Raw genomic sequence first — 117,159 nt, 5'->3', positions numbered from 1 at the left:
AAAAGATGAAAAACATCCAAATATCCATCAGTAGGAGACTGGTTACTGGGAAGTACCTAATCGGTCTTCTGTAAGAGGGGCACAGATTAAATAAATTATAGTACATCCAATAATGGAATATTATGGAGCCATTTTTTAAAGTAGATCAAGTTGAACTAACATGGAAAGATTTACACGCTTTGGACTCCAGTCATGAGCAAATCAGTTAAATGCTCCATGCCTCAGTTTGCTTGTCTGTAAAATGGGGATGTTAATAGTAGCTATCTTGTGGAGGTTAATGTGAGGATAAAATAAACTGATGAGAACAGTGACTGGCACACACTGAGAGCTTAATAAATGTTGGCTGTGATTATCATTGGATGTTAAGCAAAAATGCCAATGATAGACTAGCATGTTCAGCATAATCCCATTATAAATTTTTAAAAATACATTATGAGCAGCATATGAATGGAAAATATTTTTTGTTTAATATAAGATAAAAATCAACCTATTTTCATGATTTAGAAATTTTTAAGATAAAATAACAAGCCCCTTTTTTCATGGTTTACTGAGATAGTTCAGCCCTACCCTACACGGGCTCAGTTTCTGGCATCATTTACTTTCAGGGAATAGGCAACCCTGCCCTTATGACTAAATCCCTGCAGGATGGCCTGGCCCAGCGGGTGCCACACAGGTCAATATATGCAAACTCCCAGCCTTGAAGGGCCCTTCCGAGGCCGTGCCCCGCATGGTGTATCCTCCCTCCCCCCAGCCATGGGCAGCCAAGGTATTCTCTGTCCCTCATCTGCCTGAGACCCTGGCCACAGGCTGCAAAGGGCAGGCACAGGGCCCAGGACCCCTGCCCCAGTGCCCATCTCCCCGCAGCCCCGGCCATGCTGCCTGCCCTACTACTCACAGCCCTGATTTCTGTCCCTGCTCTGGCCTCAGCAGCACAGCTTCTCCTAAGCGAAGCTGTGCTGAAGGACACAGCTCTGAGTGGGGGGTCAGATCCCTGGCTCAGCCACCAAAAATGTGACTTGGGCCAGACCTGACACCTCTGGTCTTCCATTTCCTTGTTGGGTATGGGGGTAGAAACACTGATTTCCAAGGTTGGTAGAGCCCAAGATTGCATGTTTAGGATGGCAGATTCCACTGATCCCAGCCAGCCCAGGCAGCCCCATAAGCCATGATTACCTCATCCTCACCTCCTCCCACTCAGCCTCAGTAAATAAGCGTTTTCATCACCACTTTATAGCCAAGGAAATGGAGGTACAGAGAGGTCAGCAGACTTGCCCAAAGTGACACAGCCAGTAAGTGGCCCAGCTGAGTTTACGCTCAGGTCTGCCTGGCTCCAGGTGTCCCACATCTACCCCGGAGGTACTGACATTTGCCCAGGATCGGCTGCTTCTGCAGGCCAGTCCTGCAAGCCATTTCCCAGCAGGCAGCGATGCTGGCTTGCACTTCTGAACCTTCTGGAAATGACTAGGGAACTCTTCCCCACTCCCAGTTTCCCTTCTTCCCCCAGACCCAGCCATTTCCTCCTGCACAGAAACACATGCAGGCCCCTCCCATCTTTTTGCCCTGTTGCTGCTGATTCCACATTGATGAGGGAGGCGCAGGTGGGAAGGGGGGCCTGGGAGTGGTACCCAGAACAGCAACAGTGCTTGGACCACCAGCCTTTCAGAGTCTTCCGGGGAGCTGAGGAAGATACAGATTCCTAGGCCCCTCTACAGGATCTGGAATCCGTATTTCACAAGCTGCCTTGGAGAGTCACTAAGGCTTGAGCCTCACAGGGGAAGACAGAAGCCTCAGGTTTCCAGCCTTGCCGGGTTCTCCATGTCTAAATGGCTTTATGGGAGGAGAGCACGGAGGGAGTCTCATCAGGGGTCCCACGGAGCCGCCCCCTCACCCTGAGTTACCTGCTCAGATGCCGTCCACCAGCCAGGAATTGCCTTCTTCCTGCCTCTATCAGCTGGCCTCTCAGACACAGAGGGGATTAATTGGCAGCAGCCGGCCCGGCCCGTATGCAAAGGATTAGGAGGTGCTAAAGAGGGGGGGGAGGTGGCTGTGGAAGAGAAGAGATTGATGCGGGAGGGAGCCGGCAGCAAACCCCAGGGGCCACCAGGAATCGGCCCCGGGGAAGGAGCCCTACATGGCCCTGGTTTGGGGCACCATGAGCTGCCAGGGGACCTGGTTCCCTGCATACCCTGGCCAACCCACAGAGCGGCTGGTGGGAGGATAAGAGCTTGGAGTCCCCAGGTGATTCTGGGAGACTCCTCAAGGTAGCAGGGGCCTGTCAACTCTCAGTCAGCAGTGGCAGGAGGCACATTCCAGCTCTCCAGCCCCCATGCAGGGACTCAAGCAGAGTCCCTCTGTCTCAGAATCTTCTGCAGCTTGGGCAGGGCCTCAGCACCACCTGCCTTGGGATCCACCAGAATGGCTGTGGTCCCAGGGCTGGGCCTTTAGGGAGGATCCAAGGACGGATAGATGACTGACTGCATCCAAGCCGGCCTCCTGAACTGAGGTCGAGCCCTAGAGGGGGATGGCGATCTCAGGGGAGAGCGGGAGAGGGACAGAGGCCCAGCACAAAGGGGCTCAGTGAGGTGACAGGACCTGGGTGGGGGGCAGGGCAGTGGGCTGTTTAGCAAAGGGGCAGGGGACTTGACTTGATCATCTACAACATTTCTCGACCTTGCCTATGTGCCAGGCAGCCTGCCAGCCTTGGCACATTGAGAAGGACAGAAATAGGACCTGCCCTCATGGAGCTTACATTCCAATGCAAGATTCAGAAGTAAAAAAGATTAACGATGAACTTAAAAATATTGCAGATATGCTGAGTGCCATGAAAGAAACACACAGAGACATGTGTGAGGTGGTGGGGAGTGGGAGTGGGCATAGGTGCCTCTATGAAGAGGGACATATTTGAGCTGAGACATAGGATCTGAGTGAATCGTGTTCCAGGCAAGGGTAAATAAAGGTCCTGAGGCTGGAATAAGCTTGCATGCACCTGAGGAACAGAGAGGGGGCCAGGGGCTTAGTGGGTGTAGGGGAGAGTGGTGGGAGATGAGGTCCAGGGCAGATCAGGTAGGGCCTGTAAGCCACGGTCGGAAGATTGGGTTTTAGCTGATGGCCCATGGAAGCCCATGATGGTTTAGAACAGGGGCCGGACACCACCTGTGCAGCTGTTTTGTAGTGGGCAGGTGTGGAAGCAAGGCACTAGTCAGGAGGTAGCGGTGGAACAAACCAGTTTCTGACTGGACGACCCCTGTCCTCTCCTTCCAGTGCAGAAGCTCTGATACACAACCACCCCCAAGGCAACTGGTATGGGAGAATGTTCTTTCTGCCGTGCTCTGTCAATACGCCAGGCTGCTGGGGATCAAAGCTCCTCCCCATGGCACCTCCAGCCGGAGAGGACAGTGAGCTCTACTGCTCTGCCTGGGTGTGCAAGTGACGGCCAGCGTCGTCGGTGATGCTCACCCTTGCCTCTAGCTCGACGGAGGCCAGTGCAGAGATGATGAGGCTTGGACTGAGCAGGTGGCAGGAGAGAGAAAAGGGGAGGGGAGGGAAAAGGGAGGTGTTGAGGGTGCTCAGCTTAGGCAACTGGCAGGTGGTGCCATTTACTGAAAAGAGGGAGCCTGGGGCTGTGGTGTGGAAGAGTTTTGGGGGGAAATCATGAGCTCTACTTCGTTGTCTGAGAGACATCTGAGTGGAAATGTGCACCAGGTGGTGAGAGGTGTGTTTTGGGGGGTGGGGGGTGTCTGGAGTCTGGGAGAGGTGGACGACTGGAGATGGAAATTTTGGAGGCATCAGCTCAGCTTGTAGATGATACTTAAAGCCACAGGACTGATTGAATCAAAAGTAGAGAAGAGAAGGACCAGAGATGATGCCTGGACCACACTGGCACATTTCGAAGTTGGGAAAAGAAGGAGGAGCTAGGAAAGGAGACTGAAAGAGCTGCTGGTGGGGTAGGGGAAGAGCCAGGAAGCCAGGTTTGCTGCAGCCAAGACGGCTGAGTGTGTTGGGGGAGGATTGTCCACATGGGACCCCCGTGTGAGCGGAGGCTGACCTGTGCCCCAAGGCTCAGCAACCTGGGGGCATGGAGTCCGGCCAGTGGCCAGAGTCAGGTGGGCCTGGCTGAAGAGTAACAAGCTCTAGGGTGAGGCAAATGAACGAACCTCAGCTACACCCCAGTTGGATGACTCTCCTGTGCATATATACGGAGGGAAAGAAGCCAGACTCAAAGGACCCCAATGGCCCATGCATACAAAGCTCAAATAGGGCACAATTAGCCTGTCTTGTCTATGGCTGCAAACATAGGTAGTAAAATTATAAAGAAAAGCAGTGGTTATACTACTCGGCCAGGAGAGTGGTTACCTCTTGCAGGAGGTGGGACTGGGAAGGGGTATGCGGAAGCTTCTAGGGGCTGGCGGGGCCCTAACTTGCTTTCTTTAGCTGACATCAATTTTTTAAAACAACATTATTGTCATATAATTTGTATGCCTTAAAATTCACCAGTTTTAAGGGTACAACTCAATTATTTTTAGTAAATTTACTGAGCTATGCAACATCTAGTTTTAGAACATTTCCATCAGCCCAGTAAGATCCCTCATGCTGGTTAGAATCACTCCCCATTCCCCCCGCCAGCCTCAGGCAACCACTAATCTGCTTTCTGTCTCTAAATATGTGCCTTTTCTAGACATTCTATATAAATGGAGCATATAATATGTGGAGTGTTTCTGTGTCTGGTTTCTTTCATTTAGCATAATGTTTTGATGATCATCTACATTGTAGCACATATCCATAATTCATTTCTTTTTTAATTCCCGAGAGTATTCCATGGCATTCAGTCTGTTTCCATGGCATAGATATATTAGTCTGTTTACCTATCCGCTAGTCAATGGACACTTAATTTGTTTCCACCTTTTGGCTATTATAAATAATGCTGCTACGAACATCTGCATGCAAGTCTTTGTGTGGACATATATCTTCATGTCTCTTGGGACGATTCCTAGAGGTAGAATTGCTGGGTCATATGGTAAATTTATGTTCCACTTTTTAAGAAACTGCTACACTGTTTTGCAAAGTAGTACCCATGTCTTGACCTGACTGGTAGTTACACAGGGTCTCACTTTATAAATTATGAGTTACATTATATATTTACGCACTTTCTGGATTTTGTTATATTTTTAACTTTAAAAGAGTTTAAAAAAAAATTGCGATGGGGTGGTGAATGAAGTCCAGGGAAAGTTTTCTTTAAGGGGTGGGACTTGGGGACACTGCCCTGGGGGCTGGATGGAGCACTGGAGGAGAAGCAACTAGGGAGCCAAATCCTACTTGAATCTCACAGTAGGGGTGCCAGGGCCCATCAGGCTCAGCACTTGGGCAGATGTATGCAAAAGCACGTGCCAAGATATGTAAATAAGTTAAGAGTCTCCCCAGGGTTTCCTCACGGGGATTGGGGGGCAGGGTCCACCTCCAGTGGTTCTTTTTTTTTTTTTTGGCCTCCCTTCGAGCCTAGTGGGATCTTAGTCCCCTGACCAGGGATTGAACCCCGGACCACGGCCGTGAAAGCGCTTAGTCCTAACCACTGGACCGCCAGGGAACTCCCCCAGTGGTTCTGACCTTGATGGTGGTCAGGCCCCAGGGCTTCCGGGTGCCGGGCTTAGGACCTCATGACCTCGCTTTTTTGGGAAGGTGGGAGGGAGGCTGCAAGCCTGCAGGGAGAGTATCACCTGCTAATCCTTGTCCTGCTGAGGCCGCCACTCTCCCTGATCCCCTTATGCTGACCCTGGATTCTGGAAGCCACTAATCACCTCTGGAGACTCAAGGACTGGCAGGCAGGGCAGTGTCCTCTTCCGTGAGGCTTGTAAGGAGGGGAGCAAGTGTCTGTGAGCCCTGCCAGCTCACAGGCACTCCTCCCGGCAGGGCCCGGGGGCCCCTGCCTAAGGCAGATGGGAGCTTTGAGGCCCAGAGACAGACAGTAAGTAGTCTAGAGTCACACAGCCTGCCCTGGCTGGCCCTGGCCAGCCCTGGCATGGCCACCCCCAGGGAGGCCCAGCTCCTTGTCTGACTTTCCCAACGTGCCCAGCCGGTGTGAGGCCTGGGAGACAGCATCCTTCAGGAAGGCTGAAAGAGGGGGGCCAGTGCGAGGACCCCCGGCAGCAGGCTCTTCTCCTCGGAGCCTCCGGTTGTCATGGTGGCCGAGGAGCTGGTGCCCTCACAATCGGGCTGCGATGGGCATTGTCTCTGCAGAATGTCCCTTTATTCTCCTACTGCCTTATAAGGCACTGGGCCTCGGCCCATCTCCCTGCCTCTTTTCCCCACTGAGCAGTCGGAAGAGCGGAAAATCCCTGTGAGCCTGTGCACCTGGGGCCCGTGGCCTGCAGGTGAGGTACCAGTGGGGTGGACCAGGAGCAGGGAGTCCTCCCTCCCCTCTACCCTCACTTCCCCACTTCCCTGTCCCTCCCCCACGAAGGCCCAGCCTTCGAGGCGGCTTCCCCGTCTGGTCGCCATGCCCTCTCCGTGCTCCTCCAGGGCCCAAGGTCCTCTCTCCTCCTGCCCACCTCCCTACCGCCCACCTCCATCTCTCACCTCCAACCGGGGTCAGGAAGAAAGCAACAGGACTCAACAAATTCTCACTAAAGTTTAAATGACTCAAAGGCTCTGGGAATATCCACTTTTTAAAACGAAGCACTGGGCAACCAGCCGTATTTTTTCTAGTTCCTGTCTATCACGTCTCTCCCCTTATTTAAAACCTTTCTATGTCTCCCTGTAGAATGTTGAGTAAATGCCAGGTACCTTAGCTAAGGCCGGAAGCCCATAATTAATTACCCAGAGGCAGACTGGGCTCAATTGTGAATCCACTTGCTGCTGCTGCTGCTTCCTGCTCATTATTGAAGAACAGACACAAATGGCATCTCTTTTTAGACCATTCGCTGAATCCTCCAGCCTCCCCAGACACACACCCCCTGTACTGACCTCTGCCGGGGCCCTCAGCACATCCTCTGTGTGTGTGTGTATTTGAGCGTCCCTGACCCCACCATAGCTCCTGGCACACAGTAGGTGGTCAGTACCTGTTGGACGAGTAGACAAATCGGCACTGGCCAAGGTTGTGTTCCCACACAGAAGGGTGTCTGGTTAGGGTGTCTCTGCCCCCCCAGCCATGGCCCGCATCATCAACCTGGTGCCCTGGGAGGACGGCTCCACCCACGTGTACGCATCCCCGGCCATCCTGCGGCCCGTGGCACCGCGGCGCAACAAGCTGGCCAGCGTGAAGCAGCAGCTCTACCACCCAGCCCTGCCCAGCCTGCGCCGCATGGACATGGACTCCGTCAGGGCCTGCCTTTCCGACGAGCACTGCCAGTCCACCACCTACTGCCGCAAAGGTCAGGCCACCTGGCCACCACCAGCCCCTTTGGGCCGTCGGGGAAGTCGTGGGTGGTTTGGAGGAGAGAGGTCTCGGAGGGAGAAACCATGAGTGGCAGGTGAAAGGGTTAAAGGGAGTCGCCCCAGCTCTGCTTCCCCCGCCGGGGTATCCTCCAGGTCTGAGCCTCTGTTTCCTTATCAGTAAAATGGGGATGCTGACAGTGCCGGCTTGTCAGGGCTATTTTGAGATTAGTGCCGGCTTGTCAGGGCTATTTTGAGATTAAGATGAGATAAGGCACGACAAGCACTTGGAGTTGCGCCTGGCACATAATATGTGCTCAACAATATGTTATTATTATTACTGGAGTGGGAACTGCGCAGAGCCCAGCAGTGGCAGGAGGAGGAGGAATAATAATAGCAGTAATAACAACTTCTGCCTGATCATCGCTCCCTTTGAAAGACGGAGAGAAAGACACCTGTCATGAAAGAGAGGTGGACATGGGAGCCTTTGGGGTAAAGGGCCACACGGGGCTAAGGAAGAACCCTTCATCAATTGAGAAGCTTGGGTATGGAGATAGCGGTGCCACACAGACACCCACACTCATGCATTCCAGCACATTTATTAATTGCCTGCTTTGTGCCTGACACTGTGCCTGGAACAGAGGCGCTCCAGCTAGCGGGAATAGCACATGCAGAGGCCTGGAGGGGAAAAGCTGCGTGAGGTGTTGGTGAACTTGAGGGGCGTGCTTAGGTGGGAGGCTAAGGAGTGCGGGGGCAGCAGGAGCTGTGGCTGCGGATGAGGACACAGCCCAGGGAGGGCTAAGCTCAGGGGTCTGGGGTTCCTGGGGAGGTAGATAAGAATCTCTGAAGACTTTAAGAAGGAAAGAGGTCCGAGCGCTGGGGCCGTGGGGAGTGGGTGACCCAGAGAGACGAGAAGCAGATGATGGGGGGGAGGGGGAGTGATTAGGACACTGGGAGGGACCACAGTCTCCAGGAAGTAGTGATAGTGTCTGGCCACAGGGGAGGGATTTGGAAGGTATTTAGGAGATAAAGTAACATGATTTGTACCAGTGTGGGTAGAAGGGCAAGAGTGAGGAGTCCAGGGCAATACCCAGGTTCACACCCCGGTGGCGGGTGGAGGGAGGGTGTCAGAGACTATAGGGAGATCTCCAGAGGCCCCACAGAGACACCTGTGGGGCCAGGATGGGAAACACAAATACGGGAAGTGGGCGGGGACGCAGTGGGGGGAAGGGGTGAAAGGTGAGGTGGAGTCCCGACACCCCCCTCCAAAGGGGAGCAGCTATGAGGTCCTGCTGATACCGTGTGGGAAAGGTCAGCACAGTTCTACGAATTTCCTGGCTTCCGGGAGAGGCCAGGAGTCTAGATTTTTAGGGAGAGCTCTTGATTATTGCAGGTACGTTTTTAATCAAAGCAATGGAGTCACAGTTTCAAAATTCAAAATGCTGTAACAATGTACATTTAAAAAATTCTCACTCCTCCCCTGCTACCCCCACTTACAGGTAACCACTCTAAGCTCCTGCTGAATGCTTCCATTGTTTACTACTGTAAATACAAACCTATTCTCTTCCTCCCCAACTTTTTTTATTAGGAACATATTCAAACATAGAGGAAGGTTGAAAGACTAATACTATGAACATTCATTACCTTCCACCTGCTTCAATTAATGTTTTGACATATTTGTTTTCATTCTCTCTCTCTCTCTCTCTCTCTCTCTCTCTCTCTCTCTCTCTCACACACACACACACACACACACACACACACACTTTAGCAAGCAGTTCCCAATGACAGAAACAATCTCAATACCATTATCACATCTAGGAAAGTTAAAAATAATTCCCTAACATCTAATATTCAGTCCATATTAAAACATCCCCAATTATTGCCAGAGATGTCCTTTATAGCTGTCAAAAAAAATTTTGGAACCAGGATTGAATCTAGGATTGTACCTTGTAATTTGTTGTCATGTCTCTTGGGTCTTAGTCTAAAACAGTCTACCCACCTTCCATTTTTCCCTCATAATATTGACTTTTTAAAGAGTCCAAAACAGTTTTATTGTAGACGAGTCCTACATTGTGAATTTGAGTGATTGTTTCCTTATGGCGTTGATTACCTTGAGAGTCTATTTTCTGTCAACTAGAAGATAGGTGTAGAAGCTTGATTGTAGAAGCTTTCACAGGTGTTGGATGCCATATTTGCCATGATGGCTCAGCAGGAGGCACATAATGTCATTATCCCACTATTCGTGATGCTAAGTTCAATGACTTGGCTGGGTGATGACCTGAATCTATATTCTTCTTTGCCTCCAATCGTCTCAGTTTTAGGCTTTAAAGCCATATAAAGGCATATACTCTTCTGCACCTTGGAAGAATTTCCTCTACTGATTTTTAATCAAGGCATAGTGAGGATGTGTCATAGTTTATTTAACCAGTCCTTTAAAGACAGACACTTGAGTTATTTACAATCATTTTCGATTACAAACTATGCTGAAATGGGCAAACTTTCTACCCACATCATTTCCCAGTTGTGCAACTATAAAGTAGGATAAATTCCCAGAAGTGGGACTATAGGGTCAAAAGGCATGGGTATTTATAATTCCAATAGATAATGTCAATTTCTTTCCATAGGCTCAAATCAATTTATACACCCTGCTGGCAACATATGGCAATGGCCCTGTTTCTGATGACTGCACTAACTTTTGGATTGTTTCCAATCTCATATGAAAAATTGGTATCAATGTAGTTTGAATATGCATGCATCTTATTATGAATGAAGCTGAGTGTCTTTTCATAGTTTAGGGACCATTTGTATTTCTTGTGTTTGTGTGTGAACTACCTGTGCAGACTGTTTACCTATTTTTCTTTTTTTCTCTTTTTCTTCTATTTTGTTTTATCTTATTTTATTTTGTCTTGATTTATAGGAATTCTTTCAATATTAGGGAAATTGCACCTTATCTACAAAATAAGTGGAAATATTCTTTTCCCATTTGTCTTTTGACTGTCCTTATGTTTCCTTATGTTGCCATGCAGAAGTTTATTTCTATGTAGTCCAAGTTATCAACATTTTCTTTAGGCTACCTGATTTTGAATTAGAGTTGGTAAGGCCTCCCCCACCCCAAGGTTATAAAGAAATTTATCCATGTTTTCTTCTAGTACGTCTATGGTTTCATTACTTTACATTGAAATTTTTTATCTATTTGGAGTTTGTTTTGTTGAATGGGGTGTGTTAAGTAAGAATCCACGTGATCTTAGATTTTTTTTAAGTTGTCAAGTATTTCAAAAACCTTTTAAAGCAGTGTGGACCAAACCTCTCCTGTGTGGGCCTGTGACCACTGGTGGACTCCTCCTTTTCTCTTTCTCCTTCAGATGACTTTGACAATGCCTACTTCACACCCCTCGGTGTCCCCAACAAACCCCTGCAATGCTTGGTGAGTGTCCTTTGCCCCTGACCCTGGGTTTGCTCTGGGGACCTGAAGGTCCCACGTGCACCCAGCCCCAAGCACCTCGAGTGCTGGGTTCTACTCCGCGCACTTCCTCAGCTACCAGCTTGGGACCCTACCCCCTTCACATCTCCTTCAGGGGCTTCAGGAACCCCCTGGGTCAGTTGGTTCAAGTGCCCCCCGCGCCCTGACTCCCTTCGTCCTGGCAGGACATCACGGCGACCGGCCAGAGGCTCCGAAATAGGTGCCGCGAGGGAAAGCTGGCGCCCATCGCACCGGGCATCAACAGGGTCGACTGGCCCAACTTCACGCGCGCCATCGAGGACTGGTCCCGCTTCGTGTCCTCTGCCGGCGAATTCAAGCTGCCCTGCCCGAGCAAGAAGGGTCAGTCTACCGGCGGGGAGGATGCCTTAGTGTGGGAGAGACAACTGGGTCCCTAGAGCCCTGACCCCGAGCGCTGACCGCGGGCGGGGGGCTTCGAGGGTGGGCTCTGACAAAGACAGGTCTAGGAGATAGGAGCAGCTGGGGCACTCAGAGCGGGCTGGACCCATACAGATTGAGGTTCACAGAGACAGGGCTTGTCCTGGGGAGGGGGCGGGACCAGGTCCGAGCCAGTGGGAGCCAGTGTGGCGGAGGTGGAGGGCAGGTTGGTTCTGGGACTGACGGAGCTTAGTCCGGAGGGGTGACTGGTTCTACGAGCAGGCGTGGGCGTGGCTTGATCTAGGGGCGGGGCTCAGGTAAGAGTAGGGGCGGGGCTTGCTCTGGGCTGGCGTGGGGCCAGAGATGGGCGCTCTCTCCGCAGTCGAGAGTTTCAGCGGCTACGCGGTGCGGTACTTGAAGCCGGAGGTGACCCACAACTGCCGGGTAGGTAGGCGCGCTGCTCCGTCCCTGGCGGGGCGGGGGTGGGAGAGAAGCGGCTAACACGGGGGTCGGGGAGGGAGAGAGGAGACCGAGAGTAAGGTCTCCCAGTGCCCAGGGCCAAGATCCCCGGCAGAGAGTGCTGTGCGGGGCCTCGGCGGGGGAGTCCGTGTCCCCTCTACTCAGTGGACCCCCCCCCACCATTCCTCTGGCCCGCCCCAGTTCTGTCTTAACCAGAATCCCAGCCTGGATCGCTATGGACAGAAGCCCCTGCCTTTCGACTCCCTGTAAGTGACCCTACAGACGCCGGGGCCCCATACCTGGCGGAAGGAGAGTGGGGTCTTGGCTGCTTTCACCAACGCATACCTAGTGCCCCTTGAAAATGTGAGACCTAGGAAGAATTGATTGGCTCCGAAACACCACAAGAAAATTGCAATTTCAAAATGACTAAATGTTTAATTCCTACCAAACGGAACATCCTGTCATCCAGTCCCTGGCAACTCCACCTTTCAGAGTGGAGGAGTTAAGGTGGGGCGAAGGTGCAGTGTAATCTTGGTGGGATGGCCCCTGCCGGTGTGTTTGTTCCCAGAGAGGGTCACCCTTCCTCACCTCGGCCTCACCCTCCTCTCTCTTTTGCAGGAATGCTTTCCGACGCTTCGGCTCGATCTACAGGTAGGGCTCCAACTGCAGTGGGGGGTGGGGGGGAATGACCCCGGCCCCGCCCCACATTTGGCCACGCCCCCCAGCCGGGCAGCGCGCGGGCCCTCGTGAGGGAGGCGCCAGAGGATTGGTACCCTCCTGGATGCTGTCAGGGGGGCGCGAAGGTCTTCCCCTGGAGAGATCTTCGCCAGGCAAAAGTGCAGCCCACTGGGAGGTGGAGGGAATAGAGTGCCTTTCCCTCCCGATCTGGCCCAGAGGAGACCAAAAGGCAAAGACGGGGGTTAGGGGGATTGGGTGGGCGGGGTTACCTAGGAGAAGAGCAGGGACTGGAAGAGTAAACAGACATATAAGAAATATAATGGAAGGAGCCAAGAATTTGCCTTCCAGGAAGCAGGTGAAGTGGTAAGGGCTGGGACAAGTGTTCCCAGGAGAAGAATGCAAGATATTCAAGCACCTTCATAATTTGGCCATCTCCCACCTCTCCAGCCCCCTTTCCTACACTTTAGCAGTACCAGACTCCTGCGTGCAACCCAAACCAAGCAATCAAACACTCCATATCTTTGCTTGTGCTGTTTCAGCACCTAGATGATCTTTCTACCTCTGCCTGGAAAACTCCTCCTTACACTTTAAAGCCCAGCCCAGATGTCCCATCCTCCTTGAAGTCTCCTCTGACCTTCTGCCTTTCCCCTCCAGCTCAAACCCCCCTCCAGTTGGTCTTCGTATGTGCATCCCTCTCCATCTTAGAGCACACAGGCTATTGCATTATAATTATTGATGAAAGTTTGCCTTCTCTCACACACCCTGTGCACACACAAGGGAAAGCTCTTTTTTTTTTTACTACTATATAATGCCTGCCAGAGTAGGCTCACTAAATGATTGAAAAGTGAGTAAAGCTCACGGGAGATAAAGATGAGGCAAACCAGAAGTGGGGCTTGAAAGTCAAACAGACCAGGCAAAAATATATTAAAGGTAATAGGGAGCCATCGAAGGCTCTTGAGCCATAGAGAGACAGGACAGAAGCTGTGTTTTCAGAGCCTCGAGGGCAGGAAGGTGGGTTTGGTGGGGAAGGCCTAGAGATTTTTCCCCAGGACATCCTAGAGGCCCCCACCTCACCTGTTTCTTTCCACAGTCGTGTCAACTACCTGACCCCCTGGCGTTAATCTGTGAAAAGGAGGCCGATCCCCAGGCTGCCAAACCATGCCACCTCAGGTTCCCCAGCAGGACAGAGGGTGTATGGTGGCAGCACCCATCTCCCTAAGAGTTTAGCCTGACTGGAAATAAACCTTATACTCCATAAGGAGGCACCACACGGGTGTGGTGTGTGTGTGTGTGTGTGTGTGTGTGTATGTGTGTGTGTGTGGTGCAGGGGCTGGGGGAGGGTCAGGACCTCAGGACCTCAGGATGTCTTGCCCTTACCTGCCTCCTGCCAACTCCTGGAGGACTGGTGGCGGTGGGGGGAGTTGGGAAAGATGTCTGGTGACCCCAGGTAGAGAATCATGGTCTAGGCCCCAGGGCCCAGCCAGGGATGAGGTACAGAGGCAGGCCTGCCTGAGAATCAGGTTTTCTTTGTGTCCCCGTTCCCCTGCTCATAACCCTACCACCAAGCCCCTTCCACCTCAGACTCTGAACTTGAGCCCTAAAGAGAAAAGAGGGGGCTCGAAAGGGATTTTAGACACCTCTCTCAGAAGCCCTTGCCATCCCAGTGTGTGCTGGGGGCCTCCCTGGGCCCAGGGTTCCCCTGAAGAAGTGGAATCAGGCCCTGGAGGGTTGGCCTATGGTCTCTATTCCCTGTGAAGCAGCTGAGTGTGGAAGTAAGATGAGGTGCCCAAGCCCACTCAGAGAAGAAAGTTTCCTCTCCCCAAAGCACCGCCAATGAACATACCATGTAAGCAAAAAGTTACCTGCTCTATCCACATAGCTTCAGGACTAGCCCTCATCTGCCTACCAACCTACAGAAAGGAGGCCTGATGGGCTGGGGACAGCCATGGGGCTCCAGGGCCAGGTCCAGAATAACCCTGCTCAAAGTTTTGGGCTAAAGAAGAGCGTCTCGGCGTGGCTGGGTGTTAGAGCAGCCAGCATCAGCACTTAGCTCCAGGACCTTCCAAATACGATTCCACCTGTGGCCAGTCTGCAAGGACAGACCCAGATCAGGGTAAATAGCCACCAAGCTCAAGAACCGTTTGAGCAGGACTTCTGGTGCTAGGATCTGAGGCCTCAGGGATCCATGAACCTTCTGAAATCATGTGCAAAACCGTGGGTCCACCCACATGTGCATTTTCCATGGAAAGTCTCCTTGTTTTCATCTGATTCTCAGGAGAGTCAGTGCCCACAAAGGTTAGGAAACCCTGACTTACATCCTCCTCATCCCCTTCCACTAATATTTACTGAGCACCTAGTGGATGCAAGCCTGGTCTCAGGTGGAAGGAGTTTAAAACAATAATACCAGCCCCTCACCTCTGGACCCTGTGTTATACTGTTTAGAACACATCATCTCCTCCAGGCCTCATACTCCATAAGCACCCAGGAGAATGAGCAGAACCAAAGCTACTCTATTCCACAGATGGGAAAACTGAGGCCCAGATAAGGGAAAGGCTCCAGCCAAAACCAGAACCCAGGACTCGAAGTCAGTCCCAGCGCTTGTCACAGTACTCACATATAGTTTGTGCTCAATATTCATAGAATAAGTTATTTCCCAGAATGGGGGTCTTTTGTTCAACTTTGGGTAATAAACAAGGAAATGAGTTGTTTTGTTGTCTGATATGCAGACAGAGCCTGCCTTACAAATTCGAGGCTGATTTTAATTTCTTTTGGGGGTGGTGTTGGAGATCATCACCCTTATACTGAGGTGAGGGAAGAAGTCTGTCTCTCTGTCCTGAAGTATGGGGCTCTGCTGACAACAGCGCAGGAGACAGGAGCATGGGGAGGAGGGGATGGGAAGTGGTAAGCAGATCAGAGCCCTTTCCTCCTTGGGGGCCTGTCAAGGAGGTGTCCAGCTTCCTGCCATTTCATGCAGGAAGAAGCACTTTCCTCCAAGCCCAGGGGCAGTCCACCTGGATTGAACCTTGGGAAGCCATTGGCGAAGGTCCCTGAGGTGTGAGAGCCACATTCTTCAGCCCTGAGTGTCCCCTCCAACATGACAGCTCAGAGAGAAATAGATTTGCCCAAGGCTCATAGCAGAGATGCTGGAGTCCTGGCCTGTGTAAGACTGGGGGCAGTCAGGGAGCTCCAGAGAGCGTGCTGAGATACCAGAGGGAATCAAGTGCCTGTGTGTCTTCTCGTGGCCCTGCTTCCTTGACACTGAATGACTGGACAAGTCCCTCTGGGAATTTGGCCCAGCAGACATTCAAGGCCTCACCAGACCCCATGCTGGGTGCTGGGACACAGACCAGAAGACTTGCCTGCCTTAGAGGTACTTCTATACCAGTAGGAGAGAGGTAAACCCAGCTGATTCAAACCTGAAAGCAGAAGGTGAGAATGTGAGCACACCTAGACCATGTTCCTCAAGCCTAGGAATTTGATTAGGTCCTTCCTCACCAGTTGTACACTGAATCCTAATTTCGTAGATATAAAAATATGTGCCCAAGAATAAAGGAAATACAGGGCTTCCCTGGTGGCGCAGTGGTTGAGAGTCCGCCTGCCGATGCAGGGGACACGGGTTCGTGCCCCGGTCTGGGAAGATCCCACATGCCGCGGAGCGGCTAGGCCCGTGAGCCATGGCTGCTGAGCCTGCGCATCCGGAGCCTGTGCTCTGCAAGGGGAGAGGCCACAACAGTGAGAGGCCCGCCTACCGCAAAAAAAAAAAAAAAAAAAAAAAAAAAAAAAAAGGAAATACAGAGTAGATGCGCATTAACAAGTCTGATTTAGTATGCACTTGCTATTTTTTACGTGCAAGGCAATGTATCAATATTAAGCACTTTGCAGTGCCCAGGAGGTGGGCAGTTTTAGACCCATTTTACAGATGATGAAATGAACTCAGAAAGGCTAAGTGACTGGCCCATGGTCACACAGCTGGTGATTGGCAGAGCTGGGAATTGAAGCCAGCCTGCCTGACCCCCTGAGCCTGTGGCCACCATACTCTACTGCCTTCCTGCTATGAGAGAGATGCACGCCAAGAGTCGGGGGGAAACCAGTGGGGACATTCGACCTGAGCTTAGAGAGAGGAGAAGATGTTCCACCAGAAAGTTCTCTTGGAGTTACTGGCAGTGGCAGAATCTGCAGGTTGAAAATCCCAAGAGATGGAGAGAAGCCACCCAGCCTGGGCCACTGTCTCCTGGCCTGGAAGTTCCCTCAGCCTCAGGGGGCTCTTTGCTCCTCATAGAGAGATCACAGTAGAAATCCTCCCTGTGGCCATTGCCTTGGGGACAGCCCAGCCCCCGTGGCCCTACCTCCAGGCCTTCCTGGCCTGATACCAATCCAGTACCCAGGCCCTGGGCCTCCATGCGCTACCCCGACCCCCAGCGGCATCACCAGTGTCCTTGCTGTTCCAAACACCCAGGCTCCTGTCTGCCTCCTAACCTTTAGTGAACGCCTTCCTCCCGCCTGAAATGTTTTCCCCATCTCTTCCTACCCAAACTTCACCCTTTCTTCCAGGCAGGGCTCTCTCAAATCCTCCCTTCTCCCCAACTCTTCCCCAAGACTATGAGGACAGGAACCGTAGCTGTTTCAGGGGGACTAACTCACAGCCTCTGGCCCACAGTAGGCTCTTAGGAAATACTGCACTCGGGCCCCTCTTATCTCTCTAACAGGATCTGGGACTCAGGAATGGGGCCTAGGGCCTCCCAGAACCAACACACGGATGTGGACTAAGTGAAACAACTACTACAAAGTAATAGTTGTGTTTATTACAAAGTAACACGCAACACACATACCCTCACCCTGGGGCTGGCAATGGGGAGGATCAGGGATGGAGTAAGGGTCCTAGCTCAGGGAGAATGGGGTGAGGGTCGGGGAGGACTCTCACAGGTAATATTTTGTACTAAATACCAGCATCTTTGACATTTTTGACCCTACCTTTTGATACATGAAAACCTCAAAACTCTCTCATCTCAAGTTCTACCTTCTTGCCACGCAGCGCCAGCTCAGTGTCTGGCAAACAGCAGGTGCTCAGTGATGCTTATGGATGAACAAAGGCAGGAATGCAGACCCAGAGTGGGGATGGACACACATGCATAGTGAGGAGGGAGACCCCACGGGCCGCAGCCCACCTCCGCCCCTACCCTCGACCTCCTTTTCAGGGCCCTGAAGGAGGACTGGGCATTCCTGCCAGAATCTGCAAAAATCAATAGCGGCCAAGGCTTTTCCTGGAGGCATGACCTTCAAGGAACAAAGAAAGCACCGTCTTGAGGATGGGATGCGGAGCTTATCACAGGCGAGCCTGGCCCAGGTGCAGAGGCCTTGGGCAAATTTCCAAGGCCTGAGCAGTCCATGGTCCTGTCTGGGGCCTGCTCTGGAGGAGGGATGAGGCTGGGGACTGGGAGGTCAGGTGGAGGCTCTCTATGGAGCTGCCTCTGCACAGATGGCAGGACAGAAAACGGAGGCTCCAGTCCCTCAAGGAGCTAAGAGTAGGCCAGAGGGCTGGCTGCCCCCTCTGCCTGCTGGTGAAGAGCTTTCCTGCTCCCAAGGCCAACCCTGGTGCCAGCACCAGTCCCGGCCATTGTTCCCAGCTTCCTGGCCCGCAAACAGTGGGTTGGAGCCAGAGCCCCGGGCTTCAGAGGCTGCAGCTGGAGGTCTGTGGGTTCAGAGCCCTGGCGGTCCCACCCCGCCGCCTATCCCCCCACCTAGCCAGACCCCACAATGCCAGGCCTCTCTCATCACTAAGCGTACGGCTTTGGGAAGCCCCTGGACTTCTCAAGGATCAGCACAAAACACATCCTCAGGTCTGCCCTGCCCATCTCATGGAGGTGGTATGAGGCTCAGACCAGCTGGTGGATGGGAAAGGTCTTGTATAGCAGGGTGGGCGTGGGAGAGCCGTGACGCTCAGGTAGGAGAGCTAGGCTGGCTCCCTTCTGCCTCTGACCTCCCAGTGCTTTGCTTTCTTGAGTGGCCACTATGCGGCAAACACTCCACTCAGGTCATTTCACAGGACCCTCACCCTAAGCCCAGAAGAGAGCATTAATGGCTCCATTTCACAGATGAGGAAAATGAGGCCCAGAGAGGTCCAAAAACCTTCCCAAAGCTTTGGTGCTGATGAGTGGCAGAGGCAGGAATCCAGCCAGGCCTGACTGTGGTGCTCTTAACTACAACAGCACAGCACTGCCACAGTGGTTCACGAGCACAGGCTCCACGCCTGGAGAGCAGGGTCCTCTCCCACTGCCCCCTGGGGGGCCGAGCACAGACCCAGCCACACAGTGGGAGTCTGACAGAGCGGTCAAGATGATGCGCTCCCTAGGGAAGTTGTCTTTGGTGGCCCAGCTTGCCCTGGCAATGACTTCGAGGACTCAGGAAAAGGGACCCCCACCCCATCCAGCAGTGCCTCTTTCCCCAGGAAGGGGAAATTTTTAACTCCAGAGTGTGAATTTATGTCAGCCTCTCGCTCTCGCTCCTCTGGCCCTCATCCACATGTCACCCCTCACCCCAAGGTACCACCCTCTTCCCATCCTGTCAGTGGTTGGGGCAAAGGGGATGATTACCCAGAGATTAAAGATGATAGTGCTAGTTTGTACCCCTAGCCATAGCACCTGAAGTTCCCCCATGAAAATTCCATGCTCTAAGAGATGGAGCCTCACATCAGCTATGGGACACAGGAAGCAGTGGGGGTTCTGGGCAGGTAGGTGGGAGAGGTACCTGTGTGTGTGGCCAGGTACAGCGTGTGGCTGCTTAAGCCAGTTTGCGCTGTTTCTGTCACTTACAATCGAGAGACCAGAATGAGACAGGTGGGGAGCAGACTGGAGGCCGAGAGAGGCAGCAAGGGGAATAGGGCCCACGGGTTGATCTGGTTACCTTCCCAGAATCAGAGCGACAGGTCTCTAAGGACCCTTAGAGATCAGAGGTCAAGACCTCTGCTTCAGATGGAATCAAGGCCCCAAGAGGAACAGAGCCTGCCTGGGATCACTTGTTATCAAAGGTCTAAGACCTGAGCCTGAACACGCAGGCCCCCAGGCCAGGGCTCCATTCACGGCCCTGGTTTTGGCCCAGGTGGGAGCCCCACTGCTTTGTGAGGGGAGGCAAGGTGGGGACAAAGGAAGAAAAAGTCACTGCACCCTCCATGTGGGGCCATCCAGGGCTCCTCTGGCCCCTGGCACACGCAGAACACCATCTGTTCAGGAAGAGCAGCCTGAAGCTATAAAGCACCCAACACAGGCCAGTGCTTTCCAGGAGGCTCTGCGAGGTGGGCGGGTTTTGCCTAAGGTCACTGAACTAGAAGGGAAGCCAGGATTCAAGCTGGGCACAGGGACAAGGGGCCCTGGGCGTCCTCACTGAGAGGTGGACGCTTGCACATGGCTTCTCAAGGGCAGAGTCCTCCTGTGGCCACACGCAGAGGGAGTAAGAGGACCATGGGGTCCTGGTCACATCTGGGGTCCCCCCTGGCCTCACCACTAAGACTTCTGCAGCCAGTTTTGAGCTCTCTGCGGCGTGGGTAGCTCCTTGTCCTCTTTCTACCCTCACCTCCACCCCTACCTTCAGGGCAGGGGTCCCTCCCGACCACCCTCGACTGGCTCTCAGACCTGGGGGGAGTTGCTTCCACCTTCCTCTCCCCACCTCCACCCTTGCCTTTGAGAAGCAGAAGGAGCCTGAGTTGCAGTTGGCCCACTGCGGGACAGGATAGGGGACAGAAGAGGGGTGCAGGAAGGCTGAGATGGAGGCAGCTGGGTTGGACACGCAGATGGATCACCGTGCGACAGGGTGAGCAGGAGTGGGGTGACAGCGTGTGATCCTCGGGGGCGGCGCCTGTAGGCTGCTCCAGGCAGACCCTGATTTTCCATTGGGGCTAAGCAAGCTCTCCTGCTTACCAGGCCCAGTGCCCAGCTCCTGACCATCCGTGAGCTGCCGGTCCCTCACAGATCAGCTCCCTTTACAGGGGCTGCAGCTAAACCCCAAGGATGTCAAGAGGTCACAGCCCAAGGATCCCAAGTGTCCTGTGGTTGGTACCATCAGCATCGTCACAGCTTCCCCACCAGGGCCGCCGTATGCGATTCCACTTAATTCTCACAAGAACCAAGCAAGGCAAGGGTTAACCTCCCCATTTTATAGATGAGGCGACTGAGTCCCAAAGAGCTTAAGTGACTTGCCCAAAGTCACACAACCAGAATGTTCAAAACATCCGAACCCAGCCTTATGTCCCAATCCCAAGCCTGCCACCCTGGCCTGCACACCTCACTCCCTCTCCACGTCCCAACAGTCCCCTCTGAAGAATGACCAGAACAAACTGTGCTTTGGTCTGTGAAGGTCAATGTCTTTACTTCTAAAGCATACATTGGACTCACTATATATTAACATCAAAAGGGCTATCTAAAATGGAGTCATTCTTTTTAAAAATCCAAATTCTCACATTTTTATATAAGATCCAAAATGACATGAAATTAAACTATACAATGTTGTGAACAGTATAACAACTGCTTTTAGAAAGCAAAATGAAAGAAAAACCTTAGCAGTTGGGACTGTTGTCGGCCTGGGTTCCACATCTTTTGAGGCATTGTGACTAAAGCCAGCACCGAGGGGAAGGACCAGCCCCTCTCTGCGGGCGCAGGAAGGGAACCTAGGCAGCGGAGGGGGATGAGGGCTTTTCAGACTTCTGATGGTGAGAGTGGGACAAGACAGGTCTCCCTGCTCCTCTGGGATCTTGGGGTGGGCACTGATTAAAGTCTCCTTTTAAGACCCAGGGAAGGGGGCTGGGAGAGGGCGGGGCAGAGCTGGGTTCAAAAGAATCATTTTGATAGTAAAGGTCTTCTGGCCTTCCCGAGGAGAGTCCCGGCCGCCAAGCAATACCAGTCGACTCCACCCACCTACCGGTTTCCTTAACAACCCTCTTCCCCTGCCCACTCCTCATCCTGGACACCCTCGGCTCCATGAGCCCAGTGGGCAGCCAGAGACCTAGGGGGACCCTAGGAGGACCCGAAGGAGAACACTCTGGCCTTGGAAGTAGCTGGATGTTGTCCAGAGCATCTTGGTAGAGCAAGACCCCTGAAGTACAGGCCAGCAACCAGACTGATGGGGGAGGGTGTGCATGGGCTGGGAGGGCACTGTGGGGTCAGAGGCGTTCCCATGGTCCTTTCACCTCCCCTACCCTGGGTACCCAGGCATGGTCTTGGCCCTGAAGCAGGGCTGGGGCGAGCTGATTAGGGCCACGCCCTTGAGGCTTTGGTTCACACAATTCAAAGGGGTGACACTTGTTCCCATCCACTGGGAGGATCACGGGCTTGGCCCTGCTTCCTCCCAGGCACCAGGTGATCTAACAATCCCCTCTTTCACATCAGTAGTTCTGTCGGGCTGAGGGCACATTCCCCACCAGTGCTTGGAACCATGCCGCAAAGGTGGGAGGGGCACTTCCAAAACAGTGGGATTAGCCCTGGGTGCAAAGGCTGCCTTTCCTCCTTTCCCTGTGGACAGCACTGTCCCTGGCTGAGTGAGTCACAGGAGAACTTCTCTGCCTCCTCCCTTCTGGCTGGGCCAATTGTTCTCCAAGCAGACTGAGCCCACAGGTGTGCAGCACCCCTGTATGTCTCGCCTGCCAGAAACCTGGAGGATGCATCGCCCCTGGCTGAAGCTGACGGAGAGGCCGGTGGCTCACAGTTTGCCCTCCTGGTTCCAGGACTACATCACGGAGCTGGCTTCTCCCTCAGACAGCAACCTGAAGGGGGGTGCCCTACACCCAGGCTACCTCTAGAGTCCAGCCCTTCTCCCAGGCCCTACCGTGACCCTACTCTTTCCTAACCTATCCGATTTCTAATTAGGCTGAAAGGTCTGGGAAGGTTGGGCTAGCACCACCCCTTCGTTGGGGTGGAGAGAGGCCATTTGACTTCCAGCCTGGTTCCAGGCCCCCAGAGACAAGGGAGGCTGAGGTCTCTCAAGAAAGCGAATCCTGTAATGGGAAAGAGGTCTGTGGGGTCAGGACCAGCCACAGCAATCTGCCGCCCCCCAACCCAGGCCTGTACCGGGAGTGCCAGGCACCCACACCCTCCACCTGCCCAGTGCCCTTATGTCCTCATGCCCAGGGCCTCCCTCAGAACACCGAGCCGAGTGCAGGGATGGGTGTGAGGAGGCCGGGCCGGGCCTGGTGGGGGCCGCGGCGGGGACTCAGGGCAGGCAGGCGGCTACCTGGTAGGCGCCCTCGGCCGCAGCGGCGGCGGCGCTGTGCTGCGCGCTGTGCTCCTGCAGCAGGGCCACGTCCAGGAAGCGCTCGCCGCACCACACGCACTTGAACTGCTGCTCCCGGGCGTGCACGCCCTGGTGCTTGTTGAGGTGCTCACGCTGCTTGAAGGCCTTGTCGCAGTTGGGGCACTTGTAGGGTTTCTCGCCCGTGTGCACCCTCCGGTGCCGCTGCAGGTCGGAGGCGTACTTGAAGCGCTTCTCGCAGTCCGGGCACTTGAGCGGCTTCTCGCGGGCCGGGTCGCAGCGGTGCTGCACGAACTCGGAGGACGAGAAGAAGCGGCGCTCACACAGGGTGCAGCGCAGAGGCTTCTCGGCGGCCGAGCAGTGGGCCAGCTGGTGCTTCTGCAGAGCCGACGCCCGCTTGTAGGCCTTGTTGCACACCGGGCACTTGAAGGGCCGCTCGGCCGCGCCCGGCAGGCACTTGTGCCGCAGCAGCTCGGCCGACTGGTCGAAGCCCTTCTGGCACACGGGGCACTTGAAGAGGGTCTCGAGGGTGTGCACATGCTGGTGGTAAAGCAGGTGGCTGGGCTGCCCGAAGCCCTTCTCGCACAGGCCGCACTTGAAGGGCTCCTCGGTCTTGTGCGTGCGCCGGTGCCGCATCAGCGCATACTGTTGCTTGAAGCCCATGGGGCACAGGTCGCACTTGAAGGGCCGCTCGGCGCTGTGCGTGCGCTCGTGCTGCCGCAGGTCCGACGGCCGCTTGAAGGCCTTCTGGCACTCGCCACAGCGGAAGGGCCGCTCGCCGCTGGGCGTGCACGGGTGCTGCAGCAGCTCGGATGACTCCTTGAAGTGCAGCTCGCACACGTTGCAGCGGAACAGGTGGTGCTCGCCCGAGTGCGCGTACATATGGCGCACCAGGTGCGAGCGGTGCTTGAAGGTCTTCTCGCAAACCGCGCACTTGTACGGCCGCTCCGAGCTGTGCGTGCGCTTGTGGTGCACCAGGTGGGACGACTGGCTGAAGCTCTTGTCGCACAGCGTGCACTTGTAGGGCTTCTCGCCCGTGTGGATGCGCTCGTGCCGCGAGAGCTCCGACAGGTGCTTGAAGGGCTTCTGGCAGATGGGGCAGCTGTAGGGCTTGTCAGCCTGTTCTGCAGGGGCTACGGCAGGCGGAGGGGGTGCCGGGGGCAGCGAAGGGGCGGCCGTGGCCGCGGGCTCAGCCGCCTCGGCGGGCTTGTAGGTCTTCTCGCAGATGGAACATTTCACGAGGCCCCCAGTGCCACTGTGCGCGCTGTGGTGCTGCGCCAGCGACGTAAGCAGCGAGAAGCCCATCTTGCAGACGCCACAGACAAAAGGCTTCTGTTCGGCCTGCACGCACTGGTGCTCCAGCAGGTCGGTAGCCTGATGGAAGATCTTGAGACACTGCGTGCACTGGAACGAGCGGTCGTGGCCCGCCAGGCACTGGTGCTCATGCGGGCTGGACAGGTGCGCCAGGTCGTGACCGCACACGCCGCACTTGGGGCCCGGCTCACCTGCTGGCTGCAGGGGCGCGTGCTGCGGGGGCTGCAAGCCCGGATCAGGCTGCAGAAGGATGCCATAGACGGCACAGCCCAGGGGGTTCTCAGCTGTGCCTGGGGTCAGTGTGTGCTCGGCCAGGGCCGGCGGTGGTTCTGCGTGGTGTTGAGGCTGCGGCGGCTGCGGCTGCTGCGGCTGCGTCTGCGGCGGCTGCTGCCAGCTTTCCGACATGCTTGGGAAGATGAAACAGGGTTTGGAGAGTAATGGCTTCAGTTTCCCCGCTTAAGGTGACCCACACCAGAGAGAGAAGCTGCCCGGGATCAGGTATGGATGAGGACCTCAGACAAGGCACAGAGAGGGGCTAGTCAGGCGGCCCAAGTCATTAACCAAGACAGACTACAAGGCTCTGCCTACAGGACGGGGTCTTCGAGGCAGGGTGCCAGCAATGGCAGGGAAACTCTGCCTTCCCTGATGATTGGTTCTGTAGAGAAGAAAGAAATCGTGAGCTTGAAGCAGGGACGTGCAGCTGTTCCCGGGGCCTCTCCCTGATCTGCCTGCACTCACCACATTGACACAAACCACATCAGGGAAGCGAGGGGGGCTCAGGGCTGGGAGACCTGCTCCCTTCACGGGCTACCGGAGAAGTCTGCGGGCGGCTCAGCGCCTCCAGCAAAGGGGACAGTGGCTGTCTCCGTGCCCAACCCACCCTCAGTTCCCCATCCCTGGGCCAGGCATCCCAACCTCCCAGCTTAGTGTCAACCCTCTCCAATTAGCTGTCTCTCGGGTGACAGTCTGGAGTGACCTGTCCACAATACAAAGAAGTCACAAGTTCTGCTCTTGCTCCAAAGAAGAAAGGAGGTGACCAGATAGGGCCCTGGCATCCAAAACAAGAATTTTAGTGACATAACTTTTTTTTGTTTTGCAAAACACTTCTTACTTGGAAGCCCAGTACCTAAGATAGATAAAAGCAGAAAGGCTCTGGTTGAGGCCTCCCTGTAGGCCTGCCAGCTTCTCTCCTGTTGCTGAATCTCAACCCAGGACACAACTGCTCATAAGAACAGACTGTGGGTCAAAGAGGCCAGGCCTCCCAGACCTGAGGGTCCCACAGCAAACGGCCTCAGTCAGTCAATATCTAAAACAACTGCATGAAACTGAGGACCATCTCAGAAACCTTCTCCCATCAGGGGCTGGCCCATACCCCTCTCAACTACCCCCCAGGCCCTCCCCCTGACCATGTGCCTGTTCTCTCTTCACGTAAGTGGGATGGCTTTGCAGGGACCTGAGCCAGTGCATGATGGGGGTTAGATGGCGGCTCCACAGACCCACGCTGCCTAGATGTCTACATAGCAGAAGTTCCCTAGTCTAGTCATCTCCCAGAGCACCAAAACAAGTCCTAAATCCTCTTCATCTGACAGTGTCAAGGCCTGTAGGAAAATGTAAGCAATTTCGAGTTTGCCCCTGCAATGTGGGAAGTGGCATGCTAACCATAGAGCGTTCGTCCCTATCACCTTTCCGGAGAGAACCCTGTTCCCTTTCTCCAAGTCTGTAACATTTTGGATAATCAATGGAAGGTAACACCACCCAGCTCAGGCAAATCTCTAACTCACCACTTTGTGGCAGCATAAGGTAATGACAGGGAGAGGAAAGAACTTTTAGAATCAGACGCAACCCACTTTCAGGTTCCCAGCTCTTCTGCCTCTAACATTGAAAAGTTTCTAAGTTTTCTCCCGATGAAAAGAGAAGGAAGGGGATGCCTTTACAGGCCAGCCTGGCCTCTAACTGCCAAAGAAACACAAGAGTCAGGCTAAAAGCTGTCAACCTCAGCATCTTTCTGGGAAGAGAAGAAGTAAAGAAGCCGCTGCTCTGGGTGGAGGCAGCAGGTTGCATGAGTGAGCAGGTACTGAAGCCTCCCCAGGAAAGAGGGAAGCAGAACTACTCTGAGCGAGGTCTAGGTCAGGCTCCGCCAACCCAACTGTTTTTTTTTTTTTTTCCGGCATGAATGGTTGCCACACAGGGTCCACGGTCCTAGGCCCCCAGCTCAGCTGCCCACTCTGGCCCCCCTCCAGGAAGGTGCGGCCAGAGGCCTCTCTGATCACTCAGCAAAGAGGATGAGAGACTAGGGTGAGGGAAGCAAGCGGAGGCCCCCACCTGAGCCCCACCCCAGCCCTTCCTCTTCCCTGGGAAACCGAATGAAAGCCGATCACCTCCCTGCCGGCACTGCCCGCCGGCCCAGCTGGGCTGCCTCCTGTCAGCCCTCGCCGGGAATGGACAGGCCGCTGCGGCCCGAGGGCCGGCCCCGCGGGCGATTGGGCCCGAAAAAGGCCCCAGGGCTGCAGGCTTGGCCCGGGAGTCAGCTGCGCGTCGAGGTCGGCCTGGGCCGCCCAGGAGCTCAGGAGGCCGCCGGGTCGGGCTGGAGGGAGTGGAGGGGCGGCCGGGCCGGCTGGGGAAGGGGTGCGGCGGGCGCGGGAGTGGCGCCCAGCCGCGGCCCCGGGCGCCCAGCCGCTCACCTGCTCCAGGCCGCCCGCGGGGTCAGGCTCAGGGCGAGTGGCGACCAGCTGCTCTCTCAGCCGCCCCTTTATTCCGACTCCATCCGCGGCAGCGCGGCCTACGCGCTCTGCCAATCCCCGGCCTCGCGTAGCGGCGGCGTCCGGCTCGGGGGCGGGAACGGGCTAGCGGCGGCCGGAACCGAGGAAGCGATGTGCGCGGCCGGGATAGCGGGGCCGGGGCGGAGGAGCGCTGGGAGGGCGGGCGGACGGACCGATGGCCTTGCAGAGACCGGCGGACAGGCGGGCGGCGCGGGGGCCAGGGAGGCGGGGCCGGGGGGAGGAGCGGCAGCCTGGGTGGCGGCGGCAGCGGGAGGAGCGGGCGGCGTGGAGCGAGGCCGCCCCCTGCCGGGGACCCCGCGGCCGGGCCAGGTCGGACAGCCGGGCGCTCCGGGCCGGCTCTCCAGTCGCCCGGCCGGCACGCCTCAGCTGCCCCAGGGAGGGCGCTCTGTTTCCGACCACCCTACTCGGCCTTAAGGGAGAGGGCTCCCAGGACCCGGCCCCCGGTCCGACCCCTGAACCTGAGAGGAGGGGCCTCCTAGACTGAACTTCTGGAACTGACCCGCCTCTGACTGTTCAGCTCGCTCTTAGGGGAGGGGACCTCGGAGCTCGGACTTTGGGCCGGCTTGAGGAAGAGGCCCCGGGACCTCTGACCCCGTCCGGACGGCGAGGGCAAGGGCGAGGGCACTAGACTCCGATAGGTCTAGTGCGCTGACCTCTGACCCAGGGACCATCTCCTGCTGGGAGCTGCTGCAGACCGAGCAGCGGACAGAGAGGTCAGGGCTGAGAGCGATCTGTTTAATGGGCACACGGAGGACGGCGGTTCCGGGAGGCTCCAGATTGTGGTCAAAGCGCGGCGAGCCAGCAAGCAGCGTGGTCCAGGTGGGTAGCCTCTTTGCTCGAGTCCTGCCGGGCCCCGCCTCCAGACCCCGCCCCGAGGCGGTGCTAATCAGGGCCCCGCCCCCGGGAGAGCACTTCCGGCGCAGAGGAATTCCGGGTGTGGTTCGACTGCTGGCGGGCCGGCTGTGCCGTAGCGGAGGGGGTCCCCCATGAGTGCGGCGCCCCTGGTGGGCTACAGCAGCAGCGGCTCCGAGGATGAGGCTGAGGCCGGGGCCCGGGTCCGGCCGGGGACTGGAGGCTGCAGTCGGTGAGGAGCGAGGAAGACTTTCTGGGGAGGGTGCGGGTTGGCACCCGGACCGGACCCGAGCTTTGGGGTGGTTGGGGAGGGTGCCGGGCTGCTCGCGAGGGAAGGAAAAGGGGCACCGGGGGAAAGGAGGATCCGGAGGACAGCCTTGGACAAAGCCCCGGAGTGCCCCCACCGGCTGGGCCAAGGTTAGGAGGCAGGAAACGTGAGTTCGGGTCCAGCTTCTGCCGCTGGCCCACTCGTCTCCCGGCGCGCACCGCTGTACCACCCTAGGTCTGCTTCCTCATTTGGAGAGTGTTTTCCTTTATCCAGTATATATTCATTGAGCACCCTCTCTGCGCCAGGCTCGGGAATGGGGACTCAGCAGTGAGCAGAACCATCCAAGTCTCCTACTTTGTGGAGCTTCAGTTCTTAATTGCCAAGCCTGGTGCATTCTGAGTGCTTTTCAAGCAGTCTCCCGGTTCATCTCACAGTAGCCCTATCAGGTTGCAGTGCACTGTACAGATGAGGAAACTGAGGCCCACAGAGGGCACATGACTTGCCCAAGTCCGCGGAGCTAGGAAGTGTCACTCCAGCTGAGGCCTGTCCAGTTAGGGCATGTGACCTCTGAACCACATATTGCCACTTGCCCCGTTGTTTTCCATGGGGACCACGTTCCCTGCTAAAGTCTGCCTCCGCGAGCCGTTGGGAGACTCCAATGAGACAGTGTTGGGGAAAGAGCTTTGTGGTTATCTAGAAGCTGCTTACAGCACCTGGTGAGAAATAGACACGCAGACTCGCCTGGTACAAGGGGTTACAACTTTCATCGTGTGTACAGAGGTAGAGAATGCTAACAGGCTAAATGTGCTTGATTTCTTCTTTTCTCTTGCAGGGGCCAGAGCCCCCTTCCCAGCCAGAAGTTGCCAGTACCCGACAGTGTGCTGGACATGTTCCCAGGCACCGAGGAGAGGCCTGCAGATGATAGCGCAAAACATGGGGGGCGGGTGCGCACCTTTCCCCACGAGAGGGGCAACTGGGCCACCCACGTCTACGTACCATGTGAGTAATGCGTGAGAGGCACGTGGCTGACACTGACAGGTGCCCCTTATGGGAGGAAGCTGGCCCCAACCAGGAGGAAGAAGCCAGAAACCTCTGACACTGGTGGTGGGAAAGAGATTAACTCAACAGAGAGAGAACACGTTTCAAAAACTAGGGAATTTTTCTGTTAACTTGGTTTCAGGTTTTCTGGTCTTTGTTTTTATATTGGGATGTAGTTGATTAACAATGTTGTGATAGTTTCGGGTGTACAGCAAAGTGGTTCAGTTATACATATACATGTATCTATTCTTTTTCAAATTCTTTTCCCATTTAGGTTGTTACATAATATTGAGCAGAGTTCCCTGTGCTGTACAGTTCAGTTTTGAATTCATTGCCTGAACTATTTTTTACTAACCCTGTGTATACTGTTCTCCCTGCTCATGAGGATGTGACCAAGGGAGGGTCTAGGGCAGAGTGTCAAGGCCATCCCAGACTGCAGCTGTAGCTGGTACTTTATTTCGAAGAGGGCTGTAGGTGTGCTGGCCTCCAGTCCCACCCCACCCTAGCCCTAATGAGTGAGTGGCAGGCAGAAAATGCCCAGGGTTCAGAGTCTGACCTCACTCCACTACCCACTATTCTGTGTGCCCTTTAGTAAGTTGCTGACTTCTCAGAGCCTCAGTTTCCTCATCTCTAAAATGGGGATAGTAGTAATACCTATCCTCTAGGACTTTTGTGAAGATTAAATCAGATAATCTATGTCAAGTTCTTAGCACGATACACGGAGAATGTGGTGGCTCTTATTACATTGTATTAGATCAGGTAAACTCTTGGAACCTCCATTTCCCCATCCACAGAATGAGAATGATTCTCTATACTGCCTACTCCATGGGGCACTTAGGCAAATCGAGTAACTTATTAGTTGTGAGCAGACTGTTAACCATGCAGCTCTAGTCACATGTTTGGTTAAAAAAAATGAATAATCTGTGAAAATACAGTGGTGGTCCTTGTTGCATTCTTTGTCTTTGTGTACAATCAGGAGATTCTAAATGTCTGATTAAAAAAATGAACTGTTTCTGATTATGGGTTACTGTGGAGCTGTAATTATGAGCTTGATTTATGTAATGAGAGGAAGGCTGTCCAACATGTAGTGTTATATGGAGAAAGTCAATGGAAGAACTGGTATGCCCTCATCTTTTTTAACAAATAAGATATATACATTAGTACACGCACTGAGAAAAGGCTGGGGAAATAGGCATCACATTTGACAGCCTTTATCTCTAGGGTAGTATCTTGAAAGTGGGCTGTATGTGCCTGGGGAAGGGATCAAGATGATCCATTAGAGAGAAAAGTATTAAAACCTTTTTATGTATTTCTCTTTATCTCATCTTTTAAAATTCCTGTTGTTCCAAGTGTACATTTTATAACACACATAATTTTGCAGTGTAGCACATGTTTGTAATTTATAACTAAATACACATTTATTGAGAGTATGTGTGCAAGCTTGTTTGACTAATGGCCTGTGCAATCACAGTAGTTTGGAGACCACTGCTGTAGGTGATAGGATATCAGGGGCCCCTACTTTCTCTGTCACATATTTCTTTTCTCACTTGAATTCTTTTCAAAGAGCATGTATGTGTTACTTCTATAGCCATAAATGCATATTAAAGTATTATTCGAAATACATAGACATAGGCTGCTCTCAGAAGCCTCTCTCTGCCTTCTGGGCTTCCTCCAGCCATGCCGCCCTGGCTAAGAGGATGGCCCACCCTCTCCTCCCCTCCCCTCCAGATGAGGCCAGGGAGGAGTTCCTGGACCTGCTTGACGTGCTGCTGCTCCACGCACAGACATACGTCCCCCGGCTGGTACGGATGGAGGCCTTCCACCTCAGCCTGTCCCAGAGCGTGGTTCTGCGCCATCACTGGATCCTCCCCTTCGTGCAGGCTCTGAAAGACCGCGTGGCCTCCTTCCAGAGGTGAGTGCCCCCAGTGCTTCCCTCTGCCCCTCACCTCCCTCCCCTTCAAGGCTCCTCTTCCTGTCCTGAGCTCTTGTGGGGATGGACCTGTGGGATGCACTACCCCTTCAAGCAGGCACGCCTAAAGGTCAGCACACCGAACACCTCCCAGAGCCGCCTGCTGTGCGCTTCATCCCATGTGCCCTTGGGCGTGCCACATAAGCTCTGGAAAGCCTCCGAGCCTTACCTATGTGCGGGTCAGGGGAGTGGTGGTGGCTCCCTCAGAGGGGACTTGTGAGAGTGAATGAGATCACGCATACCCTCAACGTGGCACTTGGTGAACGATCAGAGCTCACCCCCACTCTGGTTTTATCTGCCAGCCTAGGCTTTTTTTCCCTTGACTATTTCACACCTCTTCTTTCTACTAGAAATGCCTCTCCTTCGAGACTTGGCCAGATCAAAGCACTGCTCCTTCACTGAGGCTGTCCCAATTGGTATCTCCTCCAGAATTCTTCAGTCCCAGGGACCCTGCTGTCCTGTGCTTGTCTACACCCCAGTGCTCGTTCCACTCATCCTCATATCCATATTCAGTCACCCCCATGTCCCGTCTCCCACTTGGAGCCCAAGTTCCTGCAGGCCAGGAATGCGGCTGCTCTCTGAATTACCCCACAGCTTTTTTCCAGGTGCTTTGCTCACTATAGGCATCAAATGGGTGTTTGTTGAATGACTGAGCAGGAGAGAGAGAGCCCAGACATCCTCTTCTGGATCCTCTGAATGTTGGTTCTAGTAGGAGCCTAAGAAGCCATCCAGGTGGTGGTTTTGTCCTCCTGGTCTTATCTGCAGAGTCCTTTCTTCTGATGAGGTGTTACACAGATCCCTGATGTGTAGCTGAGTAAGAGAGAGAAAAACAGAAGTCTTTTAGCCAAAGCCCCACCCTCGCAGTTCAGGAGGCCCGAGGCCCAGGAATTCCATAGAACTACTCTGCCCCATTGGAGGACTGCCCATTTTGTGTAGCCCCTACTCAGGGCCAGAGGAAGAAGGGATTTGCTCCAATTCAGTCAGTTAGCCAGAGACTCAGGACTAAAACTCATCTCTCCACCTCATCCAGCCCCCATCCCTCTTTTTATTGAGTCATGTATGTTAGTCAGGACCCTCTTGATTGCAGGTGCCAGAAATCCAACCAAAAGTGGCTTAAACGGGGAATTTATAGGCTGGTGTAACTAAAATGTTTAGAGGTAGCACTGGCTTCATACATGGGACCGGGAGACGTCAGATGGCACCAAGTCCTTTCCCCTTCTACATGAGAATGCTTCAGTTATCCTGCTTCTAGCTGTGTCCCTGGATAAAGGTGGAATGCCAGATGTGTTCTCGGGCCATGTCACTTATGGTAAAAATGACTTTTGAGCACGTCGTGTCTGGGCTGGGAAGATTGTGAGTGAACTAAGCGCCTCCTGGGAAACCATGGCTTGGGCCTCCCTGCATGCAGTGGTTCTCTACCTAGGCAAGTCCCTTGCTGGGACCTCTGGAAACTTTGCACAAGGGCTATTACAAGAGGTATTGCTCCCAGGGTGGCTGGGATGGGTGGATATAGCTTGTTCTCTTGCTCATTTAGGGAACAGCCCCTGGACCACTGGGGTGGCCCTCCCTGGTGCTGCCCTGCTGGTGCAGTGTTTCCTAGCCTGTGTCCTGAAGGAAGCTGGGCCAGGTGGCCTCTTCAGGTTTGACTGGTTGAGCCTAAGATGACCAAGAGTGGGTAGTGCACCTTTGATTCTATGGCTGTGACGGAGGGAATGCTATGCTCTGATTGTCCAGGCCTGTCAAGTACACACCCCTGGGTGGGGGCAGGTTGACCACTCTACCAGCACAAAATGAGAGAGCAGTCCTCATATATAAGATCACCAGGAGAAAGGGTGTTGGTTGATGTATTAGTCAGGGTTCTCCAGAGAAACAGAATCAATAAGATGTATACAGATATACATAAGAGGAGATTTGTTATAGGTATCGGCTTATGTGGTTATGGAGGCCAAGAAGTCCACTATCTGCCATCTTCAAGGAGAGAACCAGGAAAGCCGGTGGTGTAATTCAGTTTGATTCCAAAGTCCTAAAAATCAGGGGGCTGATGGTGTAAGTCCTGGTGTGAGCCTGAAAGCCTGAGTACCAGCAGCGCCAGTGTCAGAGGGCAGGAGAAGATGGACGTCTCAGCTCAAGCAGAGGGGGAGTTTGTCCTTCCTCTGCCTTTTTGTTCTATTCAGGCCCTCAACAGATTGGATGATGCCCACCCACCCACATTGGGGAGGGCCGTTTGCTTTACTCTGTTCACCAATTCAAATGCTAATCTTTCCAGAAACACCCTCACAGACAAACCCAAACATAATGTTTCACCAGCTATCTGGGCATCCCTTAGCCCAGTCAAGCTGAGACATAAAATTAACCATCTCAAGTCCACCCCTTATCAACTTGACACTTATATGCATCTTCTTAAACCATACTTAATCTCTAAATTAAGACCACAACAAGGTCATAATTCTGCCTAACATGATACAACATCCAGTGTACATCTGAAAATGCATTAATCCCTTCCCCAGAAGAGGAGGTAATCTTGAGCGATACTTTTTACTCATCTAAAAGCCCATAACTTGAACACTATGATGTAAAATTAACAATACTTGAATACTAGTATAAAGTCACTACATGTTATGTTACATGATAAGGGAATAAGAGAAGAAAACAAAGATATTTGCTCAACATAGGTACAGGCAAACCTTGTTTCATCGTGCTTCACATATACTGCATTTTTTACAAACTGAAGGTTTGTGGCAACTCTGCATTGAGCAAATCCGTCAGTGCCATTTTTCCAGCAACAGTTGCTCACTTCGTGTCTGTCACATTTTGGTAATTCTTGCAATATTTCAAGCTTTTTCGTTATTGTTATATTTGTTGTAGTGATCTGTGATCAGTGATCTTTGATGTTACTATTGTAATGGTTTTGGGGCGCCGGGAGCCACGCCCATATACGAGGGCAAACTTAATTGATAAATGTGTGTGTTCTGACTGCTCCACCAACCTCCCATTCCCCCACACCTCTCTCCCTCCCCTTGGGCCTCCCTATTCCCTGAGATACAACAATGTTGAAGTTAATAACCCTACAGCGGCCACTAAGTATTCAGGTGAAAGAAAGAGTCACACATCTCTCACTTGAAATCAAAAGCCAAAAATGATTAAGCCTAGTGAGGAAAGGCATGTCAAAAGCAGAGGTAGGCTGAAAGCTGCTAGGTCTCTTGTCCCAGTTAGCCAGGTTGTGAATGCAAAGGAAAAGTTCTCGAACGAAATCGAAAGTGCTACTCCAGTAAACACAAGAATGATAAGAAAGCATTTTGCTGGTTTGGGGAAAGTTTTAGTGGTCTGGATAGATGATCAAACCAGCCACAACATTCCCTTAGGGCAAAGCCTAATTCAGAGCAAGGCCCTAACCCTCTTCAGTTCTCTGAAGGCTGAGAGAAGTGAGGAAGCTACAGAAGAAAAGTTTGAAGCTAGCAGAGGTTGGTTCATGAGGTACAAGGAAAGAAGCCATTTCTATAACATAAAAGTGTGAGGTGAAGCAGCAAGTGCTGATGTAGATGCTGCAGCAACTTATCCAGAAGGTCTAGCTGAGATAATTCATGAAGGTGGCTACACTAAACAATTGATTTTCAATATATGAAACAGCCTTCTATTGGAAGAAGATGCCATCTAGGACTTTCATAGCCAGAGAGGAGTCAGTGTCTGGCTTCACAGCTTCAAAGGACAGGCTGACTCTCTCGTTAGGGGCTAATACAGCTGGTGACTTTAAATTGAAGCCAATGCTCACTAGCTATTTTAAAAATCCTAGGGCCCTTAAGAATTATGTTAGGTCTACTCTGTTTGTGCTCTATAAATGGAACAACAAAGCCTGGATGACAGCACGTCTGTTGACAGCATGGTTTACTGACTATTTTAAGCCCACTGTTGAGACCTACTGCTTAGGAAAAAAAAAAGATTCTTTTCAAAATATTACTGCTCATTGACAGTGCACCTGGTAACCCAAGAGCTCTGATGGAGATGTGCAGTGAGATCAATGTTGTTTTCATGCTGCTAACACAACATCAGTTCTGCAGCCCATGGATCAAGGAGTGATTTCAACTTTCAAGTCTTCTTATTTATAAGTCTTATTATTTAAGAAATACATTTCATCAGGCTGTAGCTGCCATAGATGGTTATTCCTCTGATGGATCTGGGCAAAGTCACTTGAAAACCTTCTGGAAAGGATTCACCATTCTAGATGCCATTAAGAACATCTGTGATTCATGGGAAGAGGTCAAAATATCAACATACACAGGAGTTTGGAAGAAGTTGATTCCAGCCCTCATGGATGACTTTGAAGGGCTCAGGACTTCACTGGAGGAAGTAACTGCAGATGTGATGGAAACAGCAAGAGAGCTAGACTTAGAAGTGAAGACTCAAGATGTGACTGACTTGCTGCCATCTCGTGATAGAACTTCAACGGATGAGGAGTTGCTTCTTATGGATGAGCAAAAGAGTGACTTCTGGAGATGGACTCTACTCCTGGTAAAGATGTTGTGAAGATTGTTGAAATGACAACAAAAGATTTAGAATATTCCATCAACTTAGCTGATAAAGCAGTGGCAGGGTTTGAGAGGATTGACTCCAATTTTGAAAGAAGTTCTGTGGGTAAAATGCTATCAAACAGCATTGCATTGCATGCTACAGAGAAATTATTCATAAAAGGAAGAATTGATGGATGCGGCAAACTTCATCGTTTGCCTTCCTGTCGTCTCATTTTAAGAAATTGCCATCACCACCCAGTCTTCAGCAACCACCACCTTGATCAGTCAGCAGCCACCTACATCGAGGCAAGACCCTCCACCGGCAAAGAGATAATGACTCACTGAAGGCTCAAATGATGGTTAGCATTTTTTAGCAATAAAGTATTTTAAAAATAAGGTATGTACATTGTTTCTTTAGACATAATGCCTTTGTTTAATAGACTACAGTGTAGTATAAACGTAACTTTTATATGCACTGGGAAGCCAGAAAATTGTGTGACTCACTTTGTTGTGGGATCCAAATCTGCAATGTCCCTGAGGTGTCCTGTATATATACTCGCAGACGTATTCATAACAAAATAAGGAGGAAATACTCATGACGATTATAGTCCTCATTTTTGTAACTGGTCACATGGTCGTAGCTGATATTTACAACTACCTTCCACTACCTAGCTCTCTGTTCCCTTTGCCTTCAGCAAGCACCTCAGATGGTTGTGGTTCTTTACCTGGGGTAGTGACCCAAACCTTCATTCCCGAAGGGTCTGGGCCATTACTAATCCTGCCTGGATTAGGTTGTTGTAGTTTTCCATTGGCCTGAAATCAGTAGGCATGGTAATACCAAAAGATGCCCTAAGAGATCTCCTGTATTCCAGATATCCTCTTCCATATCTCCATTGTGGAGGAGTAGTCCAGTTTCCCCTCGGTAGTCAGGATCAATGACCCCAGCCGACACTGTAACTCTTTTGTCTGTTGACTCAAAGGTACAGGAGCCCAGAGTGGCAAGGTGGCAAGTCTCAACTTCCAGTTCAGTGGAAGCACTAGGTCTCCTGGTGGAAGCATTCCTCCCTCGGAACTGAGACCTCTGGGCTAGCAGAGCATGAAGTTGTGGGAACCGGAAGCAAACATTTTGCTAATGCATCACTAGGGCAATGGTGAGTGGTACCACTCCCATTTCTACCCCTTGATTCCTGGCCCCGTGAATCCTGGCTACAAGAGAAACAGCACCATATGTGGCTGCTGATTCAGAGCAGATACAGATATTGTGGGTTCTGTTCCAGAATAAAATAGAGTGAATGACATGAAGTTTTTGGTTTCCCAATGCACATAAAAGTTATGTCTATAGGGCCTCCCTGGTGGCGCAGTGGTTGAGAGTCCGCCTGCCGATGCAGGGGATACGGGTTCGTGCCCCGGTCTGGGAGGATCCCATATGCCGCGGAGCGGCTGGGCCCGTGAGCCATGGCCGCTGGGCCTGCGCGTCCGGAGCCTGTGCTCCGCAACGGGAGAGGCCACAACAGTGAGAGGCCCGCATACCGCAAAAAAAAAAAAAAAAAAAAAAAAAAAAAGTTATGTCTATAAAGTGTGCAATAGCATGTTTAAAAAAAAAAGGTACATACCTTATTTCAAAACTACTTTATCCTTCATCTCAAAGGGGATATCTCGATATGCCCCACACCATTGGACCTCTAGACATTTCACTGAGGTAGAAGGCCCTGAATCTTAGTTGGATTTATTTCCCACCCTCTGACACACAAATGTCTTAGCAATAAGTCTAGAGTAGTTGCCACTTCCTGCTCATTAGGTCCAGTCAACATAATGTCATCCATGTACGGGAGCAGTGTGATATCTAGTGGAAGGGAAAGGTGAGCAAACCCTCTACAGTAAATTAGGACGTGGGGCTGTAGCCCTGAGGTAGGACAGTGAAGGTGCATTGCTGGCCTGAAAGTAAACTGCTTCTGGTCCTTATGGACAGGGATGGAGGGAAATGTATTTGCCAAATCAATAGCTGCAAACCAGGAACCAGGGGATGTGTTAATTTGCTCAAGTAATGAAACCACATCTGGAAGAGCAGCTGCAATTGGAGTCACCACCTCCAGTCATGAGTTTATGATCATCCACTGTCATCTTCCACGATCCATCTGTCTTCTGCCCAGACAGAGTGGGAGTTGAATGGAGATGTGGGAGTCACCACCCCTGCATCTCTCAAGTCCTTGATGGTGGCACTGATCTCTGCAGTCCCTCCAGGGATGCGGTATTGCTTTTCATTTACCATTTTTCTGGGCAGAGGCAGCCCTAATAGCTTGCACTTGGCCTTTCCCACTGTAATAGCCCTCACTCCACAGGTGAGAGAATCAGTGTGGGGATTCTGCCTGTTGCTGAGTATGTCTATTCCAGTTATACATTCTGGAACTGCAGAAATAACCACAGGATGGGTTTGGGGACCCACTGGGCCCACTGTGAGGTGGACCTGAGCTACAACTCCATTGACCACCTGACCTCCATTAACCCCTACTCGGAGTGATGAGCCACAGTGACATTTTGGGTCTCCAGGAATTCGTGTCATTTCAGAGCCGATGTCCAGTCATTCCCAAAAGGCTCGTTATTTCCTTTTCCCCAGTGCGCAGTTACCCTGGTAAAAAGGCATAGGTCCCTTTGGGGAAGGCTGGGAGAAAGATTAACAGTATAAATTTGTAGTCATGTACCAGGGTCCTTCCTCAAGGGGACCCGACTTCCCCTTCATTCAAGCAGCTCTGGGTCTGTGAACTGGCTCCATTCTGGGAACTGAGGGGCCATGACTCTGCCTTTATGATTCAAGTTAGACTTTGGCTCACCTGGCCTAGAACTTTTCTGCTTATACAGATGAAGGAAGAATTTAGTAGGCTTCCTATCTATGTCACTTCTAGAAACAGCCAACGCCCTATGTCTGCACAAGTCAGACTTCTGATTGCTGCTTCGACTCCGCTGTCCTTTACGGTAACTACGCCCACCTTGCCGGCCAGGTATTTCCAGTTTACTCACTGTGGGCCACCTTTTGGTCCGTGTTTCAGCCATCTAACCAACCAGACCCGTTTCCAGCTCCTGGAGCTGCAGCATTACATGCCGAATCTCTGCTCAGCAAGCCCATATCCGTAAATTCAGCCTGATGCCACTTTTGATCCTTCTGTCATTGCCCCACACCTTTTTTTTTTTTTTTAATATTCACTTATCTTTATTTTTGGCCATGTCGGGTCTTAGTCGTGGCATGCAGGATCTTTCATTGTGGCGCACGGGCTTCTCTCTGGTTGTGGTGTGCAGGTTCCAGAGCATGTGGGCTCTGTAGTTGCGGCACACAGGCTCTCTAGTTGTGGCACGCGGGTTCAGTAGCCCTGTGGCATGTGGGATCCTAGTTTCCCGACTAGGGATTGAACCCGCATCCCCTGCATTGGAAGGCGGATTCTTAACCACTGGACCACCAGGGAAGTCCCACCCCACACCTTTAATATCCATTCCCACACACAGTTCCCTGGATTTCTGCTTGTATATATTAGGAAACTCAAATAGTTCTGGAGTGTAGCACATCTCCTCATGGGCCACAAATGGTACCTCACCTTTAGGGGTTCTGCTGGGACTTGAGTCTAGTTATAGGTCTAGAAGCAAAGAGGGGTGTTGGAGGTGGGTCCTGAGGGGACTCAGCATTTTCTTGGCATCTGCCTCAGGGGAGGCCATTACCATTTCCTCAGGCAATGCAGGGTTAATCCCCTCAGATAGAGGTGGGAAGGTCCATAACACTAGGTGAGGGAGGACCCTTCCACTGCGTCCAAGAAGACTCATCAGAATTTAAGGGCTCGGGCTTCCCTGGTGGTGCAGTGGTTAAGAATCCGCCTGCAAGTGCAGGGGACACGGGTTCGAGCCCTGGTCCGGGAAGATCCCACATGCCACGGAGCAACTAAGCCCGTGTGCCACAACTACTGAGCCTGTGCTCTAGAGCCCGCGAGCCACAGCTACTGAGCCCACGAGCCACAACTACTGAAGCCTGCGCACCTAGAGACCATGCTCCGCAACAGGAGAGGCCACCGCAATGAGAAGCCCGTGCACCGCAAGGAAGAGTAGCCCCCGCGCGCCGCAACTAGAGAAAGCCTGCGCATAGCAACAAAGACCCAACGCAGCCAAAAATAAAATAAATAAATTTTTAAAAAAAAGAATTTAAGGGCTCAATACGCCCAGCTTCATCAGAGTTTCCCACAAGTTCCCATACTTTCCCAATCAGTGCCCTCACTTTAACTGTAAAATCCTGCTTGTTCGAGGAGTTCAACTTGTGTTATAATTCAGCAAATGGCAGGATAAGTTTCCAGATTTGATTTTCAGCAATTTCAGCCCTGCAGCTACAGGGAATCAAGGTCTCCTTTAGGGCACACCGAGAAGCTCTTAGGTCCTTTATGCTTGAGTTGGGAATTCAATACCCTGAGCTCATCTTTTTATTTCAGCACTTTGTCCAGCAACATTAGGAGCAGCCAACCAACATCATTATATTCCTTAGTTTTCCAAAAACGTTCACAAGTATCATATAGGGTCACTCAGCTTCTTGCTTCTAATAAATGGCTGATGAGGGGTATCAAGGAAGACATTTTCACATCTCTAAACAGTCCGTGCGTGGACGATCAGTGCTCTCTTTACTACTGAAGATAGAGCCATTAGCGTCTTTGAATCTAATCAGATTAGAGAGCGAATTCCAGAAACCCCAGAACCAATTCAGAAAACTCATTCTTAAAATTCTGTTCCTCTAGAACCATTCTCAGTGCCAAAATCTGTATTAGGGTTACCCAGAAAAACAGAACTAATAGGGTAGAGAGAGAAATAGAGATATGAGGAAATGCATTGTAGGAATTGGTTCACGCAGTTATGAAGGTCAGGTCCCAAATCTGCCAACAGCAAGCTGGGGAACCAGGAAAGCCAGTTGTGTCATTCAGCATGAGTCCAAAGGCCTGAGCACCAGCGAGGGGTGGGGGGACTGGTGGCGTAATGACTGATATGAGCCTGAAAGCCTAAGAACCAAGGACCCCAACGTCCAAGGGCGAGAAGCTGGACGTCTCAGTTCCAGCAGAGACAGCGTGCATTTGCCCTTCCTCTGCCTTTTCTATTCTGAAAAGTTGGATGATGCCCACCCACACTGGAGAGGGCAATTTGCTCTACTCAGTTCACCAATTCAAATGCTAATCTTTCTGGAAACACCGTCACAGCCACCCCAGAAATAATGTTTTACCAGCTATCTGGGCAACCCTTAGTCCAGTCAAGTCAATGCATAAAATTGCCCTTTATAGTTGGGTGCAAATGCCCCATGTCCACTCCAGGACATCTGGCAGGTACTCTACACTTAACCGAGCCCCTGCTCGTTCTATCACCCCTGACATTTTCCCCAGAAGGGATGTACTAGGAGGCTGAAGGCTGACAGGGAAGCCAAAAGTTAACTGACTTCGTGCCCTTGGACAAGTTGTGAGATTCTAACCGGCAAGCTGGGTTGTTGTGTTCCCTCAGGTGAGGGTGAGAGCTTGGCCTGGAGCCTGTAAAATGAGTGTTTCCTGTAACGGGATTTGCCAAGTTGGTCCAGGAAGGGCAGGAAGCCAGTTTGTCCCTCTAAGATCACCTAGTGTCCCAGAGAACACAGGCGGAACCAGCCAGAGTCAGAGCACTTACCTGGCAGAATTTGATGGTCCCCGTGTAACTGATCTGAGAGGTGGGTGATGGTATTTCTGCCGCGATCTCACACCAACAGAGACCCCTCCCTAAAGCATCAGGTGAGAGCAAGGGCTCTGGAATCAGGCAGATTGAAGTTCAAATTATGACTCACCAAATTCAGCCTCACCAAGCTTCAGTTTCTGTGTCTGTAAAATGGGTGTCATTATAGCACCTGCCTCACAGAGTTGTATGAGGATCCCCAAGCTCAGCCCAGGCACATGGAAGTGTTCTTGCTTAGACTGGATCAGAATTGTCTTTTGTTAACCTGCAAAGAAAAAAATTGGCTCTTAAGTGATCTATTATCACCGACCTCTCAGTTCCCATCAGTAAAGCTGGGGTAGTCTCAAATTGCTTATTGGAATTAACTGCTCTTAATAAAGTAAAATTTTTGCTAGCATCTGAGTGAAGCTATGTGTTACCTGGACTGGGTGATTATTTAAGGTCTTGCCCAGCTCTAATATTTTAGGGTCCAGTTTACCTCCTGTATAATAGGGTGACAATACTAAATGTGAAATGAGTTAACTGTATTTTCAAAGTGATTTTTTTTTTTTTTTTTTTTTTTTTGCTGTACACGGGCCTCTCACTGCTGTGGCCTCTCCCGTCGCGGAGCACAGGCTCCAGACGCGCAGGCCCAGCGGCCATGGCTCACGGGCCCAGCCACTCCGCGGCATGTGGGATCTTCCCGGACCACGGCACGAACCTGTGTCCCCTGCATTGGCAGGCGGACTCCCAACCACTGCGCCACCAGGGAAGCCCCAAAGTGATGTTTTTTAATATACATTATTCTCTCTGATTTTTTTCCTTATTATTCTTCCTGAAATGTGGTCCCTCTAAATTTCAGATTCTGCTTTACTGCCGACCGGGTAAAGATTTACACCAATCAAGAGAAGACCAGGTGGGTCTCCCGACTCTGCCCCCAGTTGTTTCCAGAAGAGGATTCTTTGGAGTAAAGACTTGAGGGGGCCTTGTCTCTCTCAGTTTTTTGTTTGTTTGTGTTTTAACCGGCCCTATGACTACAAGGGCAGCTGTTCCCAAATCTGAACGTTTCATTAAGAAAAATAACTCAGGGAGCATGGGAGGAGGGGCAGAGGTAGAGAACAACATCTTGGTTTAGTGGGAAAAGCCTGAGACTCAAAGAAAACCTGGGTGCCTGCCCAGCTCTGTCTGCAAGTTAACGTTGAGCTCATACCTTCAACCTCTGTGACCTGCCATTTCCAAGCTGTCATATCATCCACATCCTGTCACATTTCCAAGCATCCATCATTGGGCAGTTGTGAAGCTCAGATGAACGAAACAAGTTTTATAAAAGCATTCAAGGATGAGATGAACATAAGAAGAAACTGTTGCTATCAAGGCTTCAAAGCAAGCCTCCCTGTCAGATCCACTCACTGGACCTGAGCTGCCTTCTGCTCTCAGCACCTCTAAGAAGAGTACTCATTCACTCATTCATTCATTCATTCTATGCTGCACACATTTGTTAAACACCTCCTGGTGCCAGGCACTTGCTGCACACTACAGATCAGGAGTGAAAAGGCCGGCATAGTCCCTGCTCTGTGGGATCTCACATTCTGCAGGGGAGACAGACGATAAACAAGGAAATGAGATCGTTAATAACTATCGTGTGAAATGATAGTCTGGAGCAAGTGGCCAAGGGGGGCGCTAGCAAGGTGGCATTTGCTGGCGACATGAGGACAAGAAGGAATCAGCCTTGGGAAGAGCTGCCCCAGGAGCCTCCAAGCAGAGGACACAGCCAAGGAGGTGACTGAGGAGGAAAGAGCCTGGCATGTTTGAGGAGGCCAGTGAAGCAGAACGTGGGGAGCACGTGGGAGAGTGTGAGGAGATGAGTCAGGCAGGGTTAACTCCTGCAGGGCCTTCAAGGTCAAGGTCAGGAGTTTGGATTTTCAGTGTCACAGAAGCCACTGGAGGGATCTAAGCAGAGACGTGATCCAATTTACGTTTGTAAACGTCAGTCCGGCCCTATGGTGTCTGTGTCTGTGGCTCCTGAGCGGAGAAAAGATCTAAAAGAGCGAGGTTGGATGCAGGGAGAGCAGACGGGACAGGTGAGGCGCCAGTGGTGGCCTGGCTTAGGGCGATGGCAGTGGAAGAGCCAAGAAGCAGACACATTCCCGATATACTGGAGGTAGAATCAACTGGAATTACCAGTGGGTTGGGTCTGTGCACAGTAAGGGGAAGAATCAAAGTAGATTCCTGGCTTTGGGGTTTGAACAGCTAGGTAAATATAGATAAATGGCCCCATTGTCCTTGATGGGAAACACCTGTGGGAGGAAGATCAGAGGCTCTGCTTTGTACCTGGTGGATTTTGCCGCCTGTGAGACCCCCGGGTGGAAGAGTCGCATACACAATTGGGTATACAGGAGAGGTGCCAGCCGGAGATAGAAATGTAGGAACCATCGGGCTGTGTGATATTGCAAGCAGGGCTGGGTGAGATCAGCCTGCGGGGGAGGGCAGGTGATGCCGGCTCTGCAGCCCCTGACCATTTAGAGGCCAGAAAGAAGAGAGGGCAGCAGAGGAGACTGAACAGGAGGCCAGAGGTGGGGTCACAGCAGGACGGTGTGGTGGGTGGTCTCTTGGAAGCCAAGAGAAAAAAGGGCTTCAGGGAGGGAGGAGTCAGCTGTGTCAGATCCTGCGGAGCGACCAAGGTGAGGACAGAGAAGTATCTGCGTTCAGGAACACAGGTGGTTGGCAGCTTTGACGGGAGTGGTTCCTGGCCCAGGGGACTGAAGATGGGCGGGGAGGCGTGAGACACAGCCGAGGGAGACAAATCATTGGAACGCACGTTTTACCGGGAATGGGGTGGGGGCTGGCTGAGGGTGTGGGTTCAAGGGAGGGGTTTTAGAGATGAGAGGGTGCTGACGGGAGGGAGCCGGTGCCAGAGAGGGAAGCCCTGGAGAAAGAGTCCGACCTGGGAGCGACGCCGGGGAGCCTGGGCGCCGCAGCCTGGGGGTCCGTAGCCTTGGCAGCAGCAGATGAAGATGGCCCTGCTAGGGTTCTTATACCCCGGGGAAGGAGGGGAGATGTGCGATTAGAGCCGGGGAAGGATGGAGAGCCAGCTCAGAGAGCGGGGAAACGAACTGAACTCACGGCCCAGACCTCCCTCCCTCCCTCCCGGCTTTCCTCTGTCACATTCTCTGCCCCCTCGAGGATGGTTTCTGTTCTCAGGCTGCGTCTCATGCCCGTGTGGTCTCCACCTCTGTCTCCCCCCAGGACCTTTGTTGGACTCGAGGTCACCTCGGGACACAGCCAGTTCCTGGACCTGGTTTCAGAGGTGGACAGGGTCCTGGAGGAGTTTGACCTCACCACTTTCTACCAGGTAATCAGCAGCGTCTTTTTCTCTCCACTGACCCATCTCTAATAGGAATAAAATCAGCCTTAAAGAAACCCTTGTTAGAGGCAAACCGAAGAGCCCTCCAGAACTTGCCCGTGGGAAGTGTCCATTCGGCCAGCCCTCAGAGGACACACAACCCTGGGGAGTTGAGGGTCTGAGGTGTAGTCGGATGCAGCCCAGCGGAGGTCCAACGTTTCTTACAAATCTTCTGTTATCTCTTCAATATACATGAGATTTATGTCTTCTACTCTATAATGTATCCATGTTTATTTTTATATTTTTTAGGAAATAGTTTTCCCCAATACTTTTTAGTCACATTGACACTCCAGGTAGAGTTGCAGCTTCGCCTGCCTTCCTGTGCCTTGCCCTGTGCCCTCCAGGGGAACTTGAACTCCAAGTCGAATATCAAGGCTTTAAAGGGCCAGTGGTTTTGCTTGATATATTCTTTTAAAATCATGCTGAGAGATATAAGTATGAATTTGAGTGGATATATATATATATATATATATATATATATATTTTTTTTTTTTTAGGTACGCGGGCCTCTCACTGCTGTGGCCTCTCCCGTTGCGGAGCTCAGGCTCCGGACACGCAGGCTCAGCGGCCATGGCTCACGGGCCCAGCTGCTCTGCGGCATGTGGGATCTTCCCGGACCGGGACACGAACCCGTGTCCCCTGCATCGGCAGGCGGACTCTCAACCACTGCGCCACCAGGGAAGCCTGAGTGGAGATAATTTATAGTTTTATAATTTTAGACATTTGGGTTTTTGTTCATCTTAAAAAGTCTGTCATCTCTTGAAATGTTTTTGATCAGAAAACATTAAATCTGGGACATGTGTTCTCTTCCACATCCCAGAGGTAATGGCTCTCTATAATATGTAAAGGAGAGCCTCTGAGAACAGGACTGTCTTAGCTCAGGCTGCCATAACCAGATACCATAGACTGGATGACTTACACAATAGAAATTTACTTTCTCGGGCTTCCCTGGTGCCGCAGTGGTTAAGAATCCACCTGCCAATGCAGGGGACACGGGTTCAAGCCCTGGTCCGGGAAGATCCCACATGCTGTGGAGCAACAAAGCCTGAGCGCCACAACCGTTGAAGCCCACGCGCTTAGAGCCTGTGCTCCGCAACAAGAGAAGCCACCGCGATGAGAAGCCCGCGCACTGCAACGAAGGGTAGCCCCCACTTGCTGCAACTAGAGAAAGCCCACGCACAGAAACAAAGACCCAATGCAACCAAAACTAACTAACTAAATAAATAAATAATTTTAAAAAAGAAATTTACTTTCTCACAGTTCTGGAGGCTAGACGTCCGAAACCAAGGTGCCATCACAGTCAGTTTCTGTTGAGGCCTCTCTTCCTGGCTTGTAGATTGCCATCTTCTCACTGTGTCCTCACATGATGGAAAGAGAGAGGAAGCAGCTCTCTGCCGTCTCTTATATGGGCACTAATTCCATCATGAGGGCCCCACCTTTAGGACCTCAACTAAACCTAATTACCTCCCAAAGGCCTCTTCTCCAAATACCATCACACTGGGGGTTAAGGCCTCAATATATGAATTTGGGGGACACAATTCAGTCCATATCAGGGACCAACCCAGGGCTATTTTTTCTGTCTATGGAGGGTGCTTGGGATCAACACTGAGGATCTAGTCTCCCATGAATCAGGTCAGGGATGCAGCAGGGATACCGTGACAACTCTGTCACAGAGCTGCTGTGATGTCTGAGCCTGCCACGACATCCAGGTGACTGCCTGTCTCCCCGCCGTTCCTCTGCAGGACCCCTCATTCCACATCAGTCTGGCCTGGTGCGTGGGTGATGCACATCTCCAGCTGGAAGGGCAGTGCCTGCGGGAACTACAGGTGAATTCCCAGGGCAGGAGCATGGAAAGTGCTGAACTCCAGAAGCTGGGGGGTGGAGGGGAGCTGACAGGCGCTGAGGATTAGGAATGCAAACCTGAATCCTGTCATAGGAAACAACCGGCATAGCCAGAGACCCCAGCACCTTACCCTGCTCCTCACAGTGCAGTCCCAGACCACCTGGGAACTTATTAGCAACATGCACTCTCAAGCCCCAATCCAGATCTAAGAAATCAGAATTTAACAAGATCTCTAGGGATTTGTGTGCACGTTAAAATTTGAGAAGCCCTGCCCTAGAACACTAATCTGAGAGGATGCTGCGGGCCTCCCCTGAAGTCCTAGACCCTCACCCAGAGGTCAAAGGCTCGGGTGCTCCCAGGGGCCTGGCAGACGCTGGAAATGAGTGAAACGCACCAGGTCTAAAGAATGTCCACCCTCACAGCCTTTCTCGTATTGTGATAAGTAGGGGATATCTTTCACTTTCCCATCAGTGCCCTCAGAGGAGCCGGTACTCACCCCTGGTGCAGACAGTTGCCGTGCAGGAATGTGGACCTCGTGTTGCAAGCACTTCTGTTTTTCAAGAGAAGCCAGAAATCTTAATTTTTGTGGGTAATCCCTCTATTTTCAAATGTTGGCAACCAATACATATTTTTTAAGAAAACATTTTGCGAGCCAAACAACACATGTGCAGACGGGACACAGCCCGTGGGCCATCATCACGTAGCCACATCTGCTCTTGGTCTAATCATTCTGGAGACAGCAAGGAGCTCCGGTCTCAGGCTCCAGTAGACCCAGGTCCCAAGCCTGGTTTTATTGGATTCTGTGGTCCAGGGCTCTGAGCATCCATTTCCTTATCTGCAAAGTTGGGATGATAGGACTGACCTCACAAGACTGCAGAGCTGATTAGACAAGGTAACCTGGAGAGCCTGGCGCCTGCATGGCCCTCAGCCTCCCCTGAGCAGGCCTAACCTCTAAAGGATTTCAGTAGGCTAGCTTTGTTTGCAGTGCCCTCTGGGTCCCTGATTCCCCTTAATGTGATGGTCCTCTCCTGGTTTAAGGAAATCGTGGGTGAGTTTGAAGACTCCGAGACGTTGCTGCGTGCATACGCCGAGCAGATCCGCTGCAAGTCTGGGAACAAATTCTTCTCGATGCCTCTGAAGTGAGCACCAGAGGCCCTTGTTGTCCTGGGCCCCTCCCTCTGCAGCCAGGAAGAGATGGAGGAACCCACTCAGACTGATGGGGATGCTGCCGGTCCCACCAATGGGAGGCCCGGCCAAATGTGCAGCCGCTCCTGGTCCTCCCCGGGAGCTGGTTCTCTTTTGGCCCTTTTGGGTTGCAGGTTGAGTGCTGCTGCGTTGCGATCATTCCCAGAAATCACCAGTAGAGGGCAGCCAGGGCTTCCTAGTTCGAGGTCTGTGGTGGTTATGCCAAAAACAAGACACAACAAAAAATGGGGGGGTCACCTGGTAAGCCCACCCAGACTCAGCCTGAATCCCCACTGTAGTCCCTCCAACAAATGGCCCCTTCCCCACAGCCCCGTGGGCTGTCTGCATTTTGACGCCATTGGCCCCAGACGAGGAGTTTTGTAAGCCATCATGCCCTGGCTCATCTCTGCTCAAGCCTGACATAGCGTGCTTCCACGGGCCTGTCATCCTCCCTCCTTGACACGGTGTCGCTTTTATTTATTTGTTTTTAGTCTCACCCCCTCCTATGCCAGCAGAGGCCATTTCAGGGCCAAGGCCCAAGGTGCTAATTTGTGGTTTAGCATCAGTTTTCTCCATTCCTTCCTCCCACTCACCCCCCAGCCAGGTGCCTGGGGAGACTTGAGCAGATGTTTCATCTTGGCCTGACTGGTGGCTTTAAGCCAGGCCTCCAACGCTCTGTGACCTCTGGCTTCCCATCAGCTTCCCAAAGAAGCAGAGAGGAGCCTTCACCAGGCACAGTTCTCTTTCTGCTGCCTCTAGCTGCCTGCTGTGGCCTGCGGGCATCCCCAGGGGACGCAGAGGAAAGGCCGGGGGCTGCACAGGGGTTTTTGTTTTTCTTCGAGCCCTCGCGGGAGCAAAGAACCAGTCCTCTCCAGCTGCCATCTGATTTCTAGTGATGGAGGAAGAGACACTTCGATGTTTTAGTTTTAAATTAGGTTCAGCAAATAAAAATTGCAATTTTTATTTTGGATTTTGTTTTGGACCACTTCTCTTCAACTAGGTGCAAAGATGACTTTCCTCTGCCCCCGTCTTCCCCAGCCTGCTTCGCAGTTTGGCAGTGCTCTCGGGAGTCTCTGTTACGACGTCTAAGGTGGCTGGGAGAGGCCTTAACGATGCCTCAGTACAGTGTGGGGTCACCTGGCCTGCCAGGCCTGCTGGCCAGAGGGTCGCACACACCGCACCTAGACCAGGGTGTAAGCACAGACATTTAGACGCGATCCTGCTGTAACACTTTTGAGTCCTTTCTAGGACCCTCTCAGCTGTTCCTCCCAAGAACCCCATGAAAAGTAAACTGGGTTGGAATGATTATTCTGCTTTTCCAGAAAAGCAGGTTCCACTTGCCTGGGGTCACATGAGAAATCAGGTAAGGCCCTAACCTCCATGCTGCCCTTTGCAGCCTGCCAGGCCTGCTCTCCCCTACTCCACCCCGAGCCCCCAAGGGAAAGATGTGGGGAAAGGGGGCCTGTGGCTCTGGCCCCCACTGTGCCTCCCGTCTGTGCTTCCTAAGGCCAGCTCCCAATCGCCATGCCGAAAGACCCAGGAAATCACAGTCTGTGCCTTCTTCCCCAAGCCCTCTGCATTGAGCTGCTGATTCAACTAGACTAGCCAGTCAGTTCTTCTGGCTTTTGAGGTCACGCGGGCTGGAGAGGGAGAAGCCAGCCATCCTTCCTGGCAAATCTCCTGTGCAGCCAGCACTTACTGACACCTGCTCTGTGCCAGTCCCTGACCTGGGCAGTTGGGTGAATCAGACTCCTCCGGCCCTCTGGATACTGGCAATGATGCGGGGGGATGGTGGTAGCAGACAGGGTGCAGAGAAGAATCCCCATCCCAACCTTCGCACTTCTCAGACTGGGAGATACAAGCAAAGCCACCCAAATTCCTACAGGTTCCAACCTCAGGATGGAGGCAAGCCTCCAACAAGGCAGGTTCTGTGGGCACAGACCACCTAATCTTCCTCATCAGGGGCATGGAGCCTCCATCTCGGGCACTCGCTCTTCCTGGGAGGGGGCCCCATGTCATGTAGCATCACCATTAACAAACCTAATAGGACAGACTGACTGGCCCGTCCCCTGGGGGAAGATGTGGCGCGGATGGAATTAGAGTGCAGCGGCTTTGAGAAATGGGCCAAGATCAATAACCGGCTCTTCAAGAGAGGATGGAAGGTGGTGATAGAGGAAGGAAGCAGGAGATCCACCAAGCGGGGAGGGGCAGCAGGCGGCAGGGCTTGGCGGGCGCCCAGACACTGAGAGTGCAGCTGGAGAGGGTGCGTTCATGGGCGCCGCGCTGACAGTGCAAGAGCAGCTGGGGCTCTTCCATAAGAGGAGATGTGCTCCGGAGACAGGAGGCAAGACCAGAGCAGGCTGGGGTCCACCCCTCGGCAGGCTGGCTCGGAATAAAGACACGCTCTCCAGGGGGATTTTATCACACCAGGGAGGGTGCAAAATCAACACATCTGGCCTCGGTGTCCTCAGATGTTCCCCGCAGGGCAGAGAAATCATCATCTCTTGGCCTGTTTGGCCCTTTTCCACCTGGCACTCTCCCTTCTCTCCACACGCCTCTCCAGACCACCCCAGCTTTGTTTCCAAGGAAGCGGGAAATTACCTCGGCTTGTTTGTTTATTCCCGGTCTTGGTACCAGAAGCCCAGGGGGCCCGCAGGGGGCGCCAGGGGTGGGGGTGGGGTCTCTGGGCCTGGCTCCAGCCCACAGTGCCTTTCCTGAGCGAGGGGTCTCAGTCTCTACCTGAGCCAGAATATGCCTTTAACAGATGAGGAGGCTAACCCAAAGAAGGGAGATAACTTGCTCAAGATTGCCCAGTAAGTAAATTCGTGCTGGGCAGGAACCCCTGGCCTGGCTTCGGACCCAGAGCTGTTTGTATAACCTCTCACACCACAGCAGGGTCTCAGAATGAAACTGTGCTGTGAAATGAGGTGTCTGGGCTTTAATTCAAAAGACTCCAGGAAAAAAAGGGGGGAGGTTAGGGGCTAGATGAAAAGATAGAGGCGAGATGGGGGTGGTGTTTTAAAGCTGGGTGACTGAGAATAGATACAGTCAGTTAGAGATACATATATATAACTGAATCACTCTCCCCTTATTGCAATAGCCTTTCTGGATAAAATTTCTCTTTACTACTTTAACCTCTGTCCAGCTCTAGTTCTCTTGAACAGTTTTTGGTGCCATGATTCAGATCTGGATCAGAACCACCACTGAATCCTCAGATGCAACAGCCAGGCCTCACAGGGCACACCTACCTACACTTTTTGTCTCCGGGCTGCTTGCTGGTTTGGGGATCCAGTGGTGAAGCCGACTCCAAAACCCAGTGCTCTGGATAAATGTCCATTGACGCGGAATGAGGACAGATCTTGATTCTTAGGACTCAGAGTATACTCTAGAAGCTGGGTTAGAGCCCTAGACAAGCCAAAGCCAGGTTAGAGTCCTGGGTTTCTCTGTAAAAAGCTAGGTGAGAGTTCTAGGCTTTTCTGTTGGTACGAGGCTGGTCCCTGTAAGGGACAGGCTGGGTTAGAATCCCACGTTTTTCTGTTCGTACATGTAAAGGCACTGTTAGTCAAGAACATGGGGGCTTCTTAACCACCGGGAGCTCTCCTCAGACTCCTGCTGGCTACATGCTTCTACGGCCCTAGTATTGTCTGCTTTTGTTGGCAAAACTTGACCACAAACTCTCTTAAGCTAACACAGCCCCTCTGGGTCTCCTGGGATCTGCTCAAATTAGCCCACCTAAGGGGAAGCCCTAGGGCAAAAGGGAGCTAAAACTTCTGATGCACAATGGTCCACTTTCTTCACTCGGTATGAAGAAGCTGAAAACAGCTAAATGATTCAAACCTCATTCAAACTATTGATGTTCTTAAATAATGTCTTCAGAAAATGTTTTCTGGGACTTCCCTGGTGGCATGGTGGTGAAGACTCTGCGCTCCCAATGCAGGGGGCCCTGGTTCGATCCCTGGTAGGGGAACTAGATCCCACATGCATGCCTCAACTAAGAGTTTACATGCCACAACTAAGGAGCCCGCCTGCCTGCCACAACTAAGGAGCCTGCAAGCCACAACTAAAGAAGCCCGCCTGCCGCAACTAAGACCCAGCACAACCAAATAAATATTAAAAAAAAAAAGAAGAAAATGTTTTCTGACCCAGGAAACCCCCTAGACACCTTCACAGTGCCCCGGAGTTCCCCTCCCAGCTCTCCATGATATCTGTCCCTCTCTCCCAGAACGTCCTTCACCAGTGGCACCCCAGCCCCTCAACTCCCTGAAACTGTAAGGTTCTCCAGATCCCCACCTCTTGTAGATGAAGCTCAGGGTGTGGCTGTTACCCATTGTCAAGGGAGGCAAACAGAAAAGAGAACATTTAAACCTTGGTCTCTCTCAGAATTACATGCCATCATCAAGAAATTTCCTGGACTTCCCTGGTGGTCCAGTGGTTAAGAATCCACCTTCCACGGGCTTCCCTGGTGGCGCAGTGGTTGAGAGTCCGCCTGCCGATGCAGGGGACATGGGTTCGTGCCCCGGTCCGGGAAGATCCCACATGCTGCGGAGTGGCTAGACCCGTGAGCCATGGCTGCTGAGCCTGCGCATCCGGAGCCTGTGCTCTGAAGCGGGAGAGGCCACAACAGTGAGAGGCCCGCGTACCGCAAAAAAAAAAAAGAATCCACCTTACAATGCAGGGGACGTGGGTTTGATCCCTGGTTGGGGAACTAAGATCCCACATGCCGCAGGACAACTAAGCCCGTGTGCTCTAGAGCCCGCGTGCCACAACTAGAGAGCCCGTGTGCTGCAACTACCGAGCCCACGTGTTCTGAAGCCCGTGCGCTGCAACTACTGAACCTGTAGAGAGAAGCCCACAACTAGAGAGAAGCCGGGGCGCCACCAAGAAGAACCCGCGTATGTCAAGGAATGATCCTGCATGCCACAACTAAGACCCGATGCAGCCAAATTAATTAATTAATTAGTTAATTTAAAAAAGAAAAGAATTTTCCTGACTCCCGAATGAAAAAGGAAAGATTTGTTGAAGATTTATTGAGTCTTCAATTGAAGATTGTTCTGGGAGCATACTCTCCAGATTCCCCAATTTATGTCAACTTATCCACCTATTGGCTGGCCCTGGGGATACCTCCCTTTGGCTTGGAAAGGCCAAATGGAGCACCATCCCTGAAGACCCTCAAGGGTCTCAGATGACCCTGATTCTCATTGGAGAACGAGGGAAGTAAGAGGAAAGTTACCAGGAGCCATCCCTCGGGTCCCTCTCACCAAAACTGGTCGGTTGTGTATTCAAAATTGTAAACAGCAAAGAGATGAACGGTGGCTGACCATCACCATCAATTAGAAACAACAGGAAAGAGCATCTGCGGCTGGACCTGACCTCCCTAACAGCCTCTGCTCTGGCCACAAGCTTTGTACATGGCCCCAGACCAGAGCTCCGTGACACATTACGGAGAAATAATATTAACTGGCAAAATGCAAACATGTCTGAGCTCCAGACATTAGCCCAGCATTATGAAGATGTTATTTCCAGAAAATTGGAAAATACACAACACAAGCTTATGGCATTGCAGTTAAAAGAGCTAGAAGGACCTGAAAATTTTAATCTATGGCAAGCTCCAAAATCAGAGTCTCCTATGGATCAAGACCCTTGCTGAAATTGTAAGAAAAAAAGACATGGGTCTGGGAGTGGCCAGACCTCGAGAGGAGGGGGAAGCCTACCGCTTAAGATATAAGTCGATCTTTCCATGCCCCTCCACAGGATTCCCCAATAGCACTGAAGGCCAGAAGGCCTTGAGAGGCTCTGCCTGATAATCCAAGATTAATCAGACAGGAAACGTCGAGCTCCCACTTGTAGTCCACGCACAACTCCCATTTGGATCATCAAAGCCCCCAATGGGCAAGGATGTTCGTTAGTCCAGATCTGAGATTTATCAAAATCGTGAAACACAGATTTGCCCTGGTGCCCAATCCTGGCACTATCCTGTCTGCTATTCCTCCCAACACCCAATATTTCCCAGCCCTCAATTTGTGTTGCGCGTTGTTTAGGATTCCCCTTTATAAGGAATCCAGTACTTGTTTGCCTTCTCCTGGGATAACCAGTAATATACCTGGACTGTTATGCCCCAGGGTTTTACTGAGGCTCCTACTTCCTTCTCACACACCCTGAATGCCAGTTCAAGGGACTTAAATTCCCAGGAGACTTCACTTTAATCCCATATGCAGATGACCCCCTTCTATGTTCTGGCAGTTAGGACAACTCCTTTTGGACGCTGAATACCTTTTTAAGGCATTCGCAAGAAAGAGCCGTGAGGTGGCTAGAGATGAAATTCAGATATGCTCTCTGTGTGTCTGATATCTGGGTCATGATATTTCAGCTGCAGGGAAAATGATCACAGACTGAGTCTCTGCTATTCAACATTTTCCTCTCCCTGAAAGAGAAGGGCAATGGACAGCGTTTTGGGGTCTTGTGGTATATTGTAGGCCGTGGATACCTAATTCTCTGATTGCCTTACCCCTCTATGCCATGACTGGGGAGGCACCCCACAGACCCAGTAGTCCGGAACCCCCTATCCAAAGATGCTTTCAAGAACCTTAAGGGCTCTCTGCTTTTACCTCCCACCCTTGAACTTTCCAACGACTCCCTGTCTTTTTCCTTGTTTGTGCACGAATGAGAGGGTCATGCCGTCAGTGTTATCCTAGAAGCATAATGGACACCAAAGACCTCTGGGATATTATAGTTTGGCCTTTGACCCAGCAGCTAAGGCATATCCCCCTTGCCTGTGAGCCATGGCTACAACCACCAAACTTGTCCAAGCTACCTCTGACTGAGTATTAGGTCATTTGCTTAATATACATGACCCTCATGCTGCACAGACCCTATTGCCTAATGAAAACACACAGTACTTTTCTGCATTTCGACCTACCTCTTACGAAATCTTACCACTCTTTCCCTCTCACATCACAATACGTCGCTGTCAAAACCTTAACCCTGCTACCTTGCTTCCTTTACCCACTGATGGGACGTCCCATGACTGTGTCATTAACACTAGATCATTATCCTGTCTTAGGCTAGATTTAGCAGAAAAAACCCTCCCCCAAGTTGACCTCACTCTTCATGTTAAAAGCTCCTACCTCCGGAAGGAAGATGGGGCCTTCCAGGCTGCATATGCCATCACTGATCAATATAAACCTCTAGAATATCGAGCCTTGCCAAATGTCAGATCAGCCCACGTAGCCCGATTAATTGCTCTTACTTGGGCTTGCCTAAGAGCATAAGGAATGAAGGTGAACATCTATGCTGATAGCTGCTACGCCTTTGGGTTAGTACATGATTTTTGGTACATGATAGAAACACAGAGGATTCATGACAGCAGCTGGTACCCCAGTCAAAAATGGGCCCCAAACAGCAGAACTTCTAGAGGCATTGTTATTGTCCCAGCAGATCATGACAGCTAAAACTGAAGGACATAGAACAAAAACATTCAGATGAGGCCCAACAAATATGATACATTAGCAGGGTCTTCCCCAACCACCCAAGAAATCCAAGCAGTTTCTAAGCCTTGGGACCATGCCTCCTGCATCCTGCTTCAAGGCCCTAGATCCCAATGGGATTATTCACCTTTTCTTGAGGGGGAACACTCATTTAGGATGACTCCTAAGGAAGTCTTAAAAGGGGTCCACATGGCCTAAATAACAGCTTCAGACTCAGAAAGAACTGGATGGGGAAAAGCTGGCTGTTCAAGCCATTCACATGGACTTTGCAAGCACCCAGACGGCTGCTTGGTAGCTCTTAAGTATCTCTCTTGAGTCACTGTGTGTGGTTTATATGACATGACTCACATGCAAAGGACAGGATGCAGGATGCATTACACAAACAGTAGTTTGGACCCTTTGGCTTTTATTTGGATCAAGCAGTTCACTTGCCTCGATTGCCAGTAACATGACCCTGGAAAACCTGTAAAGGTGGGGCAAGAAGGGAGGCACCTCCCCCTCAGACCTTCCTTCACTAGCAAATAGATTTTATCCAGTTACCAAAAGCACAAGGCTACCAACGTGTTCTCACTGTCGTCTGCCTGTTTTCTAAATGGTTAGAGGCTTTCCCCTGCCCGAATGCCTCAGCAGCATCAGATGCCAAAGTGTTCCTGCAACAAATCTTCCCCACTTGGGGCATCCCCTCTGCCATCTCTAGTGACAGAAGATCACATTTCATTGGTAAAATTATACAGGAAATTGAAAAGGCAACACATTTAGTCAAAGACTCCACCATCCTTACCATCCTCAGCCATCAGGTGCCGTAGAAAGAGCATTCTCAAGACCAAACTGGCTCCACTGTCTGAAGGACTGGACTTACATGGCCACAAGCACCGCCCCTTGCTCTTAAGACTCTCAGATCATCACCCCTATCTCCAGGCAAGCTATCCCCTTTTGAAATGATCACAGGAAGGCCCACAAAGACGCCTTATTCATCTTGTCTAGTGGAAGATTCTAACTTAATTCAATGCAACATCCTTAGATACTGTCAAGGATTAACAAAATATACTCGATCCTATAATCAACAAGTCAAGACTTCCTGATCCCTCATGTGCTCTACAAGTAGGCCATCTGGTATTCTAGAAATGCCACCATTAGAAAACCAGTCTTGCGCCCAAAAGGGACCTTATACAGGTTTGCTCGTTGCTAACACTGCTGTCAAATCACAGGGTGTTCAACCTTGGGCTCATGTTTCACAACGAAAGAAACACAGGAGTCTTATACAAATAACTCATACAACTCAATGTCAAAAAAAACAAACAACCCAGTTGAAAAAAACGAGTACAACTGAACAGACATTTCTCCAAAGAGGAAATACAGATGGCCAATAGGCACATGTAAAGATGCTCAACATCACTAATCATTAGGGAAATGCAAATCAAAACCACAATGAGATATCACCTTATGCCTGTCAGAATGGCCATCATCAAAAAGAGCACAAATAAAAAATGCTGGAGAGGATGTGGAGAAAAGGGAACACTGTTGAGGGAAGTGTAAACTGGTGCAGCCACTGTGAAAAATGGTATGGAAGTTTCCCAAAAAACTAAAAATAGAACTATCGTATGACCCAGCAGTTCCACTCCTGGGTTTATAGCTGAAAAAAAACAAAACACTAATTTGAAAAGATATGTGCACCCCAGTGTTCACAGCATAGCAGCACTATTTACAATAGCCAAGATATGGAAGCAACCTAAGTGTCCATCAACAGATGAATGGATAAAGAAGACGTGGGGTATATATCTATCTATCTATCTATATATATATATAATGGAATACTACTCAGCCATAAGAAAGAATGAAATTTTCTCATTTGCAGCAACATGGATGGACTTGGAGGACATTATGCTAAGTGAAATAAATCAGACAGAGAAAGACAAATACTGTATGCTCATATGTGGAATCTAAAAAATACAACAAACTAGGGAATATAACAAAAAAGAAGCCAACACACAAGTATAGAATACAAATTAGTGGTTACCAGTGGGGAGAGGGGAGGGGGAGAGGTAATATACAGGAAGGGGATTAAGAGGTATAAACTATTAGGTATAAAATAAGCTACGAGGATATATTGTACAACATGGGGAATATAACCAATATTTTATAATAATCATAAATGGAGTGTAACCTTTAAACATTGTGAATCACTATACTATACAACCATAACTTACATAATATTACCGTACATCGACTAAACTTCAATAAAAATAAAATTAAATTAAAATTTAAAAAAATGAAATACAAGAACTATTCAGACCGTGGAAGTATTCCAAGTGGGACTTCAAACTGGGTCTCTATTGAGAGCCTCCATAAGCAGATGACAGCCAGGGCAGAGAGTTGCCCCAAGAACCTTAGAACAGTAAATGAGGTCAGGAGGGAGTCAATTTCCACTCAAGACCACAGAACGAGACCCACCTGGGTCCCTCCCCTTTCTCCTCTGCTTCTTATCCTTACCATTTGCGTGGAGACCCTCCTGCTCTTCCCACAATAACCTTCTGCCTTGGGGCTTCCCTGGTGGTGCAGTGGTTGAGAGTCCACCTGCTGATGCAGGGGACGCGGGTTCGTGCCCCGGTCTGGGAAGATCCCACATGCTGCAGAGCGGCTGGGCCCCGTGAGCCATGGCCGCTGAGCCTGCGCATCCGGATCCTGTGCTCTGCAACAGGAGAGACCACAACAGTGAGAGGTCCGCGTACCGCAAAAAAAAAAAACCTTCTGCCTTAACTATGACTTTCCCTCACCTGAGATGAGTCTCCACCTTCATTTCTAAATTTATGAGTTCCTGCTCCTCTTCCATGCCCTGCTTTTCCCTCTCTCAGCAAGACTATTTTGCCCACAGAACCTGTAAGCTTGGCTAAACTAGTTGCCACTTCCATTAACACCACAGACTATTGGTACTGTCCTCCCTTTCCTGTGCGCACATCTGATCTGGCATCTCCCAGATCCCTTGATCAATCAGGATATCTATTTTGCTAAAACCCTCCCTCTCTTTCCCTGCACCATTTTTTTTTTTTCTTTTTTGGCTTCTCCGTGTGGCATGCGGGATCTTAGTTCCCCGCCTGACCAGGGATGGAACCTGTGTCCCTTGTAATGGAAGTGTGGAGTCTTAACCCCTGAGCCGCCAGGGAAGTCACCCCTCCACCACTTTATACTGTAAGAAACCCCTGCACCTATTCCAGTCTATCCTCACAAGGGTCAAGTCTGTTGCCATCGTCATTTTGCCACTGGCTCCCTTCTGAGAGTGAGCATTCACCATTATACTTCCTTAGCTGCCACTAGATCAAACATAAAACCCCCAAGCCACTATAGGAATCCTGGATATCCCTCACATGAGTGGAAATGATCCCACTGCCCCTCCCAGCCTAATTTCTGGGACCCAGACCAACCCCACAGGGACTACCTTCAAACAAATCCTTTCCCCACCCTAAATTTAGCATCCTTTGGTTACCCTCAGCCATCAGATAACTATCTCTATGGCCCCTCGCTAACTCCAGATGATTCTTATTTTGTGCATGGAACCCAAGTTTATTGGCTGTTACTTGCCAACTGGGCCAGATCTTCCTACCTTGCCAATCTTACCAATCCCTTCATCTTACTCTATTCCCCACAACCTCCTTCCTCTCTTAAACTGTCTCTAAAACAATCACCCACTCCCTCAGGTTCATCTCCTCTCACTGTAGGAACAAAAGGTATCCAGGATCATTGTAGATGATCTTGGTTCCCAGGGAAACAATTTAGGAAAAAACAGCTGCAGAACTGGGCCTACATTCCATCCACGACCTCACTACTTTTGGGGGAACGGTTTGCCACCTTTTGGGTACCATTCCCAGGAATCTACAGCCTGTCTCAAGAAGTTAGACTCGGGACTTCCCTGGTGGTGCAGTGGTTAAGAATCCGCCTGCCAATGCAGGGGACACGGGCTCGAGCCCTGGTCCGGGAAGATCCCACATGCCGCGGAACAACTAAGCCTGTGTGCCACAACTACTGAGCCTGTGCTCTAGAGCCTGTGCTCTAGAGCCCGTGAGCCACAACTACTGAAGCCCACATGCCACAACTACTGAAACCCACGTGCCACAACTACCGAAGCCCACACACCTAGAGCCCATGCTCTGCAACAAGAGAAGCCACCGCAATGAGAAGCCCGCGCACCACAACGAAGAATAGCCCCCACTCGCCGCAACTAGAGAAAGGCCGTGGGCAGCCAAACATAAATAAATAAATAAATAAAATTTTAAAAAGACGAATAAAAACAAAAGAAGCTTGACTCAATGACAGAATCATCTACTCATTGCTGAAGCAATTCACCCTGTTCCCAGATAACAGCACCACTGGCCTGAAATCAGTGACTCACCAACAATGAGAAACCCAGCGTGCTATTCTCCATAACTGCATTGCCCTTGGTACGACCCGAAAAGGGGGCACGTGTACAGTGGTTGGAAGCAACTGCTGCACCTTTGTCCTCAGCAGTCTACCTGACATCTCTGCCATAACCAGGAAGGTTCGAGCTGTGAATGAAGAAGTGTGTGCATCACCACCATCGCGCTGACACCACCCACTGAGGAAGGACAACAGGTCCTGGGACTTCTGGTAGATCCCTGAAGGTCTCCAAAGTTGGGCACAAGGACCAATTCAGCCTCTAACCTTCATCTTTCCATTTATCTTCAAGGTATTCCTCTTATCAAATGTCTGTGGATCCTACAGTACAGCAATTAGCAACCATCAAGTCTCAACAGATGATTCAGCTGGTTCTAAAAGAATAAAAAGCAATAAAATGAGAAATGGATGTAGATTGATCAGAGGAAAGAATGCCTCTCCTTCCCTTGAATAAAAGGGGGAAATGAAAAAGACCCTTTGCTTAACCAAACTTCAGTCAGGCTCCCTTGAACCTTCTCCCCAACAAGACCCATCCCTGTACTTCCTTCCAGAATCCAGTTTTAGCAAGAATCTTGCTAAGTCAGTTTAGCTGAATGCCCCACCCTTGATACCTGATCAAACGCAGCATCCCCACTATGCCCCAGGGGATATCTGATCACCCTCACCTGCCTTCAGCCAGAATCCCCCCAGACTTGATGTCTCCCCTTAGTAATTTTCCATCCACCAATGCCGCCCCGCCCCCCACTTGCTCCTTGGCAGTAAATCCCCACTTGTTCCAGTTGTATTTTGAATCAGGCCCAGTTCTATACCGGAGTCTCAATTGCAATAGTTTTTTTTTTTTTTAATAAAATCTATCTTCGTCACTTTACTGCCTGTTCTCTTTAACAGTGCTCTTTTTCTTCACCTGGCAGGTCGGTGAACAGGCCATTTCTGAAGCTCTGCCAGATCTCTGTGGATTTCCAGGACGTGAGGCCTGCCAGGCGACCTGAGGGCTTACATTAGGGAAACCTGCCCTCAGGTAAGGAAAGCTCCCATTTCTGGGGCTGGGAGGTGGCGTTGGAGAGGGACGGTCTCCGCCCTCCTGCCCTCGCGCGGGGGTCTTCACCTCACGACTCTGCCCCTCCCGGACTTCCCTTGGTCTGGATGCGCAGCCTCTGTGGACCTTAGACACAGGGCTCCCACCTCAAGTCTTCAGCATCCAAACCGACCGGATCTCAAGCCGCTCTTGGAATAGAATTAAACTAGCACTTTAAGCTCCGCTCTGCGGGGAGTTTTGCCCACCCGCCCAGCACCCTGTGGGGCTGCATTGTCACATTTCATTTGCACAAAATAGTGTTCTTTGCTCGGACACCTAATGTGTGCTAGGCCAGCAGCCAGAAGTATATCTAACCCCCCACCCCAGCCCTTTGCCCTGCGTTCCAGATAAGGACTTGGAGGTTCAGAAAAGTTAAGTAACTTGCCCACCTCCATACAGCAAGTATGTGGCAACCCAGGACTGCAACCGCGTCTCTGTCGCTTGGCACTGCCCATCCAAGATACCCAACGCTTCACTTGGCAACTGAGAAAAGTCCTGAAGGGCCAAGGACACCCTGAGGCTTTTGAAAAGAGACCTCAGGCCAACAAATCTCTAGATTTTTTTCTTTTTCTTTTTCTTTTTTTTTTAGCCTAAGACCAGACACTTGGGTCTCTCCTCGGCTCTCCCTGCTCACCGCTGCCTCAGTATCCCCACCCACCCACTAGTTGGGAGAAAGAGGCGTCTTCATTCCTTTTTGCGCCTCCCTCTGTGGGGCGGGCTTCTTGGGGGTCGACCCAGCTCCCCAAAAGCAAGGAGGGGAGTGACGGGGGCGGACTGGGGAGGATTCCCGCCGTCTGGGAAGAGTAAAAGGGTCGCCTGTCCGGCTCCACCGCCGGCACCTGCTACCAAGAAGCCTCTGGCTGAGGTACCGCCCCCGGCCCCCGCCTGGGTCCGCCCGCCACGAGAGCACTGGCCCTTTAAGAGCGGCGGTAGTGCATCGCGGGGAGGAGGGCCGGGAGCGCTCGGGGCTGCGCGGAATTCGCCGGGAACGTCTGGCGCCGGCTCTCTGGCTCGCTCACTCGCTCCGACCGGCTCCCTGCGCCTCATCCCTGGGCTGCGCGGGGACCCGGGCCCGGTCGGGCGCGGGGCGAGCAGGATCCACGGGCGGGAGGCGCGCGCTCTGGGCAGCGCCTGGCCCCGGACATGGACAGAAGGAGCTGGGCGCGCAGGGGGCGCCGCGGGACCGGGCGGCCGGAGCGCTGAGCCAGACAAAGGCTCAGGAGTTGCGCTTGCTCTCGAGAGCCGGGCCCCGGGCGCCGAGGCTGCAGGACCCCGCGGCGGGCGGCTCCGGCCCGCCCTCTCCCCCGTGGGCAGGCTCCGAGCGCCCGGCCCTGCCCGGCCCGCTTTTCCTCGGGCGTGGGAATTTGCCGAGGAGACCTAAGCGGCTCCGCGGTGGCCGGGACCGGGAGGTCTGCCTCGCGCCCGCCGGGCGGGGAGCCAGGGAGCGTCGCAAGTTTCCGAGCCGCGTGCGGGGACCCGGCGAGCGGGCGAGCCGCGCGTGCAGCAGCGCCCCGGGCCAGGCCGGTCGCCGGAAGCATGGGCAGCGACCGGAGCGCGCCCGGACGGCCGGGCTGGGCGGGCAGTCTCCTTAGCGGCCGGGAGACGGCTGCGCGGCCGCGACTGCTGCCGCTGCTGCTGGTGCTTCTGGGCTGCCTGGGCCGCGGCGCAGCGGCGGAGGACGCAGAAGTCAATGCCGAGGTAAGGGCCCTCGCCCAGTCCCTTTGCCACGGGTTGGAGGACTTGGGGCTGGGGGACTTGGGGTGGGAAGGAAGCCACGCCCGCAGCCTGAAGCGTGGAGAGGAAGAGCGCGGAGATGAACCCCAGTCCCGGAGTTGGGGGCGGGGAAGAAAGGGGACCCGGCAAGCTGCCCCTCCCCAGCTGGCCCTTGGCGGTGCACCTCTTCCCAAACCCTGGAGGGCGTAGGGCTTGCGCCCGCTCTCTACCCCTACAGCCCCGCCCTGGGCACTGATCCTTCCCAGCCCGCGTCCCGGGAGCCGCTTCTGCCGCCCCCAGCCCTTGTTCCTCTCCTTCCCTCCCTACCGGACTCCTGATTCCTCGAGAGCTCTGCGGACGCACGGTGACGTTCTTTGCGAATGGGAAGGGGGCTGCTCTGTGTGTGTGTGTCGGGGGGGGTGGATCTCGGGCACAGCAGGCAGCGCTCCTGCCTAGATAGACTCTAGTTTGGGTGACACTGAGCCTCGCGCGGCGGGCTGGGATAGGGGGAGGGGGTGCGAACCTCCGAGGCAGCCCATTCGGGTTGAGGGGGCGCTTTGGCGACTTTCTCAGACTCTTGCGCGCAAGCCGCGCCACGGCCAGATGGCATCTAAGAGGGAGACCCGGTCTCACCCGGCGCTTCCTCCACCAGCGCCCCTACGCCAAGGCCCGGGCCCAAGAGGGTGGACCCCGAACATTTTTTCACCAGGAGCCCGGCAGACGTCCCTACCGGGGCCCATCTCTGGAGCGGTCCCGTGGGTGATTAGGCGCCGCCTCCTGGCGCAGAGCTGCGTCCAGCCAGCGCCCTCGGCTCCATGGGGTCGCCGAGCGCCGTCCTCCGGATTAGGGACAGTGAGGGCACTAGCTCCGTTGACCCAGAGCAAAAGCGTAGACGTTCTTTCCCGACTTCTAAGACCCTGCTCCCCGCCCAGGAGAAGGGGAGAGGTTTGGCATGGTGGGGAGACACCCCCCTCAGCGCGTCCCCGGTAGGCTCGGGCCTCGGTGCCCTTGCGCCGGCCTGGAGCCTCCTGCCCGGGCTGCTGCCCTGTGTGCCATTTCTATTTGCAGCCAGGCCGGTGCTCCCTCCCAGCTCTCAGCGGCTTCCCCACCTCCCCGGCTGCCTGGGAGATTTTTCCGATGGAAGCCTGCCCTTCCCCGCCCTACTTTAATAAAAGCACTGAGGAAGGGCAGGGAATTCCTCCCAGCTCAAGTTACACCTCCCAGCCGGTTCCCCACCTGCTTTGCCCTCCCTCTTCGGCCCGGCCAGGGAAAGCTACAGGGAGCCAGGCCCTGGCAGGAGGCAGAGTGGGACCCCAGGCCATGCCCAGTCCAGCTCCACCACCCCACCCCGCATTCACACAGGCAGGCAAGCAGGCAGGCAGGCAGGGGCTTACTGGGGACTCCTGCTGGTGGGGATTGCCCCTCAGCCTGCATCCAGGTACTGGGCTGAGAGTGCTGTTTGGGCCCACCTGCCACTCTCTGGAGTTGAATACCAAAGAATTGCAAGTCATAGACCCACCCCCGAGGAGTTTATAATCTATACTTAGAAACGGCATCTCCACACAGAAAGCAATCGCAGACCCAACTGGAATTTGGTAGCCAGGCATTGTGATTTGGCATTTTAGATGGCCAGGACCTGGGGCACTGGGACCTGTGGTCTGAGGGCCTTCGTTCTCTCTTTCCTTTGCTTCTGCTCCTCCATCACCTCCTGCTCTCCCAGCTGCGGGAGTACCCATAGCCCAGGGCCTGCACGGGGGCACAGACCATGGGCCCTATGCCTGTGTGGCACTGACTAGGGATTCTGTGACTGACCTGCAGCCCCTCCCCTCGGGAGAAACTTGGGTTGGGCTATTGCGGGAAGAAACTCTGGAAAGTACAGGGCACCCTTGAATGCTGGAAGCCAAGGTAGATGCAGGACTAGAGACCGGTGGGCTATCCCAGATCCTAGAGTTGGCTTTGGAGTACAGGCTGTTCCATGGAGTCCCATCAAGTCTGGCCGGATCTGGGCCCAAAGAGTCAAATGGCTTCAGCAGCCAGCCCATTTGCCCGGAGGCTGTGAAAACTGTCCCCAGGTCCATGCTAACCAAGAACCAGCATCAGAGATTCCTGGGCCTGGCTGCACCCTGTGTCTAGAGCCTCTGTCCCTTGGAGAAGGGTTTTGGTCCTTGACCACAGCTCCAGACCTCCAGCCAGGTCAATGGCTGGGACTGTCTCTGAGCAGCTTAGAAACTGAGGCAAGGCCAGCCCCTCTCCCTCTCTCTCCCTCCCAGGGCAGAAACCAGAGGCATCTCATCAGACTAAGGAATCAGACGTGTGCTAGGAGCCAGTAGACACCGGCAACCTGGCAGGCCTCAGCCTGGAGAAGGCTGTCTTCCTTGGGGAAGCCACCGCTGAGCTACTCTGCCCTGTCCCACTCCCCCCTTGGCTGTCAGGTCCCAGTCTCCAGCCATTCTGGCCCACAGAGACCCAGGCCCCGCCTGACTGAGGAGCCAGCTGTAGCTCCTGGCCTCCCTGACCTGAGAGTCCAGGCCCTCCTTCAGATTTCTGTCTTGCTCTTTCTGGCTATAGCCCATATTCCACTTAAGTGCCTTTGATTTTTCACCAGAGAAGCTTTGGCTCTCCCCACCTCCCCCTCCCCCCCAGACACACCTCTAGGCCCTCAGCCCACCCACCCCTCCGCATGGAGGTGACTCAGGCCGGTAGAGTTCAAAGGTGTGGTGCCACTGCCACTAAAACATGGACACACCCACCTCCTCGCCCCTACCTGGCAGCTTAGCAGGAGAGCAAAAAAAGGGGTAGGAGTCAGCTGGAATTCTGCTTTTGACCTTCAGGTCTAACTGTGGCGCCGCAGCCCCAGGCTTCCTGTGCTGGTCTCTGCCCACGCCTCCATGCTGGCCCCTGGGGCCCCACCGTGTGCTCCTGTTAGTGCCCTTTCCTAACTGGAGCAGAAGCAGCAGGGGCGCCCGTGCCCACCCGCGAGGAGAAGGGGTTAATGTGAGGGCTTGTCTTTGGGAACCTACAGAAGCTGAATCTTCTCGCCTTCTTTCTCCCGCTCTGCTTTTTAATCTGTCCTCCTCTTATCACTAACAAGCTACTGCTCTCCATACTTTATTTCAAAACCCAGAGAGAACTGGGCTGACTGGTGCTGCCAGGCACTCGGGATCCAACTGGGCTGTGCCCTTCATGCCCAGCCCTTTGCCAGGGCCCTGTGTTAGGTCTGCCCTGGGGTCCAGTCAGTCAGCTTCCTCCTTGCAGAGAACAGCCCAGTGTGTGCTCCATGTGTGTGCATCACCTGGCCTGCCCATTCTGACCCCTAGACTCAGACGCCTTCCTTTGCCCCAGCCCAAGGAGGGTGGAGAGGAAGCAACCTAGAAACACACCCAGACCCCCCTTAGAAGACTTCCTGCAAATCCCTGCAAATACTACCCATGTTCTCTGATGCCAATTCAGAATAGCAACGCTGCCCGGCAAGGAAAATCCTCTCCCTGCCAAGCACTTGGTTCTGGTCACCCCTCCATGCCCCCTTTGTTGCTTGGTCCAGATGTCCCCTGCCATCGACGCCTCTGCCCAGCTGGAAGTTTGACTTCTACCTGAGGCCAGCTTGCGGTGGTTGTAGTGGTGGCCACTGCTTCCCACCTCCAATTAAAGTTGGTGCTGTAGGCCTTTGGGAGGTGATTAGGTCATGAGGGCAGAGCCCTCGTGAGTGGGATTAGTGCCCTTATAAGAACTGCCTGAGAGGGCTTCCTTGGTGGCGCAGTGGTTGAGAATCCGCCTGCCAATGCAGGGGACACAGGTTCGAGCCCTGGTCCGGGAGGATCCCACGTGCCGCGGAGCAACTAGGCCTGTGTGCCACAACTACTGAGCCTGCACTCTAGAGCCCACGAGCCACAACTACTGAGTCCACGTGCCACAACTACTGGAGCCCGTGCTCCACAGTGCGTGGGGGCCATCGCGGTGAGACGCCTGCGCACCGCAACAAAGAGGGGCCCCCACTCACGGCAACTAGGGAGAGCCCGTGCGCAGCAATGTGGAACTGAACGCAACCAAAAGTAAATTAAATAAATAAAAAATTAAAAAAAAAGATAATTAAAACTGCCTGAGAAAGCTCCCTTGCCCCTTCCACCATGTGGGGGCACAGCAAAAAGTTAACAGCCAGGAAGAGAGCCCTCACCAAACCAGATCTTGAACTTCTTACCTCCAGAACTGTGAGAAATAAATATTGTTATGAGCCACCCAGCTTATGGTATTTTCGTTAAGGCAGTTGGCATCTTCAGTATCGTCCCAACATTTATGTAGTTCACACAGCTGACCACTTGGGCAGGGGTCAAGCCCCATGGCCAGCTCTGCCCTGGGCGTGGAGATGTATTCTGTGAGTCAGCAGAAGCAGAGGGGGCTTGGGGGCTCTCTGCTTAGATCCTTCTCCAGCTCAAAGAGGGCCCAGGGAGGAGTCCACAGATGCATGTGAGGACCTGGGACCCTGCAGGTGGCTGAACACTCCAGTCCTGAGGCACACAGTAAGTGCCTTCTGACTGGACAAGCCCCCGCTGAGTTAGAGCTCATATGAGGCCGTTCCCCAGAAGAACAGTGGTTCTGGGTATGCCTGAGCCCTTTAGGGGAGGTAGTACAGATTTTGCAGCCCCCGGCAGGAACAGCAGAGATGTATGAGATGGTCCTGGACCAGAGAGACAAAGAGGGATGCCTCTTAACCAGATCCCATTTCCCTTGTGGGAATAGCAGGAAATGAGCAAGAAGAGCCAACTCAACCTCCAGTATCTGGACAGACAGATGGGGACCTGAGTCTTAGCCATCAGCCAGCCCTCGAAGATGCCCCACAGCCACGGAGCCTGGAGGTCAGGGTCTGGAACTGCTCTCAAGGATTCGCCCTTAGCCCTGGACACCACCTGGTCCTTCTCCCAGAAGAAGCTGCCCCCCCCAGAGGGGTGGGAGCCCAGCTTCGTGTCCACCACACATGGGCCTGGCGCCTGGTACATAGGAAGTGCTTACAAAATGGTGACAAAATACAGTGACCGTGAGAAGCACATGGCATTTGCTGTTGTGGGCAAGTCACTGACCCCATCTGAGCCTCAGTTTCTCATTTGTCTACAAAATGAGACTAGTAATAGTATCTACTGGATGGAGTTATTGGGGAAATTCAGTGCGTTTATGTGTAAAATGCCGAATGCTATGTACGGTGCCCCTCACGTGGGGCCCATGGGGGATCAAGTGTTATTTTTGAGCACCTTCAACATACTTGGTGCTATCCTGGACAGGGCCTAGGGGTGTTTTGTAAGCATTTTCACATTTAATCCTGTATTAACTGTAAGTTTAGGTGCAATCATGACCCCATTGTACAGAAGAAGAAGCTGAGACCTTGAGGTGAGAGACATTACCCCTGACTCCCCAGCCTGGGTGGTGGCAGAGGAGCCTGAGCTCCCAGCCCCCAGGCTGGGTTAAAGGCTACGGGTCAGAGCCCAGGGTGTCATCCTTTGGAAGTGCCGCCAGGCAGGAGCCTGCTGGGCCTGAGCCAGGTGGGAAGGAGGGTGTGGAGGTGGAGCCAGGGCCCGCCCTCAAGCCCGTGAGCCTGGAGCCCTACCCCTGCCTGTCCAGCCACCCAGGCTCTGCCTGGAAGGCAGCCCCATGTAAGAGACAACACCTACAGGGGGGTTCCAGGTGAGGCCCCAGGCCTGGCCCTCAGCCAGCCCGAAACCACTAGCAAACAGGGCCCTTTTCCCCACCCCTGCCCGCCCACTGGCCGAGGACCCGGCTGCTTTTCCCTCCGGGTTAAGGAGTGCAGGGCAGGCTGGGAGGCCACAGGGTAAAGAAGTGGCGTCCACTTCCTTCCTGCTTCCCTGGCTGGACGCCCCCCACCCGGCCTGCTCTCCCCACCACCCAGAGCCCCTTCCCCACCTGCAACTTTCCCATCTTGTGGGGCTGGGTTAGATTTGAGCCCCAAAAGAGCAAGTGTGTTCTTCCAGAACTGCTTAAATATGGACTATGCTGCCACTAAAGGGAGTAAATGATCCACTAAGGACAGGGTGGTCTGGCTTGGCGCCCCCTTTCTTCCCCGGCCTCGGACTAGTTATGCCGTCTGCGGGCACAGTGAGGACCTCAGGACACCATGAAAGGTCTGCGTCGGTCGCTGGCGGGCCTGACAAGACGCCTTTTGTGCCTGTCTGGGCAGCCCCGTTAGGGTCTGCTTGGCCTGCAGAGAGCCGTGGGTGAGTGAAGCAAAGCAGAGCCAGGAGAGATTTTTCTTATCGCACAGGGTCTGATAAGGCCGGGTGGGAGGCGGCTTGGTTTGTCTGAGCCCCGAGGAGCTGGATGCGGCGGCAGCACGCTCACCCTGCCCCCACCTCTGCTTAATGCACAGTATTGATCGGGCAGCTCCTTCCCAGACACACCCGCCCCCCGTGGGGAGGGCTTGCCTCGCCGCTGTCTCGGCAGTCCTGGGGGGCAGCCCTGCGGGGCAGCCCTGCCTACGTGGCCCAGCGCCCAGACCCAGCCGAAGATGTGGAGTGTGGGGAGGGCTGGGCGCCCTCCCCCAGTGCCATGCTGGGCGCTGTTCCCGAGAAAGGCCAGAGCCCAGTGTCCCCTGCCTCAGGCCCAGAGGAGCTGCTGCTGCTTCACAAACAGCCTGGTCCAATAGCACTGCTTATGGGCTCCGGTTCTAGCCATAGACCAGCTGCGTGACCCTGGGTGGGCCCCTCACCCTCTCTGAAACTTGCTGTCTGTGTAATGGGGATGGGGTACTTGTGAGCATTGAATGGGGCGACGAGAGTGGACAGTCTGGCCTCCAGCAGATTCTCAGCCCCTGGCTGCTGCATTTATGGCCTCTCCTAGGGGTCAGGGGGCCAGGAATTCCCCCTCAGACTCTTGATGGCTCTACATCTCTTTGCCTGGGGCCAACCACTCACCTGAAGCCTCTACACACACTTAAGGGATGGGGTCTGGAGCTTGAGAAAGAAATGGCTGAAAGAACCAGGGTGGGTGGGTTATCCTGCAGCAGCCACCCTCCCTGGGCTGCAGGCAGGAGGGGGCCTCGTGGCCCAGAGCTCTCTCTGCAGAACCCTTACCTGCCTCCCACTGGACAGTGGTCCTCATGGAGGAGGCCCCACCACTCTGCTGCTTACTGACCTCCCTGAGCCTCAATTTCCCCAGCTGAGCAACAAAGCTTCACTGCTTGGCTCACCCCACCTGTGAGACTCGAGGTGACCGGACGGAAAAGGAGACACCTTATGGAAGGGACAATCTCTACCAGTAGGAGCAGCAGGGGCTTGAGCACAGCCCCTCCCCAACTTTGAGACCAGGGGTCAGTCATGACCTTGGGAATTGCTTCCCGCTTTTGTCCCAGGGCCGCAGAGCCCCTCAGGAGGCTGGAGTTAGGGCAGCACCTGCCGTGCACCTGTGACCCCATGGTCTTTCCCCTCCACCCCCAGGGCTTGTCGAACTTAGCAGAGCAGTAAGGTGATGAGAAACTTCTCCTGGACACCGGGGGAAGGAAAAGCCCCGGCCCCGCGGGCGGTGTAGACTGACCAGTGGGTGCATTGCCAGTCAGGCGGGCTCATCAGCTCCTTCACCTTGACTTCCGGGGCCTCAGCTGCTCTGGGCCAAGGCTGTATTTCAGCTTAGCCCACTCATGTCACCAGTCCTCAGCCTCAGCTTTTTACCCAGCAGTGGCCGAGAGACATTTGTCATCAGGAAGCCTTGGCTGATACCGAGATGGAAGCTCCTGGCTTCCCTGGGACTCAGAGGGTGTTTGTCTATGTGAAGGAGGGTCCACAGGCACCCTTGGGCCTTTCCCGTCAGCCCCCGAGCCGTGCCCAGTATTGAAGGGGCCCCTCTGCCCCATCCCCCCCGCCGGGCTCTGGAGCTCTTCACTGCAGACAGGCCCAGCTCCCTCCCCCCACCAGGGCCCCAGCCTGAGCCTCCCCCGCCCTGCCCTCCTCCTGTCACTCGCCACACTGCTAATCAGTCCCTTGGTGGCCTGTGATTGCGCTCCCCGGGATATTTTTACCTTATGCAAATAGGTGATATAGAGGTGCCCTCATCTGTCAGCAGCAGCCTCAGCTCTCCCCCCACCTCCAGCTGGATTCCTTTCACTGTTAGAGCTGGCCGAGCATCACAGCCTCGCCTTCTAGAGCTTTCCAGGCTTCTTCAGGCAAACCGTGTCCATTAAGGGTGGTGGACATCCCCCTTTACAGACACACAGGAGCCTCAGGAAAGGTTTCCATGCTTGGGAAGAATGGGGAGGGTGCCCATAACACTGCCAGTGTCTGGTGGACCTGAAGGAAGGGGGCCCTGGGCAGGAGGGGTGGGGGGGGTCCATGGGGGATGCCACAGGGCGCTCCTGCCTCCCCCAGCTGCCCTACCCCCACCCAAGGCTGCCTTGTCGGAGCCTGGATCTTTCAACCCTGTTGGCCGACGCAACAGGCTGCCACTCTAGGAACAACCGGGCAGTGCCCCTGCCCTCACCAGCCTCTGTCATTAATACCATGTTGACTGAGCACTTTCCCCTGCCCAGCACAGTGCCAAGGGCTCCTGTGGACTTGCCCATTTCATCCTCACAGAAATCCATGAGATGAGGCAGGTCTTGATTCAACCCCCTTTTACAGACTGAGGCACAGCGAGCAAAGTGGCTGGGCCAGGATCTGTCCCCAGAGCCGTGGTCGTTTGTCAGCTCGGTGTCTGCCGCGTTGTCCTGCGAGGCCTCGAAGCTGTGGCCGGGCCTCCTCAGGCTCTGGCAGTCTCCCTGTGCCACCCTCATTGGCTCAGCCTCTGCTCCCTCCAGCGGCAGCCTGGGCGTTGCTGAGCCGGGCTATGTGGGCAATCCATCCATACCAGGGGCCTGGGCAGGTGCCAGGGCTGGGCTGGTGAGAGGCACTGAGGGAAGTCAGTACCTTTGGAGCTGGATGTGACCCTGGTGGCAGACAGATGTGAGCGTGGCCCAGGCCAGCTGACACACGGCTGTCGGCCCAGGGCAACTGCCATGTCCAGCTGCCATCCTGCCCCGTGGGCCCTTGATGTGCAGCCCTCACCTTCCAGAGCATCTCAGAGAGCAGGCCTCTAGGTCCCCTCACTCTGGGGGTTCCCGGAGACCAAAGATAGACAAGGGAGGGTTCAAAAGACATGCTTCCATGTAGCCAAGGCCCACAGCAGTCCCTGGCCTCTGCTCACCAGCCTCCCGCAGTGGTCACCATGTTCTCGTGGCCTTGGGGGCACCAGGTGGGCAGGGCAGAGTTCCCTTCCTTACCACCACTCAGCTTGGCTCACTGGGGATCCCGTCCACCGGTTTTGACTGCAGTGGTCCTGTCTGCTCACAGACTTGCCAGCGTGAATTCCTCATTCTGTGGGTGCACCGGGTCTCCCCAAGGAGATCATAAACCCCTGGGGGTCAGGACACTTTAGCCGCCTCATCCACGGCCTCCAGCTGGCATGGCACCTGGCACAGAGAGGGTGCTCAGAAACACTTGGCAGGATGGCTGGCTGGGTGGGCGGACACACAGACAGACAGATGGGTAGATGGATGAGAAGACTTGCCCAGCAAGTCTTGAAGGGGACGGGCACCCCCATTGTGTCCCAGCTGCTTTTCCCATGTCCATCTCTCTCACCCCACCCCCTGACAACCCCATGGCTCCCATTTTGCACACGAGGACACTCAGGCCCGGAGAGAACAGAGTTTGTGGCAGAGCAGAGACTGGACTTCAGGCCTCCTGTTCCACCCTCCTGGGCCTGGCTGGGCGGCCTGAACCCACCTGCTTTCCCTCCGGAAGGTTCAGGGTCTGTTGGGGAGCAGCACCAAGGGGCTGGTTTTCCTACTTGGTGAGAATTTAAGAGGTTCTGAACCCTGTAGGGTCCCCAGTGGTCTGCCTGGAATGGTAGAAGGCCCCACCCTGGAGGGGCCAGCATAGTAATAAGGACGGCAACTGTGGACTGTCCTCAGAGACACAGCTTCTGTCCTAATGGGGGAAGGCAAATAATAAACACCTAAGTGAAACAGTGTGTCAGATGGTGACAAGTGCAGGGAAGCAGGAGAGGGAGTACAGGGTACAGTGGATGGGTGTCTTTTTTACATTTGTCAGAGAACACTCCTCCAATAAGGTGATGAAGCAGAGACCTGAAGAAAATGAGGGCATGAGCCATGCAGATTTCTGTGGGGAGAACACTCCAGGCAGCAGGAAGAGCAAGTGCAAAGGCCCTGGGGCCTCACAGGTAGTTCCTGTGAGAATTGGCTTTTCCTCTGAGATGGGAAGTCTTTGGAGGGTTCTAGACAGAAGACTGACCAGACCTTACTTGTAAAGCCCTTCTGTTCCGGCTCTTGTTTGAGAACAGACCGTAGGAAGTGGAAGCACAGAGAGCGTACAGAAGCTCACATGGTCACCTGGAGGGAGGTGGTGACGGGAGGTGATGGTGGTGGAGGTGAGAGGTGGTGGGATGCAGGCCATACATGTTTGGAGGTAGCGGTGCCAGAACCTGCTGACCAGGTCATGGCCTCTCCTTTGCAGAACTGGCTGCGGCTCTATGGCTACCTGCCCCAGCCCAGCCGCCACATGTCCACCATGCGCTCCGCCCAGATCCTGGCCTCGGCCCTCGCCGAGATGCAGCGCTTCTACGGGATCCCCATCACGGGTGTGCTGGACGAAGAGACCAAGGCGTGAGTCCCTCGGTCGGGCCATTCCCAGACCCCACTGGCACCTGCCCTCCTTCTGGCCTGCTCTGATGAAGGCTTGGCATGTGGAGTTTCCAGAAAAGAGTGGCCTCGATAAGAGATGGCATATGGCTTGATCCTCCATGCTAGCTCTGATTGGTTGGGAATGGCTGCCTGCTGCCTAGTGTTGAAAAAGCTCCTGAGGCCAAAGCCCAGCTCAGCAGCAAGGAGCATAGGATTGATTAGTGATGTCTGCCACAGGCATGGGAACGGGGAGGTGCAGCACACATGCACACATGTGGTTGCCTAGCTAGGCCTTGCTCTGAATCTGGCAGAGGTGATGTGACCCAAAGCCACATCCTTGATGAGCACGCACAGAGCATAAGGTATCAGGGATAAGAAGCCTCAGGGTAACTCTCCTCCCATTCCTGGGTGATAGTGCTGAAAAGGGGCTCACCTTTGCAGAGCCACTGCTGGGCACCCAGTCTTCCAGTACAAGATCACTGTACCGTTTTCCTGATGAGGAGCTCGAAGCTGAGTCCCTCACCCCCTCCACACCCATATAAGGGGCAGCTGGAGGCCAGCGGGGGGAGGGTGGGTGATGGTGGACTGCCTGGAAGAGGCAGAGCCCAGCAGGCAGGCGTGTTGAAGGGAGGCTCTGTGCACCTAGGTGGATGAAGCGGCCCCGCTGTGGAGTGCCAGACCAGTTCGGGGTACGCGTGAAAGCCAATCTGCGGCGGCGGAAGCGCTACGCCCTCACCGGGAGGAAGTGGAACAACCACCACCTGACCTTCAGGTAGGGACCCTGGCTGCCCAGGGTGGCGTCCCCCCAGGGCACCCTCCAGAAGCAGCTGGCCCCTCTCTGCCTGGGCTGAGGCCTCAGGCTTCCCAGGGGGCTCCTCTGGAAGGCTTCCTTTCCCAGCAGCCCACTGCAGGGTGTCCGGCCTAGCCGTCCAATCCTGCCAACCCCGCTCCCATGCTGATTAGACTGGTCACCCCACTCACCCACCCACCCCAGGCAGTCTCCCTCCAGAGAAGGGCAGGACCTTTGAACTGCTTCTGCTCTGTCCTCATTCCCTCCATCCCCTGACCCGCCAGCAACCTAGGGCTGGCCTCACCTGCCCAGATGGGCTCCTGCACCAGTGCAAACTGGGGGCTTCAGGCGTCTGAAGGGTAAGGGAGGACTGGGGTGCCTGAATCCAGGCAGATGCAAGCAGGCAAGCAGCAAGTCACCTGCACAGACCCTGGTTCAAGCACCCTCCTTTCCACTGAGTCCTTTGGCAAGAAACCCCCCTGAGCCTTGAGCTCTGTGGCAGTCCCCAAGGGTTCCCCCTTCTTGTTCCAATCCAGCCATGACCCCACCCACAGCTCCATCTCCTGAGGAAGAGCAGCCCACAAGGTCACATAGACCCAGGCTGCCAGAGTGAATTCATGATTCATGAGTTGATTCATGATCTTCGATGGAGATCTGTCCAGCACATGGATTCTTAATCTGCTTGATGTGGGAGATAACAGGCTTCATCATGCTGTGTGTGTGTGTGTGTGTGTGTGTGTGTGTGTGTGTGTGTGTGTGTGTGTGTGTGTGTGTGTGTGTGTGTGTGTGTGTGTGTGTGTGTGTGTGTGTGTGTGTGTGTGTGTGTGTGATGCTTGTTAATGCTTAACATTTACATGTTCTCAGAATAAAATTATGTAAGAAAGAAAACATCAGAATATGTACCCTTTATAGGCATCACAGTTTTGTTTGGGTCAAGTGCGAGGCACAGTTGCCTTTAGTCTGTACTCTTCAAGGCAACGGAAATCTAGAAGGACAGATACGTATTATTAGGGGCTGGTATATTTGGTTAATATTTATCTGCAATAATGATAGAATTGTTTGTAGGAGAATATGGATGGTAGGGTAAAATATAAAGAGAGAAAGAGCTCTTTTAGAATTATACATAGATTTAACCTACTAAATTGCAGAACACTGGTAGTAGAGAAGCAGCCTGGCATGTTGGAAAGAGGTATGTTCTGGAAGCCAGCAGTCCTGAGTTTGAACAGGCTTCATCATGCTTTTATCATGTGCAGGCTCATATGTGCCCATGTTCTACCTGAGTTAAGTCATTTAATCCTCCCAGGCACTCCATGATGAAAGCGCTGCCCTCCTTTTCCCATTTTACAGATGATGAAACTAAAATTCAGAGAGATTAAGTCACTTGCCCAAGGTCACACAGAAAATGTTAGAGCCGAGCCTTGAACTCAGGTCACCCTGACCCTGGAGCCCAACATTCAGAACCTCTTGGCCTGTGTTTCCCAAACCGCAGCCATTTGCATCCCACTTTCTAGGTCTTTCTCTTGGCTATGTATCACCTATACTTTTAATTACTTAATGTTTTTCTTTCTTAAAATAAACTTATTTGGCACAATGCAACCTTATTCAATGATATCCTAATGAATTCCTTGGCTTCACGTTAGTTCTTTTTTTTTCTTCAAATTCATGTCAAAGTAAACTAACAGTTGATATTGATAAGTATTGTCCATGAACCAGCTCAGATCTTATCCCCTTTCCTTCAGACCATGTGTCCCCGCCCCCAACCCAGTGAGTGCTAGCAGTGGACAGCAGCCCCAGGCCCTGTGTTCACTCACACCTCTCTCTGCCCACCTGCAGCATCCAGAACTACACGGAGAAGCTGGGCTGGTACCACTCGCTGGAGGCGGTGCGTCGGGCCTTCCGCGTGTGGGAGCAGGCCACGCCCCTGGTCTTCCAGGAGGTACCCTATGAGGACATCCGGCTGCGGCGGCAGAAGGAGGCCGACATCATGGTACTCTTTGCCTCTGGCTTCCACGGCGACAGCTCACCGTTTGATGGCACAGGTGGCTTTCTGGCCCACGCCTATTTCCCTGGCCCTGGTCTGGGCGGGGACACGCATTTCGATGCAGATGAGCCCTGGACCTTCTCCAGCACTGACCTGCATGGTGAGAACAGCTGGTCAGGGTGACAACAGGGGAGGCGAGCTGGAGCCTCAGGGCTCAGAGGAGAGAGCATCCCCCGTGCAGTCCTCGGGAGCAGTAACGCTTGGTCTCAGTCTCCTGCCTATCATCTCCAAGGGAAGGTGGTAGGGAAGGGAAGGGATCATCATACCCATTTTCCAGATGGGGAAGCTAGAGGCCCAGAAGTCAGAGCAGTTTAGCTTCTTCTAAGAGTAAAGCATGGCCAGGCTCTGGCCCCCTCAGCCCACCCCAGCCCTGTCTGGGGTGTCCAAGACATGGGCCAGGTCAGAGCTGACTGTGCTGCCTGCCCCCACTACAGGGAACAGCCTCTTCCTGGTAGCAGTGCATGAGCTGGGCCATGCGCTGGGGCTGGAGCACTCAAGTAACCCCAGCGCCATCATGGCACCATTCTACCAGTGGATGGACATTGACAACTTCCAGCTGCCCGAGGACGACCTCCGGGGCATCCAGCAGCTGTATGGTGAGCGGGTGGCATGGGTGTGGCCGTGGTCTCTGCACGCTGCTCTCAACTCCCAGCCCTACGAGGCGTAGGTACTACTGCTACCCCCATTTTGTAGATGAGGAAACTGAGGCCCAGAGAGGATTAGTGGTTGTCCACATCATTCAGTGAGTAAATGGTGGTGCTAGAAATCAAACCCAGGGCTGGCCGACTCCAGGACCTGGCCCTCCCTCAAGGCCCTCACCCAGAGCTTTCATGATGGCCCCAGGGCCCCTCACTGCCCCCCTTTCCTCCTCAGCCTGAGTGATATTCTTATTAGACCAAGGGTGTCCCTGGGGTCCCAGGACCCCATTCCTACCACTGTCACTCCCAGCCCGTGCCTGTCCCAGGCTCTCCACTGAGTGTTGCTGGTTTATCACTTCCCAGTGCCTTTGAGGCAGGTGGCATCCCTGCCACCCCACTGCAACCAGGCCCCACCAGAGAAGGCCTCCAGTGGGGAGGTGTCCTGGGGGCCAGTTTGGTGGGTCAGGGCCACACTCAGTGCCCACCCTGAGCCCTCACTGTGTTCCTGGCCACCTGGGAACCACGTTCTTCCCTCTGCTTGTGTCCACTGTTTCCTGGAGCCTCCACTGGAGCAGGCTGGCATCCTGAGGGGAACATCACCGAGCGGGGGTGGAGCCAGCGGCAGCCTCAGGGGCGCAGTGACCCAAGCCCAGTGTGGGGAGGTCAAGGAAGGGGCTGTGTGGAGGAGGATGGAGGTCCTCCCAGGGCGGCTGGCCATGCGGGGGAGGGGTCTGCTGTGGCCAGATAGGGCCTTTCGCCTGGGTGGGCTGCCCATGGAGCACAGGTCTCCCCAGGCTGGGGACCCCAGGCTTCAGGGCTCTAAGTAGGAGACCCTGGCATCCTGGCTGAGTTCCAGGGCTACCCCCTCACTTCCCCCTGCCGCCCTCCGCAGGCACCCCAGATGGTCAGCCACAGCCCACCCGGCCTCTTCCCACTGTGACCCCCCGGCGGCCAGGCCGGCCAGACCACCGACCCCCCAGACCCCCTCAGCTACCTCCCCCAGGCGGGAAGCCGGAGCAGCCCCCAAAGCCAGGCCCCCCAGCTCAGCCTCGAGCCACGGAGCGGCCCGACCAGTATGGCCCCAACATCTGCGACGGGGACTTTGACACGGTGGCCGTGCTGCGTGGGGAGATGTTCGTGTTCAAGGTCTGGCCCTGCCTGTGCCTCCCCAGCCCCTTGGCCCAGGCTCAGAGCAGACAGCACCCTCCCACTTCTCCCCCAGACCCTTGCCCCGCCTCCACCCCCACTTCAGTGAGCAGCCCCTGGGGAGCCATCAGACCTTAGACCAAGAAGAAACCAGCCTGAGGGACAAGAGAAGTGCCCGGGATCGTACAATAAGCCTAGGAGTCCACACCCCACCCGGGCTCTCTCCCTGGTGCCGCCCTGGCTTCCTAAGCCACCTCCCCCTGGACCCTCCCTGACCGGGGAAGGGGTGGGTCGAGGGGGGCCTCCCCCAAGGCCAAGGCAGCAAGCCTGCCATGCTCGCTCACACCCGTGCCCTCCCCAGGGCCGCTGGTTCTGGCGGGTCCGGCACAACCGGGTCCTGGACAACTACCCCATGCCCATCGGGCACTTCTGGCGTGGTCTGCCCAGTGACATCAGTGCTGCCTACGAGCGCCAAGATGGGCGTTTTGTCTTTTTCAAAGGTGAGCTGGGGCAGGTAGGAGGGAGGGGACTGGGCGGCCTTCCTGCCTTTACCTCTGGCCTGACCTCTGACCCAGCCGGGACTGAGGGAGGAGGAGAGGGAAGGACCGTGCACATCTCGTCTTGTTGCTCACCGTGGGCTTACTCGGGGGAGATGAGTCCTTCTGGCAGCAAGGCAGGGGTTGGGGACGTAGACAGAGACCAGAGGACTGGGCGGCAGAGGCTGCTCTGATTGGAGGCAAGTGTCCATCTTCTGCAGCACAGGGGCTCCGCCCCATCGCCCTCCTTCCTTGCATCCTGTGCCCCTTCCTTGCCCCTTCCTTACAAGAGTGGGTCCCCGAGCCCACTCTGGGGCAGGATTCCTGAGTCTGTCTGTGGAGACAATGGAGCTCCCTCCCCTCAGCCCTCCCTCTGGGGCCTGCCTTCCTGGGGAGGGCCTCAAGGGCAGCACCCCTGATGGATCAGCTGTGTCCCCAGCCCCACTGGCCCGAGCCTCAACCAGGCAGGAACTCCCTGAGGACAGGGCTGGGTCCACACTAAAAGTAAGGAGCCCTGGGCCATGCACTGGGGTGCCCCAGGGATGCAGCCCCCAGACCCAGAGGCCAGGCAGGGCTCCCCCTCTTTCCTCTCTCTGCACAAGAACTGTGTGGGGGGTGGATGTTCAAGTGGGAATTGAGGCCCGTATACAGTGCGACTGTGTGTGGTGTGGGTACAGGTGTGACCCGGCAATGTGTATGTGTATAAATGGGTGTGTCGCAGGTGTCCATGAGTGTCCACTGTGTGTGATGTGAGGGTGAGTTGCGCTGTATGTTGTCATGGGTGTGTACGTGTCAGTGCCTGTCCTGTGTACGAGGATGTGTGTGTGTGGGGGGGGGGTGAGTGTGGTAATGTATGTGAACAGATTTGGGAGCCCAGAATATCCCTCCCGGTGCCCCCTTCCTGCACAACCCCCACTGGCCCCAGGCCTGTCCTCAAACCCCCGCCCCTCCCACAGGTGGCCGCTACTGGCTCTTCCGAGAAGCGAACCTGGAGCCTGGCTACCCACAGCCACTGACCAGCTATGGCCTGGGTATCCCCTACGACCGCATTGACACAGCCATCTGGTGGGAGCCCACAGGTCACACCTTCTTCTTCCAAGAGGACAGGTGAGCACCCCTCCTCGAAAGGGAAAAGGCCCGCACTGGGCCCCCACCCTCAGGCCTGCCCAGAAAGAACCCATGGCCCATGCGGACCGGGCTCCAGGCCCCAGCTGGCCCGCAGCCCGGTGCTTTTGGTCACAGGTATTGGCGTTTCAATGAGGACACGCAGCGTGGAGACCCCGGCTATCCCAAGCCCATCAGCGTGTGGCAGGGGATCCCCACCTCCCCTAAGGGGGCCTTCCTGAGCAACGATGCAGGTACCAGGGCCAGCCCCCTCCCAGTCTACCCAGCACTCACCCTCCCCCCTCCTCCATACACAGAGAACAGGGCTTGCCTGAGGTCACCAGCATCGAGATGGCATGCATGGGGGACACAGCTGTGCCAGGCTACCATTTACCCCATTTACAGAGGCCAAAGAGAGCTTGCGTAAAGGGCCCCAAATCCCGCAGTGAGGAAGTTACGGAGTCAAGAGTCCAGCCAGACCTGCCTGTGTCCAGAGCTGGTGCTCAGAGCTGCCCCAATCCCCACAGAGCCTTGAGCCTGGCGGGGGTGGGCGGTGAGCTTGGCTCAGAGCGACGGGAGCGGGAGTCCTCCCGGGGTGCCCCCTTACCCGCTTGGCAGGGAAGCATGATCTCTGTCGTTATAACTGAGCAACAGGGAGCTGTGGCTTTTATTTCTCCAGCAGGGTCTCTGGTGAGTTTAAGAAAACCCATCAGCCCTGGTTCTCAACCTCTGGGTTCTCGGCCTCAGGGGAGACCCGGCTGGCTTTGCTAATGCTCGGGTGGGTCACACAGCTGCCATGCGTGTCACATGGCTTCCATGCGTGATGGTTTCACTCTGCAGCTGCTCTGACCTCCTTGTGCTCAGCTGAGTATAGATGCACCTGGTGGTTCAAACCTGGCCCTTCCTGGAGTTAAAGGGATGTGGGTGGAGTGCCCAAGACAGAGATCTGGTCCGAGGCGGCATCAGTCCCCTCTCCAGGTCTGATGCAGGCTGACTGTGTGGCCTTGAGCAGACCTGCAGCCTGCAGACCTGCAGCCTGCATCAGCCTGCAGCAGAGAGGCCTTGGCCTCTCTGGTGCAGGGAGAAGCCAGGCCTGGGTTCCCTGACTATAGCCCACAACCTAGCAGGCTACTCGACCCTACTGTGCGCTGCCCTAGTCAATGTCAGCCCAGCCAGGAAGCACAGGATTCTAGTCGTGCCCCTGACCTAAACCCTGTTCTTTGAGCATGGTCTGGCTCCTATAAGTTGGTAAGGGACAGATTTGAAGATACCCAGGGAAGCAAGTGAGAAGGATGGTGTTTTAAAGCTGGGGCCCCTTCAGCTCACCCTGGTCTTCTTCGAGGTCTCTGGCCAGTGGGTGGGCCCCGGCCTGACACCCCTCCGGTCTGCTTGCCCTCGCAGCCTACACCTACTTCTACAAGGGCACCAAATACTGGAAGTTTGACAACGAGCGCCTGCGAATGGAGCCCGGCTACCCCAAGTCCATCCTGCGGGACTTCATGGGCTGCCAAGAGCACGTGGAGCCGGGGCCCCGATGGCCTGATGTGGCCCGTCCGCCCTTCAACCCTGACGGGGGTGCAGAGCCCGGGGCGGGCGGTGACAGTGAGGAGGGCAACGAGGGCCATGAGGCGGGCCCCGGTGGCAAAGAGGGGGACTTCGGGGAGGGGACAGACGAGGACGGGGGCAGCCGTGTGGTGGTGCAGATGGAGGAGGTCACTCGGACGGTGAACATGGTGATGGTGCTGGTGCCCCCGATGCTGCTGCTGCTCTGCATCCTGGGCCTCACCTACGCCCTGGTGCAGATGCAGCGCAAGGGTGCGCCCCGCATGCTCCTCTACTGCAAGCGCTCCCTGCAGGAGTGGGTCTGACCCTCCGCACCAGCCCGTCCTGCTCCTCACGGTGCTAAGGGGCCGGGCTGGCCGCGCCTGTGGTTCTGAGACAGCTCCTGGGGCCTTTCATCCAGAGCCTTCAGTGGTTCCCTCAGCCCCTGGGTGGGGGCCCCTCCAGGCCCTCTAACATCCCTGCCAGGCCTGCCCCCTTGTTTATTTATGCCCAGGTATCTTTTTTTTTTTTTTTTTTTTGCACACTAATTGAGCATTTCTTCCTACTTTCCTGGCCAGGGCGGTCCCTCAGGGCAGGGGGTTAGAGTTTTCTAAATGTAGTTCTGCACCAGACAGGGAATCAGGCTCTCACCCACTCTGGCTTAGCCGGGGGAGCAGGGTCAGAAGGCCCGGCTGGAAGAGTGGCCAAGGGACTGCTGGGCTGTGCTTCAGCCTGAGCACCAGGGCCAGAACCGAGGGCTTTGCTGGCTTTGGAGCTTGGTGGGGCCTAACTGGTCTCCAGCCCTCTGAGTCTCTGTGGTCTTAGAAAGAGCTTTCACCCGGTGGCAGCCCCAGGCCAGAGGGGGCAGAGGGGGAGGTGGCCCGCTGATCGAGAGAGTCCTGTTGAGGTCCGGTTCCTTCCCACCCACCTCTGACAACTCCAGCAGCCTGGTTCCCTGTGCCTAAGAACCTACCCTGCCCCTGGCCAGCACAGGGCCAACAGCCTCCAGCTCCCCTGGACCCCTTGAGCCCGCACCTCCTTCGCTCTCTGGAGAAGGGGCCCTGGGCCTGCCTTACCAAGGACCAAAGGGGGTCTGCCGAGGCCCCTTCCCCAAGGGTAGCACCAGCCTCGGCCCCAGGCTGGGTCTCCACCCCCGCCCACTTTCTCCTCTCTGAGCCGTGACCCGACTGGGCTCTTTCCGTGAGCCTCCTCCCTCCCTCTCTCACCCACACCACCATCCTCAGAGGTCTCAGAACCCCAGCAGCCTCAGGCTCAGCTGCCAGTGTCCTGGCTCCCCCGGGGAGAGACGGGCGGATGGGCGCCCAGGCTGGCACAGTACGTGTCCACAGGCACGTGCCCACCAGCCTGGGGGTGTTCCTCCCTGCCAGCTCCCTGTCCCTCAGGGGCACTGGTAGGGAGAGGCCAGCAGCTCATCCCCTCACACAGGCTGTGGGACAGGGCTGTGGAGCCCCCAGAAGAGCCCACTAGTGGTAGCCTGGAGATCCTCCCCGTCCTGGGCTCAGCCCTGAGCGTGGAGATGATTCCTCCCTCTTTTCCTTCCCAAAGTAAGCAGGAGGTGAGGCTGCTGTGGGAAATGGTACTGTACAGCCGGCTCTGACCCTCTGCTTCCCTGCAGCCCTGAGCAAGCAGGTCTGCCACCCAGAATCCCCGAGGCCCCTGCGGGGAGGGGCTCCTCATGGGCTGGCCCCAGTGCGGGTCCAGCAGCTTCCTCCCCCCTCCATCCTCAGAACCACCGGTGAGCCAGCCAAGGGGGGTGGGGAGGGAGGGGGGTCAGTGTCCACCCCCATATGTTTCTTTCTGTAAATAATCTGCACTGATTAAATTGTACGGCCGGCGAGTGTGCCTCCTTTGTCAGAGGCCTTGGGCTGGAGCTTACAGCTGGAGGGGTTGCAGGTGACTAGGGTGGGGAGGGTGCGGTCCAGGCTGGGATTAGGGGGCTTGCCCCCCACCACGCCAAAGAGACCTCGTTCACAGTTCTGCGGGGGCTCCTTCCCGATGGCCCTGGAAGGGGCAGAGCTTTGGGGAAGAGTGGGAGGCAGCTGCCCTCAATAGACCAGAGGAGGGTGACCAGGGGTGGCCCTGCTGGGGTCAGGCAGAGAAGGGGCGGGGAACTTACTGGCCATTCCTTCATGGTGAGAAAGGGCACCCAGCTTCCCGCACACCCTGCACGTCTAGGAAGGGAGGGATAACCAGTCCAGGCCACCCAGCCTTCCCACCCATCCGGACTGGTTCTAGGCAGCCTGAAGACCCAGCTTGGACAGGAAGAGATGAGAAACGATGCCACTGTGGATTCCAGGAGTTCCCCTCAAGTTCCTCTGCTCTGCCCAGAAGGTGAGGGGCCACCCAGGATCTGCCCTCTTCGAAGAAGCAGAAAACCTCGCCCCGGGCAGGGGGCAGACGATGCCCAGGAGTTCAGGAGACGGGCGTCGCTGCCCTCGGGTCTGAGCTTGGCTGGTGAGCCTTGCACTCCACGTCCGACCTCTGGGCCCATCCTGTTGGGCGCCAGCCTGCGCACCCAGGACCGTGATGCTCAGCCACGGAGCAGGCCAGGCCCCCAGAGCTCCTTAGGTGGGGTCCTCCAGCCTGCTCCAAGCCCACCCTCCCCCGCAGCTGCGTGCCCCCTTCATCCCGCCCTTTCCTCTCTTTGTGTTGAAAACTGGCTGAGGAGATTAGGAAACGCTGGCCCTCGGAAGCCCCAGAGGCCACTCAGGCTCAGCTAGGAAACCGCCTGTGTGCTTCCCCCAGCCCAGGGGCCTTGGTGGGCGGCACGGGGTGGGGGGCGGGTAGACGCTGCCTTGTCAGCCTTCCTGCGGCAGCAGCCGCAGGGCCCCACCAGGTCTGCCTCCTGCCTGAAGCCTTAGGGTCACCCAGAAGCCCAGAGGTCACCAAGCAGGAGGAGGGCGGTGTGGGGCAGGGGGACGAGAGAGGACAGGATGAAAGGCCTTCTCCTCGCCGAGCTCTTCCGCAGCCGAGGGGAGACTTACCAGAGGCCTCACCTCCTCAGGAAACCGCCTGAGGAGCCTTCCAGCCCCAGCTCCCGGCTAGAAGCTCAAAGAAACCCGGCGGCTCAAGGAACAGCCCATCTCACGAGCCCAGTTTATCCTTGCTCAGGGGCCCAGGTGTGTGGAAGTCTCTGAGGCACGAGGCGGGGGGGAGCGCCTGGGCCCTCTCTCCCCAGCCCCAGACAGCCCAGCAGCCCCAGTGACCCCCTCCTCCCCAGGATTAAACAGAAGCCCACATCTTTAATGTGCCTTGTTTTTTTAAATCCAGCTGTAACCTAAGCTCACCTTGGGCCCCTCCCAGCCCCCCATTCCCTCAGCATCTTTTGTTTCTTTATATTTTGCTAATACCCAATACCCAAGTAAAACAGGCAAGACATTACAGATAAACAAAAAGAAGAAGAAGATAAGTTGCCATCACTCCCCCAGCCAGCGTGGACAGCTTGGTGTATTTCCTTCCAGCCTCTTTTCCTCTAGCTTTTGCCCAGCTTGGGGTTTTAGAGTCCAAAACGTCCTGGGCTTCAGCCCTGGTGCTACCGGTACTTAAACCTCAGTGGAGGGGATCACATGACCTACCCCACTGGCTGCTGGAAGGATGATCAGAGGACGCTGGCTGTCAAGTGCTGGCGAGTGCTAAGTGTGTGATCACGACTCCGGTTGTCTTGCATGCTCCCTTGCTTACATTTCACTCCCGAGATGAGCGCAGCTCAGAGAGGTGAAGTGACTTGGCCAAGGTCACATGGCCAGGAAGTGGACAATTAGAACCCAGACAGAATGACTTGCACAGCAGCCCAGTGCCCCCAACCCCACCCCCATACTGCTGGAGAATCTAGCAGGGATGAGGAGGCCCCTGACCACCCTGGCCTTCCCTCCTCACACGTTCTAGACATCGAAGACCCCAGGGCCACCAACAGAGCCTCCTTTCAGGCTGCGGCAGGGCTGAGCTGGCCGCTTCCTCCCCCTCCGACTTGGCAGAAAAGCCTTTTTGTTGTGGCTCACATAGAGGCCATTCTCCTCCGGCTCACGGTAAGAAATGGCCAGCTTCCTGTCCATCCACAGGCGCCCAGGCGGCAGTGGACTCCTCCGTGTACATCCAAGAGGAGCAGGGCTTCCTGCCCCTCCAGGTCCTCTAGTTCTGCCTCAGGGGCCCGGACTTTGCCCCTCGATCCGTGAAACCATACAAGGGGGTTGGACACAGCCTCCTCTCAGCTTTCCTGGCGAATGCTGGGGATTCCAGGCCTCAAGGCACTCTCAGGACACAGCAGTACCACCCTCGGCCTACTGCTCAAGTGGCCTCATGACCCACAAAGCGCTGGCAGAGCCCCTGCCAGGCTGCTTGCTCTGTCCCAAATGTCCTGGCACTTGCTTGCCTCTTTGCCTTTGCTTGTGTTGTTCCCTCCTGCTGGAAAACCCTTCCCTGCACATTTTATCCTATTCAAATTACACAGATCCTTTAAGGCACAGGTTAAGGCTTGCCTTTTCCAGTCTTCCCATCCTACAGGCACCCAGATGCTGAGTGTGACTCCATCACTCACAGGCTGTGTGTCCTTGGGCAAGTCACTTCACCTTTCTGAGCCCATCTGTAGAATGCGGCTAATAGCCATGCCTATTTCATTCAGCTGTGAGGCTTGATCGAGCTGATCCATGTAAACACTTAGAACAGCCCACAGCAGGCTCTCAGTAGTTTGTTACTCATATCTCTGTTTTAGGTGCAGGTACCTGATGGGCACTAAGGAGGCATACCTCCTTGCCTTCCTCTCCAGGAGTATTTGTGGGATGGGGTCAAAGGTCGACAAGCCCAAGGACAGGTGCCAGGAAGAGGGACATTCCTCTCCCACCAGCTCCCCGCCTCAGCTGCCGTGGCCTCACCCTGCCGACCCTGGCGGCCCAGCCCCTCCTCACCCGCAGCGCCAGGCCTTCTTTCCAGATCTTGAGCACGAGGCCCCGGCTCAGGTTTTCTCCCCAAGTGTTCCTGTCACCTCCCACCCCTACATTTTTCACCCACCTCACTCTTTGCCAGAAATAGCCTCCGAACACCCCTTCTCTTGCAGCCAATCTAACAGGCCCCTCCTGGCAAAACTATATCATTCCCCTCCCCTGCCAGAATGGATCACAGCAATAAACTGGATTCCATTAAGAAATTATTGAGTCAGTGGAAAGGGAGGGGCAGCTATACCCCAATAATTTCATCAGAAAATTACACAGCGCCATCCTAAAACCTGTCGACTTCAGCCAGATTAAGGTTCCTTTATAGATGGGGACACTGAGGCCTGGACAGGGGGCTGATTTGACCACAGTCACTCACTGAGTCTTTAAACTGATGCCCAGGCAGGACTCCTCCACCCCCACCCTCTCTCACCATGCACCCCACGCCACCTCCCCACCCCTCATGGGGCCTCCCTCTTCTGCACTTTGGAAGAACTGAGGTCAGGGTGTTGTGGTTAATCCAGCTTTCCTGATAAAGGGCATTTCTCTGCTTCATGCACACATGAAGCACAGCCTTCAACACAGCTAGTGGAGAGGAGATCTGCCCTCTGCAAATAGCCCCCCATTGTCCCGTGAGAACAAGACCCCGCTTCCTCCCAGCCCATGGATTCTGGTAGAGCTGGCCCTATTGCCTTGGTGGCCAGATGATCTCATGACCCAGAATCCAGCCAATCAGAACCAGAGCGCCTGATCCAAGGGTGGGTAGAAAACCCAAGCCTGGCCAATCAGGGACTCCCTGCGACTTTTTCTGGAGCCCCAAGGAGAGACAGGCCCTCTGTCTGCTGGGATTGCTGAGCTCCTGGAGTGTGACCCTGGAGCTGCTGATGGGTCATCTTGCCACCACACAAAGAGAGCCTGCCTCAGAGCAGAGCCAGCAGAGGAATATAGAGCCTTGAAGATTCTGGAAGGCACCACTTGAGCACCTGGATCCAGCTGTGCCTGAAGCTCTTTCAGTTACATGTACCAATAAACTCCTTTTATTTCTTAAGCCATTGTGTGATTATTTTGTTTGTTTGTTTGTCCTCACTGATGCCCAGGGTGCCCTGAGTTCCAAGTTTGTGCTTAGCTTAACACATTCTTCTTGCAAATCTAGGACTCTTCTCAGGAAAGTGCCAAACCCCAGGACCACAAGCCACCCATCTCTTCAACACTTGAATGTTTACTGAGAATGTTTACTGGGGTCCCTGGCACAACTCCCAGCCTCAGTAATGCTGCCTAAGACAACATAGGACACCTGAGTCTTCACAAGAGGCCCTGGGAATCACGTAGCCAAATGGTAGCAGGTGAGGGGAGTGGGGAGGCTCACTTAACTGTTACATGGGCTTTTTCAGATGGCATAAGGTAACAGACAATGAGAAAACCACAGAAAAGCCAAAGCCGTCTATGAAAAATGCCATCAATATCTACTCTTTCACCAAACAACTTTTTTTTTTTTTTTTGCGGTACGCGGGCCTCTCGCTGTTGTGGCCTCCCCCATCGCGGAGCACAGGCTCCGGACGCGCAGGCTCAACGGCCATGGCCCACGGGTCCAGCCGCTCTGCGGCATGTGGGATCTTCCCGGAGCGGGGCACAAACCCGTGTCCCCTGCATCGGCAGGCGGACTCTCAACCACTGCGCCACCAGGGAAGCCCGGCATGTTGGTTTTTATAACCTGCCTTTTTCATTAATATAGCATGAAATTTGGTTGAGAAACTTGACCTGCAGGAGACTTTCACTTTATTTGTTGCTTGAATTTTTCTGAGGATGCATTGTATGCCCATCATGATGAAATAAGTGAGTAAACAGTATATCTTTAAACCCTTTCATGTCCACAGGTTGATTTCTACAACATGCTTTTGGTGGATACATTCTGCAGATGCCCTGGAGGAGATTCCTCAACCCACATCTGGACAGTAACAGATAATATTTTGGAAACATCCATAATTATTGCAAATAGTTTTTGAGGGCTCATAACTGCACCAGACTTTAATGCTTTACTGACATTAATCCTAATAAGAACCCCACAGGGCAGTTCTTCTATTTGTACTTCACACCAGAGGAGCCCAAGGCTCAGAGAGGTGAAGGAACTTGCTCAAGGTCACACAGCTAATCAGTGGTGGGGCCTGAACTGAAGCCTCACCTGCTCTCAATTGTTCATTTATTCAATGAACATCTACTGCTGTCAGGGGGCAGGCCAAGGATCCAGCAGGGAACTAACACAGAGACCCTCCCTCATGGGGCTCACATTCGAGGGAGATGAGCATCCCAGGCAGAGGACGTAGCCAGTGCAAAGATCCTGAGGCTGGACCAAGCCTAACAAATTTGAGGAACAGAAAGGAGATAAGGAAGGTGAAAAGGAGAGAGAAAGAGAGCAAGGCCAGGCCACGGGGTCAGGAGTTGGATTTATTCTAAGCTTGACAAGAAGACTTCGGAGTATTTTAAGGAATGGGGAGGGAGGAGGTGGGATCTATGATTTTAGAATATTTCTCTGCCTACTGTATGCTTTGCTAAACTACCTCTGCAAACATCCATGATTCTTGCCTTTAGAGAAAGTTCTAGATATGAAAACAAAGTGGAATCACCAGCCCACAATGTTCTAAGCTTTTATTACATACTGACAAATTACCCTCCAGAAGGAGAGTAGCACCTGTTTCTACCCCTCCCGCAAGTGGCTGAGTGCCCATCCCCCCACCCCTCACACACCTGGAATGAGATCGTTTTTATCAACATGATTGGTGGAAGCAATATTGTTTTGTTGGTTTTACCTGCAGTTCTTTGATTGCTGCTGAGTTTAAACATTTTTCTCATGTTAGTTGTTAACTGTTTAGAGGATTTTTTTTAGGGGAGAGGAGGAAGGCCTGCTTATGCCCATTGCCCAGTTTTCTTTGGGGGCGTTTCTGCTCACTGATTTGTGGGAACCTTTTTTTTTTTTTTTTTTTTTTTTTTTTTTGCGGTACGTGGGCCTCTCACTGTTGTGGCCTCTCCCGCTGCGGAGCACAGGCTCCGGACGCACAGGCCCAGCGGCCATGGCTCACGGGCCCAGCCGCTCCGCGGCACGTGGGATCCTCCCAGACCGGGGCACGAACCCGTCTCCCCTACATCGGCAGGCGGACTCCCAACCACTGCGCCACCAGGGAAGCCCGGAACCTTTTATAGTGTGACAAAATTGACCCTTTGTCAATCAATGAGTTTTAGAGCCAGGAAGTTCCATAAATGGGTAAACGGAGGCCAGGACAAGAATGGGTACTGGCTCTAGTCCATGCTCTCAGCTCTCTGGGGCCGTGCTCGTTCTGGGGAAGATGCCTCTGCCAGCTGTGTTCATTGCCTAGTGAGATCCCCTCCCCTCCCACTGGCCCCTCCTGGTGTCTTTCCCTGCTCCACCCCCAACTCCCCACCAGAGCCTCTTAAGGGTTCCTGGTGGAGAGGAAGACATTCTGCAGACAATGGCTGTGTGTGCAGATGATGTCACCGATGGGGGAGTGGGTCCCAGAGAACAGAGCTTAGTTTCCTGGGCGGGGTGCGGGTGAGGGTGAGGGAATGGTGCCCCTGTCCTCCCTTTGTCCCCAGTTACCAGGAGGGGCCACAGAGTTTGATTGGAAGACAGGCTGCATACACACCCTGCCCCAGCAATCTTCCCTGGGCAATGCGGAACTGCAGGAGCATGAAACATGAAAGGGGCATCAGAGAAGGGTAGTGGGGTGAACCAGAAAAAGTCCTAGATCAGGGCTCAGAAATCCTGGGTCGGAGACCAGCTCTGTCTAAGCAACTCTTTGAGCTCTCAGCCTTTGCCATGAGATGGGGGTTGTTTCCAGAGCTGGTGCTAAGAATCGGTGAAATGATGCACTTAAAAATGTGCAAACATGAAGCTGTGCTTACTGTGGTGGCATCAGTGCTTTTGCCTGCCAGCACCCATCTTCCCATCTCTTGGCTCCTTAAGGGAGCCATCCCTCTCCCACTCTGAGTTCATGAATTGCAGAAAGGCTGCCCCTCCCCCCCAACTTCAGGGACAGGTGAGACCCAGGTGAAGGCAGTCCCCTATCCCCTCCTCCATCCCTACCAGGGATGGGCTATGTCCAAAGTCATCTCTGGCCTTTTTTCACACACAGAGCTACCTGTGTGAAACTGAGCAGCACAGGGCTTCCCTGGTGGCGCAGTGGTTGAGAGTCTGCCTGCCGATGCAGGGGACATGGATTTGTGCCTCGGTCCGGGAAGATCCTGCATGCCGCGGAGCGGCTGGGCCCATGAGCCACGGCCACTGAGCCTGCGCGTCCGGAGCCTGTGCTCTGCAATGGGAGAGGCCACAGCAGTGAGAGGCCCGCGTACCACAAAAAAAAAAAAAAAATGAGCAGCACACAAGGAAACGGAGACGCAAGACAGAAAGATGGCATTGTTTGAACCCCTGGATACAGCCAGACCTGACAGCCATCCCCCTTACTCTTGTGAGAGCCAATAAATACTCTCTTTGGTCAATCCAGTTTGAGTTGGAATTTCTGTGATTTGTAACTCAAAAAAAAAAATACAACCGAACACAATTGTCACTTAATTCAGTCCTTTGTCACCAAAGTCTGGGGCTCAATGAGAATAGATTTGTCCCAGGTCACATACCACTTAGCTGTAGACTGAGAGCTCTGGAAGCCCAGATGCACTCCTCCTCAGCCACATTCCCCTGCTGGCCTGGTCAGGATGTACAGCCCCGTCACTCTCCCTCACTTCCTTGCGAATTCACAAGTTAACAAAAGGCTTTATAAACAAGTGATCTTACTTGTTTTCATAAACAAATCAAGCAGAGTTTGGGTCTGCGTCTAGGGTGGCAATAGCACCCCACTAGGCCAGTCTTGTGCCTCAACTTGCACTGTAGAGTCCAGTGGTCCTGACCACACCTCTGTAAGTCACTAAAACTACATTTTGTTGGTCCTGTGTGAAGTGAATTCTGTATCCTGCCTGGGCTCTAACTAATACAACAGGAGAGAAGCTGAAATTCCCAGATCCCTGGACATGTGTGTTTTCTATTTTAATACTTGCTTCCACGTTGCCCTTCCAGGTCGCACAACAGCTTGCCTGACTGGGCCACTGGGTAACCTTGCAGAGTGATGCAGATGTGGGGCTCCCCCCATGGGTCCGGGCACCTGCCCCTGAGGTGCAGCCTCGGGTTCTGGAGCGAGTGTCCTGACTGATGAACAGCTGTACACTGGGGCACCCGCGGCCACCTCTGGCTGGACACATGCCCAAGAGCACGTGAGGGGCCCAGGCCCTGCCAGCCACTAGCGGCCACTGCCAATTGAGACCAGCCTGGAGCGCCTTCCCCTCTCCTGTTCAGGGGCAGGACAGAAACCTGACAGGCGTGTTTTCACCAGTGTGAGAGTTTCGGCCCCTCTCTGGGGACTGTTTGTGTTTCGGGTCACGCTGTTGGCTGCCCCACCCCCTTCTTTCCTCTGCCAAAGTGACACTCCCTGGGCTGCCAGGCCTCCAGGAAGCTGGCAGTTCCTGCCCTGAGCTTCCCAGTGGGAATCTCCTTTTCCTATTCCAGGCACTTCCATATCCTCTGTTACATTTCGTTCTCTCATCACAGTCCAGCAAATGGGAGGTATAACCTCCACCTTACAGACAGGGAGCTGAGGCCCAGCAAGGGAAGGCAGCTTGCCCAAGGTCACACAGCAAGTTAGGGGCTGAGAACGTGAAAACTGACCCCCAGCCCAGTATCCACTCCCCACCCCCCAAACCCAAACTCAACCACCAGACGAGGATCAGGCCTGGTAGCAATCCCCCCTCTCCAGTCCACCCATTCATTCAACAAATACTGAAACTTCCCGGGCACCAACTGCAGAGGGTTGGCCCTGGACCAACCCCCCCCCCCACCTCCTGTTTTTGTAAATAAAATTTTGTTGGAACACAGCCACTCCCATCCATCTGTGTATGTCTATGGCTCCTTTCTGCTACAGGCAGAGTTCAGTCAAAACAGAGACCATCTGGCCCCCAAGCTTAATATATTTACTATGGGGCCCTTTACAGAAAAAAATGTGCCCAGGGCCACATTATGACTTTCTAGGTACTTCTGCACCTTCATGAACCCTTCCTTATAAAAAACTATATATATGCTTATATATATATATGAATCCAAGTCCCCCTAAAACCAAATCCCCTTACTGAATTTATGATTAATCTCTCTATCCAAAACTTGATTCCCCTGCTGTCCCCCGTGATCTCAGTCCTATGCTAACTGAACCCTAATCAACCAGCGTCAGATGTCTAAGATTGCTGTTGTCCATAACATCGGTAATGTCCTAAAACTGCTGTTAGAGATTCATCATTAATGTACAAACTCAGGTTCTTTCTCCAGGGCAAGATGAGATCACAGACCAGCTCCCGCCACCCGCCTCAGCCATGGACCACCTGGCTAGAGAATCGTAAGCCAGAGACATCCTGACTCCCAAAAACACGATTAAGAAATGTCACAGAAACGTCACAAGATGATGACTAATCCCAGTTCCTTTGTCCTTAACCTTTAAAACATCCTTAACTCGAAGACCAAGATGAGGTGGATCTGAGACTTGTCTCCCACTCCCTTGCTTGGTGCCCTGCAAATAAACCCTTACTTTGCTGCAGACACCGGCTGTCAGACTTTGGCTTTCTGCACCGTGGGTACATGAGTCCTTGCTCAGTTACATACACATAAAATTACAGATATAGCTATAGATATATAATTATATTTTATGACTGCGTTGGTATAAAGACAAATATAATCGAGGCATGATTGTATCCTTTTTCTACTGTTTTAAATCAATTCCAACATTTCTATGAGCTGCTAGAACTCTTGTGGACCTCAGGCACTGCACCTACTACGCCTCACAGAGACGTTCGTTAGCCCTGAGAGTTGGCCATAGGTGGGTCCCACACTGCTGAGAGTACAGCCCCAAAAGGAGACACCCCAATGTTTAGCCCTCACCTTGGTCCTTACCCCAACAGTAGAGGTTGTCGGGAGAAGTTTTGACAGCTTTGAAGGGAACCATTCAGGACTCAAAGGATTGCATACATTTCTTAGGATGAAAATTTTTATTCCCTTTCAAATTCTTATATTTTGTATTTTTCAATTTTTAAATTACTTTTGGGGGATAAATAATAAATGCACACGGGTTGAAAAATATTTTGAATGCCCCAAATGATTTGCAAAAGAACATAACGCTCCCTTCCACTCCTGCACCCCCATCCCCTTCCTACCACTAGTGTGATTCCTTCCATGCAGACTGCATATTCAAGAAGAGGGCTTCCCTGGTGGCGCAGTGGTTGAGGGTCCGCCTGCCGATGCAGGAGACATGGGTTCGTGACCCGGTCCGGGAAGATCCCACATGCCGCGGAGCAGCTGGGCCCATGAGCCATGGCCGCTGAGCCTGCACATCCAGAGCCTGTGCTCCGCAACGGGAGAGGCCACAACAGTGAGAGGCCCACATACCACAAAAAAAAAAAAAAAAAAGAAGAGATGTGTGCACAGTTTAATGCACATGCTGTTCCACTCCCGGCTTTTTTTTCCGTCTTAAGTCTACATTCTTATGCATAAATTCACCTGTCTTTGTTGAATAGCTATTTAGTATTCCAATGAATGAATATACCACAATTAGGATGTGCGGGTATTTCCAATATTTTTCTATTACAGCATTGGAACAGAGACTACTTCTATACAGACTGGCTATGCCTGGATATTAGGCAACTTTTTTTCCTCCAAAAAAATCTCTCAGAAAAGAGGGAGTCCCCTTTACTGTATATACAAATTCCCATTACCTGATGCTTTCTGATTCCTTTATTTTAAACAAGGAAGTACTACTTGCGGAAGATACAATAGCCTGAAATGACCTCAGTGAATTCTAATTTGGGATGTTTATGGCGGACACCCAACAGAATTGGTTAGAGGGGGAAAAGGAGGCAAAGGCATTTAACACAAATGCCATAATTTTTCCTGGGGATATGACTTCACAATTGCAAGTGTTAAAATAACACTGTAAACAAACCTTTTAAAGATCACTTTAGAAAGCAATGCTTTAAAATTAAGAATGTCCCTTCATCAGACACCATTAAGAAAATGAAGAGGAAGCCACAGATCAGGAAAAGATACTTGCAATCTGTATGGCCAGCAGAAGACTTGTATGCAAACTATATAAAGAACTTCTACAAAACAATAAGGAAAAAAAAAGCAGATGATACAAAAGAAAAATGGATAAAAGACTCAGTTGGCACTTTATTAAAAAAGGATATCCCAGGGCTTCCCTGGTGGCGCAGTGGTTGAGAGTCCGCCTGCCGATGCAGGGGACACGGGTTCGTGCCCCTATCCTGGAAGATCCCACATGCCGCGGAGCGGCTGGGCCCGCGAGCCATGGCCGCGGAGCCTGTGTGTCCGGAGCCTGTGCTCCGCAACGGGAGAGGCCACAGCAGTGAGAGGCCCGCGTACAGCAAAAAAAAAAAAAAAAAAAAAAAAAAAGGATATCCCAATGACCAATAGACATATGAAAACACGCTTAACTTCATTAGCCATCAGGGAAATGCAAATTAAATCAACAATGCAATACTACTATCTACCCACCAGAATGGCCAGAATGAAAACAGAAGACAATACCAAGTGTTGACAAGGATGTGGAGCAATCAGAACTCTCATACCCTGCTGGTAGGAATGCAAATTGTACAACTTTGGAAGACTGTTTGGCATCATCTGTGAAAGCTGGACATATGTATATTCTCTGATCCAGCAGCTTCGCTCCTAGAAATATACTCAACAAAAATGCTCGCACATATTCATGAAAAGGCATGTATAAGAAAATTCAAAGTAGTAGTACGATATTGTGATCGATAATAAAAAACACACCTTTGGGGCTTCCCTGGTGGCGCAGTGGTTAAGAATCCGCCTGCCAACGCAGGGGACACGGGTTCGAGCCCTGGTCAGAGAAGATCCCACATGCCATGGAGCAACTAAGCCCGTGTGCCACAACTACTGAGTCTGCGCTCTAGAGCCCATGAGCCACAACTACTGAAGCCCGCGCACCTGGAGCCCATGCTCCGCAACAAGAGAAGCCACCGCAGTGAGAGGCCCTCGCACTGCAACAAACAGTAGCTCCCACTCGCCGCAACTAGAGAAAGCCTGCGTGCAGCAACGAAGACCCAACGCAGCCAAAAATAAACAGATAAAATAAGTAAATTAAACAAAACAAAACAAAACATACCTTTGGTCTTCCTCTGAGTTCCTGGCACATAGCTCCTAAATTCCTTGGAATTTCCTATGTGATGAGAGCAATAAAGGCATGTCGTTATGCTATTGAAGTGACTTTTGGAAAGCCCCCAGGTAAGGTAAGATTGGGGACAGGTTGCTAAGGGAACCAACCACATGATTGGAGGCTTGGAGTTTCAGTCCCGCCCCAACTTCTGGGGAGGAAAGAGGAGCTAGTGATTAAGGTCAATCACCAATAGCCAATGATTTGATTTATCAAGCCTATGTAACGAAGCCTCCATAAAAACCCCAAAGGGTGGGGTTTGCAGAACTTCCAGGCTGGTGAACACATATAGATGCAGAGAGAATGGTGTACTCAGAGAGGGCATAGACACTCCGAGTCCCTTCCCACATACTTTGCCCTACGCATCACTTCCATCTGGCTGTTCCTGAGTTATATCCTTTTATAATAAGCTGGTAATCTGAAAAGTAAACTGTTTCTCTGAGTTCTGCGAGCCCCTCTAGCAAATTATTTGGACCCAGTGGGGGGTTCGTTAGAACCTCTGATCTATAGTTGGTCAGTCAAAAGCACAGGAGACAACCTGGACTTTTGATTGGCATCTGGAAGTTGGCCAGGGGAGTGGGGTGGGTTAGGGGAGGCGTCTTGTAGGACTGGGTCCTTAACCTGTGGGATCTAATGATATCTCCAGGTAGTGTCAGAATTGAGTTGACTGATGGTAATGTTGAAAAACGCACATCAGAATTGGTGTCAGAATTTGTAATAGCCAAAGACTGTCAACAACAGTAGAATGGATAGATTGTGGTATATACATACAAATACTATAGAGCATTGAAAATGAACAAATTATAACAGCATGTAACAGCTTGGAAGAATCTCAGAAACATGAGCGAAGGAGGGTATACATAAAGGAGTATAGGCTGTATGATTCCATTTATATAAAATTCAAAAATAGGCAAGCTAGCCACGAGGTAGAAAAAAACCTAAGTGTCCATCGACAGATGAACAGATAAACAAAATTGGTATATCCATACAATGCAATATGATTCGGCAACAACACGGATGAACCTTGAAAACACTACACTAAGTGTAATAAGCCAGACACAAAAATGCAAAGATTGTATGATTCCATTTGTAAGAAGTATCTAGAAGAGGCGAATTCATAGAAATAGGAAGTAGATTAGAGGTTACCAGGGGCTGGGGTAATGGAGAAATAAGGAGTTATTGCTTTGTGCTTAGAGTCTGGAGTGATGTAAAAAGCTTTGGAAACAGATAGCAGTGATGGTCGCACAACAATGTGTAGGTAATTAATGCCACTGAATTCACACCTAAAAATGGTTTAAATGGAAGCTTTCTTCCCTCCCAGTTTTATTGAGATATAGTTAACCTGCATCACTGTATAAGTTTAAGGTGTACAACATAATGATTTGACTTACATACATCATGAAGCAAGTACCACAGTAAGTTTAGTGAACATCCATCATATCATGTACATACAAAATTAAAGAAATGGAAAAATCTTTTTTTCTTGAGAACTCAGGATTTACTCTCTTAATAATTTTCATCTATAACATAGAGCCATGTTAATTATATTTATCATGTTGTACATCACACCCCTAGAACTTATTTATCGTATAATTGGAAGTTTGTACCTTTTGGCCACCTTCATCCAATTCCCCTTCTCCCCACTCCCTGCTTCTGTTAACCACAAATCTGATCTCTTTTTCTATTGTTTGTTTTTGAAGTATAATTGACCTACAACACATTAGTTCCTATTATACAGCATAGTGATTCCATATTTCTATACATTTAAAAATGATCACCATGATAAATCTAGAAACCATCTGTTACCATACAAAGATATTACATAATTACTGACTATATTCCCCACACCGTACATTTCATACCCATGACTAATTTATTTTGCAACAGGAAGTTCATACTTTTTAATCTCCCTCACCTATTTTTCTCATTCCCCCCCTCTGGCAACCACTTATTTGTTATCTGAATCTATGACTCTGTTTCTGTTTTGTTATGTTTGTTCATTTGTTTTTCAGATTCCACATATAAGTGAAATCATATCATATTTGTCTTTGTCTGACTTATTTCACTTAGCATAATACCCTCTGGGTCCAGCCATGTTGTTGCAAAGGGCAAGGTTTCATTCTTTTTTATGGCTGAGTAATATTCCATTGTATATATACACCACATCTTCTTTATCCATTCATCTATTGATGGGCGCTGAAGTTGCTTCCATATCTTGGCTATTGTAAATAATGTTGCAGTAAACATAGAGGTGCATATATCTTTTCTAATTAGTGTTTTCGTTTTCTTTGGATAAATACCCAGGAATGGAATTGCTGGATCCTTCAGTAGTTCTACTTTTAACTTTTTGAAGAACCTTCATAATGTTTTCCATAGTGGCTGCACCAATTTACATTCCTACTAACAGTGCATAAGTGTTCGCTTTTCTCCACATCCTTGTCAACACTTATTACTTGTGGTCTTTTTGATAATAGTCATTCTGACAGGTGTGAGGTGATACCTCATTGTGGTTTTGATTTGCATTTCCCTGACAATTAGTGATGTTGAGCACCTTTTCATGTGACAATGACAAAAAGGTAACAGAGATGCATCAGCAGAAGTGTAATGCAAAAAGTAGAACATAATTGTTTAATGTGATAGAGGGGACAAAGCTATATTTCTAAAGTGATGTTTTATCTAATATGTGATTTTAAAAATATATGTATAAAAAATTAATACACTAAATATTTTAAGTATTTGACTATTTAACCTACATACCTAAAAGTTATAAATACAAGCTGGTCCACGAATGTGTTGTTGGGTTTTTTTTAATTATTATTATTTTTAGTTGTGGTAAAATACACATAACATAAAATTTACTGTCTTAACCATTTTCAAGTTTACAGTTCAGTGGTATTAAATACATTCACACTATTGTGCAAACATCACCACCATCCATCTCCATAACTTTTGATCTTGCAAAACTAAAATTCTGTCCCCCCAAAACAATAACTCCTCATTCTCTAGTTTCTCCCAATCACCATTTTACTCTCTGTCTCTATGATTTTGACTATTTCACGTAAAAGTGGATCATACAGTATTTGTCTTTTTGTGACTGGCTTATTTCACATAGTATAATGTCCTCAAGGTTCATCTACATTACAGCATATGTCAAATTTTCCTTCCTTTTTTCAGGCTGAATAATATTCTGTTGTATGTATAGACCACATTTCGTTCATATAGCCATCCATCCATCAGTGGACACTTGGATTTCTTCAACATTTTGGTTATTGTAAATAATTCTGCTATGATCATGGGTGTACAAATAACTCTTTGAGACCTTGCTTTCAATTCTTTTCTGTATATAGTTAGAAGTGAAATTGCTGGATTATATGGTAATTCTATTTTTAATATTTTGAGGAACAACCATACTGTTTTCCACAGTGGTGGCACCATTTTCTATTCCCACCAACAGTGCACAAGGGTTCCAATTTCTCCACATCCTTGTCAAAACTCATTGTCTTCTGTTTTTTGACAGTAGTCCTCCTAATAGGTGTGATGCTGTTTTTGGTTTTGATCTCTTTAGGAAATAGAAAATTGTCATATATTTGAGCAATATGCTACTTTCTAACATACATGCGCAAGTATGCATATGTGTGGAATAAATCCCTAGAGGTGAACTTCCTGGCTCAAAGGATGTGTGCATTTTATTTTATTTATTTATTTTTTAAAATAAATTTATTTATTGTATTTACATTTTTCATTTTTGGCTGCGTTGGATCTTCATTGCAGTGTGCAGCCTTCTCATTGCAGTGGCTTCTCTTGTTGTGGAGCACGGGCTCTAGGCGCGAAGGCTTCAGTAGTTGTGGCGCGCAGGCTTAGTTGCTCCGCAGCATGTGGGATCTTCCCAGACCAGGGCTCGAACCCGTTTTCCCCTGCATTGGCAGGCGGATTCTTAACCACTGTGCCACCAGGGAAGTCCATGTGCATTTTAAAGTCATCAAATTGCCCCAACTGAGGTTGCCCCAATTCACACTGCCACCAACAGTGTGTCAGGAGCCCGTTTCCCCACACCTGAGCCATCGTAGCACATGATCAATACTTCCATTCGCTAATGCGTCTCCTAGGGCCTCTGTTTCTACTGTGGAATGAGGTTCCTTCACCCTTCCTTCTGGGCCACAACAGTCACCCACACACTGAGCCCTGTTTCATGTCCCAGATGAGACCCCCCCTCCTCAGTCTCATATCCTCCATACCACCCTCCACACAGGCAGCCAAAAAGATTTTTCTCAGGTCCTGTCCTGTCTGCCTCTGGGGAATCCCACACCTCCCCATCCCCACCTGGTCCAGCTCAAATATACCCTTTTTGTGAATCCTGCTTGGATAAGACTCCAAACAGAATGATTTATTCCCTCCTCCTGTGCTCCTACTGTTTATAACTTTCTATTTAAAGCAGAGCTTGGTGTTCAATATGATCATTCACTCATTCATTTAACAGTTATTTACTGAGCATCTTCTGTGTTGCCAGCACTGTTTTGTGCATTAGGAATAGAGCAGAGAAAACTCTGTCTTCATGGAGCTTACATTCTAATAGGGGAACAGACAATAAAGATCTACATGTAAAGTAAACTACACACGGTATACCTGCAAGTAAGGACTAGAGAGAAAAATCAAGCAGAGAAGGAGGATTAGGAGAGCTGGAATGGTGTGTGTGTGTATGTGTGTGTGTAGCTTTAAATAATGTGTCCAGGGATGGGAATTTCCTGGCGGTTAGGACTCGGCGTTTTCACTGCCGGAGCCCGGGTTCGATCCCTGGTTGGGGAATTAAGATCCTGCAAGCCGCACGGTGTGGCAATTAATTAATTAATTAATTAATTAATTAAATGTCCAGGGAAAGTCTTTCGGAGAAAGTAAAATTTGAGCAAGGACCTGAAGAAGATTAGGAAGTGCAGTAGGTTGAATGGTGGCCCCAGAAGGATATGTCTATGTCCTAGTCTCCAGAACCTCTGAATGGAAGCGTAATGGGGAAAAAGGTTTTTGCAGAGCCGTTAGAGAATGAATTTATGTTAAGTAAACAAATTTGTGGTAATTTGTTATGGAAGCCCTAGGAAACTAATACAGGAAGCAAATCTTGTGGAAATCTGGGGTGGGCAAGAATGTTCCAGGGAGAGAGACTCTCAAGGACAAAAGCCCTGGGGTGGGGATTTGGTGGCTTATGGACCACCAAGGAGCTGGAGCTGCTGAAGCAGACTGCACAGGGAAAGTGGTAGGAGTGAGGCCAGAGCCTAGGGAGCCAGATCGTGTGAGACCATGTAGGGTCTTGCTGGCTTTGACCCTGAGTGAAGTGGAGCCATGGCCGGGTTTTGAGCAGAGAAGTGGCATGATCAGACTTACAAAGACATAAATGAATGCATAGCAGCCACCATATCACATCCTAACTGTGTCCATGACTGCTAAACTCTGAGCAGTTTGAGGGCAAGGGACTATAGTAAATTTTTTTGCATCCCTAGGGTTCATCACTAATAATGAAAATCACTACAAATCAATGAGAAAAAGACCAAAAAATAGGCAAAAGAAAAATTCAAGTGTTTAACAAACATGAAAAGCAACCGGATCAATTGCATTCCTAGGAATTTATCCAAGAGCAATGAAAGCATGTGTTCACAAAATATTTGCATATGAATGTTCATAGCAGCTTTATTTATAATAAGGAAAAGTTTAAGCAGCCCAGGTATCCATCAACAAGAGAACTATCCATACAGTGTATCCTTATCCATGTATGAAATGTATCCATACAACTGGCTATCCATTTGTATATCCATACAATATATATTCAATGAATATTGTATGGGTATTTGCCTGTCCATACAGTGGAACACTATTCAACAATAAAAAGTAACTAATTATTGCAATGACATAGATGAATCTCACAAGACATAATGTTGAATGAAAGAAGCCAAACACAAACTGGTATGAGCTCTATGATCCCATTTATAGGAAGTTCCAGAACAGCCAAAGTTAATCTCTGATGAAAACATAAGAATGGTGATTGCCTCTGAGGAGTCAGAGCAGAGATTGACTAGGTAGGGACAAGAGAGAGTTTTCTGGGGGTCACGTTCTAAAATATATCATAATAAAGGTCTGGGTTACACAAGTGTATGCATTTGTCATAGCCAATCAAACGATACACTTAAGATTTTTGCATCATCATGTGTAAATTTTACACAGAGATGAGGGGGGAGAGCGATAGACAAAGACTGAGCTCTAGTTAATGATATACATGCTCGAGTGTTAAAGATGAAGTGTAGTGACGCCTGTAACTTGCTCTGAAATGTATCAAAAAATAAAGACTGATGGATGGATGGATGGATAAATTGATATGTGCTAAAGCAAGCCTAGTAAAATGTAAATTGCAGAACCTACATGATGGGTAAATGGGTGTTCACTGTACAATTCTTTCTACTTTTCTGTATGTTGAAAATTTTCATAATAAAATGTTTCTTGGGGGAAAGAGGCTCAATAATCAGGGATGTGTAAATTATGAGACTATCTTCCACCCCTGGGATCAAATTACAAGACTCTATCTTCTACACTCTGGATTGCCAAAAATGTTAAAGACTAGGGATACAGTGGGCACAAAAGTGTGGGGTTTCTAACACTGCAGGTGGGTGGAACCACGGTGGTGCCCCTGCAAAGCCATTGGCCCTGACACCCCACGTGCTTCCTTCCTGTCCCCTTCCTGCCCTGAGCTTCTTGTCCTTTACATATGTTGTATACAATGTTGTATCCTGTTTTCCCCTCAGCTTGGATTATCAACATTTCTCCACTTCTCTAAAAACTCTTAGTAAACATTTTACTTAAAAGAAAACACGTATTGCAGGATTTGAGTGTTTTGTTTTGATTTTTTTTTATGGTTACAAAGTTCATTGTAGAAAAATTAGAATGTTCAGAAAAGAACAAGGAAGAAATAAAAATCCCCTGACACCCGTTGACATTCTGTTGGTCCTCCTTCCTGTCTCCTCTGTGCACATGCATGGGCGCGCAAACATACACACGCACCCACACAGATTTTTACGTTTGTGTGCATTTTAACAAAATAGGGATCCTATAGGACATCATGTTTTGTTATTTGCTTTTCTTAATAAAATTCTTCTGGGATGTGGTTTTTATAGGCTGCCTGGTTCTCTAATGAGGTACTCATTTTTCTCCATTGTTGGGGTCCAGGTAGGGTCAGCCTGGTGCTTGCTATGCCCTTGCAGAGCCCAGGGCAGAGACAGGCCCACCGACACCGGCTTAGAGATGTGCAGGCTCCTTGGGTCAGAGCGCCTGGCAGAAGTACCTTCTGATCCTGAGGGAGTCCCCCTGGCCTGGCCTCTGGCCCCTGGTCTGGCTGCCCCAGCTGCTCCCATCACCACCCGGTTCCAAGCTCAGCTGGGAGCAAGCCGGTCACCCCTCCTCCCTCAGGGTTCTGCTGCCAGTCCTGGCATGTGCTGGCCTGTCCTGAGTTGCCCTTGGCTGGGGCGGGTCGGGTGAGGGTGGGCCCAGAGTCCCCCTGAGGACTGTGGGAAAAGTCAGGCATTTGAGGCCAGTGGTCAGGGTGTCTTGCTTCAGCAAGGCCTTTGGCCGAAGAAGCATCCTCAGTCCAGCCCTCAGCCTGGAGGAAACCCCTGTGCCCCAGGCTTCATTGTATTGTCAGGATTTCCTGTTTCCTGGCCACCTAACCTATTTATGGGCCACAATGGCCACTTCCCTGGGGAGGCCCCTACTGTACTCGGGCCATTCTCCACAGGCCTCTGGGCTTGGCCCACACCTCCCATGACGGTCCAGCCTGGCCTTTCTCTGGGGTAGGGACAATAAATGGGTGTCACCTCACGTGCTAATTCAGTAGATTGATAGAGCCTGCCAGGCACAGCGTGAGGCTTCTGAGGCTCTATCTGGGCTCAGCAAGTCTGACAGTCCATCAGCCGTGAGCGCTGTGTGGGGCTGGGTGACGTGAGCTTACAGCATGGTGACGGCAGCCCTCTGCCCAGCCCTAACTTCCTTTCTTGTCTCATCTCCTACCTTGCTGCCATGCCCCACCCCTCCAGCCACAGGTCCGCTCTCTCCTTTGAACATGACCTGCCTTTTCCTGCCCCAGGGCCTTTGCTTTTGTTGTGTCTCTGGCCTCTCCTGTCCCGAGCAATTTAATCAGGCAAGATTTATCAAATGAAGCAGACGCTGTTCAGCTCAACAATTCTTACTCAACCTTCAAGGCCCTGATTCTAATGTCACCTCTTCAGGGAGGCTTTCCTGTGCCCCTAAGACTGGCCCCCCATATTCCCCTTTCCCAGCCCTGGTACCATTCTATAGGAGAGGCCACCAGGTCAATTTTCTGGGCATCTGAGATCAAGTTCTCTAGAAGCAGAGCCTGAGATGCAATTTTTAGGCAAGTGGTTTACTGGGATCCTCAATCCATGTGAAAGTGAGGGAAGCAGAGAATAGGGCAGAGAAAGAAGCCAAACAGGGTGTGGTTTCAGGAGAAATCTTGCCTCAGCCTGATCCCCGAGGCCTCCAGATTGTGAACGGTACCAAATACACTGTGGACTCCAGAGGCCAAGGGACCTGGCTGCTAAGCGCCCATGTTGGTCAGTCACTGCTCATAACCTCCCGAGCATCTCCAGGTGAGGCGGCTCCCATCAGCCAAGGGCAGCCTTTGGAGGGGGTGAGCTGAGAGCAGCCCATAGCACAGCGGCTCAGGGATGGGAGCACCAGCCCGGGGATCTGGGCGGACATGAACAGCGCCTGCAGCAGGGGGTACCCCACCAAGTGGGAGCTGCCCACAGCAAGTGTGGAATCTGAGGCACCCCAGCGCCCAGAACTGGGCACCCAGAGACAGACGTGACACATGACATACTGCTGAACCCAGGGAGGGCAGCAGCTTCAGGGCTGGTACGGACTCTGTGGCCTGAGCCCGGGTATGTGGGGGTCACCCCCTGCCCCAGTGCCTTCCCAGCAGGCCTGGTGTCTGTGCCCCTGGGCCTCATCTCCTCTGGCTGTGTCCCACCTCCCTCCCCTGGGTCGTGTTGGTCGGCCCGGCTGTGTGTCCAGCAGGCTCTATGAGGGCCGCAGGCCTCTGTGCCAAGGATGTTCTGGACCTCTCCGCAGCCCTGTCCACCTTCCACTCCTCTCTCTGCCTCGGGCACCATCCCTACACAAGTCACGTCTAGATGGGTAAGCAGCTCCCTAAATCCCTCCTCCTCTTGGAAGCCTCCCCAGACCTGGACTCAGGAAAAAGGTGATATTGGGGAAGGGGCATGGTTCTGGCTGCTTCCTGTCCCCTGGTGGTGGTAGTGGCGGTGGTGAGGGTGGTCTCCAGGCTGACCAGCCAAGGAGCTGGTCTCAGGGGGCCTCAGTCATCCAGCCAAAGGCCATGGTGTTTAGGCCATGACAAGGGGGTCAGGGTACAGAGCTGGGGTCTGGAGAAGAGCTGGTTCCCTTTGAGCAGGCTGCGGGAGGAGGAGTTCACGTGCTGGAAAGGGGTGGGACCAGGAAGGGTGTCCAGAAGCTTCACTCAGCAACCCTACCCTGCTGAGCCCTGTGTTTGGGGAGGGAGGGGAAATGTGGTGGGTTTTGGGCCAGGCAGAAGAGAGTGAGGAAGGGGAGTGCGCCTGTGTTGATAACCCCTCCAGGAACAGGTTCATGCTTAAAGGAAGGAAGAGAGAAAAACAGCCCACAGCTGGGACCACCAGGCTGGAAGCTGGAATCCCAGCTCTGCCCCTTTGCTTTGCAACCTGAAGCTCTGGGCCCCTGGGCCTCAGGCTCCTCAAATTAATGACAAGGAGTTGGACCAGGTGGCCTGCGGGGATTCTTTGGGCTGGAACAACCTGCCGAAAGTCCCTAAGTCAGGAAGGGCCCCCGGTCCCTGGGGAGAGGCAGCTCTTCAAGGGGCGGGACAAGGAGCCTCAAAGCCCAGGATGGAGGAAGAGGCACCCAGGGACCCTGTCAATAACTGCATCAGTCAGACCTGGGCTCCAGTCTCAGGGCAGTCACTTGCCCCCTGTGGGCCATTTACATCTCTGAGCCTGAGGCTCCTCACTGGGAAAGGGCACCTGCCTCAACGGTCGGTATGAGGGCAACGGGTACCCAGGGCCCTCAGGGACATGTTCCCTCTCCCCCACCGTGGCTCTGTGATCCTTGCATCAGCCCTATTAGGGAAGCAGGACAAGGCTAGTGCCCATATTTCAGATGACAAAACTGAGGCTCCTGGTGCTCAGTTCAGGCTGCCTCTTTCCCTTTGATGCACCCTGCCTCTCCCACCTCCACGGCTGCAGGCGATGCTGGCCAGGCCGTGCGTGTGTGCACACGTGCACACTCATACGCACACACACTCACATGCACCCCCGCCCCCCCTGCAAGGCCACCCTGGGCTCAGCACTGCTGAGGTGGGAGATGGGAGCACAGCATGGTGTTTCCCGCTGCTGGGTTCCTCCTGCCAAGAGGGGAGGAAGGAAGGAATGGTGCTGCTGGCAGGAGGGGGATAGGATGGGGGTGGAGGGGTGAAGTGGCTGCCTGTTCCATGGAAGGATCCATTTTTCCCTGGAAACACTCCTGCCTCCCACCCCCTCCCCCAGCTGCCTTTTCCTGGAACAAAGGCTGGGGGTGGAAAGGCCCCAAGACCCACCTGGACAGATACACTGTGACTTCACCCACTGTGACTTGGCCCCAGAGCCTGGCCCCAACCCCATCCAGGAGCCCAGACCCCTGACCACCTCTCTGCCTCATAGAGGGAAACCGAGGCAGACGGTCAGAAAACCACCTTCCTCCGCATTGGGTCCTGTCAAGCCAGAATAAAACGGTGCAGCCCACACCCTTTGAGGGGTCATGACGGTCAGTCCCCTGCCTCAGAAAGGCCAGGGCTCCAACGAGGGGGGGCACTTCCCTTGGGGGCCTGTTTTGCTCTTCATCAAAAAGTTCCTGCTTATGTCCAGCCGGATCATCCCCAGTGGAGGACAGACTAGCACCTGCCGTGCCCCTGCCTCCCTCCCTGGCCAACAACGCCTGGGGTGAGGGTGCGGGGCGTGGGCCGGGCAGTGAGAAGGCGAGGCTGGTGAGCCCTGGGGAGAAGTTCTCTGCCTTTTCACCTGCTCCGCTCTCTGCTCCACGGGGCTCTGGCCTAGCTCTCCCTCATCCTTTCTTTCCTCCCTGTTCTCCACCTCCCCCCTCCCCCGCTTTCCCCCCTCCTGTGTGTCCTCCCTCTCTCTTCCTCTGAATCACTTCTTGTTCTCTCTTTTCTCTCTTGTGTGTGCGTGTCTCTCTCTGTCCTGGGCGCTCTCTCACTTTCACTTTCCTTGGCTTTCTCCTTTGCCGCTTCTGCCCCTCTCTCTCCTCCTCTCTCCCTCCTTTGCTCCCCACTCCCCGTCCCTCTCTCCCCTTGCCTTTCCAGCACTCCTGTGCCGCAGATCCAGCTGTCCTGCAGGCATCTCCCCAAGCTGTTCCACCGGCTCCTCAGCCTGCCCCTCCTCCCCCAGTGCTCCCCCAGGCTCTCACCATACCTGTGCAGCCCCGGCATGCTCCCCACTTCCTGCCTGTCTCCCTCCAAAGGCAGGCCTCTGTCCAGCACAGAATGTCAGAGCTGCAGTGCGAGGGGCCTGACATGGGTTAGGGCTGAAACATCGAGGCAAAGACAGCCTAGCCAGGAGCTAACAGATCCAAGACGAGGCCAGTTGAGGTAGCACCTCAGAACAGCAGAGCTCGGGGGCTCTGAAATTACCAGCACAGCCCCTGCACTTTACAGCTTGTAAGTCGGGGCTCCCACTGTGGGGTCCTAAGCAGGCAGCCCCAGACTCAGCAGGGCAGGGCTCCCTATGCCAGGCACTCCTGGCTGGTAAGTGCCACCCCAGCAGGCAGCCCTGCAGCCCAGCAGCCCAGCAGACTGTAAATCACCACCATTGTCTGGCCTGGCCCCAGTCTCGCCTGTACTTTAAAAGGAAGACAAGAATCTCCCTGCACGCGGCCCCCCTGCCTGCCAGCCGAGAGAGGGCTGACGCAGCAGAAGAGAAAGGGGGTCTTTATGCCCACGGGCAGGAGGGCACCGCATCCCCTCCCAGTCCCCCTACAATGCCCTCTGGTGAAAGGAGCCTTTGTGATGCTCCCTGAGACTGGCCAGAGCAGACACAGTGCCCTCCCCAAACAGGAGGCAGTAACAGGCAGCTGGGGGGCTCTCTGTCCTGCGGGAAGGAGGGTCACAGGCCATACTCGGGGAGGCCTCTGGGCCCAAGGACCTGAGGAAGAAGCCATGTGATGGCAGGAAAGGAGAGAGAAGACACTCAAATTGCAGCATGCGGAAGCGAGGTTAGAGTTGTCGTGTCCTGTATCCACATAGGCCCTGACCTTTCGCAGCTGCGGAGGAGTGAATTCCTGTGGAATTGGTCACAGAGGAGGGGCAGCTCCCCTGCCACCCAGTCTCACTGACCACATTCTCACCTACTCTACCTCTCACCCACGCTGCTTTCACTGCTTCTTGAGTCACTTTGCACAGCCCAGGCAGGTACTTTGCAATGCTGTTCCTCCCACCTAGAACACTGTTCCCTGCGTCTGCACTGCTCATCACTTCAGAGGCGCCCACTTTGACCTCTCCTCTGCCCCTCTGGGCCAGCTCTACTTCCCCTTATCCCACCTCCTCACCTTCCAGCCTACCATGTCATTTGTTATGTCTGTATTATTATTATTTTTTTGTCAGTCTCCCCAGCTGGAATGTGAGTCTGGTGAGGAAACTTACATTCATCTTTCATTTATCTCTTGTCCCAGTGCCTGACACACAGTAGGTGCTCAATGAATATTTCTTTGAATGAAGGTATAGATCATTTCACTTCCCCTTTCTCCTACCCTGAGAGGGAGGCACAATGGTTCTCCATCTGGAACTGAGGGATACTTCTCAAGTTACATAGTGAGAAAGAAGTGAAACTGAGGGACTTCCCTAGTGGTCCAGTGGGTAAGACTCTACGCTCCCAATGCAGGGGACCCAGGTTTGATCCCTGGTCGGGGAACTAGATCCTGCATGCCGCAACTAAGAGCCCACATACGGCAACTCAGAAGTCCACGTGCCGCAGCTGAGTTCGCATGCTGCAGCTAAGACACGGTGCAGCCAATACAAATACATAAATAAATAATAAATATTTTTTTAAAAAGTGGAGCTGGGATTCAGATTCAAGGCTATCTGACCCCAAAAGCCATGCCGTTAACCCATAGTTCCCTATCTCCCTGTGACAGCCACCCTCATGTGCTGGGACCCTGCCTGGAGGGACCCCAAGGAAAGAAGGGCAGAGAGAAGGGCTCAGCCCTCAGAGAATGTTCGGGCGGCCCAATCCCTCCCTTACAGGTCCAACGGGGGCCCAATGCCAGGTCCTCGAGCAGAGCTCTGTCCCTGTGAGAACAGGGGAGCCGCTCCACCCCTCCCCTGCACCTCACCCCTGCAAGTCTGACCCTTCCCAGCTGTGCATCATTAGGCAGGGTTCCTACTGCTTCTGGAAATTTAGTGGCCCCCCACCTCTCCCACCCTGTGTAAAGTGGGGCAGTAACACCTGCTCAGCAGGTGCGTCTGTGAGGAGCACAGGTGAGAATGTGCAGAAAGGGCTCCTGGGACCCGACTGTAAAGCCACAGACCCCTCTGCAAAGGCCTGAAGCTGGCAGGAAGCCAGGGGTGGGAAGGACTCCAGAGAAAGGCTTGGTTCCCTCAGCCCCCGGCTGGAGGAAAAGGCTGAGCTTGGGACTGCCAAAGCCATGAGTCAGCCGTCCCTGAAAAGCCAGGCAGCCCAGGGCCCGGCAGGGAGTGGAGGGCCAGGGGGCCTGGGGCCTGCTCTGTGGATGGGGACAGTCTCCCCAGGGAAGGGCAAAGCCATTCAGGCCAGGGGCCATTGGAATCCATCTCTTTCAATCCTGATCCAAGGACCTGAGTGATGCTAACAGTGGTCCCTGAAAAAGGGACTTCCTTATAAAGGCCAAACGTGGGGCTGCCTGACCCCTCCAGACTGCCTTCATGCCCCCCTTCATCTTACCACTCCATCCCCATGAGCCCACAGTGTCCCCCAAGGCCCCTCCGAGCCAGAGACAGGGCCTTAGGGGACAGCAAGCTGGGTCCTTCACTGTGCAGATGGGGAAACCGTCCCAGGGAGCAGCAGTGAAGGCCTGGGGCAGAAAGAGACAGGGCCCAGCTCTTTCCGCCCCAGGCCTCGCACTTGGCTCTGCTTCGAGGACAAGCCGCTCAAGTGCAGCTGTCCGTCACAGTGCCCGGTCGGATGCTCTGGCACAGGCAGGCTCGGACCCCGGAGTGGAGACCCCATCCAGTGCGCCCTCTTGCCCCATCTCTCACCCCACCCCAGCCACATGGAACTTCTTGCAGTTCCTCAAACTGGCCAGGCTCTATCCAGTCTTCGCCCATGCTGTCCCTTCTGCCTGGAAGGTCATCTCCCCTTTCTCTTTCCTGGCCAACCTGTGCCCATCCCTCAGCTCTCCATACAAACAGTAAACACAGCTTCCTCCAAGAAGTGCTCCCTCTCTTTCTGCCTCCGTGAAGCCTGGGCTGTGAGGCCCTCTCTGGGTTTCAACCCATCGTAGAAGCCACTCTGTAGGGCTGTGGTTCAGCCCCAGATCCCAGCACTATGGCCAGTACACAGCAGGGCCTCAGTGTCTGCTCAGTGAAGGGGACTGTGAATGAGGGGAATGAGCTCCTCATGATGGAGGGTCTCTAGGATGGGGGGCAGTCCCCAGGGAGCACTGCCTTCTCCTCTCTCAAACTTCCCCACTCTGGACACTTAAGGTGGCTGGGGAGATGGAGGAATCCCTGGGAGAGGGAGGAGGTACCACTCTCTCCCCAAGGGTCCCCTCCCTCTTGGAAGGGCTGACTCCACCCTGCTCTGTTGGGCCCACTTCTCACTTCTGTTTCCCGAGCCCCTGCTGCTAACTGTCCCCTTCTCTATTTCCCTGTTCAGATTCCAGACACAGGGACCTGATGGCCGTGTCCTGGGTCACTGACCAGCTCAAGAATTCGTCAGCCAGTTGCCTTCAGCCAGGGGCCCAGGCTCCACATCCCAGGCAGCCAATAATTCACTAAAAAATCTGTTCATTCATTTATTCAAAAAATTTGCTCTGAGCACTAAACCTGTGCTGGGCACTATCCTAGGTGCTGAGGATACGGCAGGGAAGGAAACGGATGTGGGCCCTGGCCTCTCGGGCGCACAGTTGAATGGGCTCCTCTCTCCTCCCCACATTTCTGGAAGCCTCCGTCTTCCTCCCTGATGAAGATGTCTTCGTTTCTCCTCTCCATGGAACCTCTCTAAGCAGGCAGACACACCTGGGCCAGAAGGAGGCCAACCACAATGACACCCATGAGGCTGATGAACCGAGGACAAAGACCGTCACCCTGACAACTCCCACCCAGGAGTGCTGGGTCTTGCCCTAAACATGGTCCCCTCATTCTCTCAGCGAACCCCAGCCACAGCACTATGAGGTGCACATCACTACTGTAATTCCTGTTGCTGTAAAATGGGAAGGCCCAGTGAGGTGAACTGTAGCTGAGTTTACAGGGCTGGTAAACAATAGAGCCAGGACTCAAGCCCACGCTGGCACACGCTACAAGGAAGGGCTTAATTACTGGCCACTTGGCTTATCCAGGCCCAGAGTGGGCACATCCATTCATCTCACTGCCCTACAATGACCCCGCAGGCGGGAAGGGCAGATGCCCCAGAGCATCTGGTCTCCATCAGACTTGCTTTCTGCTTGGAGGGCAGTGCTGGAGAGGGCCTGCCTGGAAGAGAGGGGACGGTGACCAGCCAGCCCAGTCCCTTACAGGAAGCTCATTCAGTGGGAGACCCCTCCCCCCACAGCCCCAGTCTCAGTCACAGGGACTCCTGTGGCACAGGGGCCTATTTTGGGGAGGCTGTGTCCACCTTCCCCATCCTCTCCAGCCAAATCCAGAGTACTAAGGACATGGGCTCCGTTTTTGCATCCCCCATCTGGGGCCTGCTTCCTCCCTGGTCCATCACTCTCCTCTACCGCCCCCATCTTGGTGGGGACCATGTCCTCCTCCCCAACAGCCCCTGTAATTAATCGTGGCTCTGGTCCCATTGCCAGGCCCGGACAGGGCCATCTACCTCTCCTGGTCAGAAGCCAGTGACCAACTCAAAATAACTATTTCCCTTCCCTCCAGCACAACTGTCTTTCCTGGGGAGGACGACAGCTGCAAGGGATTAGGCGTGGGGAATGGAACCCCACCCACTGAGCTGGAGGCCGGGGCCGGGGGCGCGGTGTGAGGGGCCTGCCCCACCCTGGCATCCAGCACCCAGGGTCGCCTGCCCCCCGGAGTGAAGTCCTCTTCCCCAGGAGCAGGAGGTGAAAGAAGGGAGCTGAGGAACGGCTGCCTCCCCCAGCCCAGCCCACCTGTGGCCAGGACTGGGCCCCCCAGCCTGAGGTTGCTGCTTGAAAGTCAGGCGTAAAGGAACTGCATGCTCTCATTGCAGCAGGAAGCTGGAGTTTCCACTTCTGGGCCTTTGCTCCCACTGTCCCCTCCGCCTGAACCACCTTTCCTCCTTTGGCCTCCTGGCCACACAGAGTCCTCCTCCACAGAGCCTTCCTCGATCCCCCCCGCGCCTCCAACAAAACGCAGAGACTGGAAGTTACACCTTTTACCTGCTCGCACAACCACCTCTAACGGTACTTCTCCCGGGAACAGACCCCCTGGTGAGGGCAACTCAGTGAGAGGGCAGAGCCACCCTCAGCTGGAGGAGATGGGGGCTCCCTTGGACCCTGGAGTTGAACTGAGCTGGATAGGCCTCACTCTGAGCAGTGACACCTCACCCAAGGCCAGCTCAGCCAAAGGACAAGGGGAGGTGTGACTGGGCTGGGGAGGGCCCCGAAAGAGCTCTGAGTCCCCAAGGCAGGGCTGTGTCACATGAGCGCCAGCATCGGTGCACATCGCCCCACTACCTTTGGGGCTGCTGCTTCTCTCTTCGGATGGCCCCTCTGTACCTGTGCCACTCTGCCCTGGGGCCACTCGAAGTTCACCTAGCCCCCCAATCCTCCTCCCTCTGCAGACACCCCATTGTCCCTGCGTCCCTTTCCTGAGGCAGCCTGATGGATCGTTGCTTTCTCCCTGCAGGTCTTAGTCACAAGGGCTCTCAAAGCCACACTTTCAGGCTAGCCCCTCCCTAAGCAAACTCGAGAGAGAGAGCTGGCGTGTCAATACACCTTCGTCTGGCAGGTGGCACCTGGCCCTCCCACCCTCAGCCTTTCATGTCTGAATAAGGTTACACAGTGGCTAAGGTCAGTGACCAAGGCCAGGAGTGAAAGATGATGCTCATCACTCATACAATTTTGAACTTGCATCCCACTCCCGAGGCTCATCACCTAAGATGCACCCTAGGTGTTTGTAACTAATCCTACAATCCCTTGCAGGTCAAAGGGTGGTCCATGGATCGGAAGCATTAGCACAACCTGTGTCCTTATTAGATATGCTGAATTTAGGGCCTCCTACCAGATCTGCTGAATCAGAACCTGCGTTTTAACAAAATCCCTAGATGATTCCTATGCACATTAATGTCTGAAAAGCCTGCTCAGATCCATTTTTAAGGAAGTGATCATATTACATTAAACATGTTTTGGTAGTGGCGATAAAATCTTATTTTGTTTAATGCAAGCATTTAAAACAGCATTGTCCAATCAAAACGTCCTGTATCTGCACTGACCAACATGGTGGCCATTAGCCACATGTAGCTACAGAGCACTTGAAATGTGGCTAGTATGAGAGAACGGAATTTTAAATTTATTTCAAATTAATTAACATTTAATTTAAATAGTGGTTACCGTATTAGCATGAATTTTCAATCCACTTCACTTTCTATAGGTCTGCCAACCCAGGAAACTGCAGTCTGGCTCCCTTCTCCGTCTCCACGAGGATTCGCACAGCCCTGAACTCCTTCCTTGTTACAGTGTGATATTGCGATGTAGGAAGAAATACCTATCTTGGTCTTTATCCCCAGCTCCTGGCCAGAGCTCCTAAAACCTTTGTAATTTCCTAAGCAATAAGGGTGCCAGGAACATCTTTTGTTCTGATATTTGGTCTTTGACCTCAGTTCCTGACAAAGAGGTCTAAATTCCTTGGAATTTTCTGGGTGATAGGAATGTCTTTTGTTCTAATGAAGTGACTCTTGGTGGGTTCCTGGATGGGAGCTGTTACCTGAAAGACCAAAGCCATAATCAGAAGATCGGAACTTTCAGCCCCCCTCCCCGTCCTCTAGGGAGGAGAGAGAGGGTAGAGAGTGAGTTAATCATGAATCACGCCTACCTGATGAAGCCTCCATAAAAATCCCTACAGTACAGGGTTTGGGGAGCTTCTAGACTGGTGAACACATCCAGTGTACTGGGAAGGTGGTGCACCCCAACTCCACAGGGGTGAGCCATCTCAGCAAATTATCAAACCTGAGGAGTGGGTCAGGAGAATTCCCAATTTGTAGCTCAGTCAGACAGAAGTGTGGGTAACCTGGGGACCCACTACTTGCAATTGGCCTCTGAGTTGCGGGGTGGGAAGTCTTGTGGAACTGAGCCCTTAACCTGTGGAATCTGATGCTAACGCCAGGTAGATAGTATCAGAACTGAATGGTAGGACACCCAACTGGTGTTGGAAAATTGGTTGGTGTCAGAAGTATTGTGTGAGTAGAGAAAGAAACACATTTTTTCTTTTATATGGTTTCACAAATAAGGCAGGAAACTGGTGCTCTGAGGCCCATGGAGCCACCAATGGGAGGGGAGGGTGGCAGCCACCATGGGTCCCCACACCAGGTAAGCTCAGCCTCCTGGGGAAGGGGTGATGCCCTGAAGTACGCTTCAGGCCTCAACAGCTTCCTCGGGCAAGGGGAGTAGAATGGGACAAAGCTAATGTCCAAATCCCACAGGGAAGGCCAGTGGCCCCTCTGAGGCTCAGCTGCCTAAGGAAGCTCCAGCTTCTCCATTTCTCTTACTTGAGGTTGCTGGGATTTCCTGGGCGTGAGGACTGGTGTAGAGCTTTGGGTGTAGAGCATCTCCCCTCCCCCACTCATCTGCCAGCACACGGACCAAAGTGAGCACAACCCTTGGGAATGAATATTTACTCCCTACAACTAGTGCAGGGATATCAGAAATACCATTCCATAAGAAATAAATAAGATCCACACATGGCCAAAAAAAAAAAAAAAAGAAATATCTTTCCACTGGAGAAATGAGTCAATTCCAAAATATGCGACTGAACATTTTACAGGTATCTCTGTCCCCATTAAAATGGGGCATAAGAACTTGGCAAGCGCAGCCATCTAAGACCTTCAGAACGGTATAGTCTGGAACTCAGGACCGGCAGCTCATCCCTCCTCCTGCCCACACACTTAGCAGAGAATCCCCATGTGATCCTACTGTCCACATATCCCCACATTCCCCACAGAAGTGCACCAAGAGAGAGCAAGCAGACACTTCACCGAGCCTTGGTAACGGGTGGCATGAATCTTTTTTGCACGCTCACTTGTCAATTTTGTACTTGTATCCTGAGACGTGCTTTCATAGCACACCACGGGGGAGCCAGCTTGGAGGGGAGAGAACTCAGCTTCCCACTACCTCTGATACAGGCTCCCGAGAGTGACCAGGACTGGCTTAGGTCAGTTTCCAACACCAAGAAGAGAGGCCCCAGGCTTGCAAGGATGCTTTAGGCTTCAAGTGAACATGAGGACAGCCCTGGAGGAGGGGAGGCAGCTTTGAGGGTGACTTGGAACCCAAAGGCTAGAGAGAGAGTGTGTGTGTGTGTGTGTGTGTGTGTGTACTGATTCTACTGTATGTCCTGATTTTACTGTATTTCCTCCCAAATACCAGGAGGATTCACAACTTAAGACTTTATGGAAAAAAGGGTTAGGGGAAACCCATGTGATGAGAGAACTTATGAAAGCCCTTATTAATATTTATTACCCTCATGCAATAAAACAGCAGAGGCTCTCAGTGACATTTTACACCCTTTACTAAGGGGTTCTGTCCAATGTGTTTCCATATCCCACCCTTGCACACTGTTTTGCTTTGCTTCAGACACCATGGATACCAAGAAGCACAATTTTTCCAAGGCTAATGCTCCGTCCAGATGCTCAATGCCTTATGGATTTACAATTTGGAGGGCCTCTATTGCAGCCCAGGGGTGCTCATGATTTGTATTACAGGACTCCATATTTTCAGGTTATGGAAAAGGTACAGAGATGTAAGTTACACACTAGAATTTTGTATAAAGGGAAGTTAAGGATTTCAGAGGTAGTGGGATTGCTATCTGCAAACGTGCCAGGGTGGGTTGCTTTACACTCTCCTTCCTTCCCGGCATCTGGCTTCTCAGCACTCAAGAGGTATCACATCAACTCTTGCTCGCTCCAACTTGGAGCAGCTTCAAGTGACAGAAACACCAAAAATCACCAGGGGACGATGTTAACATGCAGATTTCTGGGCCAGATTTAGATCTCCTGAAAGAGAATCTGCATTTTAATGAGCTGGGCCCCAAGAGCCTGCATTTTAATAGATCAGGGCTAAGTAATCTAAATTTGTCTTTTTTTAAATTGAGAAACATAATCGGAAGAATATATTCAACTGTGTGTGCAATTCAAATAGTAATGAAGCAAACGTCCACGTGTAAACACTGCCCAGGTTAAGAAATAAAGCACTGATGGTCCTTGAACGCCCCAAAAGTGCCTCTCCCAACACTTGTATCCCCATCCCCAACCCCACACCTCTAGGCAGAAGCGCACTCCTGAGTTTTCAGATACTCCGCCCTCCGCCTGTCACTAGAGTCCCCAAAGGAATACGTCCCAAGACCCCCGGTGGATGCTTGAAACCGCAGATAGTACCAAACCCTATATATACTACTACTTTTTTCCAATATATACATGCCTATGATAAAGTGTAATTTATAAATTAGGCACAGTAAGAGATTAACAACAGTAACTAATAATAAAACAATTATAATGATACACTGTAATAAAAGTTATGTGAATGCGGTCTCTCTCAAAATGTCTTATTGTACTAGACTCACCCTTCTTCTTGCAATGTGAGATGATAAAATGCCTACATGATGAGATGAAGTGAGGTGGGTGACATAGCATTATGTCATTATTATACTACTGAACTTCTGACAATGTCAGGTGGAGATCATCTGCATCAGGTGATCTTGCATCATCGAGCCATGACAATGTCAATGGTGGAGTGTTAAGAGCAAACCATGTTGATGGTTGGGGATCGTAGGGCAGCACGAGATTTCATCATGCTACTCAGAATGCAGCACAATTTTAAATTTATGAAGTATTTTTCGAATTTTCCATTTAAAATTTTTGGACTGCAGCTGACTACAGGGAACTGAAACCAGGAAAAGCAAAACCGCAGATAAAGGGGGACTACTGTATAGACTGTCGTTTATAAATGCATCCTAAACAGTATATTGTTTTGTCTATTTAAAAATTATACAGAAGTGGAATCATCTTTATTATATTGTGACTTGCTGTTTTCACTGCATTATGGTTGTGTGGTTCCTCTTTTCTTGCACTTAGCTGTAATTTGCCCCTTTTCATCACTGTATAGTATTCCACTGGGTGAAGATAATACAAATGATCTAATCTATCATTCACAGACGGACATTTCTTCCAGCCCAGCTCTGAGGTAAGTTTCTTGTGTTTTATCATGAGGCTAATTTTGTTGAGGAGGCAACAGCAGGTCAAAGAAGTCACGTGATTTAAGAGCCTAGCATAGGAGTTAAACAGCCTGAGTTTGAAACCTGCTTCTCCCACCACTGTGTGAGCCTGGGCACATTAATCTCTGTGCCTTGGTTTTCTCATCAGTAAAATGACAATAATAGTTCTTGTTTCAGTGTTGTGATAATTCAGTAAAACAAATACATGTAAAGTAGTTAAAACCTGGCCTGGGGAAACTAAAAATAGAATTACCATATGACCCAGCAATCCCACTACTGGGCATACACCCAGAGAAGAACATAATTCAAAAAGACACATGCACCCCCATGTTCTTTGCAGCACTATTTGTAACAGCCAGGTCATGGAAGCAACCTAAATGCCCATTGGCAGATGAATGGATAAAGATGTGGTATATATATACAATGGAATATTACTCAGCCATAAAAAGGAATGAAATTGGGTTATTTGTAGAGACGTGGATGGACCGAGAGACTGTCATACAGAGTGAAGCAAGTCAGAAAGAGAAAAACAAATATCGTATATTAACGCATATATGTGGAATCTAGAAAAATGGTACAGATGAACCGGTTTGCAAGGCAGAAATAGAGACACAGATGTAGAGAACAAACGTATGGACACCAAGGGGGGAAAGCGGG

The 117,159-nt window shown here is 52.6% G+C and overlaps 4 protein-coding genes and 1 long non-coding RNA gene across 11 annotated transcripts; 3 read left to right on the top strand and 2 right to left on the bottom strand.

Moving 5' to 3' along the window:
• Window positions 1-7,141: 7,141 nt before the first annotated feature.
• Window positions 7,142-13,623, top strand: SPMIP8 (sperm microtubule inner protein 8; the record flags this gene model as incomplete). The annotated part of the gene is made up of 7 exons (XM_081216377.1): window positions 7,142-7,364; window positions 10,728-10,789; window positions 11,011-11,185; window positions 11,604-11,665; window positions 11,882-11,946; window positions 12,299-12,331; window positions 13,449-13,623. 7 exons carry the CDS (start codon window positions 7,142-7,144, stop codon window positions 13,477-13,479), a joined length of 651 nt encoding a protein of 216 aa, XP_081072503.1. The 3' UTR covers window positions 13,480-13,623.
• Window positions 13,624-20,714: 7,091 nt separating this feature from the next.
• ZNF319 (zinc finger protein 319) lies at window positions 20,715-27,269 on the bottom strand. Of its 3 annotated transcripts, none has more exons than XM_081216879.1 (2): window positions 27,185-27,269; window positions 20,715-24,560 (listed from the first exon to the last, which is right to left on the bottom strand). In XM_081216879.1, the coding sequence occupies exon 2, from the start codon at window positions 24,308-24,310 to the stop codon at window positions 22,553-22,555; it is 1,758 nt and encodes a 585-aa protein (XP_081073005.1). In that variant the 5' UTR covers window positions 24,311-24,560; window positions 27,185-27,269; the 3' UTR covers window positions 20,715-22,552. The 3 variants fall into 3 exon arrangements, with proteins under 3 accessions (XP_081073005.1, XP_081073004.1, XP_081073003.1); XM_081216878.1 differs by lacking the exon at window positions 27,185-27,269 and adding an exon at window positions 26,587-26,901; XM_081216877.1 differs by lacking the exon at window positions 27,185-27,269 and adding an exon at window positions 26,284-26,578.
• A 316-nt stretch (window positions 27,270-27,585) lies between these two features.
• On the top strand, window positions 27,586-48,406 carry USB1 (U6 snRNA biogenesis phosphodiesterase 1). Of its 2 annotated transcripts, none has more exons than XM_081216901.1 (7): window positions 27,586-27,769; window positions 28,638-28,804; window positions 30,572-30,755; window positions 41,868-41,921; window positions 44,252-44,357; window positions 46,151-46,234; window positions 46,723-47,278. In XM_081216901.1, exons 1-7 carry the CDS (start codon window positions 27,672-27,674, stop codon window positions 46,885-46,887), a joined length of 858 nt encoding a protein of 285 aa, XP_081073027.1. In that variant the 5' UTR covers window positions 27,586-27,671; the 3' UTR covers window positions 46,888-47,278. The 2 variants fall into 2 exon arrangements, with proteins under 2 accessions (XP_081073027.1, XP_081073028.1); XM_081216902.1 differs by lacking the exon at window positions 46,723-47,278 and adding an exon at window positions 47,290-48,406 and having other exon boundaries at window positions 27,588-27,769.
• A 90-nt stretch (window positions 48,407-48,496) lies between these two features.
• LOC308606259 lies at window positions 48,497-62,517 on the bottom strand. The gene is made up of 4 exons (XR_014013790.1): window positions 62,443-62,517; window positions 59,595-59,701; window positions 57,411-57,609; window positions 48,497-48,617 (listed from the first exon to the last, which is right to left on the bottom strand). It is a non-coding gene; the product is annotated as an uncharacterized lncRNA (long non-coding RNA).
• MMP15 (matrix metallopeptidase 15) lies at window positions 61,616-82,432 on the top strand. 4 transcript variants are annotated; one of them, XM_081216872.1, is made up of 10 exons: window positions 61,616-62,100; window positions 72,618-72,766; window positions 73,431-73,556; window positions 75,408-75,715; window positions 76,050-76,211; window positions 77,146-77,399; window positions 77,761-77,899; window positions 78,892-79,042; window positions 79,178-79,293; window positions 80,441-82,432. In XM_081216872.1, exons 1-10 carry the CDS (start codon window positions 61,939-61,941, stop codon window positions 80,905-80,907), a joined length of 2,034 nt encoding a protein of 677 aa, XP_081072998.1. In that variant the 5' UTR covers window positions 61,616-61,938; the 3' UTR covers window positions 80,908-82,432. The 4 variants fall into 4 exon arrangements, with proteins under 4 accessions (XP_081072998.1, XP_081073000.1, XP_081072999.1 ...); XM_081216871.1 differs by lacking the exon at window positions 61,616-62,100 and adding an exon at window positions 72,200-72,324; XM_081216873.1 differs by lacking the exon at window positions 72,618-72,766 and having other exon boundaries at window positions 62,057-62,100.
• Window positions 82,433-117,159: the final 34,727 nt, after the last annotated feature.

This window comes from Mesoplodon bidens (assembly GCF_964165515.1).
Source record: "Mesoplodon bidens genome assembly, chromosome: 18".
NCBI lineage: Eukaryota > Metazoa > Chordata > Mammalia > Artiodactyla > Ziphiidae > Mesoplodon > Mesoplodon bidens.
The sequence above is the reverse complement of the archived record's forward strand: the minus strand, read 5'-3'. Positions and strand labels throughout refer to the sequence as shown.

Coding starts and splice junctions, on each gene's coding strand:
- ZNF319 (XM_081216879.1), bottom strand. CDS start 24,310: ATGTCGGAAAGCTGGCAGCAGCCGCCGCAGACGCAGCCGCAGCAGCCG.
- USB1 (XM_081216901.1), top strand. CDS start 27,672: ATGAGTGCGGCGCCCCTGGTGGGCTACAGCAGCAGCGGCTCCGAGGAT. Junction 28,805..30,571: donor CACCCACGTCTACGTACCAT/GTGAGTAATGCG, acceptor CCTCCCCTCCAG/ATGAGGCCAGGGAGGAGTTC. Junction 46,235..46,722: donor AGTGCCTGCGGGAACTACAG/GTGAATTCCCAG, acceptor CTTTCCCATCAG/TGCCCTCAGAGGAGCCGGTA.
- MMP15 (XM_081216872.1), top strand. CDS start 61,939: ATGGGCAGCGACCGGAGCGCGCCCGGACGGCCGGGCTGGGCGGGCAGT. Junction 72,767..73,430: donor CTGGACGAAGAGACCAAGGC/GTGAGTCCCTCG, acceptor CTGTGCACCTAG/GTGGATGAAGCGGCCCCGCT. Junction 73,557..75,407: donor AACCACCACCTGACCTTCAG/GTAGGGACCCTG, acceptor GCCCACCTGCAG/CATCCAGAACTACACGGAGA.